The 144,179-nt window shown below is 39.2% G+C and overlaps 3 protein-coding genes and 1 long non-coding RNA gene across 5 annotated transcripts in view; 1 reads left to right on the top strand and 3 right to left on the bottom strand.

The window, feature by feature from the left end:
- The window catches only part of mfsd6l (major facilitator superfamily domain containing 6-like), a 6,865-nt gene extending 5,323 nt beyond the window's left edge, over positions 1-1,542 (bottom strand). The window contains exon 1 of one of the 2 annotated variants that reach the window (XM_057861552.1): positions 1,403-1,542. The gene's annotated coding sequence lies outside the window, so the exon portion shown is untranslated. Of the gene's footprint in view, positions 1-1,163; positions 1,305-1,402 lie in introns of those variants that run through there. The other variant, XM_057861553.1, reaches the window with a different exon arrangement.
- A 3,218-nt stretch (positions 1,543-4,760) lies between these two features.
- On the bottom strand, positions 4,761-23,548 carry LOC130904524 (phosphoinositide 3-kinase regulatory subunit 5-like). The gene is made up of 17 exons (XM_057817339.1): positions 23,449-23,548; positions 23,027-23,127; positions 22,884-22,952; positions 22,665-22,803; positions 19,570-19,639; positions 17,653-17,830; positions 15,944-16,112; positions 15,795-15,863; positions 12,775-13,484; positions 12,520-12,642; positions 9,422-9,553; positions 9,157-9,250; positions 9,011-9,087; positions 7,831-7,924; positions 5,837-5,910; positions 5,645-5,763; positions 4,761-5,576 (listed from the first exon to the last, which is right to left on the bottom strand). The coding sequence occupies exons 1-17, from the start codon at positions 23,546-23,548 to the stop codon at positions 5,429-5,431; spliced, it is 2,466 nt and encodes an 821-aa protein (XP_057673322.1). The 3' UTR covers positions 4,761-5,428.
- A 6,162-nt stretch (positions 23,549-29,710) lies between these two features.
- Positions 29,711-143,949, top strand: ntn1b (netrin 1b). Its single transcript, XM_057817222.1, has 7 exons — positions 29,711-29,903; positions 29,984-31,030; positions 81,265-81,453; positions 92,698-92,847; positions 96,350-96,403; positions 119,530-119,604; positions 142,293-143,949. Exons 2-7 carry the CDS (start codon positions 30,016-30,018, stop codon positions 142,613-142,615), a joined length of 1,806 nt encoding a protein of 601 aa, XP_057673205.1. The 5' UTR covers positions 29,711-29,903; positions 29,984-30,015; the 3' UTR covers positions 142,616-143,949.
- LOC130904464 (uncharacterized) lies at positions 51,329-52,808 on the bottom strand. Its single transcript, XR_009060851.1, has 3 exons — positions 52,745-52,808; positions 52,595-52,652; positions 51,329-51,431 (listed from the first exon to the last, which is right to left on the bottom strand). It is a non-coding gene; the product is annotated as an uncharacterized LOC130904464 (long non-coding RNA).
- Positions 143,950-144,179: the final 230 nt, after the last annotated feature.

Genomic DNA, 144,179 nt, shown 5'->3' with positions numbered 1-144,179 from the left:
TCGGGATGAATAAAGTTGCTCTTCAGGAAAAATAATCTAGGAATATACTATAATTGACTTAAAATTTGTTTTAAGATTAAATGTATGATGTGTGAATGAATTAATACTTAACCAAATAGAGTTTTAAAATTTTATTAAACAACTCAGCACGTATAAAATAAAATAAATTGTCTGTATTATACAGCAAAGAGCTTTAACAGATTGAAATGCCCTTCATTATATGACATAATTCACCCACGGAACTTGTGTGTATAGTTGGCCGAGCGTGTTACCGGCTACATCACAGTCACATGACAGACACTTAAGAGCCGTGCATGTTACGGCTGAATTCAGAGTTCACAGAGAGTCTCAAGCGGCCAACAGGTGTTGTGCCGAAAAATAGCCGCCCGCGTGAAATGTCCCCCCTGACGGGAACGCTTATTTATAACGCTTTATTGAGGTGAAAACATCAAATGTTTTCATGGACGCATTACAGTAATGGATCTACGACTGTAAAATCAGTTTTAAATAAATAAATTACACAAAATACCAATGACCCAATGACGATCACACAGGTATGACATTTATTAGTTCAAGCAGAGTAAAATAATACATATTCATGGTACAAGAGAATCGTTTCCATTTCCATCGATTGGTAAGAAAAAGCTGTTTGTACGAGTGACGTGTGGGTGCTCAATAATTAAAAAAATAAACAAATAAATAAAAATAAATAAATAAAATAAACGCTCAATAAAGCGTTATAAATAAGCGTTCCCGTCAGGGGGGACATTTCACGCGGGGCGGCTATTTTTCGGCACAACACCGGACACAGCAACTCGGCTGCTCAACGGGCCAACAAGACTCAAGCATCGCATCCGCCACAGTAGCTCAATTACCTTTTGGCATATTACCCAAAACGAACTGCCAACTTAAAGAGCAGACAAGCACAATACAGTAACAATAGCTAGTGTTTGTTTGAAATGTTTCATGATTTGTATAATCAAACTTGACAAGTATTTCTAAAAATGTAGGTACAAAAATTGTTTAAAGAGTGATGTAGCGCATTCTTAAACGTACAATTAAAATATCGATAAGGAATAACTGTCAGTTGGTCTCAATAAAAAACATGACTATTAGTATTATTATCAAAATCTGTGTTTAAAATAGTTCTTGTACAAGTGTACCTGAAGAAGTGTCCGACGAGCGCGTGCATAAATACACAACACACAAATGTTTACGGGAAAAACATTGAAGCGAAATGGTTAATTTTGTGCTATTAAAAAGCAACGAGGAACTTGCCAGTCAGTAACACCTGTCAAGCTGGATGCACCAGTTCGCTTTATGAAGACGTGGAAGCCTACGCGTCCACGTCACATTACACCAGCTGACTCCATATTAAAAAAACAAAACAATAAATATTTACCTTTTTATCTCTTCCCAGATGCACTCCTTAAATAGTTGCACTTTATATGTTCCCCTCAGCAAGAGCAAGTGCAGCATTTTTACCAGCGTTTAATAACTCCACCTGTTTCAAACTTGTTCGGCAAAGTTTACAGTAAACCTGGCCGCTAGTTCGCAGGACTTTAGCGACCCCTTTAGACGTGGATGCTGAAGTAAAAATGTTTACTTCATTTCAGTAACGTGAAAATGAATGAATGAATGAATTAGCACTTTTTATTTATTTATTTATTTATTTTTATTAACATGATTAACAGACAGATGAACAATCAACTATACAAACCAAAAACAAAACAAAACAAAATAAATACAAATATGCCAGGTGGCATAAACATTCCAAACATTGCACATCAGGAAAAAAATAACAATTAATAATGTTGAAATCAATTATTCACAAAAAAAGTTTTAGTTTTTCACAAATATTGATTGTTTTTTCCACTTTCAGATTCTTTGATTTTTGATGTAGCGCACAGTCTCCTTATGAAAGTGTGAAAAAGATGGTAACGGCTTGCTAAATTTACATTTGTGGAGGTAGAACTTCGATAACAAAATGAGTAGATTAATAATAATAAACACACAAACAAAAAATGACATTTTCACAAATGAGTTTGAAGTTCACATGTAGATTGCCTATGGATTAGTACTAATTTTTTAGACTAAGAGGGGCGAATAATTGCTCATTCATTGACATGAGCATTCATTAATTTAATTTAAATTAACATTGAACTCATTTATAAGTATATTGTATTATAATTATAAAAAATAATATAAAAATAACAATCATTAATAAATCAAAAAACAAATATAATAATAATTTGTAATATTTATGTATATTTTTTTAAAATGACCAAAAATAGTCACTTGCCTTATTAAAGGGAACCTCAAACTTAAAGACTTGTAGGCTCTAATAAGCCACAATTGTACTCTTTTACTAAAATATGTTATTGGAAACACATAAAATATTCCCTTTGATTTAAAACTCTATAGTATTTATACATGTTATACATGTTTTGACCTACAGAGGGCGCCATGTTTTATGCGTGCAATGGACGTTCGGGCTGATGACGTAGTTTGTCATTGTCACTCGACGAATACTACCGGGGCACTGCAATTCCTTCTAAGCGGCGAGATGTCCAACACATGCGCACATCATTTAAAAGCGGCAAGTACTAGCTATTTGTGGTTTTATTGAGTCTTTTCTTACCTTTTAATTGACTCAAAATACTTTTTGCATGTGTTTCCCTTTCATCCTTTTAGGCATTGTGTTTACCTGTGGTAGCTTTAAAGCAAATTGTTGATCTGTTGACCATATAAGTCACGTAGCGTATTTAAACCACCCTTATTTGATATTCCTACATTTAAGTATTTTCCTAAGGCATCTTTAGTTTGTTCTGTCTGTATGCATCTAAACAAAACAAGCTGAAAGCACACGGTAGTACTTTGGGTGTCAAATTTGCCTCTTGTAGGATGTTTCACATAACACATAGCACATTTTGGCAGAACACCGGTTTTGTCATACTCTCGTCTGATCTCATCCCATCTTTCCTGTTCATTTTGCATTTGCTGCTCGTTTTCTGAAATATCGACAGTGTTGTCATGCTCATTAATGTTCCTCTCGGGTTCAAATTGAAAGGGTTGAACAGATGACATGTTTATGTTGCTTGAGTCATACTCTGGAAGCCCAGCAGCGTAACCATGTGACGTCACCGCCCAGCGACGTCAACAACAATGGTGATTTACCAGCTAAACTAATTTTACAAATTGTATAAAACCAAAAACATCAACAGGGGTTTTCATATCAAATTATTTGAACTCATAATAACGTTGATCTTTTAAGAACTAAAAGTCTTTCTATCCATGGATCCCTTTAAAGTGCCTGTGACACGAAAAAGCATTTTTATTTCATAATACATGTGGTATTTTATGCTCCTAAATGAAATGGACCGACCGCTTGGATGTGTGTGGAAGCGATCGCTATATTTATTTAGTTTTTTTAATCCCGCGCCATGAAAATGAGCGACTTCCGACAACAGTCTCGAGTTGGGAAAGAGGGCGATGTGACATGTACGGAGGAAGGAGTCCTCTTCACTATACAGCCGTACTGTTGTATGAGAAGGACTAAGGATTTTAGCTGATTTTGCGGATTAATACATTTTTTTTCGCATCATGCCAGCCAAACGGCTGCAGAAAAATCTTGCTGTACGAGGGAGAGGCGTGTGCGCCTTTTGGGGGTTTCAAAAGGTTCCCATTCGCCAGTGGATATTGGCCAAAACAAGCCCTACTACTGTGGGACCATGGGACTTACGAGGAAGTGAGTAAACATCGTGTTTTGTATTATGTCAAATAATGGGATCATTTTAATATGTAGGTGGCTTGCATTTTGTGGCCAACATGCATGCAGGGCGGCTCTTTTTCGGCACAACACCGGCGGCTTGTCCCACATCCCCCCGCCGGGAGAGCACTATACTCGGTTTATTGTGCTCATGTGCCTAGTGTTCTGTCAAATTTTCCGACCGATCAGAAATTGCAACTTTGTGTTAAAAATAGCCGCTAATACAGTGATTCCAAAGTAAACACTACAAACTTTCTTTAAATAAAGGACTACTTACGTTTGATCATGGATGGGCAAGTAAAAAGCTCTCCTCATACACATTTGCTGCACATGTTAGCTGCGCAACAACTGCAGCCGCCCTCCTCCACTGAGTGTTTCGCTGTTTACGACCGTGTAGTAAAGCATTATTTTGCCATAGTCGTGTTGACCAGTTGGCAGCAACATGCTCCTCCGACGTCGGCCGGTTTGTTCAGTGGTCATTGTCCAGCTGCTTCTCCTGTCCATAGTAGCAGGGGAACGAGCTGTAAATTGCTCTCCGCCTGGCAGTTTGCCGATCGGCGAAGACAATCGACAACCCAGTCGTCATGTGAAATGATCCGGGCTAGTTATGTGTGATTTTGAAACTTTGAAACATCACTCGGTTCGGGTTAGCATGTCGACTAGCTGTCACGCCTCTTGGTTTGTTTACATTCTCCGAAGCCGGGGAAGGAAAATGACATAAGCCCGATTTAGATGGCATAAAATATTGTTCGGGAGGTGAGACAGTAAAGGTGAAGTCGACTGTTTCGACCATTATGGAGTAATTTTGCCATGTCGTTCGAATAAATGCATTTTTATTGTTTCATATTCCATTTAGCACAAGACTGTTATCATGACCATGCCATTTATTTAGCTATTGGGGAAAAAATACTTAAATAAAAAGAATATCCTGTAAAAATATTGGAGTAGAGAGACGGAAACAATGACATTTTGCGGCTCTCTTCGTCGCGTTTTCCTCGTTCTGAATAATTCCACCTCAACAGGTTGACTGGTTCTTCTCAAGCCATTTATTTAGCTATTGGGGAAAAATACTTGGATAAAAAGAATATCCTATGAAAATATAGGCGTAGACAGACTAAAACAATGACATTTTGCGGCTCTCTTCGTCGCGTTTTCCTCGTTGTGAATAATTCCCCCTCAATGGGCTGCATACTAATTCAGATGAAATCGTGACTCCGCTGACGTCATCCACCTGTTGGGGACGCTAGAGCCCTATAATGGTAGGCGTGGCTAACCGGCAGATTAAAAGACTAATTTCTCGTCATCTGCACTTTGCAAAATTGTTGTATATAGTCGAATCGTCTCAAAATATGATTCTAAATTCACATAATAATCGCTTAAAGGTCTTAAGTGTCAGCTTTTGAATAGCTGTCCACTGTATATTTTTTAAAAAACATTACAATCATAATAAGCTTGAGAGCATTTAAATCCAGCACTTATAAAAATCCTTTCTGCTAAATCTTGAGTGAATATTGAGGTTTGCTGAAAATTAAAAATTGTTGACGATACTTGATGAAAATCATGAAACTCAGAATGACAAATCAGAATTTTCAATAAACCTCAACCATATCAGCCTTATTTTCTTTGTTAACTAATCAGTATCTTTTAGTGGTCTTTCCTTCAGGCGTGTGAGGTAGAAAAAGAGATGAAGGGAAGGCACAGCATGGAGCAGTAAGATGCGTGCAGAGGCTGGACTTGGCCAGGTGAAGGCTTGTACGACTTCCAGTCCGAACTGCCTCCTGGCTTAGAGCACAAAGACACTTCAACTCTACGGAAACAGAAAGTCATTTACTTGCATGTTACGAGCGTTAAAGTGTGCGAATGGCTTTGTTGTACCTCGTGACACCTTGCAGGAACTTTCTCTCATCTTGATCCAGACACACAGCAAAGGTCGTCCCGGCTTTGCTGCTGCTTACCTCAACTCTGTTGACATTCACCTCTGATATTGGGAAATTCTACCAAAAGGATGTTAAAGGTAAACCATAAAATGAGATGTGTTATTTTCATTGCTAAAGGTAAAGCATTCACCTGGGTGTTGCTCCTTTTAGAGCTTTTCCTTGTGATTTCAGTCACGGACAGCCACAGGTTTTCAGGTCTGGACTCTTGAAAAGAGGATTTAAAACTTGAATACTTTTAGATGGAATTAACCCCGTCATTTAAGAATTATATATATAGTTTAAACACTTGCAGGGCACTCAATTATCTCATTGAGAACAGTTGATAGCACTAGACATCTATTCCATGTTAACTAGATTAATGTCGAAAGGATGTTAATTCGCCCCTTTTAGTCAAAATGGCTTGAATGTCTAGCTCTGCCAATGGCAGTGAGATATGAGCATTCACCGCCAGTCTTTCCCGGTCTAAATGAATTGGATGTCTATAGCTGTCAAGGGTATGCAATGAGTTAAATACTATTTAAAAAAACAGCAAAAAAACAGCAACTTTAGCGTGTTAATGTATTACTTGGGGCCGTAACCAGTGTGTATTTCTCTATTCATTCATATGCATTTATAAATTTATTTATAGATATAAACCTAAAATATGAAAAATACAGTAATGATTAGGGATGGGAATCGAGAACCGGTTCCTAAAGAGAACAGTTTCCGTGAGTTTCAATTCCATGGAATCGTTTGGCAGTTTATCTAACGATTCTCTTATAGATTCCAACCAGCACGATTTACGTCACGTAACTCACGCATGTTACACACATTCGATTCAGCAAGTAAGACTACACGATTATACAAAGAGGGACTACTCACCAAGAATAATCTGAAGAGTCGTCGCCGAGTGAGTTTGCATTGATTTTCACAGGCCAGGTCATTATTTATGAGACTACATAAAGAAATGGAGATTTTTCCCAAAAAGTCTATTAATGGGTCTATCGTATTCCTCGTCAATTAATCTATAAGAAAAAATATAACCTATATGCATCTGAAATAATCCTAAATAATTTTATTAGCAATTTTAATACTCCTGTTAGAAAGGTTCCATTGGTATGCGTTCGTTCCCATAGCAACCAGTCAGTTACTTCCTGTTATTGTCCTACGTCATATGCTCTGCGTATTCTGGGACCGAGAAAAGGCATAAGGTGCGCATTTCGAGCAGGGGACGGCCACCTGATAAGATGTGTGCGAGGAAGTGTTAATCTGTGTGCGTCCGTGAACGAATGTAAGTATTTCCCCTTCATGTCATAAAGTTCTTATGATAAGTTAGAGCCGTTATCAGCGCAACCGTTTCGGGTTTTTACTGTTACGTCGGCTGGTTGCTCCAGCTCGTCCTCGCTGCGTCGAGGAGAGCACTGTGTACATTATATTCATGTTGCACATTTGTGTTAAGAGGGAATGTGTTAGTTTAGCATCTTAAGATGATGTTGTACATCCAGATGAGTGTAAAGTGCTTAGTTTTTACCACTTTTATGGTGTGTTATTGACTGCTTTACAGTCAATTTGCCTTGTTAATTGCGTCTGCACTAATATGATGTAGTTTTCTTTCCTTTCAGAACCACCCATATACACACACATTCCAGTCTTCTTCCACACACATACAAATACATCAACATCTTACCACGCATGCTCTCATCTGCGCATTGAGTGATTCTCATATCAAGTGCCATTGCCTGTATATAGTTGTGCTTGTTGCCAAGCTGGATTAAAAGTGCCAAAGACAAACTCCATTCTCTGCTCTTGTTCTAACCGACATCCTGAGGCGAATGAACCATAAAACATATTGAACCCAGAACATCATACAGTCCATTAGTCCAAATTAGAATCGATAAAGAATTTAATCGGTGAGCAATATCGATAATGGAATCAGAATAGTAAAAATCGTATCAATTCCCATCCCTAGTAATGATTACAAAAAAAAAAAACAATTGCTAAAATTTAATTTTTTTTTAAAGACCAAAAATAGCCATTTTCTCAATAAAGGGTTAAAGATTGTAAGTGTAAACTTTTGTCTAGCTGTGAGGACCACGGTCCCTGAAAGGGTTAAATATGTTACAAAATTAATAATAAATCACACACCTAAATGTCCAGCTTTTGTGCAAGCTTTGTGAATATTTATGGATGTGCAAAGCATTTCTGCTTGGGTCCACTGACTCCTTCCACTGCAGGCCACCTGTAACCACCAAAGAATTGAAATAGCAGCTCAATATTTAAATCCCTGCTTTTCTCAAACAAAACCAATGTACAATGATATTTTGCCCATTTTTCATGCTAAACTAGTTGTCAGGTGCTTTAAAAACATATTTTCTCACCCTTACGTCCCTCAAGCATTTTGCGTACAGATGTGTAATTTCATATTTAGTAACTTGGTAATTAAACTTTTTCCTGCTGTATATACTCTCGCGTGTAGGTCGCTCCGGCAAATAGTTTGCACCTCTAGTTTGTGGTTCAAAAAGTAGGTATTTTAGGTTGCCACTCGTATATATTGCATCACAATATGGGAGATTTAGGTCAATTTTTTTTTTTTTTTTTACAAACTTATGATGTCAATATGACTGAAACAAATAAAACTTGGTACATTTTATCATTTATTGACTGAATTTTTATTTAGCAACAACTTACTACTAAGTAACAACTAAGTACACGACACAAACAATGCCAATGTGGTAAATATATTTAGTTGCAGTACCTAGTTATATAGTTTCTAGTTTTTGTTTCTTAACTGTCTTAACTTTCTTAACTGTCTTACGGTAACTCTACCTCATCATCATGGATGGAAGCCCTCAAATTCCGCCTCCTCATCACTATCACTTTCAAACATTGTTCTCATCTCCTTTTTGCACTCTCCTTTAGCACCTACTTGAAGTCACTTGATGACATTGCTTGCTGTGAAAGCCAAGATGGCTGCAAGACATACACAGCTGCAGCTTTGGCCGTGATGTTGGCTTTTATTTCTTCCTTGGGCATGTTTTGTTCCTATATTTGTTAACTGTTTGTTTGTCTAAAGTACATTGCATATTTTTGTTTTACCAGATGTTTTTTTTTTTTTATTAGACATATGTAGATTATTTTGAGCGTAACTTGTCTATATAGTTAGCGTACATAACTAATGCCAAGTTGTATGCTTTTGCAGTTTCACGACGGTCTAAATTAGGCAATGGTCTGAGCGAAGACAGCTTATGGTTTTTGCGGGAACATTTCGGTAAAAAAATTGCAACCCATATGCGAGTATATACGGTAATTCATTCTTTTTGAGCACCTTATTATAGGCAACACTTAGTGTTAAGGGGGCGGCCGTGCTCTCTTCATCGATTCCGAACCTCTTGCTTGCAGCGCCTGTGAGAATAATGTGTTGCACATTAGACAAAGTGGATGCCTGTTTCTGGTTGTCATAGTGTGACTAACCCATGGCCTTGACTGCTCTGGTTGCAGCCTTATGTCCGAGCTCCACGGAATGAATGAACACTTCACTTCTCTTCCCGCCCCCAGCCAGGCTCAGCTATGCAGACGAATTGAAAATAGATCATCACTTACACAAAAAAAAACAAAACATGGAGGCAGCAAGTGGGTTTGTGCATAAAAGGACTATTGGTATGCACTAAATAAGACATGAAGTGGAAGAGAGAAGAGTGAAGAGGAAGTAGCATAATTTGATAAAGTTACCACTAACCTCAGCCCGGTAAAGCTGCACTAGGACAGGTTGAGCGGCATGTCTGCAGTAGTAGAGAACCAAGTCAGCCATCAATGGAAGATGCTCCACCAGTCTGTTGTTCTCTGAAATACTATCTTCGTTACATGCAGGCTGCACCACAGGAAACATATTAGTGAAAATACAATACCGTTATGGTATTTCTAGTTTACTTGAATGTTTTTTTCCCCCAAAATTCTGATGTTAGTAAGTCGCTCTTCTGACCTTAATGACCAGCACTAGAAGTATTTTAAAACCTTGCAGTACCAGAGATTGTCAGTGGAGGCTGGCTTCAAACAGAGCACTCCTCTTCATTAGAATATCGATTGTCATCAACCAATAAAAGCATTTTAAAATGATATGGGATAATATCGACATTGGTTTTCATGATTGGTTTTGGGCCAATATGAATATAGCAGTGCTGTCATGTCCACTTATTCCCTGCCTGTGTTTCTGGTGTTTTTTTCGCCCTCTTCTGGCGTTTTGGTGTCATAAATTGTAGCACTTTCTGCTGATGTAATCATATGTTCACGCAAGCTCATTGCGAATAGAGAGAGCTAAATGGACGAGCTAGCGTACAGTGGGGCAAATAAGTATTTAGTCAACCACTAATTGTGCAAGTTTTCCCATTTGAAAATATTAGAGAGGCCTGCAATTGTCAACATGGTTAAACACCAACCATGAGAGACAGAATGTGGAAAAAAACAGAAAATCACATTGTTTGATTTCTAAATAATTTATTTGCAAATCATGGTGGAAAATAAGTATTTGGTCAATACCAAAAGTTCATCTCAATACTTTGTTATCTACCCTTCGTTGGCAATAATGGAGGGCAAACGTTTACTGTAACTCTTCACAAGCTTTTCACACATTGTTGCTGGTATTTTGGCCCATTCCTGCATTCAGATCTCCTCTAGAGCAGTGATGTTTTGGGGCTGTCATTGGGCAACACGGACTTTCAACTCCCTCCGCAGATTTTCTATGGGGTTGAGACCTGGAGACTGACTAGGTCACTCCAGGACCTTGAAATGCTTCTTACGAAGCCACTCCTTTGTTGCCCTGGCTGTGTGTTTGGGATCATTGTCATGCTGAAAGACCCAGCCATGTCTCATCTTCAATGCCCTTGCTGATGGAAGGAGATTTTCACTCAAAATCTCTCGATACATGGCCCCATTCATTCTTTCCTTTACACAGATCAGTCGTCCTGGTTCCTTTGCGGAAAAACAGCCCTAAAGCATGATGTTTCCATCCCCATGTTTCACAGTGGGTATGGTGCAATTCAGTATTCTTTTTCCTCCAAACTAGAGAACCTGTGTTTCTACCAAAAAGTTCTATTTTGGTTTCATCTGACCATAACACATTCTCCCAGTCCTCTTCTGGACCATCCAAATGCTCTCTAGCGAAACGCAGACGGGCCTGGACGTGTACTTTCTTCAGCAGGGGGACACGCCTGGCAGTGTAGGATTTGAGTCCCTGGCGGCGCATTGTGTTACTGATAGTAGCCTTTGTTACTGTGGTCCTAGCTCTCTGTAGGTAATTCACTAGGTACCCCCGTGTGGTTCTGGGATTTTTGCTCACCGTTCTTGTTATCATTTTGACGCCACGGGTGAGGAGGGAATTGAAAGTCTGTGTTGCCCAAGGACAGCCCCAAAACATCACTGCTCTAGAGGAGATCTGTATGGAGGAATGGGCCAAAATACCAGCAACATTGTCTGAAAAGCTTGTGAAGAGTTACATAAAAACGTTTGGCCTCCGTTATTACCAACAAAGGGTACATAACAAGTATTGAGATGAACTTTTGCTATAGACCAAATACGTATTTTCCTCCATGATTTGCAAATAAATTCTTTAAAAATCAAACAATGTGATTTTCTGTTTTTTTTCCTCTACATTTGTCTCTCATGGTTGAGGTTTACCCATGTTGACAATTACAGGCCTCTCTAATATTTTCAAGTGGGAGAACTTGCACAATTAGCGGGTGACTAAATACTTATTTGCCCCACTGTACCATTGCAGTTCTTACCATCTCGCCACGTTGTTTGTGCCTTATACAAGAATCACTTGTTAGATGTATTCTTCCTTTGTTTTATAATCATTGTGTAGTATATTGGAGATATTGAATTTTTATTATTATTTTTTTTTTGCATTCGTGATAAAATGTGGTTACATTACTTCATTGCTTGCAAACTGTACAACCAGTTGCTAATCAAATTGACACATAGTGTATTCTTGGCTTCATTTTGTGACTTTATTTATTTTCATTGTCACAATGTTTTGTTGCTTTCAGTTTTACAAAAAAGTATCAGTGCTCTTGTCAAGAGAAAGATGACCACAGTAAAGCCAGTTTAACTTTACTCCAGTGTCTGACTTCTCTTTAGAGCCTGATTTGTTCGTTATCTGTTGATTAGTGTACCCACACACAAATTGAGGACAGAATAAGTGCCTTATTGGCACTTTTGCACTGTCACTTGGTCCATAAAACCGATGTTTGCACTATTTTGATTTCAACAATAAATATAGTGGTGCAATATAGGCACTTTTTCCATAACTTCAGTTGAAGTTGTTTTCTTAATTTTCACAGAATGTTTATTTAAAAACATCGAAGGTGTTACATTTATCATTAGTAAAGCATCCAGTGGCGCATTACAATACAATGTTATGTTAACTCCACGACCACATATATCAGTATCGGATTTTTGGAGTTGGACAATATAGGTTATTGGTTAAAAGTCATTATCGGACAACTCTAATTTTCACCATAAAATGCCCATTTTCACAATCAAAACATATGACTGTAAGACCACACCATTGCACCATGACGGTTGTACAGGGATTGACATTTTTTGTTGTTATAATCTCTCTTTAAAAAAGTGTTAAAATTTATGACTTTTTGGTTCATGCCCACCCTGCCGCAGAAAAAAAGTTGTTGAGATGTTGGACAGAAAGTTTTATTATTTGCCATAGTATATCGAAGTTAAATATTTTGTTAGCTTGTCTATAAAGGTAAAGTGCCATGTTAGTTCTTGTGTAAATGAATGGAGCTCAGTGCAGTTATGTGTGCGTGTGGTCAGTGTGTTTACCTGACAAAGCACATCTGAAGAAAGACTGAGCAGACTGTGGACACTTCGATCATACCAGGGGTCCATCACTCCCAACATCTGTGCTAAATCTGTAGAGCTGTCCTCTTGGGAAAGACTATAAGGCTGCCAAAAAGATGCAAGGGTGACAATCATAAAAGGCAACGTTCCAAAGGGTTGTTTATGGCATGTTATCTGATTTAAAAAAAAAAAAAAAAAACACCACATGAGTAAGAAGTTGTTAAAAGGTGATCTCACCACAGATGCAGCTTTAGTTGAATATCCCGTGTCTGTTGATGAGTGTCTTTCACTTGGCTTTCCCGTAAATGTTCTTTTTGTGGGAACAAAATAAAACTGCAGCTTGCACATCTTGGTGAGCCGGGGACATTTGGCCTCTTTCTGTTGCAGGTCACTGTAAGCCCTCGCCAGTCGCCCGGCCTCTCTATCACGCCCAAACACTAGTACTCGCACCAAAGTTTCTTCCAGTGCAGCGTCTGATTCGTTGATGCTCAGAATGGGCCGTCTGCGGATGCAAAGATGCTTCTGGGGAGAAGGAGGATCTTTGTTGGTGAGAGGGCTGGGCACAGTACGAATTTGATCTTGGCTGGAATGAGATTTTTTAAACTCAGTCCCGAGACTGCGCGGGCTTTTGAAAAACAGGGAGAGGTTCTCCAAGCCTAAAAGGCTTTTGGATTTCTTTTTGGGTTTCTTTCTAGACTTCGACTGACCCTTTTCTCCCTTGGCTGCGTCATCACAGAATTCACTGAAATCTCTTTCCACACCTGATGAGCTGTATGTTGCAGATGTAGGGAAGTTGAAGGAGGAAGAGAGGCAAGACGACATGGATAGAGAATGGTTCTCCATGACTTCTTCCACATTAATGTCATTGCTATCATCCTCATCTCGTGTCAGACAAGCCGGTGGCAAATCCAAGTAGCAGTCGCTCATGACAATATTTGTAAGAAAATCTGGAAAATGAAGAAAGATGCCAACTAGGATTTTTGACATGGAATTAATGTGTAAAGTGGTGTGAATTAGTTTTGGGCAATGAATATATTTTACTAATTAAATTGGGCCTTTTTTTAAAACCAGATAGCTAAAAAAAAAAGTAATTTTGATGATTTTTTTTTTTTTTTTTTTTTTTTGAAAATAGGAAATCTAGCAACCAATTATTCAATAGATTATTCCATGAGATAGAGCTTGTTTCTTTGTGAATTTATTATTTTGTATTTGGGGGCAGACATCAAAACTAGGAGGGGGAGAATATATGGATGCTAGTTTCAATTATGATATTTAAAAAAATACTAATCATTGTTTTTATTATTTAATGAATAAATGAAATCATACAGTGGTATGATAAAGTATCTGAACCTTTTAGAATTTCTCAAATTTCTCCATAAAATAACCATCAAATGTGATCCGATCTTTGTCAAGTCACACAGATGAAAAAACAGTGTCTGCTTAAACTAAAACCACCCAAACATTTATAGGTTTTCGTATTTTAATGAGGACAGTATGCAAACAATGACAGAAGGGGGAAAAATTAAGTAAGTGAACCATCACATTTAATGTTCTGTCCCCCCCCCCTTTTGGCAGCAATAACTTCAACCAGACGCTTCCGGTAGCTGCAGATCAGTCTGGCACATCGATCAGGACTAATCTTGACCCATTCTTCTCTACATAACTGCTGTAGTTCAGTCAGATTCCTGGGATGTCTGACATGACTCGCTGTCTTTAGGTCATGCCACAGCATCTCAATAGGGTTCAAGTCTGGACTTTGACTTGGCCACTCCAGAACGTGTATTTTGTTCTTCTGAAATCATTCTGAAGTTAATTTACTTCTGTGTTTTGGATCATCGTCTTGTTGCAGCATCCATCCTCTTTTTAGCTTCAACTGTCTGACAGACGGCTTAAGGTTTTCTTGCAAAACATCCTGATAAACTTTTAAATTCATTCCTCCATTAATGATTGCAAGTTAGCCAGGCCCTAAAGCAGCAAAACAGCCCCAAATCATGATGCTCCCTCCACCATGCTTCACGGCGGGGATGAGGTGTTGATGTTGGTGAGCTGCTCCATATTCCCTCCACACATGCCGTTGTGTTTTACTCCCAAACAATTGGTTTCATCAGTCCACAAAATATTTTGCCAAAACTTCCGTGGAGTGTCCAAGTGCCTTTTTGCGAACATTAAACAAGCAACAAAGTTTTTTTAAGACAGCAGTGGCTTGCTCTGTGGAGTCCTCCCATGAACACCATTCTTGGCCATAGTTTTACAAATAGTTGATGTGTGCACAAAGATATTGGACTGTGCCAGTGATTTCTGTAAGTCTTTAGCAGACACTCAAGGGTTCTTTTTTACCTTTCTGAGTACTCTGCCCTGAACTCTTGGCATCATCTTTGGTGGATGGCCACTCCTTGGGAGAGAAGCAACAGTGCCAAACTCTCTCCACTTTTCTGACTGTCGATTGATGAACATTCAGACTTTTAGAGATGGTTTTGTATCCATCCCCAGCTTTCTTGACAACAATCCTTGATCACAGGTCTTCAGACAGCTCTTTTGACCGAGCCATGATGCACATCAGAAAATGCTTCTCATCAAGACATTTCTTACCAGGTGTGTGTTTTATAGTGGACAGTGCAGCTTTAAACCACTCATCAATGTTTGGACACACACCTGACTTAAATTGTTTGGTAAAAATTGGTTTCAGTTGCTCTTTAATACTCCCTAGGCAGATGGGTCACTTACTTATTTTCCCCCTTCTGTCATTGTTTGCATGCTATCCTCATCAAAATATGAAAACCTATAAATGTTTGGGTTGTTTTAGTTAAGCAGACACTGTTTTTACATCTGTGTGATTTTGACAAAGATCAGATTACATTTGATGGTGATTTTATGGAGAAATGTGAGCAATTTCAAAAGGTTCAGATACTTTTTTATACCACTGTAAATGAAAAAATGTTAATAAAAATAACAAAATTAAAATGAATAAAAGCAGAAATGTAATCTAGTTCTCAAAAAATTATTGACTCGATTGATTTATTTACATTTAAAAGTATTTAACTAATTGACAACTATATGGTTAAAATGGATTGGACGTCAATGACAACCAATGAGTTCAATGAATGAACTTTCTTTTTTGCTTTTTTTAGTCTTTAAAAGGTAGGTGGAAGGAATCAAATCATAAAACTATGTTATCAATTTTTGGGTGAATAAAATATGACATTTGATTTTTAGGCCATATTGCCCAGCCCTTAAGTGAATGAAACTGTATCACTCACCAAAGTTGTCATTTTCCCAATAGCTTGTGTGACATTTGGGGAAGGGTAGCGCAAAAGTTTCAGCAAGCCCTATTGAGACAGAAAAAATGCTGAGTTTGAGAATTAGTCAACCGCCATGCTTTCTTTCTATAGAAGCTTGACTGAAGTACCTGTATCTGAGTAGTTTTCTCCAGTAATGGGAATAAGGTTGAGAGTGAGACGCTCCATAGTCTGTTGAAGACTTTGTCTGGCGCTTTTGAGATCTGCTGTGGAGGCTGCTGTCTCCATGCAGCAAGTTACTCTCTCCAGCAGCTGCTCCAGCTCAAAAGGCTGTTTTGTCTATAGCAGATCGGAATTAATATGACAACAAAATCACAATTCTTTTCATTTTTCCCCATGAACAATTCATTAAACCCCCCACAAAATCATATATGGACATGTTACTAGATATCCCAACAATACAATGGTATACATTGTAATGTATTTTATTGTGTAGTTACCATGTTGACCAGATGCATACAGGTTATTAGTTACCATAAAAATGCTTACTCTCTCTGTAAACTATGGTATTTTTTTTCATATTTGATAGGTAGATACAACTCAGAAAAAAAAAAAAAAAAAGATTATTTATTTATTTTTTTAGTTTTAATTCCTGTTGCCATCATGTGAATCATAATTTAGCTGTCAATAACCAGTGCTGTCAATCCTACTTTTAAAAAAGTAATTAGTTTCAGTTATAAACTACTTTTCCCAAAAATTAATTGAGTTAGTAACTCAGTTACCTCATTGTAAGAGTAATTAGTTACTCAGCATATTCTACGTTATTACATTTTATATTCTATAACATCTTTCACATCAAAGGTGTTAACTAACTGAAGAATAAAAAAACTATACACAGTATTTTAGAACATTTGGTATTTATTTGGATCAAACAAATTACTATTACTTATGAAAACATGTAAAAAATGTAAACTCTCCTTTAACAAGTGCAAATATCTGAAACGGTATGTTAGGCCTTACTGCACAATAAGCAGAACACTATCCTTAAATAATCCGTAAAGTAACAATATCAAATTACAATTCAAGTTTGAGAACACTACCTTTGAAATTCTGTCCTCTGCCCACTTAGCCAATAATCATCACGTTTGCAACGGCTTTACCACCCCCTTCCCCTCTCCCCCTCCTGCGCTGCTCTCTCCCAGCTGATGTGTGACAAAATCAGACAACTCGCGCTTCATTCAACCAAATTGTAGTAACGCGCCCCTTCACATCCTAAGTAACGGTAACGGCGTTGCAAAAAAAGAAAAATAATTAATTAGATTACTCACTACTGAAAAAAATAACGCAGTAGAAGTGCTGTTATACTCTGACGCCGTTATTAACAACACTGTCAATAACTGAATAAAACTAAAGCCCATAATTTCAAAGTACTAAATTAGTTTAATAAGAATGTCATTCTTCATAAGTGTTCCAAATTTGAGAATAAAATATTAAAGCATTTTCAAGTCATAACATTTATTTAAACAAAGACTGATAAAAACATTTTGTGGAAACGACCTTTAACATGGAAGATTTAATTTTTTTGAACAATAAAATACATGGTTGAAAACATTGTTGAATTTGTCTTCCAACACAGATCTGGAAATGGAGATCTATAACACCTTTTTATTTATTTGCTATTTTTGGCCTCCTTTCCTTTTGTGTTCTTTCCAGTATAACTTCTTCTTCAAATTCCCCTTTTCCACAGATTTTGAAGAGCATGAACTTTGAAGTGAAATAAGAAAACTGGAAAGAAAACGATCTGCTTTTGGTGTAGTGCCCCTTAAAATAAATTCCCTGATACATAGAATCGAAAGACGAATAGAAGTGTATTTTCCACCTGCAAGGCATCACGGAGTCTTTGCAGGTGGATTTTGGTGCCCAGAGCAGCCTGGAAGCTGTGCAGGATGAGGGTAATAATGATGTCTCGCCTGGACTGATGACTTGTACTCAGTTGCTTGGTCACTGATTGGATCTCAGGGGGAATATCTTCATCTGGACTCACTAAAAGCACCATCCTGATTGAGACAAACAGTGGGGCAAATAAGTATTTAGTCAACCACTAATTGTGCAAGTTCTCCCACTTGAAAATATTAGAGAGGCCTGTAATTGTCAACATGGGTTAACTTTAACCATGAGAGACAGAATGTGGAAAAAAAATCAAAACAGAAAATCACATTGTTTGATTTTTAAAGAATTTATTTGCAAATCATGGTGGAAAATAAGTATTTGGTCAATAACGGAGGCCAAACGTTTTTCTGTAACTCTTCACAAGCTTTTCACACACTGTTGCTGGTATTTTGGCCCATTCCTCCATGCAGATCTCCTCTAGAGCAGTGATGTTATGGGGCTGTCCTTGGGCAACACGGACTTTCAACTCCCTCCACAGATTTTCTATGGGGTTGAGATCTGGAGACTGGCTAGGCCACTCCAGGATCTTAAAATGCTTCTTACGAAGCCACTCCTTTGTTGCCCTGGCTGTGTGTTTGGGAACATTATTATGCTGAAAGACCCAGCCACGTGCTGATGGAAGGATATTTTCACTCAAAATCTCTTGATACATGGCCCCATTCGTTCTTTCCTTTACACAGATCAGTCGTCCTGGTCTCTTTGCAGAAAAACAGCCCCAGCGCATGACGTTTCCACTCCCATGCTTCACAGTGGGTATGGTGTCAGTGGGTATGGTGTTCTTCGGATGCAATTCAGTATTGTTTCTCCTCCAAACACGAAAACTTGTGTTTCTACCAAAAAGTTCTATTTTGGTTTCATCTGACCATAACACATTCTCCCAGTCCTTTTCTGGATCATCCAAATGCTCTCTAGCGCAGGGGTCCCCAACCTATTCCACTAAGGCACACTGTGGGTGCAGGATTTCATTCTTACCAAACAAGATGACAACACTTTTTCCCCAATCTGGTGTTTTACAAGTGCAATCACTTGATTGCAGTCAGGTGTGGCTTGTTTTAGCAGAAGCCTCATTGGTTCAACTGTCTCTGCTGGATCGGCTGGAACAAAAACCAGGACCCACAGTGTGCCTTGAGGACTGGGTTGAAAACCCCTGCTCTAGCGAACCGCAGACGGGCCTGGACGTGTACTTTATTCAGCAGGGGGACATGTCTGGCAGTGCAGGATTTGAGTCCCTGGTGGCACATTGTGTTAATGATAATAGCCTTTGTTACTGTGGTCCCAGCTCTCTGTAGGTCATTCACTAGGTCCCCCGTGTGTGGTTCTGGGATTTTTGCTCACCGTTCTTGTTATCATTTTGATGCCACGGGGTGAGGGGGGAGGCGAAAGTCCGTGTTGCTCAATGACAGCCCCAAAACTTCACTGCTCTAAAGGAGATCTGCATGGAGGAATGGGCCAAAATACCAGCAACAGTGTGGGAAAAGATGGTGAAGAGTTACAGAAAACGTTTGGCCTCCGTCATTGCTAACAAGGGGTACATAACAAAGTATTGAGATGAACTTTTGGTATTGACCAAATACTTATTTTCCACCATGATTTGCAAATAAATTCTTTAAAAATCAAACAATGTGATTTTCAGTTTTTTTTTCTTTCCCACATTCTGTCTCTCATGGTTGAGGTTTACCCATGTTGACGATTACAGGCCTCTCTAATATTTTCAAGTGGGAGAACTTTCACAATTAGTGGTTGACTAAATACTTATTTGCCCCACTGTACTGTATTTATGAAAAGAATAGCAATTTTTTCATTCGAAAGACGCACATGTAATATTCAGGTGTCAGGTTGCGCTTACATAGTTTTAGATTGTTGGTTCGCAGCAGAAATGCCATGCTCTGACTTTACCAGTCGCTGGAATGATATGCCTAAAACATAAGTAGGTTATTTTCCATACATTGTCATCATTTCCCCTGTGCTGAGCATTTCCTACTGGAAAATTCTGTTGTTGAACCTGTGCTTCACCTGTAGTACTAATGCACACTTTTCTCGGTTTTAGACATCCATTCTACAATTCATCAATTCTAATTCTAATCAGGTCATTTTTGTACCAAGACACACAACTAGTTTGTGGTAGGATTAGACATGTGCCGGTATGATATTCTGAAGGTATGATAACCTTAAGCCAAAATATCACAGTTTCACGGTATCATGGTATTGTTATTACAGCTCTAAAATGTGTTACTTTGAGATATTTGGGTTTACAAAAAAATACTTTTTTTCAATTGAACAGGATTTTTTCCCCAAAAAATATTAGCAAATTGGAACATAAGTATAGTGTTTTATTTTAAAATAAATAAATAAATAAATACAAATAAAAATAAAAAATAAAAATAAGATAAATGCTGTCCATTAGGTGAGCCTAAACCAGGGGTGTCCAAACTTTTTGCAAAGGGGGCCACATTTGGTGTGGTAAAAATGTGGGGGGCCGACCTTGGCTGACGTCTTTTACGTAGAACAATATATTTAAGCAAATTTTAGCAAGCCATTCTGTGTGTCACATTTGCGTTATTATTATTACTTTTATTAATAATTTAAACAACCTTGCAACTAGCCTTTGTGGCATTCTCTTTCGACTCTCGGGCTCTTGTGAAATACTGCTGCTGTAAAATTAAACTAGCTTCAAGTTGCTTCAATTTCTTGCTACGTATCTTCCTTGTAATCTTGTTGTACATGTCAGCGTGTCTTGTTTGGTAATATCGTCTCACATTGAACTCTTTAAAAACAGCAACTGTCTCTTTGCAAATAAGGCAGACACAGTTGTTGCGTATTTTAGTGAAAAAATAGAACCAAGTCCACCTTTCCTTGAAGCGTCGGCCGTCACAGTCAACTTTCTTTTTGTTGTTGTTGATCGTCGCCATTTTAGAAAATATGGAGTAAAGGGTCACACGAGGTAATGTTGCTTAGAGTGCTGCTGCCTTTTAGTGGGTCATTGAGGAGCAGCATTTAGTGTGTAAGCTACTTCATGTGCTGGTAGCAGTACTGCTGACCAATTTATTAAGTCTGTGTGCGGGCCAGACGTTATTGATTTTATGACAGAGGCTGGGGGCCGGATGAAATTTGACCACGGGCCGCATTCGGCCTAAACCCACACCCGCAGCTCAACATTATTACCATCAGAACAAAAATAATAGAATTATTTTCCATAAAAAGCACATGTGTATGACTCATATCATGTCTACATTATACACAAACTCTCTTTATCAACACAGACAGCTGCCAGAGAGAAAAAAAAACACATTTTACCACTAATAGACACACTAAACACGCTGGAGTTAACTCTCGTTGCCAGTGGGAAACATTCATTACAGTGTTTGCTAACCTTTAATTTTGTATAAATGCGAAATCATATTAGATGTATTGCCTCCTCGGCGTGTTTTACATTTCTGTCTGTCTGTTATGAATAAAGATGTCCCGATCGATCGGGTCCGATCACGTCATTTTCAAAGTATCGGAATCGGCAAAAAAATATCGGACATGCCTTTTTTTAAATATATATATATTTTTTAATTAAATTGTTTTCTAATTGTATTTAACGTTACAGACAAAATGTCTTAAACTCATCCAGAATCTTTAGTTTTGGCTTAAAGTAGGGCTATCAAATTTATCGCGTTAATGACAGTATTTTTTTTTTTTTTTTTAATTAATCACGTTAAAATATTTGACGCAATTAACGCACTGCACGACCCACTCACACATTGTCGCGTTCAATCTATAATGGTGCCGTTTTACCTATATATAGAGCTAAAAGGCAGCGTAAAATGAGTAAAATGGATTTTGGCAGTCTTTGGAGCCTTTTTTTAATTGGCTAAAGCCTTACAATCCTTCTCCCTACGATTAGAAATATCATGGGAAGCAATGTGGGGAAGCAAGGTAGCAATTGATCTGTTTCTTAACACCTTATGTTATTTCCCAACGCAGAGAAGATATATCAATAGGTAGCACTACGCACAGTCATGGTTCCACTTCCCATCATGCATTTGGGCATGGCTACAGTATCATTTACTGAAAGCTCAACAAATACACTAGATGGCAATATTTAGTCACAATATACAAAGTCACAAGTCTTTCTATCCGTGGATCCCTCTCACAGAAAGAATGTTAATAATGTAAATGCCATCTTGAGGATTTATTGTCATAATAAACAAATACAGTACTTATGTACTGTATGTTGAATGTATATATTCGTCCGAGTTTTATTCATTTTTTTCTTAATGCATTGCCAAAATGTATATGATCGGGAAAAATTATTGGGAATGATTGGAATTGAATGGGGAGCAAAAAAAAAAAAGCAATCGGATGGGGAAATATCGGGATCGGCAGATACTCAAACTAAAACGATCGGGATCTGATCGGGAGCAAAAAAACGTGATGGGAACAACCCTAGTTATGAAATAATGAACTAAATACTCTATTATATACTCCTCTTTCAGTGCCATTGATAATGATAGACGTCCAATCATGCAGCTCTTTTCATCCTTCTGATGTAAAATAAAATTAGTTTGTCACTAATAGGCATCCAGTCCAACTGAACTGGGAGGGCTGTCAGCAAATGAATGAATTTTCGTTGGCTGCTAACCCTCCTAGTTCCAATGGATTAGACGTCTATTGCCATCAATGGCAGCAGTGAGTCTGATCCAAAATTGTATTGCAAATAATAATAATAATTATACATTTTATTTATAACGCACTTTAAAATTGAATTTGAAAATAAACAATATTAAATGACTAATCTCAAATTTTTTATTCTTAAAATTAAAGATAAATACACCTGAACTGTACCTTAAAAATGTACTTTACTCATTTTATAGAAAAGGTTTTAGCTAATTAAACTTTAGCTCAGTTTGTAGATTTGATTCAGTAATTCACGTACCACACTTTCTTCGACTTTACCTGGAGCTCTGAGTTCATTATAAATGACATTTAGCAGATGTTGACAGGCAGTGCAGTAAGGATCTGGCCAGGACAGGAAACGGTGAAAGAGTAGGTAAGCTTCCAACAGCACATCACAATTTGGCTGGAGGTAAGGAGTCTGCAAAGTGAGAAAATACTACTCTTAATTATATTGGCCTGTCTGATTACACATAACTACTTTGAATGGCGGCCACGCACTTTTAAAAGTGTTGAAGAAAACAGAAGAGTCAGAGGCACCACTAGTTGGTAATGACACTGAACAAGTGCCTGCAAATGACAAAAAGTTATCCGATTAAAACGCTGAGCAATTTGGAAAACTTTGACGCTACTTGAGTTTTCACCTCTTTTGTTTTCTTAAGTATTGTCTGCAAGAGGAAGGGGAAGTTGTTGGGATCTCTCATCACCAGTTCCTCCAAACACCAGCGGTTCATGCACAGCCCGGCTGAGCAGACAGACGAAAGCACGCGAGCAAGTTATTTCTCGTTTTCGGTTGAACGCTAATGACAAGTGGCGAAACATCTGTTTTTATCTTCTATCCTTGTTTTTATTTGCTTTGTATTTTAGATTTAGACAAAAAAACTATGTGTTTAATACTAAAACTCCAGCCAGGTTCAGATATAGTTTGCTCAACATTCAAGAATTAGTTGTTCAATTTCCATGTCTTTTTTTTATTGTTCTATCCACCATTCCCCCAAAACATAGAAAAAAGTTGATAATGATGTACAATCGATTCCCGCCACCTAGAAATATCTACTGTACATACCGTTCCAAAGTTGCTTGTCAGGAGTGTTGAATTCAAGGTCACAGAGGCAGCGTTCAAGGACATGCTGTATACGATCTTCTGTGCATGAGTTTTGCTCCATTGTCTGCAGCCGCAAGAACAATAACCAGAGATTTTTCTTTTAAAGGAACCCAAACAGAAGCAGTTGGAACAAAATTCTCAACAAGATGATGTTAGCAAATTCATAGTTTTCGTCTTAGATAACAGGTAATAAAAGACTTACTTGAAATAAACAGATGAAGAAGAAATGTGCAGTGTACACTATGCAGCCTGCTACTTCTTTTTCACACCATTGACTAACAGCCTGCACCAGTAAGCTGGCTGAGACCGCTAGCAAGCCACAACTTCTCGTTTTTCATTCAGAAATATAGACGCTGGTGAGTGACTTTATCTCTCAAAAACTAAGACGGAAATGACTCTACAAGTGCAACTTCCATGTCCAATATCAACTCATTGGCTACCATTGACGGCAATAGACATCTAATTCATTTGAACTGGGAGTGCTAGAAGTGAAAGAACCAAGGGCGTAGGTTTGCATAGGGACGGTAGAGAAATAACACTAGCAACTTTTCAGGATGCTCAAATTGTCCCCGCCAACTTTCAAGCAACCTTATAAGAATTGTATAAACAGTTTAGTTATATATGTAATTTAGATTGTCTTCCCATATGTTGTAAGGATAGAACTGACCCTACCATTAATAAGTGAATTATTTTCATTATGTTCAAACTTACATTTCCCCCATTTCACTTGCTGAATGTGCTGGTCCATTTTTTCCCCTTTCGCCCCTTTCGAAGAAAGGGATGTTAGAAGTTTTTTTTGGCCAGCAGCAACCACTGTAAGTAATTTAAAAATACGCCAATGTTGTGGAGGTGAGAAAAACACCACTTATTTTGCTGGTGAAAGGTCGACCTGCATTTGTTAGCATAACTGAGTTAAACTGTGTGAAGTTACTAACCTGCAAAACCCGAGTAGGAAGCTGCTTAGAGAGAAGTGTCCTTCTGTTTGTGTTTTCAACTGTTAATGTGAATTAAACTGTGAGAAATGTAGTGAACTCTGCTGGAAACTATAGAACTAGAATAGCGTAAGCAAGAAGCTGTTTGGAGAGAGAGGGATGCTGCATAACCAGATATGTTGCTCACACAACACAACAATCATAATTAACTGTTCATTAAAAAAAAAAAAAAAGTTATTTGGAGGAGATGCCGCGAGTTACACACACTAGCGTTGTTATTGACTGGTCGATCGTGATCGATGTAATGAGCACCTCTGATTCATCGTATCAATTAATTAGGTTCATATTTGAGAGAAATGTAGCCCTGACCCTCGTTCACCCAATCTGTTGGGTCTTATTAATGTCTTATCCCCAGCATAAATTGTACATGCAAGTTATGTTGTTATATTGTCCCTACCAATGTTGAGGCCAAACCTACGCCCTTGGAAACAACGAATGTGTGAATTAATGAACAAATACTTTTCTTGTTTTTATGCATTAACAATTTCACAAGAATTTTTAAGGAATCTGGAAAGGATTTGAAAACTCATTTGGTGCAAATAGAATTTCGCATGTAACTAGAGAATGCAATTTCTGGGGAAATTGTGCTTCTAGCTTTGCTGTGATTGTTTTTCCTGTTTATTTTGGGGCATTTTGGCATCACTTCAAGTTGATTTCGGGATATTTCAGGGTCACTTCCTGTTCGTATCAGGCAGAGGTAAGTAGTGAAGTGTTAAATTTACTCCGGTACATTTACTGAAGTAACTTTTTGAGAAAATATACTTCTAAGAGTAGTTTTACTAAGCCAGACTTTACATTTTCTTACTTGAGTAGATTTGTGAAGAAGAAACGCGACCCTTACTCCGCTACTTTGGGCATACTCTAGTCGTTGCTTTTTTCCTCTTTATTCTACATTTTAGATTTTACCTTTTTTTGCCAGCGATGCCAACAGCAGCTCTACCAGCCGCAACATTAATCACATTATATTATTATACCATACCATTATACCCATCAGACTCAAGCTTGCTGTTCTTTGATCACACCGGCCTGTTCAATCACGTGGCGTATTTGAAGCACCGTAAAAAATTAAGTATTTGACATACAGCGCTGCCCCCAACATGACTCGAAAGCGCAGTTTTTATTTGGCACCGATTGACCACGGAAAACCGCAGATAAGATCCTTTTAGTTTCATGACAGGAAATATGTTTCTCCACTTGAGGGCACTCATGCTCTTTGGACACATGGTGCTTGATTGATTTTCTTTTTTTTGGTCACAGACAAACGTTTTAGGTTATTATATTTACCTGACATTTTTCGGGGAGTACATCAGGTACATAAACACAGACAAACGTTTTAGGTTGTTATATATACCTGACATTTTTCGGCGAGTACTTCAGGCAAACGTTTTAGGTTGTTTTATTTCCCTGAAAATTTTAGGCGAGTACTTCGGGTAAATAAAACAACCTAAAACGTTTGTCTGTGATAAAAGAAAAAATAAACTAATCTTTAAGTGTAGACAAAATGAACTCAATACAATGAATGATGCTTAATTTCTGTTTTTTTTTTTTTCTGTCACTGGAATTCAATGATCCCCCCCTTTGGCTTAATGTGTTTATGTGGTAGATTGTAGTCTTCTTTTTCAACGTATAATAACAACAGTTCATATAGATAACAGAAAAACACATACCATTGTTTAAAGAAAAAAAATCATACACCGTAAGCAGTTGCGAACAATGTTACTCATTATTTGAGTACTCTTTTCACCAAACACATTTTTACTTGATTTTCAGTTTTTACTTAAGTATATTTTTGGATGACTACTTTTACTTTAGTACTATTATTTTGACGTAACCCAACTCTTACTTGAGTAAAATGTTTGGCTACTCTACCCACCTCTGACATAAGGTCACTTGATCTTGGGGCATTTAAGGTAAACTTGTATCCACATTTTTAGATTAGTTAGATTAGTTTAAAAAAGTATTTAAGAGGATTTTAGTGTATTTGTGTACAGCAATATATAATGTGTATCTGTGTACAATTAGGAATGTGTTCCTAATTTTAGGACTTGATACTTGATGTACACCAAGGGCGTAGGTTTGGTCTCAATATTGGTAAGGACGATATAAAAGCATAACGTGCATGTACACTTTTTGCTGAGGGCGGGACATTAATAAAACCAAACAGATTGAACGTGGGTCAGGGTTACATTTCTCACGAATATGAACTTAATTAATGGATAGGCTAAATGATTAATGCAAATTATATCGGCACTGACTTATACTAACTTTCACACTGCAGAGTTATAATGTCTTGATCTGATCATTTATATCTTAAATCTAGTCAAATAATTTTCTCCCTCTTGTTTTGAGTTTTAAAGACTAGTTAAGAGATTAATGGGTCAGTTTTTTCCATTTACTTTAAGTAAATATTATCATTTGTTCTTATTAAGCCATACCATAGACTACATAGACTAACAATAATAATAATAATATATTGACAGGACATGGGCCACGGGGCCGATTCATAGAGGGCCTATTTAAAAAAACAACAACAACCTTAAAATTCAAATATTTTCAAAACCAAAACAGGCACTTCCTCTAAGCATATATGAGTTTTTCCCTAATAAAATTTCGATTAATTATTTTTATATATAAGTTTAACAAAACTTCAAATGGCTATAAAATTCTCAGATTTTACACTGGATGCACAAAAATCATCAAATGCAGAGATAATCACCTATATTTTACGGACCAATAGCCATATTCAACATATCATATAAGTTTTTGCCCAATATAGCAGCTTTTTTTTTGTTTTGTCTTAATTTTGTGCAAATTTGACATAATATTCTGAGGTCTATGGCCCATACATCTAAAATTTGGTCATTTTTCACCTAAATCAAGAAAAAAATGCTTTCAAATAATGTTCTGAACAATATCTATTCTTGAATTAAGAACATTTCAGGTTTTGTTTAGATTAAATATACTAACTTTTTGCTTAAAATAAGTGTGTTAAGATTATTTTCAGATAAGCATTTTTCTAATTTTAAGAAATCTAAGTGAGTAAAATTTACTTGAAGCACTGGCAGATAATTTGACTTATTTCTTGTAGATTTACACTGAAAACAAGGGAAGGAGGTGGGTTTTTGAAGTGCAGATGTATTGGTTTAGGTGATACACCATTCAATTCAAACTTTTGTTTCAAAAACTACTAAAGAAACATTTTTGGAAACTACCAGAAGGAAAAGCTCCATTTTTATTTCCTTATTCCCTAAGAAGGTTTTTGTTATATTTAATTTATTTAGACAAACAATTTTGAGTGGTGTTAAGACAAATGTTAATTTTTTGCATTCCTGGATAGTTTAGAGATGATTAACATAGTTTATATTTCTTGTGTATGTTGAAATAATTTATGTTCAAACATTGCAATTTAAATTTGCTAATAAAATCCAGACATTTATTCTGGAAGTTTTCAATTTGTTTCTGTAGTAGTTTTTTTTTTTTAAAAACAAAGATTTGAATCAAACGGTGTATCACTTGAACCAGTACACATGAAAGTTAGTAAAAGTCAGTCCAGATTTATTTTGCTTTGAATCATTTAGCCTATCATTTAATTAGGTTTATATTCGTTCCCCCCGTTCACCCAATCTGTTTGGTCTTATTAATGTCCCGTCCCCAGCAAAAGTGTACGTGTGGGTTATGTTATTATATCGTCCCTATCAATGTTGAGACCAAACTTACGCCTTTGCCTTCAGGTAAAAACTAGGGCTGTCAAAATTAACGCGTTGACGGGTGGTAATTAATTTTTTTAATTAATCAAGTTAAAATATTTAACGCAATTAACGCATGCGCAGAACGACCCACTCAAGCATTGCCGCGAACAGACTACAGTGGCGCCGTTTGAAGTATATTGAGAGCTAAGGGCAGAGACAAGCAAGTGGAGTGGATGCAGGTGTTACCGGCACCCGCCAAGGGGGCCGCTGTTATTTCAATGTGACCGGCATTGTCAGAATGGGCAGTGAGGAAGAAAGTGGTCGAGCGAGAGAGGGAGCGAGAGAGTAGAGAAAGTGCGCAGTTAGCGCAGGCCCGAGTGCTGCGTTCCCCACATGCTTTTGTTTTGTTAATAAAAGTATTCACAAAAAGCCACCTAACGCCTCTCGGTGTTTATATGTTCGCCGCCATCTTCCTCAGGAGGTAATCGGACGAACCGAGCCATCTGATGACAATGAGCCAACATGATTCACCGGTCGAATGGGATCCATAGCATTATCAATTCCCTAGCAGGATGAATTGGTAACGCAGACATTTATTGGAGCCGCACTTTTTAATGGGTTATGCTGTAGCATCTCTTCCACAATTGTTTAGCTATTATGGCAAGCAACATGGGGAAGTTTAAGTAGAGATGATCTTTTACTTAACACCATATATTGTACTCAACGCAGAGAAGGTATATCCTTTGCAGCAACCACTGTGACTCATGGTTGCTCAAATTCCCATCATGCATTTGGGCAGTTAAGAACATTTAAATTGCTACAATATCATTTAGTGAAAGCATAACAAAAATAATATTCCTATCTCTCAAAAATAAAATAATGTTCACAAAAAGAAAAGCGCTCAATGCAAAGAGATCTGGCATTCCCAATCAAAATAGCTATGCAAAATAATACACTATTCAAACATTTTAGCTAAAAAAATACACTAGATGGCAATATTTAGTTACAATATACAAACTATCAAAATTACTATAACTTGTACTCACATTTATCTTTTATGAATTAAAAGTCTTTCTATCCGTGGATCCCTTTCACAGAAAGAATGTTAATGTTAATGCCGTCTTGTGGATTTATTGTTATAATAAACAAACACAGTATTTATGTACAGTATGTTGAATGTATATATCTGTCTTATCTTTCCATTCCAACAATAATTTACAGAAAAATATGGCATATTTTAGAGATGGTTTGAATTGCGATTAATTGCGATTTTTTACGATTAATAAATTTTTAAGCAGTAATTAACTCGATTAAAATTTTTAATCGTTTGACAGCCCCAGTAAAAACAACCGCTTTTGTACACAAACGTTGGAGAATCCATTTTAAATTGAGCATGTAGTACATAAGCTACACCACAAGATGACACTGTCTCCCATCAGTGACATGCCGAGGTCGAACCCTTTCTCATTTCGAGTAGTGAGAGGACCCCCTTTTCTGTAGCCCATCACAGATGGAATGGGGCAGACAGAGCCGAGGGTGGGCAGAGGTGTGACTGAGTGTGGAAACACACAGGCAGAGAGACTCGCAGCCAGTCGGCCTTCAATGTCATTTTATCTTTATTAGAAGAACGAAATTCAACTTGTTTAGTGCACTCATAGGGAAGGTTATGAATCATATATGTGTGTTTTTTGCAGCATTTTGACTGACTGAGTAGATTTTATTGCTTCTTTTTCTGGTAAGATCTCACACGCAAATCTAATGGAAAGTTGTCAAATATTCGTTTTCACTGATGATAATTTGCTTTATTGTCTCAAGACAGGAGAAGTCATCGCAGCGCACGGACTACAATGCAAAGCAATTGGGAGGTTTGCCTCACCTTAATGACACTCTGCGCCCTGACCGAGAAGGTCTTTGGGGGCTACGGTCTGAGCATGTTTGCCGCCCAGTCCTCCCCTCCGGACCCGTGCTACGACGAGAACGGCAACCCTCGAAGGTGCATCCCCGACTTTGTCAACTCAGCCTTCGGTAAGGACGTGCGCGTGTCCAGCACGTGCGGCACCCCCGCGGCCAGGTACTGCGTGGTGACCGAGAAGGGAGACGACAGGACGCGGGACTGTCACACCTGCGACTCGGGGGATCCCAAGAAGTGTCACCCGTCCGCTTATTTGACTGACCTGAACAACCCGCACAACCTCACCTGCTGGCAATCGGAGAACTACGCGCAATATCCGCAAAACGTCACGCTCACTTTGTCTCTGGGCAAGAAGTTCGAAGTCACCTACGTGAGCCTGCAGTTTTGCTCACCTCGCCCAGAATCCATGGCCATATACAAGTCCATGGACTACGGCAAGTCTTGGGTGCCCTTCCAGTACTACTCGACCCAGTGCAAGAAGATGTACAACCGGCAGAACAAGGCTGTGATCACCAAGCAGAACGAGCAGGAGGCCATCTGCACGGACTCCCACACGGACATGCACCCGCTGACCGGGGGTCTCATCGCCTTCAGCACTCTGGACGGGAGACCCTCGGCGCACGATTTTGACAACTCGCCGGTCCTCCAGGACTGGGTGACGGCCACCGATATTAAGGTGATCTTCAGCCGGCTGCACACCTTCGGGGACGAGAACGAGGACGACTCGGAGTTGGCACGAGACTCGTACTACTACGCCGTGTCGGACCTGCAGGTGGGCGGACGGTGCAAGTGTAACGGTCACGCGTCCAAGTGCGTCAAGGACAGAGAGGGTCATCTCGTGTGCGAGTGTAAGCACAACACGGCGGGACCCGAGTGCGACAGGTGCAAACCATTCCACTATGACCGACCGTGGCAGCGCGCCACCGCGAGGGAAGCCAACGAATGTGTCGGTAAGCCAAAACTCCGTATTTGCTAGATTTTCATCATTATTGTCACATAGTGGTATCAATATAATTGAGCAATTAGGGCCAAATGAAGCTCTTACCATTAATTAATCCCGTATTGAATGAAAACCTCTGACGCAAAAAAACAAAACAAAAAACAAAACAAAAACCACATACAAAATAAATAATAATCATAAATAAATAAATTAATAATAGGAAAAAAATACAAATTACATATAACAATTATACTAGTAAATACAAAATCTTATAAACGATGCAAATTGGTGACAACAGACAATAAAAAAAACCATTGAGGCTTGATCTGGAATGTGGCTATATAATAATAAGTTAACTATAGGGCAACTGAATTTTTTTGAGAAAAAAACAAACAAACAAAAAAACACACATAACCTCAGATAAAGACCTGTTGTCCAAAGTTGTGGACATCACATTTGGGTCATGTTGGCCATATATATTAGGCCTACATATGGCCTAAATGACCAAAAAAGTGATGCTCCCATATCTGAACACCAGGTTTATATATATATATATATATATATATATATATATATATATATATATATATATGTATATATATATATATATATATATATATATATATATATATATATATATATATATATATATATATATATATATATATATATATATATATATATATATATGTATATATATGTATATATATATTTTTTAAATTATCTTACATATGTTTGAAATGAATGAATACATGAATGAATTACTAAAATATTGAGAAAAACTAATTTAATACAATTAGAATACATGAAAAACAGAAATGCACTGATTAAGCCCCCCCCCCCCCAATGATATACATTCAATTAATTTAAACTGGGAAGACTGGCTGTGAAAGCTTATGTTTCAGTGCCAATGACGGCCCTTGACGTCCAATGCATTTTGTCTGGGAAGGGCAAATGAACACTCCCCCCCAGTCTAAATGGATTGGACATCTAGCGCCGCCAATGGCAGCCAATAAGTTGATAACGTGTTCTGTTTTCACTGGCGTTAGGCAGGGCTGGCAATGATCATTCGCTGCAAGCCCTCCCTGTCAAAATGCAATAGACGTCGAGTGCTGTAAATGGCAGCCAATGAGATACATTTGTGCAGCCAATGAGATAAATTTGTGCCCAACGTAGAAATTCACAAAAGAAAATGATTAACTTTTTGCCTTTTGCAATTTATAATGTAAAGCTAAAAGATGAAAAATACTGTCCACCTTGTAAGAATTATTTTACATTTGGAAAAGTTTGAGCAATTATTAGGAATTATAAAACAAAGTTTGTTCAATTCAATTCTACATCTCATGACAGTAATACATTGAGGAACACAGTTTTTGTTGAGTTAGGTAGGTCTGACAGCTGTTTTTAAATTTTTTGAGGTGTGCAATTCAAACTTTATCACAGTGTTTTAACTATTTTAATTTTCTCAAAAATAGGACAGATACTTTTTTATACAATACTGGTTTTACTTTAAAAAAATCTGATATACAATGAAATGTGAAAGAATGACTGCAATGCCTATTTGAAACTTATGTTTTACCAAGGATATGGCTACTGTAATTAAATTTATGTGCAAGTCGTAATAACATAAGCAAGCTGTGTAGAAAACACTAAACATGCTTTATAATAAATATATTTAAAAAGGTGACAACAAATTTGGACTCAGCATGCCAGTTTTAGTTTTCAATCAGCATAACACATCAGAATTATTCTTTTCAAATTGCTCATCATCATCATAAATGCAACAGCGATAATGCACACTCCCCTTTGGCACATCAACCTCACAGATTCAGGTTGGAACGCATGTGTTTCTCCTTTGTCCTCAAATATGCATGTTTATTCAATTGAAGATTTGTCCATTTGTGCACGGTAAACCCTTAATAAACTCACGGAACTAAAAAATGATCATATAAGAGATTACACAACAGTATTTTAGTGATGTACTGTTTGGTTCCTGAATTGAGCGTATCACACAAATTAGCTATAAAATGATAAACCCTATTCAAATTCAAGTGGCATGAATCTTAACAGACCTCGAAACTTTATAGCTCAGTCAACTACATAATGACATTTGGCTGTTACGACTTTAATAGTTTTGAGCTAGTTCTGTTTAACTTTTTGAGGTTATAGTGTGTGAATGTTAGTGGAAGTGATTTTTATTTATTTTTTATGGTGACCAATTTAGAGTTTGCCTGCCCTTTCCGCAGAGTTGGGAAAGACTCCAGCTGAACAGTAATGGTGGATAATCAGAATCTAGAAAGGGAATGGATGGACATTGCCATTTAAAAATCACACACACGCACACACAAAAAAAAAGCATACTTTTTCTAGAATACTTAGAGCTAGTTAAGTAACGCTATTGTTAACAGAGGTGTAATTTTGCAAAACATCTAGCTAAATTCATTGACGAGGATGCACTCAGGAGATTTTCAGGAGTGTGTTGTTGTGTTTCCCCAAGAAGGTGCCATTTCAGATTGGTCAAGCGAAAAGGCCTGTTTCAGTGATACTTTATGGCACCTCCAAAGCTGCCTGACAAACCAGTGTGCGATTCAAAATGGGAACGCCGTTGGAAGCCATTTGAATCCTGATTTAAGACTTCAGTGCCAGTGAAAGTACAGCTGTAATGTTTATTTTTTCAAGCAGAGCAAGAGGGCGACTTTGGGGGGGGGACAGTATCAACAAGTCAGTGTGAAGCAAAGCTGGAAAAGTAACAAGTTGTGACAATGCGGTGGTTTGCTCAAACAAACAGAACAAGTGAACAAGTTGTTCCCTTTGGCCTCTTGCAAAGTCAGCAAGTGAGCGCATTTTACTAAAACAAAAAGCTTGTCACTTGTGGCGTATATCTCTTTGCGTGTGGGAAGACCTCTTTCACCATCTCCTCTTGTTTGCATGCAGTGCATTGTGTTATATGTTAAAAAACAAAACACACACACACAGACAGAGCATGTCTTCCGAAAAGGAGTAATGGAGGACAAACAGGGGGGTGGAACTGCCTCAATCAGGTGGGATGAAAAGTGGTAACTGGAACTTCCTTATTGGTGCATTAGTAACTGAAGTACTGCACAGAAGTACATTGATATACCACAATGAGGTTGAGAGAAAACCCATATGATGACCCGTGTTGTGTCCTAGGCAGCTGTTTCATATTCTCTCCATGTGCAGAGTAGAAGTGACCCCGTACCACCCAGCCACCCCCTCACACACTGTCTGGCCTGACTGATGGGCTGTAAAGGCAACTGTGTGGGAAACTATTGCTTGCCAAGTGGATGCTGAGTGTTGAAAAAGTAGCTTTTATCACTCACGTGTAATTCGGCACTTTTACCACCCTATTATAATGCTTTTTAATTGTGTCTGTACCTTAAGTCAATGAACAGGTGGAATGTTTTAGGTGGGTGTTTACTTCATTTACATCTTAGATATACAGTGTATGCAAATGAACACAATACCACTTCCAAGATAACACAATGACTGAAAGTTTGAAATGAACGTTTCGAAAATGAGAGTTATTTCAATATACTACTAAAAGTTGAAATATGACTTTATCCTGACACCCACAACCAAACACGGTAAATTGGTGGGTATGTCCAAAAGGTGTCAAGTGAACTAGTTTCTAATGGTTTGTTTGGATTTGATTGTACTGATTGCTGTCACACTGCAAATTTATGACATCTTAATCAGATTATTTTTCTTAAATCTAGTCACATACCTCTCTCCATCTTGTTTTGAACATTAAAGACTAGTTAACAGATTAATGTGTTAGATAATTGCATAACTTGAACTTCGGCTGGCGGCATCACGCAAGCCGAACAGTCGGACCCACGCTAGCGTAGCTGCAACTACACCGGCCGGCGGAACCTGACAACCCGGCCGAAAGGCCGAACTCCTTGTACTGACAGGCCAGGCCCATTTTGAAAGCTGGAAAAAGGCTAAAAAGGAAAAAGGCGATCAAACTGCAAGGCAAAACAGCAACAAACCCAGGCGAGGAGGCAGACTGGTTCCAGGGTCGCCATATCACAAGTCAACAAAAGATTCCCGAGACAATGACAACAATTAGTTAAACATTCAGTCTTTTTGAAGGCTCTCATGATGCAGGCTGTGGGAAAGAAGAAGGGTGTGTTTGGGCGTTGTTTAGGATTATTGTCTGTTTGTGGATTGGAAAGGAGGAGTTACTGTTGTCAGGGCAACGAGGGTTGTGGATTTTGCCACCTCAGCGCCACGTGAGTGCTGAGTGTTCACTTCTTGGTCGCGGGTTCGTCCTTATCAGATGTTCCTTGTCAAGACAAGGTGTCCTGCCATTTGTTCTGGAATGTTCGGAAGAACTGATTGGGAGAGTTGGTGGTGCAGACGTGGGCTTGTAGATGTCTTACCTTGTCAGCGTCAGTCTTGCTCAGTCAGCTGCATGATGCCTGCGTTGGGCTTCCGTGATCAAAAGGCGTCATGTATCTCTTATGCCCTATGTCAAAAATATTCTGCTTGTTTTCCTTAACCTATGATATAAATGCTATTCATTTCATACCAGGTGTGTTAGAGTAATACAAACAGTCAAACAGTAAATAGGAGAAAAGTTACTATTTCTTCAAAGAACATTTTACTATTTGTTCTTATTAAGCCTATACACCTGAGTTGGCAATTTTTCTACTAAATCAAGAAAAAATTGCTTTCAAATAATGCTTTGAACAGTATATATTCTTGAATTAAGAATATTTCTATTTCAAAACTTCTTTTAAGATATAATCTTAAGAGAAGCTTTGAAATAGAAATAGAAATAGAAAAAAGATCAAATCTACAAATTTATTGCTTAAAGTCTGTTAAGCTTATTTTCAGCTAGCTATTTTTCATATTTCATGAAATCTAAATGAGTAAAATTTACTTGAAGCACTGGCTGATAATTTCACTTATTTCTAGTAGATTTATACCGAAAACAAGGGAATTTAACTAGTTTTAAGGAGGTTTTTGCAGTGCATAATACTGAATTTCAGACATTCTGCGTGATCGTTCACAATGAGTTTGTCAAGTACATTTCTTAATGAAAAACATGCTTTTAGTTTTTGTGGCAAGAAATGCATAAATCAGCACTTCCCTATGGATTTGCTGTCAGAGACAATCAACCTTGAGAGTTTGTTATTATCTGAAAGGCTTTACCTCTTTATTGTTGGTTTTAGTAGAGACACATTAATTGGATTCTGGAGACTTCTTGTGCAAACTGGTTGGGTGTCAATGACTGAGGGTGTTACAGGTGGGTGTCAACTCCCCCGCGACTGTGGTCTCTTTTTAGACAGCCAAGCACGATTTGTCCTTAACATTTCATTTCAAGTGAGACGTTCAAAGACACATTGCAATTTTTTGTTTTATTACTAGCAGGCCATTTGAGTTTTATTCTGCTCTTTTTTGTTTGTGTCTTGAATGTGCATCTTCCTTTTACTGGTAACGTGAACTGTGCAAGTGATGCAGGTGAATCTTTCAGAGCTTACTTTCATATCTTCATTGGAGGGCTGCTGGAGCAAAAAATGTTGGCAAGACATGTTTCAAAATCTACATATTGTATGAATTCAATAAAGTTAGAATACTGTACAGTAGTTATAATGTGAAACCTAGATAACCCTCCTGCTCCCAACAGTTCTCCTACCACACCAGATCTGATTATTTTCCTCAATGTAGTTTTTTGGTCACATTGATAAACCTGTAGTATTTCTCTGATTGTAGTTTCAGCATGAACAAGTGGGCAGCACTGCCATCTCGCATTTCTTGGATTTTGCACCTTCCTGTGTGTAGTTTTTGTGATCTTTGGGGGTGTATGTTAACTTTTAAAAAACACAACTCTTCATTTTTTCCTATTACAATAGGCAATTGCTGTTTGAAAGGACAGATATCTACATGTAATGAACGTTTGATTCATTTTGTGTTTTAATGGGAGTTGGATTTTTATGAGTGCAACATTGTATTTTGATCACAGCCTTCAATATGTCAGTTGTATTACGATATGGTATACACATGCTTTGATCATTAAACAATAAGCAAAAATAATTGTTTAATGTACACAAACTGTACTATTTTGTATTTCTTGGAACAACTTCGGGAAGACTTTTCTGTTTCCAGGACACAAAATAAGCTGAACTGTGGGAAACTTGCATGATGTTAAGGTGAAAGATTTTGCGATCCCAGACCTAAAGCCTATCAAACACCTTTGTGATGAATTAGAACTGATGTTATTCGCACCTGAATATTATTCTCCATAAATGGAGAAAAATCCAAGCAGACACATTAAAAAACGTGTTTTTGTCCTTGTAAGAGTTAAAAAGTTGCAAACAGGATCGTGTCAATTACAGGTTTGTTTCAGTTACTCCAATAGTTCTAAAAAAGGCGAGCTAAAATGTAGACTGCGAGATGCGTAAACAAAGTGGATCATTTTGAAGATGGATGTAAAACACATTTTGCTCATAAACCAAAAGAAGAGTTTTCAAAATCAACAGCATTGCTGCTTGCAAGTCATGCCGTGCGTCTTGAAAGTCAAAACAATAAGAGCGCCCTTTAAAAACAGTGCATTCTTTCTCCGCTCAACAAGCTTGTTGCATGACAGCAGCTTACAGAAAGAAGAAACACCAGTTCGGACATGAAGTAAGCAACCTTTTGTGGCCCCATGATGCTGTACTACACATTTCATTCTCCATTTGAAAGATAATTTATTAAAGTCCAAAGTGTTAAAAAAAAAAAAAAAATCACTCTATGATAAATTGTATTTTTATTTTTAGAAGCCGAAAACTTTACTTTTCCCCCCAATTCTGTTTTCACGCAAAAAAAGGCCCAATCATTGTCATTGTTACATTCAATTTAAGACGCTGACATTGTTGACCAATTCTCATTGCAACTGATGAACACCCACAAGAAATTCTCCATTCGATCCTATTGACTTTGAACTTGGACCCACAAAAAATATCCATTGGTGACCCCCCCACCACACCAAAAAAATAATGGCAATTATTATAAATAAAAATGGAGCCTTCCTTCAGGTAAAACACAACTGCTTTTGACCACAAGCACAGCTAAACGCAACAAAAAATGAAAACTTTTTACCACGACTATGATTAATTTATGATTATCTGAAATAAAAATGTCTTTATAAGCTAGAAATAAAAATATTTTGAGATAAATATTGTAGAAAATAAATCAATACATTTTAAATAAATGCAAGTCATCAGCCAATCAAATGTGCGTTTGAGCAGAAAAAAATGGACTGGCACATTCAACAAGTGAAAGGGTAAATGTAAGGTCTGAACATCATAAAGATAATTCACTTAATAATGGTAGTGTCAATCTATCCTTGCAACATATGTCAAGACAAACTAAATGACCTAACTGAACTCATTATATAATGCAAACAAAATTGCATAAAAGTTGGTGGGGACAATTTAAGCATCCTGAAAAGTTGGTAGAGTTATGTCTCTACCAGCCCTATGCAAACCCTTGCCTAAAATAGCCACACAATCAATAGGCCGCAGTGTTGTTTTTGGCAGCCATTTTAATTTCAGTCTTAGGCCATGTCCACACGTAGCAGGGTATTTGGCAAAAAGAAGATATTTTTCTACGGTTGGACCTATCATCCACACGTGCACGCAGAATTAAACCAGGGTTCTTAAAATTGACGGGGAAGGTGAAAATTTGCGAATTCTGCGTTTGTGGCTCAATCATGTGGACACTGATAACCGAAGATTTACGTCACTGGCTGCGACAAATTTTGTCCTCACGTCACACATGAGACCAATTTTTACATTTGGAGTATATTAAATAGGCGCTTTTTTTGCTTCCATTTTTTTTTTTTTTTTTTTTACAAACGCTTGCTGTGCTTCTTATTGAATATTGGGTATTTTGGACAATTATTTTATTGTTTTGAATGTACTTAAAAATGAATGAAAGCGCTTGGCTGTGGGAGGTTTTTTTTTTTTTTTCTACACAAACGTGCAGGTGTGGACGCAATTATTTTTCCCCGACGTATTAGGGTAGAATCCTCGTTTTTTAAAAAAAACCTGCTACGTGTGGACATGGCCTTAGTCTTTTGGATGAAAATACTTATTAGTCTTAGTCATATTTTAGTCATTTCAAATGTTTTCGTCTTTGTCCAGTTTAAGTCAACGAAAACTTAGACAAATTTCATCTGATTTTAGTCGACAATTCTCAAAATGTTTTCGTCTATCAACGTAAAAATCGAATGAACATGACAGACAAGCACATAACTGTTGGGTCTACAAGGACATCAACATTTTCATGATAATACACACTCGGCAGGAAAACAACAAATTATTTGTAATTAATTAAACTCACCTGGACGCCATTAAGTGTATGTAAAATGTTTTCCAAGAGTTTAAGAAGACACAGAGTCACCGCGCTAATAGTTCCGCGAACGCTATGCTAACGTTACAAGTTAGTTTAATGTGTGATGATCACTCAGCACAGACCTTTCAAGGCTAAAGCAACATGGCATATCTGTCCAAGATAAGGAAGCAAAACTTACCAAGCAGCAACAGACACATATGTTTCACAAAAGGAGCCTCGAATGGGCACAGTCTTACTAAGCATGTGTGCCCATGTCACACGAGTGACACGACCAAACACTTCTAAATGCATGCTGACAACACATACAGTGGGGCAAATAAGTATTTAGTCAACCACTAACTGTGCAAGTTCTCCCACTTGAAAATGTTAGAGAGGCCTGTAATTGTCAACATGGGTAAACCCCAACCATGAGACAGAATGTGGTGAAAAAACCCCAGAAAATCCCATTGTTTTGTTTTTAAACAATTTATTTGCAAATCATGGTGGAAAATAAGTATTTGGTCAATACCAAAAGTTCATCTCAATACTTTGTTATGTACCCTTTGTTGCCAATAACGGAGGCCAAAAGTTTTCTGTAACTCTTCACAAGCTTTTCACACACTGTTGCTGGTATTTTGGCCCATTCCTCCATGCAGATCTCCTCTAGAGCAGTGATGTTTTGGGGCTGTCGTTGGGCAACACGGACTTTCAACTCCCTCCCGCAGATTTTCTATGGGGTTGAGATCTGGAGACTGGCTAGGCCACTCCAGGACCTAGAAATGGTTCTTACAAAGCTACTCCTTTGTTGCCCTGGCTGTGTGTTTGGGATCATTGTCATGCTGAAAGACCCAGCCACGTCTCATCTTCAATGCCCGTGCTGATGGAAGGAGATTTTCACTCAAAATCTCTCGATACATGGCCACATTCATTCTTTCCTTTACACAGATCAGTCGTCCTGGTTCCTTTGCAGAAAAATAGCCCCAAAGCATGATGTTTCCACCCTCATGCTTCACAGTGGTTCGTCAGTATTCCTTCTCCTCCAAACACGAGAAACTGTGTTTCTACCAAAAAGTTCTATTTTGGTTTCATCTGACCATAACACATTCTCCCAGTCCTCTTCTAGATCATCCAAATGCCCTCAACCGCAGACGAGCCTGGACGTGTACTTTCTTCAGCAGGGGGACACGTCTGGCAGTGCAGGATTTGAGTCCCTGGCGGCGCATTGCGTTACTGATAGTAGCCTTTGTTACTGTGGTCCCAGCGCTCTGTAGGTCATTCACTAGGTCCCCCCGTGTGGTTCTGGGAGTTTTACTCACCATTGTCGTTATCATTTTGACGCCACGGTGTGAGATCTTGCATGGAGCCTCAGATCGAGGGAGATTATCAGCGGTCTTGTATGTCCTCCATTTTCTAATTATTGCTCCCACAGTTGATTTCTTTACACTAAGCGTTTTACCTATTGCAGATTCAGTCTTCCCAGCCTGGTGCAGGTCTACAATTTTGTCTCTGCTGTCCTTCGACAGCTCTTTGGTCTTGGCCGTAGTAGATTTTGGAGTGTGACTGACTGAGATTGAGGACAGGTGTCTTTTATACCGATAATGAGTTCAAACAGGTGCTATTAATACAGGTAACAAGTGGAGCCACGTTAGACCTCATTAGAAGAAGTTAGACCTCTTTGACAGCCAGAAATCTTGCTTGTTTGTAGGTGACCAAATACTCGTTTTCCACTCTAACTTGGAAATAAATTCTTTAGAAATCAAACAATGTGATTTTCTGTTTTTTTTTCCACATTCTGTCTCTCATGGTTGAGGTTTACCCATGTTGACAATTACAGGCTTCTCTAATCTTTTCAAGTAGGAGAACTTACAATTGGTGGTTGACTAAATACTTATTTGCCCCACTGTATAATCAGAAAATATCACGGAATATATGGCAAATTTTCATCCCGTTCTCGTGTCGTCAGATAACAACTGGCATCAATCTCGTTATGATTTAGATTCCCGAGGCACGTTTTCAGCGCATCATCGTGAAATCATCGTCATGAAAAAAATTGTTCGTTGATGAAATATTTTCGTTATTGTCATCGTTGACGAAAACAACACTCATAGGAAGGGACCCCAAATCCACACAAAGAGACAAAGAATTGTCCCAAAATTTATGATCAAAGTGATAAAAATCAACAGAAACTGACACAGAAATGTCTCAAAACAAACAGGAAGTGACTGGGAATTTCCCCTTAAACAATAGGAAACGACCTGAAACTGCCCTGTAATCAATAGGAAGTTACCCCAAAAACAACAGAGAGTGACTTTAAATTGCCATAAAATAAGCAGTAAATGATCCAAACTCAACTGGAAGTGACTAGAGATCCATGGGAGTTTATTGATCACCTTAAAAAGCATTCACACATCATTTCTCAGGAAATTGCAATCCTTAATTTTGTTTACAATCAAAACACCGGGATTTGTCCTATCTTTTCTATATGAGTGACCAGTGGATCCGCTGATTGTACGGCCCACCTCCTTTTTTGGGTCAACAGGTTTTGCCCCACCAGGCCTGCTCACATCTGTCTCTCATTTGAAGTCCTTAGCATTGGCTTATGTGATGATTGGAGTAAAGCATGATGTCATCGATCTTTAAGGATGATTCTTCATGTTATTCTCCCTGGCCCATCACTATGTGCCAGTATAATGGCTTGGGCAACCAGAACCATTAAATTTAATGTAAGAACATAACATTTAATCCAAGTCTGAAGACAAGAACGCCATAAAAAAACAACAACTGCTTGTGTTGTTATTGTGTTTGGTTGTTTGTTTGGATTTATGACTACATTAGTTGTTTTGACTTTGTTTGAACATTACAGCATTCAGATGTGCTGAAGAAATAATCCCACCCAAAACAGCAAATTGGATTTGATAATAAAGATTACATGAGAATAGGAGGAAAAAATGAGAATAAGTATGTGGGAAAAATTGATTCCAGGTGAAAGCAAACATAAAACCTGCACTAGTTGATGGAAAACAGGTGTGAGGCAGGTTGGGGGAACGTTTCTTGGCCTCCCAAAAGGCTTGAAAGTCACACACCCTTGAAAATCCCATCAGCAGCAGAGTGCCAGTTAGATGGACTGACGAGTCTCAGTCATCTAGAACACACCGAAGCTTGACTGCAGCTCAGGGGTCCTGCAATGGAAAAGCCAAACAATGTGGCTGGCAGCAGTATAGTGAGTGGAAATACAGCCAACAATGACCTTCGCATCACTGGAAGAACAGTCAATGTCAAGCATTTTCTTTATTTTGCCGTTATATGCATGCTTATTTATTATTTATATATGTTCCATGTCATCACAATATGAGCTACCATTATACAGAACATAGTTGTGTATCATCTGTGAAAGCCGAACAAATCTTACTAACTCTTTGGCTGCTAGTGATGTCTAATCCATTTGCACTGGGAGGGTTCATTCGCCCCTCCCTGTCAAAATGGATTGGACATCTAGCGCCGTCAATGGCACTAGAACATGAGGATTCATAGCCATTCCTACCAGTTTAAATGAATTGGACGTCCACCCATGTCAATCACAACAGTTAGTTAATTTGTAAGTCACTTTCATCAACCGTTTCATAACTTTCGCCATTAAAATTATAATTATTAGTCTCAGAATCCAAGTTATTCATCAAATCAGGAAAATAGCTGAAAATAAATGCTGAAATGTTAATCTTTTGGCTTATATTCATTTTCTTAAATGTAAATTAGAAATGTTTTCAATTACAGCAATAAAGACAAAACACTTCAATGAAAAGACAAGAAATTTAAGGAAGGAGGAAAACCTCTTTGATAAACTTCCATCCTTGATAAATGTTTTAAACAGAAGCGATTTTACCACTTGAATTTTAATAACAATCTAAAATGCGAAAAAATATGGAGTGAAAAACATAGTTTCAATTATTTAATTGAGCTATATTGTATGGTTTTATATTTTAGCAAAGATAAAAAAAAAAAAAATTCTATAAATAGAAGAATAGCAGAAAACCAACTGTAATATAGAGTACACGTATTCATTAAAGTGCTATAAGTATGTATCAAACATGAACAATGGTAGATGCAGAGGTGGGTAGTAAAGCGTTACATGTACTCCGTTACATGTACTCCATTACATTTACTTGGTAACTTTTTCAGAAAAATGTACTTCTAACAGTATCACGTGGCGTCTTTAAAGTAAAAATTTATGAACAAAAATGAGCAAAAATGAAGTATTTGACATAGAGGGCAGCCCTTAAAATGACTCAAAAGCGCAAATTTAAACCTCTCTCCCAGTTTTTATTCGGCACCGATTGACCACGGAAAAGCGGAATTTTGATCCTTTGAATTTGATATTAGTAACTATGAAGGAAATATTCACTATTCAAACTATTTTCTCAACGAGAGGGCACTCATGCTCTTTTGACGAATAATGCTTCATTTCTGTCTTATATTTTTTATTTTCTCTCGCCGGAATTCAATGATTATATATACATATACTAGTATATATAAATTGTATTTGTTTGGCTTAATGTGGGGATGTAATGGGTCATTGTACAGTATCATTATAACAACAGTACATATAGAGAAGTTTGCGCAAAGAGAAAAAAAATTCCATTGTTTAAAAAAAAAAAGAAAGAAAGAAAAAATAAGCAGTTACAATGTTACTCATTACTTGAGTATTCTTTTCACTGGATACTATTTACTTGTACTTGAGTACAATTTTTGGATGAGTACTTTTACTTTTACTTGAGTAATATATTTTGAAGTAACGCTCCTCTTACTTAAGTAAAATTTTTGGCTACTCTACCCACCTCTGGGTAGATGATGGCTGGAAGTGTGCAGCCAACCAATTTGCAGTACATTATGAAAACCATCTCTTAAATCAACAGAACAACCAACAAGAATGCTTCCAAAAGCTGGCGTTCACTCTGTTGCCTCCAGTCGTCCTTGAAACATAAGCCAGTATGACTTGGGAAAAAAAATAATTCTGTATACAAAAGACTATTAAACAAAAGAAAAAGAAAAAAAAAAACATGTTGTGTTACAGCCCAGTGTCCTCTGGGTAAGGGCTGCATGCCTTCTAGATTTGGTTTTTCTCATAATAGCACATAATTCAAGACAGAAAGGAGCTACTCAATACCAGAAAGTGTTTTGATACCATACTTAAAAGCGAAGTGTACGTCTTCATAGCGTCGATTTGCAAATTTGACTACCTCATTTATAGTTTTGGATGCATACAAATGAGCAGTGTATTCATTAAGCTGCCAAATGTAAGATTGGTGACCAAAAAATGATACTGCTACCAGGATCAATACATTGAAGAGCACAACCTTTGGGCAGCCTTTTTTTAAAAAAAAATCATTTATTTATTTATTTTTACCATTGTTACATTACAATCAGACAGACAAAGGCTAACAAACTATACACTAACGTTTGCAATATTTATTACCTCAGAATATTCAGCAGTTGTTTACAAACTACGAAACAAGTTACAATTTACGGGGATCTAGGGACTTCAAAGAACCCAGATTTCAGACGACAAGGAAAAGTTTTTGCATATCAGTATGTGGGGTGAGACTACTGAAGAAATTTCATGTGGATTTAAAACAATGTATAAATATTGGACAATTTAAGAAACTGTATAAAGATATGATTTTCAAGAAATATAAGGATGATGGAAATATGGATAATAACTAGGGTGTTGTGGTTATTGGGATATGGGACATTGCTGTCATTTATTCATGTTTTCTGGGCTTTTGCAACATTTGTGTATAGGTCATATGCAGGGTTATATGGTGAGATTGTATATGTGTTAAACAAGAATGTATATATTTAAATGTAAGGAATGGAACTGATATGTCAGGACTTAAGGACAAGGGGTGAGAGTAAATAAGTTTTTACTTCTTCTCACTCCTTTTCCAATACTCATATTTTGTTTTTTCTTTTTTTTCCATTATTGTCACCGATTATCGGTACCTATGTATTAAGTACTCGAAATAAACGTGTTCAACAATATTCATATGAGCATACAGCATGTGTATTGTGTAGTCTCCAACCTATGTCTATCAAATACCAAAAATTAAATGAGTGCCCGCAACAGTCTACAAATGTAGACACAAATAACGATTTTTAGCGAGGTAGGTTAACACAAAGATTAAAAAAAAGCCGAGTTATGAGCTGCAGGTTAGTATCTATTGTCATGACGGGAGGGGAGCTACAGTACCATACTTTTCTCAATATATATATATGCACTGGCACAGAAGTATCAACTTTTAAATATCATACATTTTCAATGAAAAACAAAACATGCTAATCTTCTCAATTTTTTATGTCCTCGATCTTCCGTTGAAGACTACAGAAATTTGATTTTAAATTGCATTTTTCTGAACATGCAGTGGTATGAAAAAGTATCTGAACCTTTTGGAATTTCTCACATTTCTGCATAGAATCCCCATCAAATGTGATCTGATCTTTGTTAAAATCACAAAGATGAAAAACCAGTCTCTGCTTTAACTAAAACCACCCAAACATTTATAGGTTTTCATGTTTTAATGAGGATAGTATGCAAACAATGACAGAAGGGGAAAAATAAGTAAGTCAACTATCACATTTAATATTTGGTGCCCCCCCCCCTCCCTTTGGCAGCAATAACTTCAACCAGACGGCTCCTGTACCTGCAGATCAGTCTGGCACATCGATCAGGACTAATCTTGGCCCATTCTTCTCTACAAAACTGCTATAGCTCAGTCAGATACCTCGGATGTCTGGCATGAATCGCTGTCTTTAGGTCGTTCCACAGCATCTCAATGGGGTTCAAGTCTGGACTTTGATGCTTCACGGTGGGAATGAGGTGTTGATGTTGGTGAGCTGTTCCATTTTTCTTCCACTCATGCATGACGTTGTGTCTTACTCACAAACAATTTAACTTTGGTTTCATCAGACCACAAAATATCTTGCCAAAACGTCAATGGAGTGTCGAAGTGCCTTTTTGCAAACAATAAACAAGCAACAACTTTTTTTAGACAGCAGTTTCTTCTTCTGTGGAGTCCTCCCATGAACAGCATTCTTGGCCATAATTTTACAAGTAGTTGATGTGTGCAGAGAGACTGTGCCAGTGATTTCTGTAAGTCTTTAGCAGACACTGTAGGGCTCTTTTTTTATCTCTCTGAGTATTCTGCGCTGAACTTTTGGCGTCATCTTTGGTGAACGGCCATTCCTTGGGAGCGAAGCAAAAGCGCCAAACTCTCTCCATTTGTAGAAAACTTCTCTGACTGTCGATTGATGAACATCCAGACTTTTAGAAAAGGTTTTGTATCCTTTCCTAGCTTTATACAAATCAACAATCCTTGATCGTGGGTCTTCAGATAGCTTTTTTGACCAAACCATGACGCACATCAGACAATGCTTCTCATTAAGACAACTCTTACCAGGTGTGTGTTTTATAGTGGGCAAGGCAACTTTAAACCACTCATCAGTGGTTGGGCACACACCTGACTTAAATTGTTTGGTAAAAATTGGTTTCAATTGCTCTTTAAGTCTCCTTAGGCAGAGGGTTCACTTACTTATTTTTCCCATTTCTGTCATTGTTTGCATGCTATCCTCATTAAAATATGAAAACCTATAAATGTTTGGGTGGCTTTAGTTTAAGCAGACACTGTTTTTACATCTGTGTGATTTTGACAAAGATCAGATCACATTTGATGGTAATTTTATGCAGAAATTTGAAAAAGGTTCAGATACTTTTTCATACCACTGTATTTCCTTTCAGGGGGCCAGCTAAAATGATCCAGCAGGCCAGATATGGCCCCGGAGCCATGAGTTTGTTACCAGTGGTTTAAGTGAACAACTTTTTTGTCTTATCCTTTTTACAGTCTTTGCCAGTGGCTATTCAAACTGTTTGCCTGGCTGTTTATTTTCATTTCTACCATGTACACTTTACAGCTGAAATAGACACATGAGTCTGTATGCACGTGTAGATGCTCAAGCCTTTGTCCTAAGACTGTCTGCATGGGGTTGACTGGGAAAATTCAGCACGGCATTAGGACCACCTACAGTGTGCACAGTGAGCCCCTTTAAGAAAAGTGTGAAGAAGGGCAAGCTCTGAATGATTAATTGGCCGGCGTAGGGACACGCTTCGTAGCTCTGCTTCAGACTCTGACCCGACTCTCCTGCTGCACTCCCACCTGACACAGACCGCACAGTGTCCGTGCTGTTTGCACACATACAGTATGTGCTCAATGCCACTTTGAATATTATTTAATCATTGTATTAAAATTGAAAGCGTATTTTTGATATTCTACTCGGAAAGTCATGAAGAAAGTGACTTACTGGAGAAAGTTGTATTGATTTTTACTCGAGTTCTGTATTTAATTTTATACATTGAAAATCATGCTCTTGTCTAAGACAACTGACAAAAAAAAAACGTAGCCTTGGGCTCAGTTTTAAATAGTGTTTGTATGCCTCCTGATACCAATTCCGACACCCGGCTATGATGTATATGACGACAGTGTACTGATACCACGTTTTTATAAAAAAAAAAAAAAAAACAATCCTTTTTTTCCCTTTTAACACTAAATTACTGGACACTCACTTAACTTAACCCTCCCTCTTCATATGGATTGGTCATCTAGAACTGATAAACCCATTGATATTCAGAGCAGAATGATTGGACGCCACACGATTAGCTGTATTTCATTATCTTGTGAAGGGCGATAAATGTTCCTTTTTTGGAGGTGTTGTGCATAACTGGCGGGCCATCGTTTGAAAACAGAACATGTTGATGACCCCGAAACGCAGTGTGAGCAAAAAAGTTAACTTACAAGTATATTTGTGCTGCAACAATTAATCGATTAACTCAAGTATTAGATTAGAAAAAAAGTATTCAAATTAAATTTGATTGCTTCGAGTAATCGTTTAATCAAAGTGGCGTTGTAATGGTTTATTTTGAAAGAGCATTTAGTTTTATTGCTTAGGGTGGATACACTGCCTCATTTCAAATGGCTGAATCCAACTGCCCCCTGTTAAGACCAACATAAGCTAAGTTTTTGTTTGAGCTAATGTTTTTTTTAATGCATTCATAATTTAGTTTATAGATATATTTAGCCGTTTTTTGTAGGAATATATGTCTGAACCATTTGTTAAGAGCACTGTAAAAAAAAAAAAAAAAAGTTAGCATTTAATAGCATTTAAGCTAGTGGACTTTTCTTATGTAAGTTAGCCAATTCTTCTTTTGTTGTACATAGATCCTTTTTTTTTTTTTTTTTTTTTTTTAAAATACCGTTTGAGGCTCAGCTCAGGTATTTTAATTTTTCATGTTCCTCATCCGATTACTCGATTATTTGAACTAACTGGTTCATCGATTAATCGACTACTAAGACAATCGATAGCTGCAGCTCTAAAGTATATTTATAATAAGTTGAAAATGAGCGTTTTTTTTTTGTTTTTTTTTTTTTGTTCCCCAATATTTTTTAGGGGAATTCTAAAATCACGCTGCATAGGACAGCTATACTTTTCGCCAAGATTGTCATCCATTGAATATGGTACGCCCGCTGGGGTGTTCATTCAAATTTTGCTTTGTGTTAAAAATTGCCTTGAATACAGCGGTTACAAAGTAAACACTACAAACTTTGTTTAAATAAGGGAATATTCACTCAGGTTTGATCATGGATGGACATGTTGAAAAGCTCTCCTCAGACACATCCTGCCATGTTAGCTGCACACAACAACTGCACGCCGCTCTCTCACTGTTTACGTCTTCGCCGTGTCGTTAAGCATTATTTTACGCCATATTCGTGTTGAACATCTATGTTTACGATCTTACTTGTTTATTTAGCACCTGTGGATAACATTTAGAGTCCAACTGAATGTAAAAGAGAGCTTATTCAGTGCCACAACAGCTTTGGGAGAAAAATATTATAAGGGTGCAAAATTTGGCAGAACACTGGTGGTGGCTCAGTCGTACAATTAGCATCTTTAGTGGGGCAAATTGAAACTCCGCTCGCCATTTTGGCAATGCTCTCTGGCATTTCATGGTCCACATATACAATCCTTGGTTCTTGCTCAGTAGTTGTTGTTGATTTTGAAAGCTTAGATTTGAAAAAAATACGAAATTCCATCTTGCGTCTTCGGTCCTCAAGTGGTTTTGGCCAAGCAAAGCAAATGACCGTCTAAGGTGCTAGTCACATGATCTACTCAAAAAATAATTTTGACCCAGTATGATTTTTTTTTCATTTCATTCATTTTTGTTGTTTGTATTATTGCTTTACAACTTTTATAAATTTTAAAATCATATATAGCAAAGCCAATTACATACAATTACACTTTCCGGCCACCGGGGGGGCATGCCAAGTGAGATTATACACCAAGGCGACATTCAGACTGCAGGTTAAATCAGATTTCTTCGCCTTTTCCTTCAGTCGCATTCTGTGGTGAAAAAAAACTGATTGAAGTAATTGCTAGCGTCATCAGGGATAGCATCAGGAGTGTTTGTCCTGCTCACCAATTGCAAGCAGTGTTGTTTTTGGCAGCCCTTTTAATTTTCACCTTAGTCCTGTCGACGATAATAGTAGATTAGATGAGACTCTTAGGCTAGGTACATACTGCAGGTCTTTATGCACAATTCCGATTTTTTTGTCATATCTGTTTCTTTGGCGTGCCTGTTTAGACTGCCTTTGTCCATTGAGCCCGTTCAAGTATTACGCATGCGCACTAATTCGCAGTCTGACACCTGTTGAGCAAACTGACCCGCATGCACAGAAGCATCTTAAGAAATAACTACGGACCATGCGTGCATGACACATGTGAGCGCGTCAGTTTGGCCCGACTCAGCCATGTAAGCATTACTCAAATATTGCTCATTTGGCGCACAATAAGAAAGCCTTATCCTTTTCTTTATTGTATTTTTCTATGACTGTGGTCAAGCCCGGCTCCTGCGTAGTAAAAGCCAAGTTTAAGCTAGGCGGTAACGCTAATGAACAGGTACATCGCTGCCATCTTGCCTGCTGGTCTCGCTCTTTGCTGAAGGAATTGCTGCGTGAATTCCGATTTGGGAGACTTGACAGTTCAGACCACTGCAACATTCTGGAAAAATGTAGCAAAAATCAAATTTAAACCACATACGAAAGTGACCCAGATCGGATTTGAAATGGTCCACTTCTATGCGACTTGTCCCGTTCAGACCGTCAAGTTAATGCCTGACTCGAGTCGGAAAACACGAAAAATCGGATTTATGCATAAACACGTGTGATATGAACCTAGTATTAGTCATATTTTAGTCACCAAAAATCTGTCTAGTTTTTGTTGACGAAAACTAAACAATAATTTCGTCTAGTTTTAGTTGACGTTAACAAAAAATGTTTTCGTCTGTTAAATAAAAATAAATAAATAAATAAATAAATAAAAGTTTCCAACTATTTTGAATGAACTTTGACGGACGAGCACATATTGTAGCGTCTAGAACAGGGGTAGCCAACGTGAGTCCTCGAAGGCCCATATCCAGCTTGTTTTCCATGTCTCCTTCATCCAACACACCTGACTCAAATAATTAGGATCATTATCAGGCTCCTCCAGGCCTTATTGATGAGCTGATCATTTGATTCAGGTTTTTCAAAGGAGGGAGACATGGAAAATAAGCATGACAGGGGCCCTCGAGGACCGGAGTTGGCTACCCCTGGTCTAGAAGGACAACGCCAATTTGGTGATAATACACAATCAACAGGAAAACAGTACATTATTTTCAATTAATTATACCCACCTGGACGCCATGAACTATATATAAAAAAAGTTGTCCAAGAGTTTAAGAGAACACTCACCAGTAGCATTAGCCTAGCAAATGCTAGGCTAACGCTACATTTAGTGTGCGATGATCACTCAGCACAGACCTTTAAAAGCTAAAGCAACATTGCATATTCTCTCTGGCCAAGATAAGAAAGCAAATATTACCGTGTGTGCAAGTCTTGATAGTGGAGAGGACATTGCACTGGTGAGTGGGGGGCGCAGCATGTCACACGAGTGACACAACCAGCCACTGCTACGATCCAGGCTAACTACACATAAAATGTCACATGTTAGGCCTGTTATGTTTTAGTCTACCAAAACACGTTTTTAGCTCAATATCGTCTCATCATGGTGATGAAAAAAGTTTTCGTTGACAAAAACAACACTAATTGCAAGGAGCAGATGGCTACCTATGGAACAACACCCAAGCTACATTCTCACAGCAGCAGACAGCTGAAAGTGTTACTATCTGAGATAGTTTCCTCTTTCAGGAAAACCTCAACTGCTGTCTAAACCCCAGTGAGAAGCTCAGAGAGCATTTGATTGTGTTTGTGCTTATTTACACAGACATCGAGGCCCAAATTGTAATGATACAGAGGTGGAGATAACGCAGAGTGTCTGGTTCCCGATTCAGCACACTACTGGGAAAAATAATGACCTCAGACATCGTGCAGGGATGAAAAAAGGAGAGTCTGGCCTTTGTTTTGTAAGGTTTTTATGTTGTGGAGTGTCAGGATTACAAAAATAAACACGATATTCACTACCGTGGATGAAGAACTGGCTGTGATGTCGGCGGAACATTTAAAACTTCACTCAAGACAGGAAAGACTACCGTATGACAGGGCAGGGTGAGTGTGACATTTTAATGCATTGGCCGATATTAATAGACATCAATCAATCACTAGACAATCACTAGAGGCCAGATGTTAGACATTTTACCAAGGCAAATAATCACGTGAGCACCAGTGTTGTTTTTGGCAGCACGTTTGATTTTCATGTAAGTCTTTTGGATGAAAATACTAATTAGTCGTAGTCATATTTTAGTGATTTCGAAATGTGTTTGCCTTCGTCTAGTTTTAGTCAACGAAAACTCAAATTTCGTCTAGTTTTAGTCGACAATTACTCAAAATGTTTTCGTCTGTAAACTTCAAAAGTTTTACACTATGAATAAATAAATGCATAAAAATAAGGTTTCTAACAATTTCGAATGAACTTTGACAGACGAGCACATGATTGTAGAGTCTACAAGTGTGACTGGTGAGTTTTGACTCTGCGTCGTATGTGGAGTTTGAAATGACCACGGGAGTCAAGAGTGCAGTGTGACTTGCTTTTAATCTGATAACAGTCAGAAAAAGCCAATCCTCCTGTTAAACATGGCTTTAACAATGTGCCCCTCCCCATCGACATCCATAGAGAAAAGGGCGTGACATACCTGATAACAGTCAGAAAAAGCCAATCCTCCCGTTAAACATGGCTTTAACAATGTGCCCCTATTCAAAATAAACGTGAGAGATGCAATGCGATTTTTATACATAAATGCGTGCCATGCAAACAAAACTCTCCATAGCCAAATGGCACCTACCTCCCCATCGACATCCACACAGAAAAGGGGAGAACTAATAAAGTGCACAAAACTTAAAGGAGAAGGTGTCACATTAATATCTGACATAGGGGAAACAAACAACATACAAACAAAAGGTTCCATTTTGAAGGAGGATTGACAGAAATAAAATCGAAAATATGAAAACAACCAAATTTTGTGTAGTTATAAAATAGAAACATACAATATATGCAAGTTTGATGTACCCCTGTGTAACGGGTGCACGCAGGTCCATGTGGAGCGTGGAAACCTCCCTGCCGATTCCTTCATGTAAGATCGCTAGCGGCTGTGCCGTTGGCTCGAGCTTATTGGTGTAGTGGTTACCGATCTTGCCTGCCGAGTGGAAGCGTCGTTGGCGCGCGGGTTCGCGTCCCGGCCTAGTCAGAGGTGGGAGCGGAACGCGGGGCGGCGCTGACACAGGGGTTACACCTGTTACACAAGGACATCACCATCTTCATGATGATTATACACACTTTGCAGGAAAACACTACATTTTCAATCTTCAATTTCTTTCAATTAATTAAACCCACCTGGACGCCACGAACTGTATGTAAAAATAGTTTAAGATGACACTCACCATGCTCAATGCTAATGCTAACGCAAACGCTATGCTAATGCTACAATTTAGTGTGTGATGATCACTCAGCACAGACCTTTAAAGGCTAAAGCAACATGGCATATCTAGCCAAGATAAAAAAACAAAACTTACCAAGCAGCACCGGACGTGTTTCACAAATGGCAAGTCTTGAGCCTGGAGACGACACCGTGATTAAGTGGGGGGTGGGGGGGGGCATCACGTCACATGAGTGATACGACCAAACACTGCTATGATGCATGCTAACTACACATACTGTACGACAAGAAAATATCACAGTTATGACTGTAACTATGGTGAATTATCAGCTCGTTTGTCATATAAAAACTGCATTCGGATTGTCATGTTTTAGTCACCCAAGACACATTTTTAGCTTGTCATTGTTACGACGTCGTTAGAGCTGGGAATCTTTGGGCACCTAACGATTCGATTACGATTACGATTCAGAGGCTCCGATTCGATTATAAAACGATTATTGATGCACCCCACTCCTTTTTTTTTTTTTTTTTTTTTAATTTGTTTTGTACATTAGTTCCAAAATTGTTCAAAAATCCTCTCAGGCTAAACCAAACTACTATTTCAGTATCAAGTTAACATATAGCAGTAAACAAATATACAAAAATAACAGTAAATAAAAAACTCCAGTCCCCGTTCGATATCAGCAGCTTTAAACTACTTTCAATTAATTTTATGTTGTGAATCAACTGTTAAAGTTGTTAAAATTGCTCCTGTTCTTCCATAATTTCTCTTTTGTCTACTTTCAACATGTGAAAGTTTTAAAACTATTTCTAAAGATAGATTCAAGTCAATATTTTACCGATTTAGGAGTATTTCAGATAAAAAGTTAATTAGGTTCGCTTGGAAGGTTCGCAACAACAGCCTTGCAGGGAAGTGTACTGCTTTAAGATAGCGGCCGTTACTAACGCCCGCATCTAGTTTTTTGTAGATGTGCTGGTAACGATACCGAAGCTATAATGCATCTAGTCCTATATAAATGATATCTACCGTAACATAATGTGGCTTGTAGCAGCTTTTCGGCAGCAGTCAGTTATGTTGTTTTTTTTTTTTTATCTCGTGGCATGAGTTGAGCTAGAGCCGTGAGTTGAGCATTGGCGTTACCCGAGGGGCCGGGTAATGAGAAGCATGATGTTTAGCTACTCTCGCTCCGTCCCTAATTGCGTACTGAAGACCGTGCGGCGCGCTGAGTGTGTCGTACTTCTGCTTTACTTGGCATATTTCAATAATCGGAATTTGGATGTTTGTGAATCGTTCTCGAATCTTCCACGGCCGAATCGCGAATAATCTAAGAATCGGAAATTTTGCACACCTCTAGTCGTCGTCATAAAAACAAATGTTCGTCGACGAAATATTTTCGTTATCGTCATCGTTGACGAAAACAACACCGGTGAGCACTTCCTGATTCACACTAGATCACAGGCAGTGTTGTTAATAACGGCGTTAGAATATAACGGCGTTACTAACGAGGTTATTTTCTTCAGTAGTGAGTAATCTAATGAATTAGTTTTCTCATCTTGGCAACGGCGTTACCGTTACTGAGGCGGGAAAGCCGTGCGTTACGATGTTGCTTGACTGACGCAAGAAAAGTCTAGAAAAAGACGGACTTGCGGAGACGAGAGAGCAGAGCATGAGTGGGAAGGGGGCAAGGGAGTGTGACGCCGTTGCAAACGTGATGCTACTATGCTAGGTGGCTCCAATAATACCTGACCCTAGCCGATAGCCTACAAACTACGCCCACATGATGCTTCGGTAGATATCACATATATACTGAATTAGATGCAAATGACAGACACGGCGGCATTAGCAACATATATAATAAAGAACTAGATGCGTTGTAAACAGTCACCATCTTAAAGGAGTAGACTTCTCATGAAGGCTCTGTTGTAGAGAACCTTCCTAGCGAACCTAAGTTACTTTTTATCTAAAATGCTCCTAAATCGGCAAAATTTAACTTAAATCTATCTTTAAATGATGAGACAGTTTTCAAACCTACACATGTCGAAAATCGACGGAAGGGAACTAATGCAATCACGGGAGCAATTTTAACAAGTGTAACGGTTGATTCACAACATTAAATGACTTCCACACATAGCTAAGGTTATTATCTAGTTATCGCAATATTCGCAATACCCCTCTGTTTCGTTAAGTTTAGGGTAAAGAATTGGGCTAGGGCCAATAGTCCCAAAAACCCTTTAAACTTCAGATTGTGTGACCTCTTTTTTTTTTTTCTTTTTTTTTTTTTAGAAAAAAAAACAACAACAAAAACATGAAAATTATCACCAGTTACTTTGTCAAGTAACTAATTACTCTTAGGGTTAGGGTTACTAACTGAGTTACTAACGCAATTACTTTTTGGGAGAAGTATTTGTAACTGTAATTAATTACTTTTTTAAAAGTAAGATTAACAACACTCATCACAGGTATCAAAACTGCCGTTGTCTTATCTGGCCCTTCACATTATACTGTAGGAACCGCAGAATCAGAAATCATGTTCGCCGTCTCAATATTCAGAGACTGCATACGTTTTTTTTTCTTCATGTTTTTATTTTCTTTTTTTTTTTTAATTGAAAAGTAATAAAATTGAGAGAATATTTCCAGCCCCCCTATTTTTAATGTAAAAGAATACAAAAATATAAATCTACAAGAAATAAAAATGTTGAATAAATAATAAATGAATATTTACTTATATTTTTGTCTTTTTTTTTTAATGAAATGACTACATTTGTAAAGCACCAGATTGGTGAAAATCTGCCCACTTGATCAGTTGTACTGAAAATGTGCACCAACTTTGGCCCTTTCTGTAATAGTTTGGACACCCCTGCTCTAATCGAGTCATCGACAATCCAAATCGATGTCAATTTATTAGTCGATGAATTGAGGTTTTCTTGATCAAAAGATCGAAAGTAAAAGAAAATTCATGGGGGGAACCAAGATATCATTCTTTGATGAATAGAGAGGGACAGTTTGTATCCCACCACTTCAAAGCAGCAAATTCAAAATATTTTAAAGGGGCCCTTATTTAGAATCCTTATAAAATTAAAATGAAAGGCCCAAAAAGAAACGCTCACATGGATGTTCCAGGAAAATTTTAGTCATCCTTAAGGAAACTTCTATAGCACACTTACTAAAGGACTAACCTGCTCATTGAATTTCCGCAATGAAAATTGGTCTTCATTGTTAAAATACATCTGTTTCTCTTAGCTAGGTGGCATCATCTGAGGATATTTACTTAATGTTACAACTTTGGAATGCTCCCCTAACAAACACTGCGTGGAAAATTTGTGTTGTGATGGGCAATGGTTTCATTAACAGCAGAGAGTCCTCTGCTCTTGACTACCGCAATGGGCTTGCCCTTTATTTTCTCTTCTGTGATGTTGACGGTTCACTGCAAAGGTTGCCAGAAGCTAGTGTGATTCAGGAAGAACCAAGCCTTTTCCTCTTCAGCATGTACCAACGTCCTGGAGGCCACCTAGCAACCAGCACAAACTTTGAGACAAAATTGAATGGAGTACCTCAGTGTTTCCATAAAAACAATTGCTGACCATTAATTCCCGGGCATTTTCCTTCCTATCTGGAGAAAATGTGGCCGTCGTGTTCAGTCTGTCATCCTCTTTTAAGTCGCATTTCAAGTCGGCTTTGTTTTTTTGTTCTTTTTTTTTTTTTTACCGTGAGTGCACAAAAATTGTGTGAGCTCACAGACAGTCCCAACTCACATCATTGTATGCATCTAATCTTATCCACAATTAATCTTTCTGTCCTTGGTGCACCTTCTCGAGCGCAAAATGGAAAATAAGTGTTAAAACTCGAGTTGTAGGGTTAACACACACATAGGAGACATTTTTGACATAGTGATCTGGCTTGTTTGAAATGGATCCATGGAGCAAAGAGCAGAAAAGCATAATAAACATGCCACCACAATGTGGATTTTCATCTCAGCGTTATGATTTACAGCCCAGTGGCTTCCTACCTCCTTCTCCCCCTTTCTGTCTACACAGGGGAGCGCAGCGCGTGCCGGAGTGTTATAATAACCTCCCAGCTTAGTGGGGAACATTTGGACCTGAGCCGAACATTGACCAGAAAAGTGCTTGTTGTAGGTTCAGTCCTCAGAGAATATCACTCTAGACCATGAGAACCTTAACCCTTTATAGGTTTTAACTTTTTTATTTTTAACTGACTGGCTGCTAGCGTTGCACCGATACTGATACTAGTATCAGTAGGGGGCTCAATATGGCGTTAAAATAGGGGCATCGGTATCGGATAGTACTCAGAAATAACAAGCCGATGCTGCGCAAGATATACTCTACGACAGGGGTGTGCAAACTTTTTGCAAAGGGGGCCAGATTTGGTGTGGTAAAAATGTGGGGGGCCGACCTTGGCTGACGTCTTTTATGTAGAACAAAATATATAAAAGCAAAGTTTAGCAAGCCATTCTGTGTGTCACATTTATTTTTATTTCTTTATTAAGAATTTCAACAATCTCGCAACTAGCCTTTGTGGCGTTCTCTTTTGACTCTCGGGCTCTTGCGAAATACTGCTGCTGTGAAATTAAACTAGCTTCAAGTTGCTTCAATTTCTCGCTACGAATCGTCCCTGTAATCTTGTCGTACATGTCAGCGTGTCTTGTTTGGTAATATCGCCTCACATTGAACTCTTTAAAAACAGCGACTGTCTCTTTGCAAATGAGGCAGACAGTTGTTGCGTATTATAGTGAAGAAATAGTCCAATTTCCACCTATCCTTGAAGTGCCAGCCGTCGCAGTCAACTTTCTTTTTTTGTTGTTTTTGTTGTCGCCATTTTAGAAAATTGGGAGTAAAGGGTCACACGGGGTAATGTTGCTTAGAGTGCTACTGCCTTTTCGTGGGTAAATGAGGAGCAGCATTTACTGTGTAAGATACCTCATATGCTGGTAGCAGTGCTAGTGACCAATTTATTAAGTCTGTGTGGGCCAGAAGTTAATGATTTTGTGACAGAGGCTGGGGGCCGGATGAAATTTGACCACGGGCCTCATTTGGCCCCCAGGCCGGACTTTGGACTTGTCTCTACGAGATTTAGTTTCCAACAGCTGGTCACCCGTCCCAAGATGGCCAAAAATTACAAAAACGAATAAGAAGACGGAGAAGAGGAAAAATAATGATAAGTGTTTTTTGAGCCTTAGATCATATTTTCGATGAAAGAGCCACTATTTTAAATGGTGGATAAATTATCTGCCATGTGCATTTATCATTCATTTTACGTAAATATCAGTTATCATTTCGGGCAATTAGCATTCATTTTACGTAAATATTTCAAACTAAAGTTGCACAATTTTTTTCCATTGATTTAATTTTTTTCACTATGTTTCAAAGTGCATGCATTGGGATATTTTGTATAATAATAATTACCTTGAATCCTCAACCAAATCACTCTTGAGACATTCCTGCATGCTTGTATGCAGTAAAACTTTTGTTATTTTTCCACCTAAATCCGGCGTTTGAACGCAGCGTGTGTTTGAGTTTATCACAGAGAAAGCCAACGGGAAGGCGTGGCACAATGTTTGTGGGAGGTGTCTTGTTAACTGATGGTGAAGTCTGTGTATGAACACTGACATTGACATGATCATCTATTAAGATGTTAGCTCTGTTAGTAGGGAATAATGGAAGAAGTAGTGAAACAAACCTGTGTCCTCTGTTAGCATTATTTTTTAGCACATGAGCTAAGCTCTTATGTAGTGTAATAGCACTGACAGAAAAATAAACATTTTTAATAAGTTGGACTTTGGAGAGTATTTTAAATCTCAAGTTTTAGAAGAGTTCACCCATACCGGGTAGGCAAAAAGGAAGTAGAGGCTTACAAAGCCATGATAGCAATAATTTTACATTCAAATGAATATGCAGTAATTTAGAACTAAAAGGAAAAAAATGTTCTGTATACAGACATCTGGGTAGCGGAATCTGTATCAGGTGCCAAAAAATGGTATCGGTGCAACACTATTGCCTGCCATTGACAATACTAGATGTCCAATCCGTTTTGTCATAACAGATTGGACGTCTAGCGCTGTCAGTGGCACTGAATGATGAGCATTCACACTCAGTCCTCCCAGTTTTGCCTCCTGGCCACGAGCAGGTCGTTACCAAGCCTCACAAACGTGATCACCACCCCGCCAGCTAAGCTTAAACGGCCTTGCCTAATGGAGCTTTGTGTGCACTCATGTCACTTTATGTCACCCAATGACTGTTTATGTCGAGGCAGTGAATTCCGCGTTTGCCCGGCAACAAGGCCGTTTACAAGCGCACAAAAGCACGGGGATGCTTGATTGCTCCGCTAATTGATCTCCACCAGAGATCACACGGCTTTTCCTGTAAAGACAGGGAACGCCTCCCGTGACATCGCCAGTCAATGGAAAGCTTTCTGTTTGCTTGCATTCAGCTGCAAGGGTTGTGCTGGTGGCCTCAAGATGACCATCTCAAAGTGGGTTTTAAAGGACTATTTGGTACCACCACAGGGGAATTCCACTGGAAGGTGAAAAGTCAGGCAAAGTTACAGAAGAAGACTTGGATTTGGGTTAATATTTTGTCTCGCTAAGTCACTGGTGTCAAACTCAAGGCAAGGGGCCAAATCTGGCCAGTCACATAATTTTGTGAGGCCCGTGAAACTAGATTATGTGCATTACTCTGAACTAAAGTTGAAGTAATATTTCTGTATCTCTCAATAAAAGACAGAGGACAACAGGAATCTGAGAATATTTACCGTTATTTTGTTCTCTTTTAAAAAATGTTTTTTTTTGTTTGTTTTTAATTTGAAAAAGAACATTAGAATACTTGTGTTCATAGTTTTTGTCTGTAATAATTGCTGTTATTTTGTTTGAATTTAAAACAGAATAGTTTATTTTTCTTTTTTTTTTTTTTTTTTTAAATTAGCAAATACAACAGATTTTTTTTACTGCTCCTCCCCGTTATGCCATTAATAATAATAATAAAACAATTTATTTGTATACCAATTTTAATCTGATCATCATCATTATCATCATCATCATCATCATCTGAAAGATGCTTTTAATGAAAAAAAAAAAAAAAATCTCCCCCTCTCCCCCAAATAAATACTGTACATTTAAAAAATATAGGAGAATATTTGGCATTAGGTGGCTAAAAAAAGGATTTGGACAATCTCAAGGTCAACGAAACCTTTATTGGTCGACCACCAAAATACCTGTCAATTAATGTAATTTTGAGCCAACAAGAAGTCGCAATTCATTTGATAATCAGTTATTTGTGGTTTAGTCGAGTGCTAGTTGGCAAAACAGAACAGTTGACGGAACAACGTGAAGTGCATTTGAAGTAAGCAGTGTGTTGACAAAGTTAAAGTGCCAAAATCAAACCAGAGGAACCCACGACATCTCCAAAAATGGATTCAGCACGACCTAGATGAGACACCGAGACTGTCTGTGCTGTGCGTGAACTCCTGGAAGCGCCTATATACATATGTTGGAAGTGGAATGTTTTGATCAGCGACGAGCTAGTAGCTGCAATGTGCCAGTGTGGATCAGTGTGAAATAGGTTAAGGATGCGCTTTAAAGCTAAAGATCCACCCAAAAGATTGTACGTTTGTTCTTATTACTTCATTGATCATTCTTGGACAAAATTATAACAACCTGTGTTAACGTGAGATGTACATTGATACGGCGGCCACTTGATTTACCAAAATGAGATGAAATTACAAATAATATTACAGCTGCCGAATGCAGAAGGGCTGACACAGATTTTGTTGTTACAGGGAAAAACTACAAGGTATGTACATACAGTGGGGCAAAAAGTATATAGTCAACCACTAATTGTGCAAGTTCTCCCACTTGAAAACATTAGAGAGGCCTGTAAATGTCAACATAGGTAAACATCAACCATGAGAGACAGAATGTGGAAAAAAAAAAAACAGAAAATCACATTGTTTGATTTTTTTAAAGAATTTATTTGCAAATCATGGTGGAAAATAAATATTTGGTCAATACCAAAAGTTCATCTCAATATTTTCTTATGTACCCTTTTTTGGCAATAACGGAGGCCAAACGTTTTCTGTAACTCTTCACAAGCTTTTCACACACTGTTGCTGGTATTTTGGCCCATTCCTCCTTGCAGATCTCCTCTAGAGCAGTGATGTTCTGGGGCTCTCGTTGGGCAACACGGACTTTGAACTCCCTCCACAGATTTTCTATGGGGTTGAGATCTGGAGACTGGCTAGGCCACTCCAGGACCTTGAAATGCTTCTCACGAAGCCACTCCTTTGTTGCCCTGGCTGTGTGTTTAGGCATCATTGTCATGCTGAAAGACCCAGCCACGTCTCATCTTCAATGCCCTTGCTGATGGAAGGAGATTTTCACTTAAAATCTCTCAATACATGGCCCCATTCATTCTTTCCTTTACACAGATCAGACGTCCTGGTCCCTTTGCAGAAAAACAGCCCCAAAGCATGATGTTTCCACCCCCTTGCTTCACAGTGGGTATGGTGTTCTTCGGATGCAATTCAGTATTCTTTCTCCCCCAAACACGAGAACCTGTGTTTCTACCAAAAAGTTGTATTTCGGTTTCATCTGACCATAACACATTCCCCCAGTCCTCTTCTGGATCATCCAAATGCTCTCTAGCGAACCGCAGACGGGCCAGGACGTGTACTTTCTTCAGCAAGGGGAAACGTCTGGCAGTGCAGGATTTGAGTCCCTGGCGGCGCATTGTGTTACTGATAGTAGCCTTTGTTACTGTGGTCCCAGCTCTCTGTAGGTCATTCACTAGGTCCCCCCGTGTGGTTGTGGGATTTTTGCTCACTGTTCTTGTTTTCATTTTGACGCCACGGGGTGAGATCTTGCATTGAGCCCCAGATCGAGGGAGATTCGAGATTCCATTTTCTAATAACTGCTCCCACAGTTGATTTCTTTACACCAAGTGTTTTACCTGTCTCGTCTTCCCAGCCTGGACAATTTTGTCTCTGGTGTCCTTTGAGAGCTCTTTGGTCTTGGCCTTAGTGGAGTTTGGGCTATGACTGACTGAGATTTTGGAGAGGTGTCTTTTATAGCTATATTGAGTTAAAACAGGTGCCATTAATACAGGTAACGAGTGGAGTCTCGTTAGACCTCGTTAGAAGAAGTTAGACCTCTTTGACAGCCAGAAATCTTGCTTGTTTGTTGGTGACCAAACACTTATTTTCCACTCCTAATTTGGAAATAAATTCTTTAAAAATCAAACAATGTGATTTTCTGTTTTTTTTTCCTTCCACATTCCGTCTCTTCATGGTTGAGGTTTACCCATGTTGACAATTACAGGCCTCACTAATCTTTTCAAGCAGGAGAACTTGCACAATTGGTGGTTGATTAATTACTTATTTGCACCACTGTATCAACAAAAGTAGTGTGTTAGAATTTTTTATTGTAGATATGGATCGCAATAAAACATCTGGACAACATGATTCCATTTCTTGTTTGATTTTGTTATGATCCGCGGATGCGGAGAACAAGATTGAACCCAAAAAACAGACAACAGAGGGGAAGCGTTCGGGGATTTATAAATCACAAATAAAAAAACACGCGAACGCGGTAAAAAGGGGATACAAAAGGGGTCCGTGACAAATAGGTCGACGGGGATCAAAAACGCGAAAACCGAGCGGAGGGCAGAGAGCCAAAAAGACAAACAAAAATACACTCAATACCTGCACAAGGTAGAGGATCACAAAACTAAGACGTCCGACGAACTAGAAGGCAAATACGAAGCGACTCGAAAGCAGTACGTGATAATGGCGACCAGCAAGGGAAATATCTCGGCGTTCTTCTCCCGGATAGCCTGCGTTTATATGCTATAGCTGACGAGCAGGGATTAGCTGCAGGTGCGACGTCGGCACGCCCCCACAGCCGGCTCTGCAACAAAAACAAATTCTGACAAGCAGCAGAACGCGACAGTACCCCCCCTCAAAGGGCGCCCCCTGGCGACCCACCTGGCTTCCCGGGACAGCACGCATGAAAGTCGCGGATGACTGAGGGATCCAGGATCCAGGAGCGGGGGACCCATTGACGTTCCTCAGGGCCGTAGCCCTCCCAGTCGACCAGATACTGAACCCCCCTGCCCCTCCTCCTGGAGTCTAAAATGGACCTCACGGTGTAGACCGGGTCACCGTCGATCAGGCGTGGAGGTGGAGGAGGTGATTCCGGGGGACATAGAGGGCTGAGGGAGACAGGCTTCAGCAGGGAGACGTGGAAGACCGGATGAATCTTGATGGACGGAGGGAGCGTTAACTTCACGGCCACCGGGTTGACAACCTTTTCCACCTCAAACGGTCCAATGAAACGGGGACCCAGCTTCTTGGTGACCCCAGCGATGTTCAAGTCCTTAGTCGAGAGCCACACCTTTTGCCCCGGCTGGTACTGAGGGGCCGGTCTCCGGAAACGATCAGCCAACTGCTGGTTGCGCACTGCTGTTCTCGAAAGTGCTGCACGAGCGTCCCGCCAGACTCTATGGGCTCGTCTCAGGTGTTGTTGCACCGACGGAATGGAGACGTTCGACTCCTGAGTAGGGAACACAGGAGGCTGGTAGCCATATGCGGTCTTAAAAGGCGACATACCTGTGGCCGTGCTGACGAGCGTGTTGTGTGCGTATTCCACCCAGGGGATGTGGGAGGACCAGGAACACGGGTGCTGGTGGCACACGCACCGAAGAGCAGCTGAAAGATCTTGGTTTGCCCGCTCAGTCTGGCCGTTCGTCTGAGGGTGGTACCCAGATGACAAGCTTGCTGTGGCCCCCATGGCTTTGCAGAAGGCCTTCCATACTTGCGACACGAACTGCGGGCCCCTGTCAGACACCAAGTCCGTAGGAATGCCATGGATGCGGAAGACATGCCTTACGAGTAATTTTGCAGTCTCTAGAGCGGTAGGCAGCTTAGGCAGAGGTATGAAGTGTGCCATCTTTGAGAATCTGTCGACGACAGTCAGCACCACGGTTTTTCCTTGGGAGACAGGAAGACCCGAGACGAAATCCAACGCAATGTGAGACCATGGACGGGACGGTATCGGTAGTGGGCGCAGGAGACCAGAGGGGGCACAATGGGATGCCTTGTTGCGGGCACACACTGAGCAAGCAACAACAAATGCCCGGATATCGTCTTTCATCCCAGGCCACCAGAACTTCTGGGAGATCAGGAATTGGGTCCGTGAGACCCCTGGGTGGCAGGCTACCTTCGAGGCATGTCCCCATTGTAGGACCTCTGATTTGTGTTCCTGAGACACGAACAGTCTGTCCTTGGGGCACCCGACTGGTACAGCCCCGTCTTGCAACGACCTGGCGACCTTCCTCTCCACCTCCCACTGTAGTGCTCCCACCACCTGGACTGCAGGCACAATAGGCTCCGGAACGGACTCGTGGTGAACAGGGCTGAAGATCCTTGACAGGGCATCCGGCTTTGTGTTGCGAGACCCCGGGCGGTACGTAATGGTAAAGTTGAAGCGGGTGAGGAAGAGGGCCCAGCGCGCTTGACGGGAGTTCAGCCGTTGGGCTGCCCTGATGTATGCCAGGTTCTTGTGGTCTGTAAAGATTTGGAATGGCTCTGACGTTCCCTCCAACCAGTGCCTCCATACCTGTAGCGCCAGGACGATGGCCAGCAGCTCCCGGTTACCAACGTCGTAGTTTTGTTCGGCGGGACTGAGACGACGTGAGAAGAAGGCGCAAGGGTGAACCCTCTGGTCGACTGGGGAACGTTGTGACAGGACCGCCCCCACTCCTGAATCTGAGGCATCCACCTCAACAACAAACGGCAAATCAGTATTCGGGTGCGTGAGAACAGGGGCACGCGTAAAGGCCTGTTTTAGTGCCATAAAAGCAGTCTCAGTTTCTGGGGTCCATTCAAACGGAACTTTGATGGATGTAAGCCTTGTCAAAGGTTCGGCCTTCTGACTGTAGTTACGAATGAAGCGCCGATAGAAGTTGGCAAACCCGAGGAACCTTTGCAAGGGCTTCCTTGCTGTCGGAGAAGGCCACTCGACCACAGCCTGGATCTTGGCTGGATCTGCTCTCAACTGGCCCTTCTCCACAATGAACCCCAGAAACTGGACCGACTGAGCATGAAACTTGCACTTCTCAGCTTTAACATACAAGCGGTTCTCGAGCAGCCTCTGTAGGACCAGCCGAACGTGCTGTCTGTGCTCATCGAGGTCTCTGGAGAAAACAAGGATGTCATCAAGGTATACAAAACAAAACCGGCCGATCATATCTCTGAGCACGTCGTTAACCAGGTTTTGGAACACCGCCGGCGCATTCGTTAGTCCGAACGGCATAACCAAATACTCGAAATGGCCCATAGTGGTGTTAAACGCAGTTTTCCACTCATCCCCTTCCCTTATCCTCACCAAATGGTAAGCGTTGCGCAAGTCTAGAGTCGTGAAAAACGTTGCGGACTGCAAAGGTGCGAATGCCGCGTCCAGGAGAGGTAGGGGGTACTTGTTCTTAACAGTTATTTCATTAAGGCCCCTATAATCAACGCATGGGCGGAGCGATTTATCTTTCTTATCAATGAAAAAGAAACCAGCCCCCACAGGGGATTTGGATGGTCTGATTAGCCCGGCCGCAAGAGACGATGTTATATACTCGTTCAGGGCTGCCTGCTCCGGTTTGGACACCTGATACAGTCTAGAGGAGGGCATCTTAGAATTGGGAATCAGATCAATAGAACAATCATAGGGGCGATGTGGTGGAAGCGACTGTGCTAGGTCCTTGCTAAAAACCAACTTGAGGTCATGGTATTCAGTGGGCACTAAAGACAAGTCAATCGAATGTGGTTTACGAGTCACAGACGCTCCCGAGGAAGATGAGGCTGCACGCAAGCAATGCGAGTGACAATGGACACTCCAATTATTTATCCTGGGGACCTCCCAGTCAATGTCTGGATTATGCTGCTTTAGCCAGGTTAAACCAAGAACAACCGGAGCCAGTTTGGTGGGCATGACAAAAAATGGCCGACGCTCACTATGATTACCAGATACCACCAAGGTGAGAATGTCGGTCTCATGTGTTATGGTGGAAATCAAGTCCCCGTTAAGGTCCCGTACCTCCCGAGGCTCCTTCAATTTAATCAGGGAACCACCAAGTGTATCTATAACAGAATAATCCACGAAACAGTCGTCAGCCCCCGAGTCTACCAAAACAGTTACCTTACAACTGCGTTTCCCTCCCGTAATAATCCCGGGCAATTGTAGTCTTGTGTTCTTGAGCGGTTTGGCAGTCTTAGTAGCCATGTGTGAGTACTCACATTGAGGCGGTGGTGTACCACTGGAGGGGAAGTGCCTCGCTGCGTGGCCACTATCTGACGTCGGTACCTGGGCAAGATGGCCGCCGGGGGCTGCACGGGGATTCGTGGGACAGGAAGCGACGTGATGGCCGGGTTCACCGCAGTACAAGCAGAGCCGCGATGCCATGCGTCGGTGACGCTCCCTTGTGGTGAGACTCTTCCCGCCGAGCTGCATAGGCTCCTCCTCAGTCGGTGGCTGCCACTCAGGGTCCGACGAAGAAAGGGAAGCCGGATGGGAGACCGCAATGCGCGCCGCTGGGGCAGCCCTCCTGATGACTGCGCCTGTTGACCGGCCGTGCCACTCCACGCCTCTTTCGCGCTCCCGCTCCCGAAGTCGATTGTCCAAACGTACCGAAAGTCCAATCAAATCCTCCAAATCCACCGCTTCATCGCGGGAGGCTAGTTCGTCCTTCACCTGCGGATTTAGCCCCCTCCGGAATATACAGCGTAAAGCCGCGTCATCAAAGCCGCTCTCAGCTGCGAGAATGCGGAAGGACACCGAATAGTCTGCGACGGAAAGTTTGCCCTGATTTAAGTCTAGCAGGCGACTCCCAGCCTCTTTACCCCGAATGGGGTGATCGAAAACCCTCCTCATTTCCTCGACGAAATCAGGAAAGCAGTTACGAACTTCGGGGGACTGGTTGCTGGTCGCCATGGACCACGCTGCCGCTTTTCCGGTAAGAAGGCTCATGACGAAAGCGACTCTGGATCTATCGGAGGAGTATGTGTGGGGTTGTTGATCAAAAACTAGTGAACACTGATGCAGAAAAAGCCCGCACGAGCCGGGTTCCCCATCGTAGCGTGGCGGGTGCGGAATGTTTGGCTCACGTAAAGGAGTGGAAGTCGGGGCGGACGGCGCCACGGGGGGAAAGTGCACTGACGCCGCGGTAGCGGGTGAAGCGGGACGGTCACGGTAAGCACAAACTCTGTCGACCCGTGCCTCGAGAGAGCACATGTTAGCTGTTAATGCGTTCAACGCCGACATGATCTCATGGAGAACACGATCGTGTGGGATAGCGTGCTGCCTCGGGTCCGAAGACGCCTGGGCAATGCGCTTGCTGTCTGCGGGGTCCATTTTATGGCCGAGATATTCTGTTATGATCCGCGGATGCGGAGAACAAGATTGAACCCAAAAAACAGACAACAGAGGGGAAGCGTTCGGGGATTTATAAATCACAAATAAAAAAACACGCGAACGCGGTAAAAAGGGGATACAAAAGGGGTCCGTGACAAATAGGTCGACGGGGATCAAAAACGCGAAAACCGAGCGGAGGGCAGAGAGCCAAAAAGACAAACAAAAATACACTCAATACCTGCACAAGGTAGAGGATCACAAAACTAAGACGTCCGACGAACTAGAAGGCAAATACGAAGCGACTCGAAAGCAGTACGTGATAATGGCGACCAGCAAGGGAAATATCTCGGCGTTCTTCTCCCGGATAGCCTGCGTTTATATGCTATAGCTGACGAGCAGGGATTAGCTGCAGGTGCGACGTCGGCACGCCCCCACAGCCGGCTCTGCAACAAAAACAAATTCTGACAAGCAGCAGAACGCGACAGATTTAAAACGATTGATGCATATGCAAAACAGGTCAATAAATCACAGTTTACAAAATTATTAGATAAATATTAACGAAGGTGGCGCATAAGTCGAGCCTTCCATCATCAAAGTAGAACGCACGTAGTCCATATATGTCCATCGACGTACAGTAAGTGTTGTGAGATACATTGAGTTGTCCTCCCTTGCCTAACAGTGTTTTCCACCTGTAAACAAACGAACAAAAAACTTGTAACACTTGCATTTATGCGTTTACATAATTATGCCATCCTACATGTACTGATTCGCAACAGCCTAGCAGCAGATAGCATGTGTTGCAGCCACAGCAGTACAGTAGTTGTAGTAAATAATATTAGATATAATCATAATTACAATCATCATCGTTTGGAATAGGAATCGAGAACCAGTTCCTAAAGAGAACCCGTTCCGCGTGTTTCAATTCCATGGAATCGTTTGGCAGTCTATCTACAATTCTCTTATCAATTCCAACCAGCACAAATTACATCACGTAACTTACGCATGTTACGCACGCTCGATGGTTTACCATGTGCATTGCAGCCGTAAACATAACAATGACACCACGTAGGTTCAAACGCTCGAAAGTGGCTTCACTTCACGAGGAAACATGACAACAAAGCGACGTGCAGTCATTGGAAGGTGGAATAACTGCGTTGGGAGGGAATACGACCAATATGCCAATATAAACCAATATTTTTAATTTCAATTAGAAAAAATTTTCAGTAAAATGTTACACATTCTTGTGTATTTACCACATATAGCCATAGTTAACATTGAGGCTTTGGGCCTCTTTTGACCTCGTTGTGAGTTTGTAAGGTTGTGACTTCGGATTAAACAAACTTGATGCCAATCAAAACGTTTGTTCTTCTTTTTCCCCAAATTAGAATCGATAAGAGAATCGATTATGAATCGAATCGTTAAGCAATATCGATAATGGAATCGGAATCGTAAAAATTGTATAAATTCCCATCCCTAATTATTGTAATAACAATATCAAAGACAACAAGTCGTTTCATGCGCAAGAGTTTAGCTTTAGTATTTTTGGAGCACCGGACACATGAAAATGCAGGGATAGGAAGAACATACCTTCCATAACACGAGTGGCAACATGGCTACATAAACACCAGTTTTTTGTGTTGGCACGGGCGTAGTTTCACATCTGCCTTCATGAAAATGTTGTCCTCCCATGTCGTGATGATGGCAGATGGATGCAGTTTTTACAAATTGGCTTTTTTGAGGGATTTGATGAGTGATGCCACTCCGCTCCACTGTTGTTTTGGATAAAGAAAGTGTAAAACGGATGTCACGAGCAGAAATCCAGAAGTAAGGTGGAAGTACCTCGGAAACCTATCTATACATGGTACAAGCAAACATTGGGTTGCTCTGTATATCTTCTAGATTAAGCTTTCTTAGCCATTATAAACACATAGCATCAACCAATATTAAAGCTAGCGGTCAGCAGATTTCTCCAAACAAGCACACCGGGGCATCCTCTTGCTAAAATTTAAATGGCTTTTTAGAGAGAGGGAGAAACTCAATTTATTATCTCACTTTATAGCTTTTAATCTCTCATCTGGTCCTAGGGCAAAAACAACAATCTTGGCAGCCCTTCAGAGGTGAAAGGTAAACTGAGACGACTATTCGCTACAGGGAAGAAGGGTGTTACTGTGTGATTGGCAAAGGTGACACCTTTAGACTGATAATATCAGTTTTTAAAAAGACAAACGGATGGACTAAATCTCTTGGTTATCCTCTGCCATTTCTACCAGTTGTGAGGTGGACAATCAGTTGACATAAATGGGCTTTGCTTTTGTGCTAAAATCAGATTTCTTTATACGTACTGTGTATCGTTTCAAGGCTTGAATTATAAATTCAATTAAAGAGCATACGACAGGAGAAAAAAAGTCTTAAATGGCATTATTATGTGAATTAGAATCATATTTTGAGACGATTCGACTATATACAACAATTTAGCAAAGCGCAGATGACGAGAAATTAGTCTTTTAATCTGCCGGTTAGCCACGCCTACCATTATAGGGCTTTAGCGTCCCCAACAGGTGGATGACGTCAGCGGGAGACTGGGCTCATCGGTTTTACTATTCAGCCCATTGAGGGGGAATTATTCAGAACGAGTAAAACGTGATGAAGAGAGCCGCAAAATGTCATTGTTTCAGGTTCTCTACTCCAATATTGTTACAGGATATTCTTTTTATCCAAGTATTTTTCCCCAATAGCTATATACTGGACTGTCTCAGAAAATCAGAATACACAATATTCTAATTTCCTGAGACAGTCCTGTATATATACACAGGACTGTCTCAAAAAATTAGAATATTGTGTATTCTAATTTCCTGAGACAGTCCAGTAAATGGCTTGAGAAGGACCAGTCAGCCCGTCAAGGGGGAACTATTCACAACGAGGAAAACGCCACGAAGAGAGCTGCAAAATGTCATTATTTCTGTCTCTTTACTTCAATATTTTTACAGGATATTCTTTTTATCCAAGTATTTTCCCCAATTGCTAAATAAAGGGCATGGTCATGACAAATAACAGTCTTGTGCTAAATGGAATATGAAATAATAAAAATGCATTTATTCAGGACGACATGGCAAAATTACTCCATAATGATCAAAACTGTCGTCTTCACCTTTACTGTCGCACCTCCCGAACGATATTTTATGACACCTAAATCGGACATATGTCATTTCCCTTCCCCGGCTTCGGAGAATGTAAACAAACCAAGAGGCGTGACAGCAAGCCGACATGCTAACCCGAACCGAGTGATGTTTCAAAGTCTTCGAAGCGGAAAATCACACATAACTAGCCTGGATTATTTGACATGACGACTGGGTTGTCGATTGTCTTCGCGGATCGTCAAACCGCCCGGCGGAGAGCAATTTTCAGTTCGTTCCCCGGAGGAGGGTGGCTGCAGTTGTTGTGCAGCTAACGTGCTGCTAATGTGCATGAGGAGAGCTTTTTACATGCCTATCAATGATCAAACGTAAGTAGTCCTTTATTTAAAGAAAGTTTGTCGTGTTTACTTTGTAATCCCTGTATTCGTATTTGACATAATACTAAACAAGATGTTTACTCACTTCCTCGTAAGTACAATGGTCCCACAGTAGTCGGGCTTGTTTTGGCCAATATCTACGGTGAATGGGAACCTTTTGAAACTCCAAAAAGGCGCATACACCTCTCCCTCATACAGAATGATTTTTCTGCAGTCGTTTGGCTGGCGTGATGCGAAAAATAAACGTATTAATCCGCAAAATCAGCTGAATCCTTTGTCCTCATACACAACAGTACGCTGTATAGTGAAGAGGACGCCTTCTCCCGTACACGTCACAGCGCCCTCCTCCTCAATGCAAGACCGAAGCCATGGGGCGCGATTAAAAAAACTAAATAAATATAGCGATCGCTTCCACACACATCCAAGTGGTCCATATCATTCAGGAGCATAAAATACCGCGTGTATTATGAAATAAACATGCTTTTTCGTGTCACATGCACTTTAAAGCTTCATTTACACAGCTGGCCGTCGTACAAAGTGACTCTAAATGAAAAAACATTTTGATTTAGGTAAAAGATGTATTTGTGGCAATTAAGTCTTCTGGATTACCATGTTTTTTTTCATGCTCTATTTGTTTCCGTGATACCAAGGTGACCGTTCCTGATGAAACAGTCCTCCGAGGTCATTACGTAAACCTTCAACATTTCTGTCTGAGATTAAAATCTTTGTGTTACAGCCTTGACATTTTTTCTTTTCCTACATTGTTTACATTTTTGCCTGTAGTGAAATCACCGAAATCGGTCCAATCTCGTGTAAAAGGATTCGTCATCTGGAAAGTTTGCTGCTCCTTTGTTGTTGTCCTCACGCTCACCTGCATCACAATATCCCACCAGCTGCAGTCTTGCGTGATTGAAATTTTTATTTGGGGAAACAAATGTGCCGTCTGGTGAAAGCAAAAGAAGAATGTCATGTCCATTACTGATTCATACAACCATGCGTGATGATGATTATTAATAGTAGTTAGATGAATCAAATGATTGACTCTTTGGCTGCCATTGGCGGCAATAGACATCTAATTAATTTGACTGGGAGGGATGGCAGCCATCATCCCCAAATGAGTTAAAGATTCAAATAATTTCAACACATTCAAAGCAAGACTTCAGTTTGTTATTACATTGCACTCCATAAACAAGGCAGTAGCATTTGTCTAATTACGTATTATTATAAAGGTTAAATTAATAAAAACTGTATTGTACATTGGTCTGTCAATTTTAGATTAGATTTTCTTATAATTCATTTAAACACTGTTTTATACTGTAATTTATATGTACCCAGTCTTGATGGTGGTGACCTCACATCGCTCCTTTTATCATTGTTTTTTTTTTTTTATAATTCACTGGATTTGACAGTCAAACGTGCTACCTACTGAGCTACTGCAGACCAGCATATGTATATACTGTATATATATAAATATACTGTATATCACATTTTTCTATGGGTGAAAATACTTTTTGCTTGTGAAATACATTTTTTTGCAAGTACTTTAGTACTTTTACTAAGTTATTTTATGCCCCTGTATCTGTACTTTTAGTTAAAAAAAAAAAAAAAAGTGAGTACTTCATCCAACACTGCAGTCCAGCTGTGTGCGTGTAGAAGATTATGAAACATGACTCCGTGATGGCTTAAAAGAGTTTACACTCAGGTAAGGGCAGATTGTGCTGTTGGCTCAGTAGTTAGCACCTGACTGACACAATGACAACTTGGGTTGGAGATGGGGGGAGAACAGGAAAGGGAGCAGCGTGACATCACCACCATTAGACTGGTTATAATAAAATATACCAATTTTACAGTAATTTGACAATGGTTGTGTTACGGTTTCTCAGTATGTTTAATGGAATAATTATGTCAACCACAGCTGCCAGTATATTACTGTAAATTCAAGATTTTCATGCTGTACATTAGAATAAAATCCTGAAATCTCTAAAAAAGCCCAGTCACACAGTAAACAGATTTTACATAAGTATTGTATAATCTCTGTGTTTGTAGCTGAAATCCCTGCCATTGACGGCGCTAGGCGTCCAGTCCATTTGAACAGAGAGGATTGGCAGCGTTCATTCGCTGCCACCCTCCCAATTAAAATGGATTGGACGTGACAAACTCATTTCACAATCGAAGGATGAGAAGGGAACGGACGTCGTTCATTGTCAATGGCCCTGTAAGAGTTCATGCAAATGTTCATGTATTTCTATGTCATGTGTTTCTCACAATTCTGGATAAACGCCTCCACCAAAACGTGGGATTTGTAATTTCCATCCAATATGCATACCCACCATGAGTGGGTCCTTTACTAAGCCCGATAGATGACCCTTGAACATAAATAGAATAGCATGACTCCAAGTGGGCCTTTTCCACCAAATGAAAGCAGGAACAAGACATTCATTCTGAAGTATGTATGAATCATCATCACAGCCAGAACCTAAAAGCAGCACCTTTAGACTACAATATAAATGAAACCCCTATTTGTTAAAATACTTCAATTTTGAATATTTAAATGTATACTGTGATTCTATGAAGCCCTCTGGAACATTTTTGTGATTATGGCTACAATAAATTTAAATATGAGTTGTTCACATATCTGCAGTTTTGGTATTGTCGCAAACATAAAGTCAGTCCACATACACATGCTTTTGAGGACCACACAAAATAATCGGTTGAGCCAGATCTGGCCCTTGTACCTTAAGTTTGAAACACTGTGGCACCATTATTTTTTTGTGGTATCTATATTTAGATGACACGTGTTCCAAGGTGGCTTCGGGCTTATCGGCGTTCACGTTATTGTCGCTGCTGGACAAGTATTGTGATGATTGTGTGAGTGAAATAGTACAGTGCTCCCTCTAAGAGCCTGGGGACAGCTGTGGAGATAGTGTTTATTAGTCCCCTGACACTCTCACATGTTTATAATGAGGACCTGATAGAGATTTTTTGACTTCCAATATTTTTTTCATGTTTTGCCAATATCGATCCAATACCTACAGAATACTTTTAGATACTTAAACATCATGCATCGAATATTTATATATTTATATCCTCTTTATTTTGGGAACCAAAAAGAAGTGTATTGCAACAAACTTGTTCTACCAACAAGGCTATTAAAAATGAATTACGTAAATAAAAACTAGAGGGGCACAGAGTGAACAGACTGCCGCCTAAGCAACCAAATTCAAAGCATCACCAAATAGAATAAAAACATGGCCGCCAATAACACTCTAAAACTTATTTATTTTAATTAATTATATAGTATTGCCGGCCATTGAAAAGAATAGATGTCCAATTTAAACTGCAGGTACTGGCTTTTAATACTGTAGCTACATTTTTCAGTGGCAATATATGTATTTATTTATTTATTTAGATTATTTCAGGCCATGACTGTCCTTGTCAAGACAACATATATACAGCTAAGACAACAAAAAGAGCAGTAAAACAAGTTAAGCAACATTGCAACATCAATTACACGACTGAAAAGGAGCAGGAAGAAGAAATTTTATTTAATCCCGCCCTTATTCTCATCTAATTAAGGACAAACAATTATAAATGACAACAATAACTATACCAAAAACGGTAACAGACAATTTACCAGCAATGGTAATAAACAACCAGCACGCATTACAAGACAAAGACTACAGTGCTGGCCAAAAGTATTGGCACCACTGCAATTCTGTCAGATAATGCTCAATTTCTCCCAGAAAATGATTGCAATTACAAATGCTTTGGTAGTAATATCTTCATTGATTTTGCTTGCAATGAAAAAACACAAAAGAGAATGGGGGGAAAAAAATTAAATCATTATTATTTTACACAAAACTCCGAAAATGGGCCGGACAAAAGTATTGGCACCCTTTGAAAGATCATGTTATGCATCTCTAATTTGTGTAATTAACAGAACCTGTTTTTTTACCTGGTGCACATAACAGGTGGTGGTAATAACTAAATCACACTTGCAGCCAGTTAAAATGGATTAAAGTTGACTCAACCTATGTCCTGTATCCTTATATGTACAACATTGAGCATGGAGGAAAGAAAGAAGACCAATGATCTATCTTAAGACTTAAGAAGAAAAATTGTAGGGAAGCATGGGCAATCTCAAGGCTACAAGTCCATCTCCAAAGACCTGAATGTTCCTGTGTCTACCGTGCACAGTGTCATCAATAAGAGTAAAGCCTATGGCACTGTGGCTAACCTACCTAGATGTGGACAGAAAAGAAAAATTGTCGAGAGATTTCAATGAAAGATTGTGCGGATGGTGGATAAAGAACCTCGACTAACATCCAAACAAGTTCAAGCTGTCCTGCAGTCTGAGGATACAACAGTGTCAACCCTTACTTTCCGTCGGCGTCTGATTGAAAAGGGACCCTATGGTAGGTTCCCCAGGAAGACCCCACATCTGACCCAGAGACATACAAAAGCCAGGCTGGAGTTTGCCAAAAACGTTTTGGAAGAATGTTCTCTGGTCAGATGAGACAAAAGTAGAGCTTTTTGGGAAAAAGGCATCAACATTGAGTTTACAGGGAAAAAAACGAGGCCTTCAAAGAAAAAAACACCGTTCCCACAATCAAACATGCCGGAAGTTCCCTGATGTTTTGGGATTGCTTTGCTGCCTCTGGCACTGGACTGCTTGACCGTGTGCATAGCATTATGAAGTCTGAAGACTACCAACAAATTATGCAGCATAATATAGGGCCCAGTGTGAGAAAGCTGGGTCTTCCACAGAGGTTATGGGTCTTCCAACAGGACAATGACCCAAAACACACTTTAAAAAGCACTAGAAAATGGTTTGAGAGGAAGCACTGGAGACTACAGTGGCCAGCAATGAGTCCAGACCTGAATCCCATAGAACACCTGTGGACAGATCTAAAAATGGCAGTTTGGAGAAGGCATCTCAGAGACCTGAAGCAGTTGGCCAAAGAAGAATGGTCAAAAATTCCAGCAGAGCATTTCAAGAATCTCATTGATGGGTACCGGAAGCAGTTGTTCGCAGTTATTTTGTCTAAAAGTTGTGCTACCCAGTATTAGGCTGAGGGTGCCAATACTTTTGTCCGGCCCATTTTTGGAGTTTTGTGTAAAATGATAATGAGTTAATTAAAAAATATATTTCTTTTTTTTTTTTTACATTCTTTTGTGTTTTTTCATTGCATTTGCTTGCATTTCATTGCAAGCAAAATCAATGAAGATATTACTACCAAAGCATTTGTAATTGCAATTATTTTCTGGGAGAAATTGAGCATTATCTGACAGAATTGCAGGGGTGCCAATACTTTTGGCCAGCACTGTATTATTGTAATTGAGAATTTATGTCAGTATACTGTGACCAGACCATAAATTTGTATAACCTTTTAAATCCGTGGATAGCTTGGCATTGCTTGTGTTGCATTTCCAGATTATTCCAAAATTTCACTCCACACTCAAAGACACAAAAACCTTTACGAGTTGTTCGAATTTTTGGTATTGTAAAGACTCCATATGCTCTTAAACTGTGAATTCTCTCTTAAATTTTGAAAAAGTTTCACAAATTAATTGGTAATAATTTGTTGAATGCTTTATTGAGAATTACTGATTTATTATACTTCACAAGATTGTTAAGTTTTAGCAGCTTTGAGTGAATAAACAAATTGTGCGTGTGCTCCAGAAACCCGACCTTATGGATGATACGCACGATGCATTTCTGGAAGGTGACTAAAGGATTTATCGTACTCTGATAGGTGTTTCCCCATACTTAAACACAATATGAGAAGTATGGGAAAACCAAAGAGCAGTATAAAGTGCGGCATGCGTTCTCGTCAAGATATTGTTTAACTTTATTTATAATTCAGAGACTCTTGGAAAGTTTTGTTTTTATATGGCTGATGTGGGGTTTTCATGTCAGTTTACTGTCAATTGTAACACTTGAAAATGTATTCACATCTACGTTTTCAATTTGGATACCATTAATAATTACATGCAAATAAAGATTAGTTTTAAAGCTACCAAACATCATTGCTTTGGCTTTAATTAAATTTAATGAGAATTTTATTCATATCCATCCATTTTTCAATTGTAATTAGCTCCTTGTTCATGGTCTTTAACAATTCATGAAATTATTACTACTATAAAATACATTGGTGTCATCTGTAAAAAGAATATGTTTTAGAGATTGAAATACATTAAATATATCATTTATATATAGCTTGAATAGTTTTGGCCCCAACACAGACCCCTGAGAAACACCACAAGCAATACTAAGTTGTTTTGATGTATGCTGTCCCATTTTGACATACTGAACCCTTCCGCTTAAATAACCATTTAACCAAGTGTGTGTATTTAAAAAAAATACAAAGAATATTTATTGTTTTAGAAATATTTCTGATACTAATATATGATAATATTTTTGACGGGGGCTGGGGGCGGGCATGGGGTTGGTTGTGCGTCCCCTTTTCCCATCCCTGAGGGCTGGTTGATGGTAGTGCAGGTGGCCCGGGGGACCACTCTGGATCCCGGGGGGGTGACGATGGCTCCTTTGCTGGGCTGCGGAAGGAGGGATGCGCTGCCCCCCCCCCCACTCCCTGGGCTGGCTGGGTGGGGGTAATGGCTCTGGGTTGGCGCCTGTGCGGTGTCTCCGCTCGTCTGCGTGGCTGTCGCGTGTTTGGCGGGGCTCGCATGCGGCTGGATGTGATTGGGCCGCCCAGGTGGGGGGTCCCGGGACTGGCGGTAGGGCGGGCGTAGGGTCGGTTGCCAACGGGCTTACACTCACAAGGGATTCACACGATTACTGGGTTCTAGCTCACAGAGCTGATTTGTGTACACCCTACCCCTCACAATCACTTAGCTTATAGACTTCCCCACCCCCTCCCCTTCTCTCCCGGGTGAACAGGCCATGGTGTCAACCGGAAATACATCTAGCTGACGATAGCACCAACATATTAATATATTAATAGTTAGTGTAGGCGTTGAATGTACTTCTTGTTGTTGTTTGTGTTTCTTTTCTTTCTTTTCTTGTGTTTATTTTCTTCTGTCCCCACACAACCCCTTCTGTTCGCTGTTCTGTCATAATAAACCAGACATGTTGAATGATCACAATGGGAGTAAGTCATATTCTCAATGTGAAACATTAAAACTGTTCAGACCAACCGGATACTTAGACTTCCATTCTCTGTGTCAAACAGCTGAACAGGACAGGTTAAAAAAAAAAAAAAAGATTTTTGATGAATAATATTTCTTTTTAAATAGAAAGTTTCCTCCCAATTTTTATCTGAAAAACAAACTACACAATGTTCTTTCAATTAAAAAAAAAAGACAATTTTCATTGACAAAGGTTCAAAAAGCAGATTTGGACAATTTTTAGTTCAACAATGTTTCTAAACGATTGCTTATTTTAATATTTGGACTATAAGACGCACCTACACAATTTGACGAGAAACTGTAATTGTTCATATATAAGTCACACTGGACTATAAACTGGGAAAAAAGTAACGGTTTATAGTCTGAAAATTTACGCTAATTTGATACTAAATTAGTTGATTAAATCTTTGGATTCACCCCTTCCACTCAAAATTGATTGGATGACTATAGTATTGAAAGATGAATATTCCCAGCCCTATAAATGCTTAAATACTTATCATCTCCTTTGACTTGATTTTTGTTTCATTATTGAGTTATGTTTACTAAAACAGTATTCTTCAGTGGTGAACCAGACACATTCTGATTGTTCTTTATAAAATTTTTTTTTAAAAATAGCCCCCTTCCATTTCCCCTCTCACTTTTCCCTTAAGTGGAGATAACATCTGGGATAAGAAAGCGGGAAAGAGCAAAGAGGGAATGGGAGGAGGGAGCATGTGTGTGTGAATTCTTCAAAATGTTGTGTGTTCGATCAGCCTGAGGAAGGGAACCATGGGAGATAAGCTTGTGACAGCTGCCAAACACCTCTGTGTGAGTGGAAGTGTGTGCGTGTATTTGTAATGGGCCCCCCATTCAAGGAGGGGTGAATCCCCACCACCTGCCGACTTGAGTCCCTTCTGGCAGGTGTGAGTCCGTTTGTATGTGATTCAGAGCCCTGATGATTGAGAAGCATATGTGTCAGTGTTATCAGCGGCCAGCATCTCAGTGCAATAACATTAAAACATGAGGTGCGCTGATGGTGGAGATTAGAGAAACGTGAGGAAACGTGAGCTCTGCGCATTTGGAACACATTCGATACTGGGCAAAGTGAAAATCATGGTGAAATTTAGCTCGCTAATGAAGGATGCAATGAGGAACATCTAAGGATAAAATCATATGCGGAGTTTGACTTTTGGGACAGGGGGGCACAACATGTTGAGGACCCTGAAATGCAGTCTCAGCAATAACATTTCCTTACGAGAATATTCATAATGATAAGTTGAAAATGAGCGTTTTTTGTTTCCAATCATTCTTGAGGGGACTTCTAAATCAGGCTGCTTAGGCTATACTTTTCGCCAAGATCGTCATTCATTAAATATGGTACGCCCGTCCGTGACGTGCCAATGTAGTTACCCCAGTCAAAAATGGTATCCCCTGGAGGGAGCTACTGCGCTGCACTGATTTGCTTAATTTCCTTGTTTTGGTGATGTAGTTATCTACAAGGTTTTAAAACATGGCCCATCCATCAAAAAACCCTTTTTTTTCCAGTTGTATAATGTAACATACGCACTGAACATAAAAAAGTCAATGTCCAAATACAGTATATAACTTTGGTTCTTTTCTGGATTAAATTAATTGCTATCTCATTCATTAAAAGTCGACATAACTCATAACAAATGTGTGTGTGCGCGCTCCCGCGGCCAGGGGACGCAATTTTTGACGGGGGTAACAACATCGGCAAGACACCGGTGGTGGCTCTGTTGTAAAATTAGCGTTTTTAGTGAGGCAAATTGAAACTCCACTTACCATATTGATGGTGGTCTCTGGCGTTTCATGGTCCACATTTTTCAATCACTGGTTCTTGCTCAGTAGTTGTTGTCGGTTTTGACAGCGTAGGTTTGAAAAAACTTACGTATCTCCATCTTGTCTCTTTGGTCACATGATCTGTTCGGAAAATAATTTTGACCCATCATAAAAATATTTTTTTTGTTCATTTAATTCATTTTGTTGTTTGTTCTAATGCTTTACAACTTTTTAAAGACAAAATTTTACCGGAAAATTCATGATTTTAAAATCATATATAGGAAAGTCAATGACATGCAATGACACTTATCGGCCACCAGGTGGGGCCTGCCCCAACCCCTTAAACTCAGTTTATGGATGTAATATTAAAGAAGCTAATAGAATTAAAAGATGATACTGTCGTGTTTAAAATTCCAGAAAAATACGGTTGTACCTTTACTTACAAAATTAATTGCTTCTGGAAGTAGTTTCGTAACTTAAAAATTGTGTAAGTAGAGACGTGTTTTCCATGTAAATGCTCTAATCCGTTCCAAGCCCCCAAAAATTCAGACATAAATCTTTTATAATGCATAAAAATGCATCAAAACATGTAACAAATACATGTTGCAATTAGATTATGGCATAATAAACAGTTGTGCATAATGTCAAAAACCAAGAATATAGAATAAACGTTAATACACTCATGTAAAGCTGTCGGAACACCAGAGGCAAATGAAGGAATACACACATACACATACAGTAGAGGTCCCTCTTAGCCAATTGGATGCCAGGAATGCTCAGCAATAGCCAATGACGGAGCAGCTATATGTAAGTACACTCAGTAAACTCTGTGAGCTGTGAGTACCAGCCATACTGTATGTTTACCTTTCTTATCCTGAAATTTCTTCTGTAACAAGAGGCAATATTTTCCCATTGAGGCGTGTCCTAACCTTCTGTATGTAGAGACATTCTTAAGTAGAGGTACCACTGTAGTGTTGCAAAAAAAAGGTGTTTTATCAAGCTAATCTGTGAATTGCCACTATAAAACGTCTTGTCAGACTGTTGAGCATTTATTCCTTGTCACCCTGTCTCCCACCGAGCAGCCTGCCACTGCAATCTTCACGCTCGTCGCTGCCGCTTCAACATGGAGTTGTACAAGCTGTCGGGCCGCAGGAGCGGCGGAGTGTGCCTCAACTGTCGTCACAACACGGCGGGACGTCATTGCCACTACTGCAAGGAAGGTTTCTACAGGGACATGACCAAATCCATTTCACATCGGAGAGCTTGCAAAGGTAAAAATACAAAGTGACCTAAGTTTAATATTATTAATTTCTTATGATTTTATTTACTGGGCGTTTAATTGAAATTTGTACTGTTCTGTCTGAGCTCCTTAACTGTCTCAATGCCACTGACAATGATAGACGTCCAATCATGTTTTGTTGTACTCCTGCCGTCTCCCTCAGTTCAAAATAGACAGTAGAAAATACAACAGTGTGGTCTATGGGAAACATTGCATTTACATTAGGAAGTGTTAACTCGACATAAAAGCGCTGATGGGAAAAATACGCTACAATAACGCTTAAAGTAGAAATGGACGTCTCCACGGCTTCTTGTTCTTCATCAACTATTTCCGGCATACAGTGGTACCTAGACATACGATCGCTTCGACACACGATCTTTTCGACATCCGACGTAAAATTTGACCCGCCATTTGTTTCTACATCCGATGACATGCTCGCAATACGACGACATGACACCACCGCAGACGAACGCACGGCGGATTTTCTTGTGTGAGAAATCAACACAGGTTTCAAAAAGGTTGGTACGGGTGGTGAAACAAAGAAAAAGGTGACGCTTGGCTTCGAAATGACGATGCAAATTATAGAGGAATATGAGCGTGGGGTGCGCATCCGTGAAGTGGCTCAACAATACATCTCTACGGTCCTCCTCCGGCACTGTTCGCCAGTCTTTATAAATTAAGGTGACAATTATTATTGTGGTAATATCGCCAAAGAAATCGCCATCTTCGTCACATTTTTATCATTTATTTCACAACTTATCAAACACAAAATGCCTACCGCAGTTGACAGTGTTCTCAAGAAAGCATTGAAAACAAAAGTAAACTCAAGCTCACCACTCCCTTTCTCTGACACGTCAGCAATGTGGTGCGTTCAGGTACAGCAAAAAATGTCCGCCACATTAGAACCCTATTCTTTACATTATTACAAGAATTATTATTATTATTATTATTATATTATTCCGATTTTTATTTCTAATTTATTTGTTTTGCTATGTGTAATTGCCATTTGTAATAGTACCAGCAGTATTTATTAAGGATTTAGTGTAGGTTTTTGGGCTGTGGAACGAATTAATGGAATTATAATGTATTCCAATGGGAAAATCCTGCTCGACATACGACCATTTCAATTTACAAACGAACAAATTAACTTCAAATGTAGAGGTACCACTGTATTTCATAATTTTAATCCCAATCCCAATTGGGATTTCATTTTCAATTTACATTTCAATTTACAAACGAACAAATTAACTTCAAATGTAGAGGTACCACTGTATTTCATAATTTTAATCCCATTCCCAATCGGATGAAAGTAATTTTGTTCACATAGTCAAGGCCTGCTTCATTTTTTACACCGTGTAAAATAATGTTACTTGGACTCTTTAAGTGACCAATTTAAATCATCTTCCCCCCCCCTTTTTTTTTTTAAACAAACCCTTATCTCAAACTTAATCACAGCCCTTTAAGAGCAACTGCACCTGCAAAAAAAAAAAAAAAAAAACGAAAAAAAAACATTCAAACACAGCTCTATAGAGAATAGACGTTAAGTACTTTTAATGGAATGAGAACTTGCAAAATAGTAGGTAAATTTATTTTTTAAATATATGAGGTGGCCAATTCCCATTTTAGGTCAATGCTGAATGATGCAGAAAATTCAATGCAGAAATCTAATGTTATAGGACAAACGTGGTAACGAATGCAGGCCAAGGCTGTACAAAACAACATATTTTTACTGCCAGTTCATTGAACAGAATATACGGAACACCTTTAATCCGTTGTTAAAAAGTCAACACTGTCAAAAATGGGGGCTTCTATGGTTGTCATCGGACATTAGCCAGTCATAAATTCCTGTAAAATTCCAGTAAAATAATCCCTTTATTCACAAACAGTAACCAGTCAATTCTCCTACTGTCATGCTTGAGGTATTAAAGGAATTCTTTGGAAAGTTCAAAATAAAGGAGCCACCTGTCTCGGTGCTGGTGAACTGACCCGTAAAACCACAAAGCTGTTTGGGGTCCCCTGTGAATGACTGACAAGACATAACATAACAAACATAGTTGAGGTGTTAGCTGATCCTGGAACTAGCTCACAAATCTATTCATACTCGCTTTGAGACACACAAACACATACACGTACACATGAAGAGATACAACACGCTGATGCAGGTGTGTGCACATACCAGAGGATTATTGACCAGGGAGACAAAAGGAGAATATATTGTGCTGACCAAACCGTTTTAGACATTATTCATTGCAAGGATGCTTCGCAATTTTTTTTTCGTCCACTGTATCAGCGCACCAAAGAATTAACACATTTTGACCGATTGACACCATTGAAACGTTCCAAAAATTCACGCAACGCAGGCTTTCTTTCAGTTATGCTTATTATTGCTCCAAAAACACTTTTTTTTTGGGGGGGGGGGGTATTTATTTTACAACTGCAAAAGTTTAGTTTTCGTCCAGTTCACATAATTTGCACATCACAATTCACTAAAGGTGCACAAATTTGCCAGTTAGTTTTGGGCAAAAAACATATGGTTGTGCCCATATTTGAAGAAAAAAAACGGTCCCATACATTTCTAATGCGTCCATTCATTTAAAATGGCACATACAAGATCCACAAAACTGTCATTATTTTTGAGAAAAAAATCAATGCCCCAAAATGAACAGGAAGTGACCCAAGAAAGATCCAAAATCAACAGGAAGTACCGTAATTTTCAGATTATAAAACGCTACATTTTCCCTCATTTTGAATCCTGTGATTTATAGTCCAGTACGGCTTATTTGTTGATTTGACAGCGGCGTCATAACACTGCCATAAGACAGTCATAATTATGACATGACACTATTATGACATAAATGAATGCTTATAATAGATGTCATTAAGTGTCATCCGGCAAATTATGTCACTAACTCAATTTATGTCCATCTGGGATCTTTTACATCCATTTAAAAAGTGAGATAATTTGCCAGATGACACAAAATGACATCTGTCAAATGCATTCATTAATGCTCATGGCAGGTTCCTGTCATAGTTACGGTGGTCGAATGGCACCACTGTCAAATAAAGTGTTACCAAATACCGTAACTAGCAATTAATGAAACAACTAGAACAGTAATTGAAGAAATAATTAGCTCAGAACATGAATTTTGATTGTTATTTGAATCTGTAGTGCTGCAATGCACGCTAGGAGGCATGTTGGATGACAACAGTGTTGACAGCAGGTGGCTGGAGAGGTTGACTTTCCCCCTAAGGGAGCAGTGATGGACAAATGTAGCTTCCTGAAGCAATTAAGTTTTGCAGCCAATTGGTTCAAAGCTTCATGGTGGTTCATTTCGTCTTTTGACAGTCTTATGATGCCCCTGTCAAATAAAGTCTTAACGCTTAATATCTTTTGGTGTAAATACCCCATAATACAGTGAGGACAGCTGTGGCTTATAGTCCGGTGAGGATAATCTATGAACAAATGCCGTTTTCGTGTCAAATTTGGTGGGTGGCGGCTTATAGACAGGTGCGCCTTACAGTCCGAAAATTGCGGTTACCAGTAAATGCACCTGAAATGGCAGTGGATGGGTTCATCCACTGCCATTAATGGCGATAGACGTCCAATCGGGTTTGGACGTCTATCACCATCAATAACAATGAATTAAACAGGAAGTGCCCCAAAATCAGCAGGAAATGACCCATAAAATCCCCCAAATTAACAGAAGGTGCCCCCGTATCAACAGGAGATGACCTGTAAAGACCCTAAAATCAACAGAGAGCGAGCCACAATACTGTAGTTCCCGACGTAATTTCTCTAGAAATGCGTTTTCTTGTTCTTTCATATCATACAGTATCTATCAGTGTTCTATAGTCGCTATTCTTCCTTTTACAAAACAACATTTGGTCACAAGGTCTAAGGAAAATATAATGAAAACCAAAGCTTTTATGACCCATACAAAGAAAAAAAAGGCAAGTCAAAAACTGCCTGATAAACACAGCATTGGGATCGATTTACTGCTTGTGGTAAGGCTATGTTGAACAAACGCTTGATAGATCACCCACACTTCCAGCATTGTTTAACTCTGCCAGTCTAAACATTTTCACACATTAGAAGAGGAGTTACATTCAGAGTTTGGATCCGCCGTCAGGTTAATGGAAGAGATTTTCTCAGATGGATATTTCTAAAGTCTTTCTAAACAGTTGGATCAGTACCGGACCAGCTCAAAACCTCGCCTCCTTTTTTCCGGGTGCTTGGTGATCAAAACTAGGGGTCTGATAGCAGGTCACCAAAACTGGCCAACCTAATACATCTTGAACAGCTTATATTTACAGTATTGTTTAAATCAGCCAACCATCCCACTCTGTGTTTTCATGGACATGATGATATTGATCATGTTTTGGATTTTTTTAAATTTAATTATGCTTAGCTAATTAATATATCAATCCAGATTGGGTAATTGTTACACTCCTGTTTGCAGGGTACTGCAGCCTATTCCAGCTGAGTGACAAGAAAAATTAGACAACACTCTCGACTGCTCGGTGATCTTATCAACATACACAATAAAAATATATAGCACAAACAGAATATAATCAATAGATGAGCATGTAACCTGAGGTCAATCCCAGTTGCCTTTAGGCAACAGGTGGTGTACATCCTTAGGCCTTGTTCTGACTGGCAGCCAAAATCAGATTTTTAGCCCATTCAGATTGAAACTGGATGGCTTTTTTGTAGTCTAAACTGTCACAAAGCACAGAAATAATATTTTTGAAAGACAGATTGAAACTGGATGGCTTTTTTTCTAGTCTGAACTGTCACAAAGCACAGAAATTAGATTTTTTGCCTGACAGATTGAAACTCGATGGCTTTTTTGTAGTCTGAATTGTCACAAAGCACAGAAATCAGATTTTTGAAAACACATACAGGAGGTGGTTTCTTATCAGATATGGACAACATGCCTCTTCAGTGAAGTGCATACCGTAGGTCTTAATGCACAAATGCGATTTTTTCATGTTTTTCCAACTTAAGTGAGGCATTCATTTGACGATCTGAACGGGACAAGTAGCATTGAAGTGGACCATTTTAAAGCCAATCTGGGTCACTTTCGTATGTGGTTTAAATCCGATCTGGGCCACATTTTTCCAGAATGTGGCGGCGATCTGAACGGTCAAGTCTACCAAATCGGAATTCATGCAGCAATTACGTGATTACGTGATCAAAATATGATCACCCTTGAATGACGTACAGCCAGCATGTGCAGCCATTTGTTTTGATACTTCTGCGCATGCGGGTCAGTTTGCTCAGTGTGTGTCGGACTGCGAAGTAGTGCGCATACGTAATACTTGAACGGGCTCAATGGACAAAGGCAGTCTGAACAGGCACGCCAAAAAAACAGATGACAAAAAATTGGAATTGTGCATTAAGACCTGCAGTATGAACCTAGCCTTAGTCTGAACACCCCAGATGGGTTTTGACTATCCGTGACGTCACGCTCTCCTAGCTGACGCCTTTGTTCGCACAGCAATCTGTCAGGTTTGTCAATAATGTGGCCTAGTCTGAACAGACGCAGATCTGATTTGGACAGTTGTTAAAAATAGTTCGAACAGTCAGCCCTGAAAATCAGATTTGAGAAGAGATCCAATTGGAATCAGATATGCCTGCAGTCTGAATGCAGCCTTACTGCTCACAGACCACATAAAGCCGAACAACCATTCACACTCACACCAGAGTCTTCAGTCACCCTACCATGAATGTTTTGGTAATAAAATACTTTCAGCGCTAATAAGATGACTGGGCCTGAACTTCAAACACCACCTCATGTAATTGTTTGGCACAAAGTTGTGCACACTCACGGCACAAATTTCTCACATTCAACGAGCAGTCTTCACAGCTAACTGCTTAAGCAGACTTTGAAGTGTTTTCCACTCAAGCATTAACGGGAAACGTTATTCAGCCAGTATTTGCGAGGATGTCATTGCCAAAAAAACTACGCATCGGAAAGTCAATCTGAAGAGCACACAAGCGTGTCTGATCACAAATGTCTGTGTCCATGCTGCATACCTGCATGCATTTCGAAATTAAAATACAAGCATACTGTATGTAGAAGGAAATGGTGTATTAAATGTTAATTGTGCGAATGTTTTTTTTTTTTTTTTGTCTCGCCGTTTTCAGCGCTCCACACAGTCAACACGCGTTGATTGAATAACACTGTTCCAATGCACGATGTTCCAAAAATTGACGTGACAAAAAAATGCCCCGTTCATTGTCGACAACATAATTAACTCAATAACTGCCATTGACTGTGCTAAACATCCAATCTGTTTCGACTAGAAGGCCAGTAAAAATGAATTGGACATCTATCCTTGTCAATAGCAGTCAAAGAATTGAATTCCCACTGTCCCACTGATTTCCAATGGAACATTCACTCCTATTCACTCTTACTTTCACCCACACAAAAAATAGTATCTATTGGTGGTCATTTCACATTTACATTTAACATTTCACACACACACACACACACACAAAAAAAGACATTTACATGCACCCTTTCACTCTATTATCAAACTACGTGGACCCACAAAAAACTCCTCATTGACTCCCATTCATATTGAATTCCAACACACCAATAAAACCCCATTCTCTGCCACTGACATTAAATGACACTTTTTTTTTTTTTAATCACCATTGCTAGACATTGTTTTTAGCATAAACTTTCTGGAAATGGCCCAAAATCAACAGGAAGTGAACCAGAATTTCCCCAAAATAAACAGGAAGTGACTTGCAAATGCCCCAAATTCAACAAATTTCTCCGGAAATGGAACTTTCTTGTTGAAACAAACAAGTTTTTTTTTTCCCTTCTCCTCATTAAGGGTCAGGGAATCTACTTAATATGTGGTTACATGTTACATTAATGCAGTACTTCTCAAATAGTGGGGCACGCCGCCTCCCCCAGGTGGGCGCAGAGGGATGCTAGGAGTGGTGCATGTGACCTCGAGCATCGAACATACTTTTTTTTGCCGTACTAGAATAAAGTATACTTCCACATCCACTTAGCGGGTGGCAGTGGCGCTCTTATTTTCAGAGTGTGTACAGTATTTTTGAACTAAACAAGAGCACACAGCAAAGAGCTGTGCGCTGTTTTCGGGCCGGGCTCACGCAGCGACCCACTGTCTTATTCGGTTCTCATGTGTCCGCCCAAGGAGCGCCATGTTCGGCTTATGAGCGTCACAACAAACGCCCTCACCGCCGGCTCTCCCTCAACCGCCGAAAATGCACTGTTTTTGGGCCATTTGGCTTTGGCTTTTAATACAGAGGGAGATGAGGAAATATCACTCTGTTTACTGTGTCAAAAAGTTTTTGTAGCGGACAGTGGGAAGCCAAATCAATTAAGAAGTCACTTAAAGAGATTAGACCCCAATCTCATTGATAAGCCACTTGTTTTTCAGCGAAAACGTGCCGAATATTGCCAACAGTCGTCCCAATTTGTCAGTGTTATATCAGTAAACATGCGAGCACTGTATAGCATGCTCAGTGCTAAGTAACCCCACACCATTGCAAAGGAGCTGATACTGCGAGCAGCAAAAATAAAAACTGTCCCTCTGTCCAATGACACTGTTGTTTTTGTCCTATTTATTTTTGTTTTTTCGGTCAAATTGTTTGGCGTATTGTCTTTAGTTAATGTTGCTAATCAATTTGAATTCATAATTATTTATTGATTTTATTAAATTGTATTTTTCAGAATCAAATTTTTACAGATTGGATGCGAGGTTTTTTTAATTCAGGCAAATTGATGCGCTTTAAGTCTTTTCTGTTACAGACAAAACAATGTTAATAAAGTTATACTTACCTATACTTATACTATACAAGTTTTTTCTTTAATAGAAAAAAAGGACACAATGTTGGCAGAGGTGTAATTATAAAAATAATTTTATAGACAAATTGTCATGTACGAGACGGAGGACCCAGTTGCGTATCGCAGACACAGGATTTTATTGATGTTGACAGGTAAGGAAAAACTATCAGATCAAGCGATAATGGCAAGTTGACATGCAGATCTATGTTTGTTCGCTAACGATCTGACACTGGATGTTGTCTGCTCGAGGCTTTTATAGTTTTCTCAGTTATTCTTTATGACATAATAAAGGCCTTTGTGATGCATGAGTATGAAGCGACATAATAAAGGGTCTTGTGATGTAAGAGTGTGAAACAATATGATGAAACATTACTAGCTGAAATATTACACATGCAAGAAGATGAGACATTAATGGCAGAAACATTATTACATTAATGGCTGAAACATTAATACGTGACAGAAAGCTGGGAAGGGAATTGTGAGCGTATTCCACCCACAGCAGATGTTGCGTCCAGGAATGGGGGTTTCGTGAAGCCATGCAGCGGAGGGATGTCTCAAGTTCTTGGTTGAGCCTTTCCGACTGGCCGTTTGACTGGGGGTGATAGCCTGACGTGAGGCTCGCTGTGGCTCCCAGGAGGCAGCAGAACTCCTTCCAGAAAGAGGATGAAAACTGCGGACCCCGGTCAGATACCACATCCCTCGGTAGTCCGTGAATTCGGAACACCTGCTCCATAACCACCTGTGCCATCTTCTTAGCAGTGGGTAATCTTGGCAGCGGAATGAAGTGGGCCATCTTGCTGAACCTGTCCACGACCGTGAGAATGACAGTGTTTCCTTCAGAAGGAGGGAGTCCAGTTACAAAGTCCATTGATATATGGGACCAACGGTGTTTGGGGACTGGCAGGGGTTGGAGCAAGCCGGCTGGGGGACGGCTGATGGTCTTGTTCTGGCTACAGGTGGGGCAGGCCTTCACGAAGTCTTGGACATGTGTTCTCAACGATGGCCACCAGAATCGCTGGGAGAGCAGGTGGATGGTGCGTGTGACCCCAGGGTGGCAAGCCAGGTGGGAGTTGTGGCCCCACTGGATCACCTGGGACCTCAGATTATCAGGAACAAAGAGGCGATCAGTGGGGCAGGCGCTGGGACCAGGCTGATCCCGGATGGCTTCTTTAACCTGCTCCTCAATGTCCCAGGCAAGCGTGGAAACTAGGCAGGATTCCGGGTTAACAGGACTGACAGGTTCAGGGTTTTCCTCGTTAACAGGACTGACAGATTCAGGTTCAGGGTTTTCCACGTTAACAGGACTGACAGATTCAGGGTTGGTGGGTATGATCGCCTCCCTCTGGTAGGTCTGATGGCATCTACAGCCCCATTCTCGTACCACTCCAGTCTCCCAATCAATGTTAGGGTTGTGCTGGCGCAGCCACGGATACCCAAGGATGAGAGGCTGACCTGGTGAGGGGAGCAGATGGAACTGAATGGACTCGTGGTGGTTTCCGGACAGAAGCATGGTCACCGGGACTGAGATGTGGGTCACTGTGCCGAGTAGATGTCCATCCAGAGCTCGTGCAGGAACGGATGGGTAAAGTTGGTGACGCCGAATGCCGAGCTGCTGGGCTAGATCCACATCCATGATGTTGGCCTCCGTTCCTGAGTCGATGAGAGCGGTCAAGTGACGGGTGGTGTCAGACAGCAGGAGGCGAATTTGGAGAAGGGGTTTACGAATGGGGAGAGACAGAAGACACGTTGAGCTCACCCGAATCTCCCCTACGTCTGGTGAGCTCTGGCTTTTGCTGGGCAGGTTGCGATTTGATGACCCTCACCTCCGCAGTACAGACACAGATTAAAGGTGAAACGTCGCTGGCGCTCTTCAGGGGTTAGGGCAGCACGGCCGATCTCCATGGGCACAGGCTGGTTTAACTGAGTGGGAGTAGCAACTGGAACAGGCTGAGAGGCAGCGGGTGCGTTCCGACCTCCCCTCTCTCGCCGTCGGGTCTGAATCCGACGGTCAATGCGGTTTACAAGGGCAATGGCTTCATCAAGGGTCCTGGGTAAATCATAGGAGACGAGCTCATCTTTGATGTAGTCCGCCAGGCTGTGATAGAATGCGTCGATCACAGCTTCCATGTTCCAATCGCTTTGCCTCACCAGAGTTCGGAATTCAATCGAATACTCCGACAATGACCGCCTACCTTGACGGATGGTCATAAGGGCGCGGGATGTCTCAGCGTTAGCAAAGCCCGGGTCGAACACTTTGATCATTTCATCGGCAAAGGCATTGAAGTTGTTACAAGCTGGTGTTTGTCTCTCAAATTCCGCTGTTCCCCAAGGCCGAGCCCGACCAGTCAAGTGGGTGATGACGTATCCAACCTTAGCCCCTTCGGTTGAAAAGGTCCGGGGTTGCAGGGAAAATTGTACTTTGCAGCTTGTCAGAAACGCTCGTACCTGAGTTGGGTCGCCGTTAAAACGTTCGGGGTATCCAATCTTGGGCTCAGGAGCGTCAATAGCCAAGGCTGGGTTCACCGGAGCCGAGGTTTCTGGAACCAGATCATGGGATTGTGATGGCGATGGAGTTGCCAGTTTGGTGAGAGTTTGGATCACCTGAGTCATTTGTTCTTGCTATTGCTGGAGTTGCTGCTGGTGTTCTTGGCCGATCTGGATTAACGATACGAGGTCACCAGACATCAGGGAGAGGTCACCAGACATCAGGGAGACCTTCTTTCCCGTTTGGTGAAGACGGTCCAGAACAGAGGGTTGATACGCTGGTTCCATTCTGGTCAGATCGTACTGTCATGTACGAGACGGAGGACCCAGTTGCGTATCGCAGACACAGGATTTTATTGATGTTGACAGATAAGGAAAAACTATCAGATCAAGCGATAATGGCAAGTTGACATGCAGATCTATGTTTGTTCGCTAATGATCTGACACTGGATGTTGTCTGCTCGAGGCTTTTATAGTTTTCTCAGTTATTCTTTATGACATAATAAAGGCCTTTGTGATGCATGAGTATGAAGCGACATAATAAAGGGTCTTGTGATGTAAGAGTGTGAAACAATATGATGAAACATTACTAGCTGAAATATTACACATGCAAGAAGATGAGACATTAATGGCAGAAACATTAATACATTAATGGCTGAAACATTAATACGTGACACAAATGACACTATTTTAAATGTTGACAGAGAGTTGGGGGTGGGGCGTAACAGAAAATGCATTAATGAATGGTTTGAATGTTAAAATTAATAATCCGCAGAGTTGTAGAAAAACCACAAGGTGTATTTAAGCAATTTGAAAGGTTACAGTATATTATCGCTCTTCTGTGTACACATCTCACATCTTTAAGTTCACTTGTGATTACCATTTCTCAAATTTTCTGTCGTGTCATTTGTTCTCTCCAGCGTGCGACTGCCATCCAGTCGGAGCAGCAGGGAAGACGTGTAACCAAACGACAGGCCAATGCCCTTGCAAGGACGGAGTTGCTGGGATCACCTGTAACCGCTGTGCAAAGGGCTACCAGCAGAGTCGCTCTCCTATCGCCCCCTGCATCAGTAAGCATTTCTGCCAGTTGTCAGAAGTTGAAAAATCATAAATAATCTCGGAATATTAAATTACAAATGGTAATCAGATTGCTTTACAGATGTCTCGTGGTCAAGCTACCATTCCCAATCCCATTATTTTAGACATTGTGACCGATCAGTGGAGATCTCTTTAAATGATTCACATGTCAAACTACTATAAGAAATATTAGAAAGAAAGAAAGAAAAAAAAAAGAGTGGGGGAAGACTGCTAGTGAAATAGACGTAATTCAAGTACAGTACAAAAGAAAGACAAATGTACAATTTGAAATGTACCCAGGTACAAAAGTACACAACTTTTTCATACCTAATATTGTTATATAGATTACCCATCGGAATAACCTATTTTAAAAAATCATGCATGACTGAATAGTTTGATTTACGTTCACTGTTGCCTTGCCGTTCAAAGTTAGAAACAAAACAAAACAACAACAAAAAGAATTTAAAAAAGGAGCAAGTCTATTTGACAAAGTACTTGCAATACAAGCAATCAATGAATAAGGTATTGATCGGCGTGGGCAATAATCAATTCAGGTTTTTTGTTTTAGGCTGTTAAAAAAAAAAGAATAATAATCAGTGTTTTTGTTGTTGTCGTTTTGCTAAAAATGATATCTAGCATCCATGAGTCTCAAGTTATTATTTTGTATTTGGAGGCTGACAGCACAAACAGAAAGAGGAGACAAAAAGATCATTTTGGTCAACATATTTTCTAACCCTTTATAGGGCAAGTGACTGTATTTGTTAATTAAAAAAAAAATCTCCATGTTGACCGCGCTGGTATACCAGTGAATGCTCATATTTCAGTGCCGTTGACGGTGCTGGACATTCATTCACTCGCCACTCCGCATCAAAACTTATTGGATGTCTAGCGCCGTCAGTGGCAGCCAATGAGTTCATTAAACGCCCCTTTTGACGTGTTATTTTGTGAGCTCACTGATGCATTAAACATGGAAGACTGTATTAAGTTCTCATTTTACAAAATGAAAATAGTCTGCAGATTTATATACCGGTATATGAAAAAAACTTTTTGTGTGGTCTTTTACTGGTACATGGGCCTGTGGTTGGGGATCCCTGTCTTAAATAACTTGATTTATAACTGCATTACCCAATTTTGGAATAAAAAATTCCAGCGCCAGGTAGGACCAAACCAATAATTTGCTCTTGTCAAACGCAGAGTCTTTATTATTTTTGACAGAATCCTTAATCGTGTTGAGTTTGATAGATTGGTGGTTTAAAATTATCTTTAATGATTGATAATAAAAAGCAGCATGGTGACCTAGTGGTTAGCATATTTGGGTTTGAACCTCCTGTGTGGAGTTTGCAACAGTGAAGAATCTTAAATTGCTCATAAGTGTGAGTCAAGGATTGAGAGTTTTGAGATATATTTACAGTGAAGAGCAGACGTATTTGCACCCCTTGTGATTTTGCAAGTTCACCCACTTAGAAAATAGGTAGAGGTATGAAATTTCAGTCATAGATGCATTTCCACTCATATATACATACTTACATACATAACCTACAAAAAAATCCAGAAATCATATTGTATATATATATATATATATATATATATATATATATATATATATATATATATATATATTTTTTTTTTTTTTTTTTTTAATTATTTGTAATTTACTGGGGTTCATAAGTATTTGTACCCCTGAGAATCAGCAATAATTATGACACTCAAAGAGTTATCAGTCTAACTTAAAAAATGTCCACCTTTACCCCATGAGTAACCACCCACCCACCACCCGTTTGAGCTCATTACTGTCACCTGTGCACCCCTCAGTCAGTCATAATCCAACTGCTACCATGGGCAAGACCAGAAAGCTTTCTAAAGACACCAGGGAAAAAAATGTTGACCTCCACAAAGCTGGAAAAGGCTGTGGGACAATTTGAAAGCAGCTTGTTGAAAATAAATAAACAGTTGCAGAAATTGTTAGGAAATGGAAAAGGCAACCATGACTGATAATCTACCTCGGACTGGGGTTCCATGTAAAATCATCCCTAGTGGGGCATCACTCATGATAAGAAAAGAGAGGGCTCAGCCTTGAACTACACAGCAGGAGCTGGTCAATGGCCCGAAGGAGAGCTGAATGCACAGTTTCAAAGGTACTGTCAGTAGAACACTTCGGTGCAATGGTTTAAAATCGTGCATTGCTCAGAAGGTTCCCCAACCACTCGACCACTGTGCTGCACATGGTTATCTTTTACTAAACAAAATCTCAGGACAATTTTTTCTAGTTTTGTCGACGATTGCTCGTGTTTTCGTCGCCACATTTCTGAAGTATTAGTCCAAAAATAAATAAATGAACAAAGCTTTCCAACACTTTTGAATAATCATTGACAGAGGACCACATATTGTAGCTTCTACAAGGACAATGACAAATTCATGATGATAATAAACACTTAACAGGAAAACAATAATAATAAAAAATTAATTATACCCTCTTGGATGACACAAACTGTATGTAAAACAGGTTGACAGAGAGTTTTAGAGGACGCTCAACACGATAATGTTGATGCTAATGCGAACACGAATGCTGTACTTAGATTAAAAAAAAAAAAAAAAAAATTATGTCATATCGCCTAGCTTTAAATCACTATAAGGATTTAAAACCTACATGAAGACATCTGGTCTACAGAAGTAAATGTTCTATAGTAAAGAAACAGCTGTGACTTCGTACACTAGTAAATATTTTTTAATCTTAATAAAAGCGTGGCCACATGTTGGCACTATTCATTCCTCCAACTGTTTTACATTTTTCCTGAATTTGAAACCTCTGTATGCACCATCTATCACAGATAACAACTTCAAATGTTTATGTGTGTGCCGGATTGCTAGCCCTATATTCATATCTTGTTGTATTTATATCCTGTTCCATTATCCTTGGTGGATATTAAACCACAGCCTGGATAAACACAGTACTACCACACACCTAACAAGACCTTGTATGCCTTTTGCATCATTAACTGCCCGTCTCGCAGTAAATCCCCAGAATGACTCCAAAATAAAATGGCTGATACTGTATATTCATTGGCTGTATCTGCTGGCTGCCAGACACACGCTGAGGTAGAAATCTCAGTTTTTATCAAAAAGCATCAAGTATCTGACTGGTATTAATAGATAAGACATGTTTGTAGCCACGGAAAATGGTCCCCAATATGGTTTCCATTCTTATCATGAAGTGGAAAAGCAGAATATATTTGGTTCTCTCATCACACTGTCAGCTCCAGTTTGGCTCTCTGCAGTTAAAGCATACCACAATCAGGCGAGAGCACAACACTCAGTTTACCACAGGGGCATATGTTGAATCAGCTGTCCTTAATAAGAGATTACTTTGGCGCATTTCATGTATGATTTGAGATATATTACACGCGGTCCGAGGATGGAGAAAGTGCATACTAGTGGACAAATACGTGGATGATTGTTTTTAAATTGCAATTAATGTGTTCCTTTTCTGCACTCCAGAGATTCCAGTTGCATCCCCTACAGCGACATACAGCAGCTACGATGAGACTTCAGGTCAGTGACAATAAATCACACATTTACTTTAAATGTACATATTAAAAAAATCTCCACAATTATTTTTGAACTAACAAAAAAAAAAGCATTACATTGCTCACAAGCATAGCCATAATGAACTGGAGTAGCCAAAAATTTTACTCAAGTAAGAGCAGGTGTGAAAGTGGGCCAGAACGGTCAGGAACACAGTTCCGATATAAGATTTAGGGCCAGAACGCAGTTCTCGTATAAGATTCAGGGCCGGAATGCTGTTCCGGTACACGGTGCTTTAATTCCAAAAATATGACGGCAACTGTCAAAACGCTATGTAAAAAAAAAAAAAAAAAAAAAAAAATGCTAAGCTGCCACACATGCAGTTCATCTCCAAGAAGAAAACAATCTACCAACATCAGATTTACATACACAAGTGTTAACAACAAGCATAATAAAGTGCTTGTGAAGCGTCATCCGTTTCCACCAATATTTATTATTCATTTTATTCCACGGACGGCATGGAGGTTTCCCCAGCTGCTGCAGTTAACTGAGTGTGACGATGATGCGTCCCGTCAATGTGCGAATGAACACAGCAAAGCAAAAAGGCTGGACTCATTTATCTGTTCAATTGGCTGACATACTGACATGTGATCAGCAGAGATGGTTAGCTCTGATTGGTTCAAATGTGCATGTTTTCTGGTACAGCAAAAAACAACAACAACAACAACAAAAAAAGCTTGTTGAATTGATGCGACAAAAAAAAAGGCAATGCAGCATAAAATGGATCAAATCTTTAAGAGCAAGATAAGAGCTGAGGAAGCTTATTTATCATATTTAGTTTTATTTGCTCTGATAGGGAGGTTCAGAACAGCTTAGCTATCAATGTGCATTTGGACTTATATTTGTTCATTTATGTTAGGCTATTTATTCGTTTCCTTATGATTTAAAAAAGTCAATATTTGCGCAATCATCAAAATATATTCCATTTCACTCTGCATAATATAAGTCATTTGTACTTATTTTTCTAAACTTATGTTACTTATATATTTGTTATTAAAAAAAAAAAAAAAAGAAAAAGTAAAAATTTACATTAACTTCCATTTTAATATACATCCTATGTTTTTAAATAGTTAAAATTAAGATATGGCATTTAATATGTGAGGAAATGAGGGAAAATACAAATTAGGAGATGGAGGTTTGGGGTTATTGCTGTTTTTATTAACTTTTATTTTGCAAATCATTGAAAAACCTACAATTTTGAATGAAAATCAGTTTTTGTATGTGTTTTGTTATAGAAATAACTGTGCTAAAATAGTTTTCTTTGCATTTTAGTAGTTTAAGAGGTTTGACCCCCCCCCCCCCCCCCCAAAAAAAAAAAAAAAAAAATTAAAGAAAAAAATTAATGAATAAATAAAATTTCTGGCTCCGTGTTGACCTTCACGTCGGGGAGTTCCAGCAAGAAATTCTAGCCACTTTCACCCCTGAGTAAGAGTAAAAGTAGTCATCCAAAAAATGTACTCAATTACAAGTAAAAATGCATCCAGTGGAAAGAATACTCAAGTAATGAGTAACATTGTGAGTAACTGCTTATCTTTGTTTTTTAAACAATGGTATATTTTGTTCCCCTCACAAACTTATCCACTGTAATTTTCAGACTATAGGGTGCACCTGTCTATAGACCCTACCCACCGACGTCACAAAACCACGTGCTCGCTGTATGGTTCCGCCCACTTGTCCGTCATTTTGTCTCTGTATTAGCATTGGTTTCAATTGATCGAGGAATTTAAAATGCATTTCATGGAAGACCCGGTGCTTTCTGATGCCGTAAACTCACTGGATGTGGTGCATAAAAGGCGTTATGTGGAAAAGCTTCGTTCTATACAGTCGCCAGATCCATATTTGATGCCCAAATCGATGTTTTTCGACCCACTGTCTTCGCCCTGTCTGCCTGACATCTGCTACGCTGATATTTACAATTATCTTGTCCACACAAAATCAGCCTATTCTCACGAAAATTTGAAAAACACTTTAAGAGCTTGGAGGCTTATAAATACTTCGTTGCTGGTTGGGTGAAACATGTCCTCGTCCACGAAAATTCGGCAGGAATCTATCTTGTGCTTGGAAAGGTGAGTTACGAAATTTTCAATTCAAAATCTTTTGTTATTGCTAACATCCACTGTCAAGTCTAATGTATTTCATGTCGTTTGTCAATGGAGTTAAGGCTTTTAATGTTTATATGGTTTAGCGATAGCACTCTCACGACATACATACGTGTATGTTGTCGGCGATTAGCCTAGCAATGATCTTAATTGTGGTTATTTGTCAGCCCCGTAGACGAGGCCAGTTTCTTTCACTTGGTACCAGCTAAATATTATTCAAAAAATAACGATGGTGGAAGAAAGGGAAGTCACAAACATCTTGAATTTGAAACTATGTCGTACTACGTCGTATGTTGTCGGCGATTAGCCTCGCAATGATCTTAATTGTGGTTATTTGTCAGCCCAAAACCCTCTAAGTATATCTTAAATGCATCTTACCGGATATAAAATGACTACTACATAGTCTGTGGTGATTTTTTGGTGCCCAGTTTTCACGTCGAATTGCAGCCGTCCATTTTGCTCTCCTCTTTGGATCCCTCGGAATACGGTAAAACTTCAAGTCTCTCCTTCCATCTTCTCTGTTAGTGCAACCAACAGCCACACACGCCTTCACCATTTTGATTATTAATGTTAAGGAGCAGAAAAACACGCCGTAAAAAGGAGAAATGTACGTAGCCGTAACAGGTTAACACTATGTTTTGACGGACAAGTGGGCGGTACCATTCAGGAGAGTGGAGTTGTGACGTCACGTGGGTAGGGTCTATAAGCCGCCACCCACCAAATTTCACATGAAAACGGCATTTTTTTCATAGATAAGCCGCACTGGACTATATGCCGTAGCTGTCCTCACTGTATTGTGGAATAGTTAAACCAAAGATATAACACTTTATTTGACAGCGGCATCATAAAACTGTCATGAGACCAAATGAACCACCATGAATTGCTTCAAAAAGATTCATTTGGCCATCACTGCTCCTTTGGGGGTGACAGTCAACCTCTGCTGCCACCTGCTGTCAACACTGTTGTTGTCCAGCCTGCCTCATAACATGCATTGCAGGGCTACAGATAAATAAACAGTCAAAATTCGTGTTCTGTGCTAATTATTTCTTCAGTTACTATTCCAGTTGTTTCATGAATTGCCAGTTATGGTATTTAGTAACACTTTACTTGACTAAGGAGCCATAAGACTGTCATAAGGCTTATGACAGAAGTCATTTTGTGTCACCCAGCAAATTATCTCACTTTTTAATGGATGTAAAAGATCCGAGCTGGACATAAGTGGAGTTAGTGACATAATTTGCCGTACGACACTAAATGACATCCGTTATAAGCATTCGTTTATGCTTATAATAGTGTCATTTAAAAATAATGACAGTTTTACGCCGCCGCTGTCAAATAAAGTGTTGCCTATTAACCCAAATAAATCAACAAATAAGCTGCACTGGACTAAAAGCTGTAGGATTAAGTAATGTCTTATAGTCCAAAAATAACATATGAACCGTTGTTATGATGATACTGTACAATAACCCATTACATAACCAGATTAAGCCAAAGGGGGAAAAAAACATTGAATTCCGGCAAGAGAGATATAAAAAACACAGGAATGAAGCATTATTCGTCCAATAAGCATGAGTGCCCTCTAGTGGAGAAAATAGTTCCTATTTTGAATAATGAATTCTGTTGTTCCATAGTTATTATTATGAAATTAAAAGGATCATATGTCCGGTTTTCCGTGATCAATCGGTGCCAAATAAAGACTGGGATAGAGGTATAAATCTGCGCTTTCGGGTCATGTTGAGGGCAGCGCTCTATGTCAGATACTTCATATTTTACTTTAAAGACGCCATGTGATTAAACAGGCTGGTGTGATCATGGAAGCTTGCGTCTGATTGGTGTAATGGAGTCATGTGATTCTTGTTGTGACGTCTCATTGGTGAAATTGGTAGCACTACTCTTGGCAATGGCATCTCTGGCAAAATAAAGTAATAAATCTAATATGTGCAGTAGAATAAAGATGTAAAGATAAAAATGTAACAACCTTTGTGCAGCCCAAAGTAGTAGAGTAACTTACGTTTTTTTTTATTCACAAATCTACTCAAGTAAACGTAAAAAGTATGGCTTACTAAAACTACTCTTAGTACATTTTTCTCAAAAAGTTACTCAAGTAAATGTAACAGAGTAAATGTAACGTGTTGCTACCCACCTCTGCATACAGGTAGTCCCCAGGTTACGAACAAGGTTTGTTGCTACGCTGGCGACGTAACCCAAATTTCCGTGTAAATCTGAATTAACACTTTAAGTACTCCTAAATACCACCTAATTCACAAAATAAGTATCCAAAAACATTATTATATTGTTATTATACGTCTAGTATTATATGTCTTCATAATAAAATAAAGTTTAAAAAAAAAAAAAAAGATACGGGTACATCGTATTCCAGGGACTACCTGTTATGATATCACAGGTAAGGAATTGTAATCTGTGATACTCACATTTGATTGGGTACAATAGTAAAGCCATTGATAAAATGCCTACCTCATGGCAGGCTGGCGGCCGATTACTGGAAATACTGACTTTCAATGTTTTTGTTTTTTAAATAATTGCAATATTAATATTGTTGTAAATGACTGTAACATTAATCTCATGAAAGTTAAAAATTGTTACTTTATACAGGGCAGGTTCTAAGCAAATCTGGGCCCTGGAGCAAAACCAGCGCATAGCCCTGCCATTCGCACCTCAATGTGCCAAAATATATTTTTTGGCAGTTATATATATATTTTTAGTGGGTGTCATTTTGAAAGAGTTAGCTATTGACTTCACTATCAAATTACGGTAATGTGTAATCCAACACGGCGGCCATCACTAAACAAAGAGTTTTTTAAAATGAAAATTCTTGTAAATAAATGCGTAAATCGCAAAATTTCTATAGGTATGAACGTAAAACAGTCTAGATTCTTGGTTAAAAGTAAAAAACAGGCAGTTATCATTCATTTTACATTCATTAATTTTATCCACTGATTTTTTTTTCACATTTCAAAGTGCAAGCATGGTGCTATTTAATATAATACTTACCTTGAATCCTCGACCAAATCACTCTCGAGACACTCCTGCCTGCTTGTATGCTATAAAACCTTCGTCCTATTTCCATCTAAATTCGGCGTTAGAATGCAGCGTGTGTTTGAGTTTATCACAATGAAAGCCAACTCAACGTTCTGCCGGGGTCGGCACCCTATGGGAAGGTGTGGCACACTGTGGGATGTCTCATGTCTGTGGGAGCCGTCTTGTCTATGAGTTAGCATAAGAAATTAAGTCAGGCACGCAACACCATTTTTGTGCCCAGAAATTTTGAACACTTTGAAGCCAAAGTGTTAATTTTTTGCCAATCAGATTTTTAAAAATAATTTATAAAAATTATCTAAATATATTTGTAGAATGAATGTGATTTGAGAGCATAGTCTGACACAACTTAAATAAGACACCACCAAAAAAAATCCTAAATTAAAGTACCTCATGATTGAAAAGTGAAAAAAGTGAAAGAACATAAGTATTCTCTTGTACTATGTGACTTCAAACTTTATTTTGGTGGGCTGGTGGAGGGTCCCTTAACCAGGATTTTGCCCGGTACAATTTCACCTGCACCATAAAACTTAAAAACAATTAAAAAAAAAAAAAAAACCTTTTAAAAGATGAACATGCAATGCATTGTACCAAAAAGTTAAATACAACTGAACTGTAATTAGGAAAAGTACAGAATTTAAAAAAAGGTTTTAAGACCCGTAACCTTGCAGACAGTTTACCTAACCTAAAGCCATTCATACTTTGACAAACACTAAATAAAATTGTATTCATGTTTCTACATTTCATTCTGCATCCACAACATGGTTTCAGTCCTCAGCATTACAGCCACAACTAATCTCATCCCTAAATCTGTATTATTATTATTATTATTTTTTTTTTTACTGGTTCCCCTTGGTGTCATTGCCCATATTCCCAGCGTGCCTGGCAGCCTCCCTAGGGTTTTGACCTTAATCTGATTACATGCTTCATTTGCACCAGTTTGTATTTCAATCAAGGCTGGCTGCGCTGGCAGCGAAGGCTCAACTCAAGCTATTGTTCATTTACTCTGCAAAGAGTCACCATGTTGGAGTACGGACATAAGACGATGTGTCACACCAGTATTTACCCATCGCTTCAGTTTTTTTTTTTTTTTTGTCCTTTCAGAGCTCATTAGCACTATTTAATTGGACTGTGAAATTTAATCATGTGTATTGATGACTTTTTTTGTTTTTTTTTTGTTGCTAAAATAAGATTATGGAAAAATGCATGAAGTCCAAAAACTGGATAATATTTGTTATTTTTCCTTTCATTAAATATTTATAATAATAATTTTTAAATAAAAAAAAAATCAAGAGAATATATTCTGTTGCTTTTTTGTATGTATATTTAATTTAAAAAAAAAAAAAAAAAAAAAAAAAGAATATTTCCTATTTTCCTTTTTTAAAAAATAAAATCCATAAATGGGGAAAAAGAGAATGTTTTCTGATTTCCCTTCTTGTATTGTAAATCGAAAATTGTAGATAAATAAAAGATAAAAGGAAAAATAAATGAAGAAAGAAATTTATAAAGTGACTGTTTTCCCTTTTTTTAAGTAATAAAAAAACAACAGAAAACTATATTATATAAAAGAATATTTAATGTTTCCCATAATTTTTTCAAAGAGAAATAAACGAAGAAAGAATAAAAATGTTACTTAGAAGCTCAACATAACTGGACAATTTTGAGGTCAACAATGTCTCTAAATGGTGTATTGATGATTAGCATACAGCAGGTGACAGCTCATTTACCAGTACATTGGAATTAATCATGGCAACCCTAGTTTACCTACCATTGATGGTGTGATATGTCCAACTCGTTTTGACAGGGAATTGCTCCTCCCGGTCAAAATTGGACATTTCACGCCGTCAATGGCAGCCAAGTGAGTTAAATATTTATACAGGTTGGCCAACATAATGGCTATGACAGGGTAAAGCTTGGATTCTGTTTTGACACCTCCTTCCAAATTAAAAGCCGTGTGGTCCCCTTGCGACCCCTTGGAATGAGCGTGGCGCTGCCGCCGAGCCGCACAATAGGGGCGTTTGTCTTCCCAGCAGGAGATTGGACCTTAATGAGTGCTGCGGGTGTAATGGCTCTGAGTGTGCGGCGATTGCTCAGAGGGGGCGCAATGTCAGTGTCGCCTATCAAAGAGGGTTTGCGATAAAGGGCCCCCGAGGGCCAGCGGCAGATAGAGGCCCTATCCACTCTCTTTACCACATTCACATGGAAATGAAGCATGCTTGATATGAACTAGTCAAATTCATTTACTTTGGGATTTCCGTTTTTTTTTTTAATGATCCCCCCACCTGAGAACGCGTCAAGGCACCCACCTCCTCTCCAAAAATACTTCCTCTACATACACGAATTCAATCCTCATCCCACAAACCAAATGACTTTTTCTTTTTTAAGAGGGAGGAGAGGGGCGTTTTTTCTTCCTCCATCATTACCCAGGCAACCTCATTCACACGGAGCATAATGGAGAAGAAAGGGTACGACTGGACGGAGAGCTGGAAGAAATAATGAAGTTTGTCCATATTCAGGCAAGCTGAAAGGTTCCCCCTCTCTCAACTGCCCCCTCCTTCCTCTTTACACTACCCAGCCCAGCTTTCCCACCCCCCAGAAAAGGGAGCACAAGGCCTACTGCTCAGAAAGTGCAAGAGCTGGCGACGATCTGCTTCCAATTTGTGTCAGTCAGTGGAAAGTGGAAAGAACAAATGATTTCAATTTGAAGTTTTTGCCCTCATAATGAACATAACCAGGCACGATGACAAAAGTAGGAGTCGTCTTTAAAGTGTGGCACTCAATGCCAAGTGCACATTAAACGGTAACTCTTATGACATGACTTATCGTTTGAGTAGCATCTCTTAAGATACTGTAGAACATTTAGACTCAGCTGATGCCATATTGTTGTCTTTCTATGATGATGTAAAGGTTGACTTTGCTCCCATATGTGGCCATCCAAGTTGACACAATGCTAGAAAGTCAAGCCCTACCAAGAATAGTAAACTGGCACTCCTATGAGTGATCATAATTGCCTATAGACAAGTTTCAAGAGCATTGGCAGCGCCATCTTTGACATTTTCTGCTACGGACTTCCAGTTTAGACACAACAACATGAAGTGCGGATGAAGTAAGCAGTCTGTAGACAAAGTTAAAACAGCAAAATCAACCAGAGGAACCCACGGAATCTTCAAAAATGGATTCAGCACGACGTAGATGAAGCTCCAGGACTTTCTGTGTTGTGCGATTGTTTTTATTATTTCATTGATTGAAATATCAATCGTTCATGGACAAAATTCTGACAGTCCGTGCAAAACAGACTAAGCAAAATTACAAATAATATTACAGTCCCTGACAAAAGTCTTGTCGCTTATCCATTTTGTAGAAACAATTGCTAATAACCTGACTTTTAATTATTCAATTGGTTTCAGAAATGGCTCATATGTAAGCTAAGACCCTTCCAAATGATGTTGAATGTACAAAAATATATTTGTTTGGCTGAAAAAAGATTTATTATTTAATAAAGACAAAGGCAAATCAACAAATCTTAGCTGCCTTTTACATTCCTAAGCATAAAAAGGGACAAATTCTGCTGCAGTATGGTGCTCCATCGCATACTTCAATCTCTACCTCAAAGTTCCTCAAGGCAAAGAAGATCAAGATCTTCCAGCACTGGCCAGCTGAGTCACCAGACATGAACATCATTGAGCATGTCCGGGGTAGAATGAAAGAGGAAGCATGGAAGACGAAACCCAAGAATGTTGATGAACTCTGGGAGGCATGCAAGACTGCTTTCTTTGATGTTCCTGATGACTTAATCAATAAATTGTATGAATCCTTTCCGAACCGCATGGATGCAGTCCTTCAAGCCCATGGAAGTCATACAAAATATTAAATTTGGATCTCACAGCACCACTACTTAATTCTGTTCTGTTATGTAACATATTTTTGTATTTGAAGTACATTTTTTGTTCAATTATCGCACTACTTTCTGTGGGCGACAAAACTTTTGTCTTCCCAAAATTTGACCTTTATGTCTTCATTAAATGATAAATCTTTTTTCAGTGAAACAAATATATTTTTGTACATTCAACATCATTTGGGAGGAGAGGTTGCGCTAGACTTTTTCGTTGTCTGTCATTTTGACTGACAGGGTCATAAAAATCCGGTCATAATCTATTTTTACCAGTCACTTAATTTTTTAAAATGATAATAATGACATTGTGGTGACCCTTTGTTTAGCATAGTTCACTTTCCGTACTTGTGTGTCCATTTGGCCAAGCGCGTTACCGGCTACGACACAGTCATGTGACAGAGACACTTAGGAGCCGCGCGCGTTCCGGCTTGAATAGACAGTTCACAGAGAGCAGCAGAGCTACAGTGGCTGGACACAGCAATTCCAGCTAACAAGACTCTTAACATTGCATACCGCTTCAACATATTCAATAGTATTTAGTTTTCATTCATTTTCAATTAATATTCTGTCCGAACAAGCTTAACAGAGAATCCACACCGTGCCATCACACTTCAAGCAGATGAATCAGTAACTTTTTCTCTGCAGTGACAAAAACAGCTGACTGTGGCCCCAGTAGGTAGCCACCGTTTGTCCCTAATAGGAAATGAATGGAAATCGTGTACGAAGGAGATGTTTACAGAGCTAAACCTACCAATTCTCTCCGAAAATGATGTGCCTGGTGCCAAATTCACTGGCAAAGATGTGGAAGAACATAAAAATGTTCAGTTAAAGAGATGACTTTAGTGTCGAAGGCTGAAAAAGACGAAAAAAACGAGCCGACCTAAGCATAGCTTTAGCTTTTTTATCGACGCGACTGACAATGACATTCTCCTGTTTCAACAAGCTATCCTTTACCATCAGCCCTGTCTTTCTTATATATCCTCTGGTTGTCCTACGTCTCTTACCGTTCTTGGGGGTAATTTAGTTAGCTTTGTGTAGCGATCGCAAATGCTACTCAGTGACAGCCAACGAACACTTTTAATTTTTTCATTGATAACACATCTTAATTCTATAATTTATTTACACTTCCCCCTTACTAAAGTAGTTTTTTTTTTTATATGTATATAACAGAAACGGTAACAGTGGCAGTCAGATACCATTGGTAATACTTTTCAGGTCATTCATTGTCAGACAGAAGCAGTACAGCACAACGTTATGCTAAAATAATGTTAAAAATATAAAAATGGCTTACCTCTTTGTCCTCTGAAAGACCATGCCAACCCAACATAATCTTTACTGCATATGAAACGTGAATGGATTCGCCGAGCTGGTGTTAAAGTCCGCGCAAGTTGATTCGGTCTTCACATTTTTTCCTCTCGACTTTTTGGTTTCCGGAAACGTATGAAGAAAACATCCTTCATGTGTCGTAATGTCTAGAGTCGTTTCTACAAGTTCCAAAAAAGCAATGCGTGATCGGCATGTTCATGACCGGAGAAAAGTAGCACTTTTTACGTTGGGTCTATGCGAGGGCGGGTCTATAATGTCCCACTTCGGCTTTACTTCCGCTTTACGATGCAACGTCACGGTCTAAAAATAGCCTGCGTGCGGTACGCCATTGCGTGCCCGCTTGTGCAGTCCCTCTTTTATCAACACCATCGTCGTTTTGGGGCTTTTTGAAGAAACTTCGGACACTCAGTTGCCTTGACATTTTTCCGAGTAAGGCCAACGACGTCATGCATCAAGAGAGACAATAGCTAATTAATATGCCCACTCGCCACCCTGTGGTCTGGGGTGTGAATTGCAACCTGTCAAAATGATGGATGGACTTCAGTTTTTTCCGTCACCGTTTTAAAAAATCGGTCAACGACGGAAAATATTCGGTTAACGCGACCCCTGTTTGGGAGGGTCTTAGCTTTCATATGAGCCATTTCTGAAACCAATTGAATAATTAAAAGTCAGGTTATTAGCAATTGTTTCTACAAAATGAATAAGCGACAAGACTTTTGTCAGGGACTGTACAATTGCCGAATGCAGAAGGGCTGACGCAGATTTTGTTGTTACAAAGAAATGCTACAAAGTATTGTTCATCTGTTTAGATTATAGTTATGGTATTATGAGCTCATCACACATGTACATACAGTATAAACACAAATAGTATGTCATGTTTTTTTATTGCAGGTATTGATCACAATATAACTTCTGGACAACATGATTCCATTTCGTGTTTTATTTAAAACGACTGGTGCATGTGCAAAACAGGTTAATAAATCACAATTTATAAAATTATTAGAAAAATATTAACAAAGGTGGAGCATAAGTCGAGCCTTCCATCATCAAAGTAGAATGCACGTAGTCTCGATATATGTCCATCAACGTACAGTAAGTGTTGTGAGGCACATCAAATTGTCTTTCCTTGCCTAACAGCGTTTTCCACCCGTAAAAAACAAACAAAAACTTGTATTTAATAAATATGTATTTATGACACTTGCATTTATACCTTTAGGGTAAGAACTTGTAGTAGATGAGTGTTTGTTTTCCATTTCTTTATCGTTGTATAACTTGATTTAGCAAAGCTAATGATGTCTCAGCTGTGACGCAAAACACAGAATTGCAGTCAAATTGAACATAATATTGCCATCTTACACGTACAGATTAGGAACAGGCTAGCAGCAGATAGCATGTGTTGCAGCCCCAGCAGTACAGTAGTTGTAGTAAATAATATTAAACATCATAATTACAATCATCATCGTAATAGCAATCTCAAAGACAACAAGTCGTTTCATGCGCCAGATTTTAGCTCTAGTATTTTTGAAGCACTGGACACGTGAAAATGCAAAGATAGGAAAAACATACCTTCCCAGTCTTTGTGGTGGCACTGGCTTGGTTCAACATTTGCCTTCATGAACATGTTTTCCTGCCGTGTCGTAATGATGGCAGATGGATGCGTCATATCCAAATTGTCTTTTTTGAGGGATTTTGATGAGTGATGCCACTCCAGCTCCACTGTTGTTTTGGTTAGAGAAAGTGTAAAACGGAAGTCGCGGGCAGAAATGTTGAGCTAAAGTGGAAATATCTTGGAAACTTATCTATACTAATAAATTTAAATTATATGTTTACCTTAACAGGGTCTTGTTAGCATTTCAAAGATGAAAGTAATCAAATAAAAAATTGATGTTTGCACTATAGTGGTGCCTCTACTTACGACATTAATTGGTGCTGGATGTAGTTTCGTAACCCGAAAATTCAGTAAATACAGACGCGTTTTACATGTAAGTGCCCTTAATCTGTTCTAAGCACTACTGACACGCTACATTAAATTTTATAATTTGGGTAAAACTGGAACAAAACAACTGCCAAACACATTTGAATCATTCCATATACCTAACCCTGTCTATGCCTGATCTAACCATTAATACCTGTGATGAAGTATATAATACAACAAAATGCAAATAGAAAAATCAAAAAATATATCTTACCTTTCCAGTGAGGCATTGTCCTTTTCACGAGATCGATGTTGCCTATCACCTATCTCACGCTTCGTACAAAAAAACGCGAGGAGACCTATGCTCTAATGTGCTACTAATGTAATAAACCATCTGTGGGCTTAAAAAACTCTTCTTGAGACAAAAACACAAGGAGCCTTGTGCTCATTTGGCTCAGACGTCGACCCGCTAAAGCAACAATAACACCAACGTACCTGTGCACGTCATCATACTGCAACACCCAAATTGAAACGTCATCAACAATAGGCCAATAGGAGAGCAGAATCCCATTACGGAGGCATGTTGGGAAATATTATGACCAATAGGGCAGCCGGACGGCGTGACATTTAAAAGCAGAAAGAATGAAGTACATACGCATCTTTTACAGTATTGTAAGTATTTTTGCCTCTCATACCCTGAAAAATCTTTCTTAACAAGAGGCAATATTTTCCCATTTAAGTGTGTCGTAACCTGAAAATAATTGTAGAGATGTTCATATTAGAGGTACCACTGTATTTTCATTTCAACAATACATATAGTGGTGCAATATAGGCATTTTTTCTATAACTTCTGTTGATGTTGTTCTCTTATCTTTTAGGGAATGTTTATTTGTCAACCTTGAAGTTGTTACATTTATCATTAATAAATCATCCGGTGGGACATCACAACACAATTAGTCATAATACTTTTAAGTCCACGACCGCGTATGTTGGTATCGGTTTGATATCGGTATTGGATTTTTGGAGTTGGACAACATTAGGATATTGGTTATCGGTTAAAAAGTCATTATCTGACAACTCTAGTGTGTACACTTAACCATTTTTAGGGTATTTTTGGGTTATTTAAAAAAACGTAAGAAAAAAAAAGTACAAAATACATTTTGGGTCATGGAACAAGCCTGACCTCCTTGACCCAAATGTGATGTCCATATGTGAGGACTATAAGTCTTAATTATAATATTTGTTTTCATTACTAATCAATAATATAATGTTTTAGATGAATAAAGTTATAAGTTATTAAATAATATAAAAACTAAATTAAAATTAATAATAATAAATAAAATGAGTAATAAAAAAATACACTCCGGTTATGGCCCCCAATAGCTTGTTAAACTTAATTTGAGAAAAGCATAAATACCATTTTTTAATTGCTTTTTTTGTTTTGAATTTAAAAATGAAAAAAGAATAAACATTTTGAGTAAATAAAGCAAATAAATGCAGTTTTATCTATTTTATTTGAGCTTTTTAATCAAATAAATCAAATCGGTAATTACTGTTTTTCCCTTTTTTAATTAATAAAAGAAAAGAAAGAAGACATTTTAAAAATAAATGAATAAGCAAATCTTTACTATTAACTCGTTGCCTGCAATTGACGTCCATTTCATTTAAACTGGGAGTAGTGGATTTGAATGCTCATCCTTCTGTGCCATTTACAGCACTAGACTGGGAGTGTCAGCAGTGATTATTCGCTGCCAGACCCTCCCAGTCAAAAAGGATCGGACGTCTAGTGCCGTCAATGGCAGCCATTGAGTTCAATGAATGCCCTATCAAGTGTTAAAATACAGTAAACTACAATGATTACTGTGAAGAACAGATCTAAAATGTAGAGTCTACATTTCTTTGTACCGTATTTTTCGGACTACAAGTCGCACCTGAGTATAAGTCGCACCAGCCATAAAATGCCCAACGAAGAGAAAAAAACCATATAAGTCGCACCGGAGGATAAGTCGCATTTTTGGGGGAAATTTACTTGATAAAATCCAACACATAGAACAGATATGTCATCTTGAAAGGAAATTTAATATAAAAATACAATAGAGAACAACATGCTGAATAAATGTACAGTGTACAGTGCATGAACAACGAAATGCGAATATACTGTCCTCACCAGGACGCTACGGCTCGGTCCTGGCTATACAGCGAACTCCCAAATGACGATGCTGGTGGTCCGTATAATTTGCTGAATCAATCTGGTCCTCGATACCAAACAGGTTAGCATCAACGTAAATAAATGATAATTAGGTGGTTTTACAGCAATGAAATAAACGGTTACCATGCGTTCGCTATTATTAGCACATCGTTCAAAGAACCACACAACTGGCTCTAAGTGTTCGATCGCGGGTGGAAAATACACAACAACAACAGAAAAGATAATACACACAGGCGTAGCCTCTGTAGAGATATTTTAAAAGCATAAACAATGAATGTAGGTTTGCATCCGTGTTTCTCTCTCGCTAACTCGCCCACTCACTCAGAGTTACGTAGCTGTCTGTCTTCTTCTGGCATGTGAGCGCTCTTCTTCACGTAAACAAGTGTGAGTGCGCCCCCACGTGGGCTTGAAACCGCCACAAACTAAAAGCATGCATTTCAATATAAAAAAGTCAATAATACAATTGACCACACATTGCCAAAGGCAGAACGCGAACGTGGCGATAGCTATTAAGAGTTATTCAGATAACTATAGCATAAAGAACATGCTAACAAGTTTACCAAACCATCAGTGTCACTCCAAAACACCAAAATAACATGTGAAATGATATCATAATGTGTTAATAATTTCACACATAAGTCGCTCCTGAGTATAAGTCGCACCCCCAGCCAAAATATGAAAAAAACGCGACTTATAGTCAGAAAAATATGGTAATTTATTATTCATAGATTTTCAATTTAAAGTATTTTGAGGATGATGAACAATAATTATTGCATTTAAGAACAACAACATAATAGTCTTGGATTTTTCACTATAGTTGAGTTTCATTTAGTTCATTTTTTTTCTGTAATGGATTTCCTAGTTTAATTATGAGCTAGTTTTTCAACTGGGAAAGCACTATAAGTCCATAAATATCACTCAAATGCCATTTAATGTATGTGTAATAATATTTTATCAGAAAAGAAAAATCTGATTTTTTTGAGTCATGTTAAAGAAACAACAACAAAAAAAACAAATATGATTTCTGGAATAACAGAGGTTCAGTTCCAAAGAAAAATCTGCAAATGCCAAACCACAAATATGTGGGGCTTTACAATAACGGGAACAGGGAGCATGTGAGAAAAGTTTTAACGACAAGCAGAGGACGATTTCTTAATGTTTTACAGTGGGACCTTATGGAGGTAAACACTACTAGACAACCCTAGGAAAGCTTATTCACAATAATAAACATACAGCAAAGTTGTGAAATAACGACACTTTTAAATGGGAGCTCTCAATTGAACCCACATTTTTCCATGGTAATTACTTTGTGGCCCAATTTTATTGAAGACAAGTCCATTTATTTATATATTTTTCTAAAATAGCCTTTGAGCACACACATCATCATTTTTTTTTTTTTTTTTTTTAACAATAACGCAAAGTTACATGTGCAACACTCACTTGAATCTGGCTGGAACATTATACAGTAATCGCATGTATGAAAATGTAATTTAAAAACATTTGTCGTCATTTTTTCCCAAATTATATATAAGTGTTCAATGACCCAACGGTTGCGAATCACTACTGTAAAATATCAGATTTAATATACTAGAATATTTGGTTACCCGTCTCTTACGGTTACAGTACATTTTACATCCCACCCAAATTTTAAATAAACCCCCATTTATTATGCCTAAATGTACTTGTCCATAGACCGAATTTTCAGAACCAATATAAGGTATTATAAGAGAAGGCTTGAAAATATGTGAAAATATCAAATCACCTCCTAAGATGAAAAATAATTCATTGTGCCCTGTGCCTCAAGTACTTTTTACTGATTCAAAATCCTCAAATATATTTTAACCGCTTTTGAGACCATTTGTTGACCAATCGCTTAAAAAATTAATAACTAGATTTGTCTCGATATATAGAGATAAAGCATTTTAAAATGATATCGGATAATTTTGACATAGGTTTTGGGCCAATATGCATGTTACCTTCAAAGTGACAGAAGAGGCCTTCTGCCTTTGTACAATTGCTGGTCACAGTTTAGCACAGCAGTTATGCTTTTTGACCATTAGATGTCTCGAAACATAGACTTAACTATCAGGTGACGGGACACAGGGCTCAGGGCCGACCCGTAGGGGGCCTATTTTTAAATAGTTAAAAATTAAAATATTTTCAAAACCAAAGCCGTTAGCCACCTAAAACCAAAACAGGCACCTCCCTTAGGCATATATGAAAAAAATTAGGGCTTTCAAACGATTAAAATTTTTAATCGAGTTAATTACAGCTTAAAATTTAATTAATCGTAATTAATCGCAATTAATCGCAATTCAAACCATCTATAAAATATGCCATATTTTTCTGTAAATTATATATATATTCTGTAAAATAATTTGTTGGAATGGAAAGATAAGACAGAAGATGGATATATACATTTAACATACGGTACATAAGGACTGTAGTGGGCATTTCACTCTACTGTCATTTAAATCTGTCTATGCTGTCCTCACTCCGAAGCGTATACTTTTTCCAAAGCTAGACAGCTTGTGAACGACGCCTTAATAATCAGACTTCTTCCTTTTTCATCTGATTTATTAATAAAATGGCCTCAAACCATTGTGCTCTTTAGACCGTAGTGAAACTACAAAAAAAAAGTACACAAGCATTGCATTAGCAACAACGTTAGCTTAGCACGCTATACAGGTTCACTAAACATAAACAAAAAGCGTCTCATACAAAAAATATAACATTTCGCTTACTAACATAATATGTACATTCTTTACAACAACCATACTTATGGACAAATCTTGTCCAAGGATCATATAAGCACAACATTACAACGTAGGCGTCAGTCCGAGACGTCGTGCAGCCATATTGAACTGGCAAGAAAGCAATAAACCATGTCGCAAAGCGACCACAAGAGTTCGCTGTTAGATAGCACAAAAAACCTTGCTGTAAAACTTACCAAAAGGCAGAATACTGTCTGAGCGGGACATGTGCGTTAATTGCGTCAAATATTTTAATGTGATTAATCTAAAAAAATTAATTACCGCGCGTTAACGTGATAATTTTGACAGCCCTAAAAACAATATAAAAAATATATTGAAAAAATTCAAAGTCGTTCCTTAATAAAATCGCTAATGATTATTTTTTGTGCAAGCATGACAAAACTTAAAATGGCTATAAAATTTTCAGATTTCACGCTAGACGCACATAAATCACCAAATGCAGAGATAATCACCTATATTTTTAGGATCAATAGCAATGTTTAACATATCATATAAATCTTTACCCAAAATACCAACTTAATTTTTTCAAAATGTTGTTTTCAACAGCTAATAAATCACTCAGAAACTAGATACATTTTGAAACTTTTTTTTTTTCCCGGAAAATTGCCGTTTACGGGCGAACGGAAAATTTTTCTGGGCTGTTTGAAAAATTCCCATCGTCGCGCGAAAATTCCGGTTGTGTTACGGTTCGGGCTGTGTGGCGCGCCGAAAAAAACATCGACAATTATTGAATAATAATAATAATAATAATAATAAAAAGTACAATAAAGTTGCACAACAACATAACCTGTGCTTTCCCTTTGGGAAAGACCCAGGTAACTAAATACTTGAGGAAAGCATGCAGAATCATCTTGATTTTACAAACAAAAGCAAACTTAGCATTTTTCTTTATACAATCACAACTTATTTACGTTGCATTCCGCTAATGTGTAGAGATACAAAATCCAACTTTGCGGCCATCACAAAACGTATAGCTTTTTAAGTTGAAAATTCTTGTAAATAAATGCTTAAATCGCGGAATTTCTATAGACATGAACGTTAAACAGTCTAGATTCATGGTTAGAAGCAAAAAATGAGCAGTTATTATCAGGGGTGAAAGTGGGCCGGAACGCACCGGACCGGCGTTCCGCCAAGAAATACGATGGCGGAACGCCGTTCTGGCATACAGTGCTTTGATCCCGAAAATATAAGGGCAACTGTCAAAACCCAATGTTTAAAAAAAAACAAAAAAAAAACTGCCACGCTGCCACACACGCATCTCCAATAAGAACAATTTCCTAATGTCAGATTTACATACACAAGTGTTAACAATACAAGCCTAATAAAGAGCTTGCTTAGCGTCATCCGTTTTCACTGATTTTTATTATTCATTTATTCTACGTAGTTCTCCCCAGCGTCTCTCTCTCTATCTGACAAGTCGCATTGCCTGTAGCCCTTTTCACACATATTACCAGGGAATTTCCCGTATAAGGTAACGCAGGATTCGTCATTGCTTTCGTGCATGAAAAGATTCCGAGAATGAAGCCTGTTGGACGCTTTCACAGACTTGACCTGTGTTGCCCACTGGCACTCTCTGTGCGTGGAAGGCTGCTGGGCGATTTTATAACCTGGACATTATGTCATTTTTGGTCAGCATTGTCACAATGTTGGTCAAATCCTGTCGTGTTTTGTTCCGGAGGGAGCGTTCCCCGACGTGTAACTGCAACCAATTTAAGGTCATCAAGAGGTAAGATCGGGCCTAAAAAAATCCAGCCCGACCCGACCCGGGTCCGCTCGTATTAATGCCCGACCCGCCCGAGCCCGATCAATTAACTTGATTTGCAGGCCCGAAAAAAAACCCAAAATGTTATGTTTTATTTGTAGGCCCGAGCCCCGAAAAAAAAACGAAATTTTAATTTTATTTGTAGGCCCAAGCCCAAGAAAAAAACCCTCAAAATTCTATGTATTATTTGTGAGGAGGAGAGGGAAGGGATGCTCCAGTCAGACCTGGACAGATCACTGCTTGCTGCTTGGAAAAACGGACTGGTTGCGTTTTGCGTGATCACATTTGGTCTTTTGTAACGAATTCTCAGTTGGCAGAAAAAAAACGCAACTTTTCTTAATGTTTAAATAGTCTACATATTTTTATGATAATTTTAAATGCATTTGCACAACGAAATAACGCTGGAAAAGTTTGTAAGATGTAAATAAACAGATGCGGTTTTGCATCGCAGAGGAGAAAGAGTAAAAAGAGGGCGCATGGCACGCTCTGGCTCTGCAATGACCTTACAGCGCCTTGTCTTTTTTATCCAAATTATTTATTTGATAAGTATTACTTTGTTTAACATCCATACATCGTTTTGGTATACGTATATAAATATATATTTATTTTAAAAATTTAGCGAGAACCCCAACCCGAACATAATGATTGACATTTTAATTTCGTTATGTTTTCAGTTTAATTTAGCCATTTCCAGCTTGCCATGTTTATAGCCCTGCTTTCACACACACCAGGAGAAAACCAACGCAGGCATGGTGAGAACATGCAAACTCCACACTGTAAGGCCGGAGCCCGGGATTGAACCCTTGGTATCAGAACTGTGAGGGGAACGTGCTAACCACTGTGAAACCTGTTGTGTTTTATTGTGTGTTATATTTATAACTGTGCCAAAAGTTCTTACATTTTGGTGGTTTTAGGAAGTTTAAGCCCCCCCCCCCCCCCCCCCCTCCCCACACACACACACACACACAAAAAAGGGCTCTGTGCCGAACTTTATGTTAGGGAGTTCCGGCAAGAAATTTTAGCCATTTTCACCCTTGGTTATTATTTATTTTACGTAAATATTTCAAGTCAAAGTTACACAAATTTTATCAATTGTTTTTTTTTTTTTTTTTCTCGTTTCAAAGTTTGAAGTTATATTTGATATAATAATGATTTGAATCCTCGACCAAAATCACTCTTGAGACACTGCTGCCTGCTTGTATGCAGTAAAAGCTTTGTCCTATTTCCACCTAAATCTGGCGTTAGAACGCAGCGTGTGTTTGAGCTTATCAGAGTGAAAGCCAACTCAACGTTCTGCCTGGGTCGGCCCCCTACGAGAAGACGCGGCGCAATGTCTTTGGGTGCTGTCTTGTCAACAGATGGTGGCGTCTACGCTCCAAACTTAGACGCTTAGGAATTGTTATGTGACAAGAGTGATTGCAACAACAAATGTAATGGTGCAATATTGGCACTTTTTCCATAACCTCAGTTGAAGTTGTTCTCTTATTTTTTTACAGAATGTTTATATGGAAAACCTTGAAGTTGTTACATTTATCATTAGTGGAACGTCTAATGTGGCAGCTCAATACAATTAGCCATCGTATGTTAAGCAGGGGTGAAGGTGGCCGGAACGGTCTGGAACACCGTTCTGGTATAAAATTCGGGGCCATAACGCCGTTCCGGTATACGGTGCTTTGATTCCGAAAATATAACAGCAACAGTCAAAATGCTATGTAAAGGCTGCCACACATGCATTTCATCTCCAAGAAGAAAAAGATTTACCAACATCAGATTTACATACACAAGTGTAAACAACAAGCATAATAAAGTGCTTGTGTAGCGTAATCCTTTCCCGCCGATATGTATTATTTATTTATTCCACGGATGACATGGAGGTTTCCCTAGCTGCTGCAGTTATCCGAGTCTGACAATGATGAGTCACGTCAATGTGCGCATGCATGCACTAGCAAAGCAAGTTGCCCTGGACTCAGTTGTCCGTTCAATTGGCTGACATACTGACATGTGATCAGCAGAGATGGTTAGCTGTGATTGGTTCAAATGCACATGTTTTCTGGAACAGCAAAGAAACAAAAAAAGAAGAAAAAAAATGAACAAGCTTGTTGAATTGATACGATAAAAAAGGGCAATGCAATAGAAAATTGATCAAATCTTTAAGAGCAAGAAAAGAGTTGAGGAGGCCATATTTTATTGTATTTGCTCTGATGAAGAGGTTTAGAACATCTTACCTGTCAATGTGCACTTTAGACTTATTTGTTTTCATTAATGGTCGGCTACTTATTCGTTTCATTATAATTAAAAAAGTCAATGTTTGCGTGATCTTCAAAATATATTCCCATTTCACTATGCACCATATAAGTCATTTGAACTTATTTTTGCGAATGTATGTTTCTTATATCTTTATTAATTAAAAAACAAAAAATAAATATTTACATTAACTTCAATTTTAATGTATATCCTATGTGCTTAAGTAGTTACAATTGAATTTTGCAATGTTATTTTGCAGGGGAAAATAAAAATTACGAGATGGAGGTTGTGGTTATTACTGTTTTTCCTAACTTTTGCCATTGGCAAAATGGATTTTGGCTTGTGGCATTTTTTTTGCCATATAGCATTTTTTTTTTTGGTAAGTGGCAAAATAGATTTTGGCATGTGTCATTTTTTTTTGCCATGTGTCATTTTTTGGGGATAAGGTGTATAATGGATTTTGGTATGTGGCCAGGGCCGGCCCAGGCCATTTGGGGGCCCTAAGCAAAAAAATGCAAAGAGCCCATATTTTTGTCCACCATTTCGTCACAGTGTACTGTGAAACCCATACATGCAATCCAACCCATACGTCCATATTTTGTATATTAATCAGATTTTGTTGCACTGCATACTTCAAACTTCTCACCCCAAATGATTGTAAGTGATTACAGTAGATAGCGCCAAACCTTTTTCTAAAAGAGGAAAGAAAGAAGTTAAGGAAGAACTTTTATTTTTTTAAGCTTGTAATCAAGTCTCAAAACTCACAAAAGTCAAATAAAGCAAACTGTCGTAAACAAAATAGAATACAAATTAAACAATTGCCAGATTGGGGGGCCCCTAGTGGTCAGGGGCCCTAAGCAGCTGCATAGTCTGCGTATAGGCTGGGTAATGCCCTGTATGTGGCTTATTTTATTTTTTTTTTTTGTATGTGGCATTTTATTTGAGGGGGGGGGGGGGTGTATGGCATTTTTGCAGGTCATGCACAACCATGCCATTGACGGCTATGCATATGCACGTCAAAAATTTCCATTCATATTAAATGGCAGAAAAACATGTGTGCCTCTGATTTTTGACCAATCACTTACCATTACAGCGCATTGACATTCAATTGGCACCCAAGTCAGGCTATGCCATTGACGGCTATGCACCGCCACATTTTCCATTCATTTTCAATGGCATAAAAAACATCTGGTTGTGATTTATAACCATAAACTTAAAATTTTAAATGAATGGTAAGTGTATGGTCGGCCTTATTTGGGTGCCAGTTGAATGTCAATGCGCTGAAATGTAAAGTGTAGGGTAAAAAATCACAGCCACATGTTTTTCTGCAATTTAATATGAATGGAACATTTTGACGTGCATAGCCTACTTGGGTGCCAGTTTAATGTCAATGCGCTTTAATGGCCATATGCCCAAAAAAATGCCAAATGCCAAAAAACATTTTGCCACATGGCAAAAAAATGCCACATGGCAAAATTTATTTTGCCACATTCCAAATATCACTTTTCGTTCTCGCTGTCTCAAATTCGAGCAACTTTTTCCCTTGATGTTAAGTCCACGACTGCATATATCGGTATCAGTTTGCTATCGGTATCAGATTTGTGTACTCATTGTTGGACAATTTGTAAGCATCGTTATCGTTTAAAAAGTCATTATAAGACAACTCTAATAAAGACTTGTTCTTCCTTCAGCCACCTTACCACCATGACCATCCGAGTCAGTCTCCGAATAAAGGAGGACACCGAGACAGATTCTTGTGTTTATAGAGTGATTGTATTAATCCCAAACTAAAATGTGTATTTCTGTTGTTCCCAGATTGTGAATCCCACTGTAAAACTTCCAAAGGGAAGATGAAAATCACCATGAAGAAGTACTGTAAAAAAGACTATGGTAAGTGAGTCCGCTAGGGAAGAATGTACTACCGCAGACGTTAAATGTCTCAATTAATCAGCATCCCAACTGTTGCTGCTCTGCGGCTGATGACTTAAACAGTCGTAACCAGTGATGCGGGCTCATCTGTACTTACATCTTCTCTCTCTGTGATGGAATAATTAGGTGTGTTCTGGTATTCCTCACTTCATGAGGACAAACGTGTGTTTAAACAGTGACATCATGAGGGCTCAATGTAGTGTAGCGACATAAATCAACGCATTTAACTCAATGGCTGTCACTTGCGGCGATGACCAATAGTTACAAACTGCTTAAAAGAGTTTTAGTTTAGTTTTTAAGAGCCACATGATTGGACCTTGATCATCGTCAATAGCACTGAAAGAGTTAAGAGAGAAAATGAGGCTTAGAAAGATGAATGGATGAGTTATTTAAATTCAATAATGTATTTTCTAGTCTTTGTGAGTACAGTGAACCCTCAATTATCGCGGTTAATGGGGACCAGAACTGATCGCGTAAAGTGAAAAACCGCAAAGTAGTGTCAACTACACTCCCTCCTCATTTTGAACATACAATTTATTAGAGGCGTGCGAAATTTCCGATTCTTAGATTATTCGCGATTCGGCCGTGGAAGATTCGAGAACGATTTACAAACATCCAAATTCCGATTATTGAATTATACCAGGTAAAGCAGAACTAAAACACAGCCAGCACAGTCTTCGGGATGCAATGAGGAACGGACCGAGAGTAAATATCATGTTCAACTCATGGCGCTAGATAAATAAAACAATTATATCTGACTGCGGCCGACAGCTGCTACAAACAACACCCAGATGCTGGTTGCTACAAACATATGGCCACATATGGCTACGGTAGATATCACATATATGTAGAACTAGATGCAAAATGACAGACTTGCCGTTTAGTAGTTGCCGCGTTAGTGAACGGCCGCCATCTTAAAGCAGTAGACTTCTCTAGAAGGCTCTGTAGTAGTGAACCTAATTAACTTTTTGTCTAAAATGCACCTAAATCGGCAAAATCTTGACAACTGTAACGGTTGATTCACATCATTAAATTAATTAGTTAATTTATAAATTGATTGATTAGTTTAAAGTTGCTGACACAGAATGGGGACTTGAGTATTTTACTGTTTTTAACTGTTAACTTGATACTGAAATATTAGTTTGGTTTAGCCCGAGAGGATTTTTGTACAATTTTAGAACCAATATACAACCCATTACAAGCGGGGGTGGGGGTTACATAAATAATCGATTTATAATCGAATCGGAGCCTCTGAAACGTAATCGAATCGTTATGTGCCCAAAGATTCCCACCTCTACAATTTGATGGTGTATATTAATGCTGCAACAATTAATCAATTAACTCAAGTAATTCGATTATTAAAAAAAAGTTTGAATTCAATTTTGCTGCTTCGAGTATTCGTTTAATTAAAGTGGTGTTGTAATGGTTTGTTTTGAAAGTTTTTGCATTTAGTTTTATTGATTTGGGTGGATACACTGCCTTCTAGTGGCAATAGTGAATATAACATGACATATTTCACATGGCTCAATCCAGCTGCTCCCTGTTAAGACCAACATAAGCTAAGTTTCTGTTTGAGCTAATGTTTTTTAAATGCATTTGTAATTTAGTTTATAGGTATATTTAGCCGTTTTTTGTGGGAATATGTGTTTGAACCATTGGTTAAGAGCATTGTTAAAAAAAAAAAAGTTAGCATTTTATAACATTTAAGCTAGCGGACCTTTGCTATGTAAGTTAGCCAATTGTTCCTTTGTTGTACTTTGATGCTCATTTAGTTTTTTTTTATACCGTTTGAGGCTCAGCTCAGGTAGTTCAATTATTTTATGTTCCTTATCCGATTGCTCGATTATTCGAACTAACTAGTTTATAGATTAATCGACTACTAAAATAATTGATAGTTGCAGCCCTAGTGTATATACAGTTTAAAATTAATAAGTGTATATAAAACCCCTATTAATGCATATTTGCATAGTTTCAAACATGCAAATAAAACCTAATATAAATAACAAACTTAGCATAATGTATAAATAATATAAATAATACATACTGTACATTCATTCTTGTACCAAAGGGGAAAAAAATAAATTGCTATTTTGGGCAAAAACTTGTATGATATGTTAAATATTGCTATTGATCCTGAAAGTATAGGTGATTATCTCTGCATTTGGTGATTTTTGTGCATCTAGCGTAACATTTGAGAATTTTATAGCCATTTTAAGTTTTGTTATACAGTACTTGTATAAAAAAAAAAAAAATTTAATAATTATTCGGGATTTTATTTGGGAACGACTTTGAATTTTTTTATGTCGCTGCTCAAGGAGACTCATATACAGTTGTGGTCAAAAGTTTACATACACATGTGAAGAACATAATGTCATGGCTCTCTTGAGTTTCCAGTTATTTCTACAACTCTGATTTTTCTCTGATAGAGTGATTGGAACAGATACGTCTTTGTCACAAAAAACATTCATGAAGTTTGGTTCTTTTATGACTTTATTATGGGTGAACAGAAAAAAGTTATCAAATCTGCTGGGTCAAAAATATACATACAGCAGCACTAATATTTGGTAACATGTCCCTTGGCCATTTTCACTTCAATTGGGCACTTTTGGTAGCCATCCACAAGCTTCTGGCAAGCTTCTGGTTGAATCTTTGACCACTCCTCTTGACAGAATTGGTGCAGTTCAGTTAAATTTGATGGCTTTCTGACATGGACTTGTTTCTTCAGCATTGTCCACAAGTTCTCAATGGGGTTTAAGTCAGGAATTTGGGAAGGCCATTCAAAAACCTTAATTCTAGTCTGATTTAGCCATTCCATTACCACTTTTGATGTGTATTTGGGATCATTGTCCTGTTGGAACACCCAACTGCGCCCAAGACCCAATCTTCGGGCTGATGACGTTCGGTTATCTTGAAGAATTTGAAGGTAATCCTCCTTCTTCATTATCCCATTTACTCTCTGTAAAGCACCAGTTCCATTGGCAGCAAAACAGCCCCACAGCATAATACTGCCACCACCGTGCTTGACGGTAAGCATGGTGTACTTGGGGTTAAAGGCCTCACCTTTTCTCCTCCAAACATATTGCTGGGCATTGTGGCCAAACAGCTCGATTTTTGTTTCGTCTGACCACAGAACTTTCCTCCAGAAGGTCTTATCTTTGTCCATGTGATCAGCAGCAAACTTCAGTCGAACCTTAAGGTGCCGCTTTTGGAGCAAGGGCTTCCTTCTTGCACGGCAGCCTCTCAGTCCATGGAGATGCAAAACACGCTTGACTGTGGACACTGACACCCGTGTTCCAGCAGCTTCTAATTCTTGGCAGATCTGCTTTTTGGTGATTCTCGGTTGAATCTTCACCCTCCTGACCAATTTTCTCTCAGCAGCAGGTGATAGCTTGCATTTTCTTCCTGATCGTGGCAGTGACAAAACAGTGCCATGCACTTTATACTTACAAACAATTGTTTGCACTGTTGCTCTTGGGACCTGCAGCTGCTTTGAAATGGCTCCAAGTGACGTTCCTGACTTGTTCAAGTCAATGATTCGCTTTTTCAGATCCATGTATGTATATTTTTGACCCAGCAGATTTGATCACTTTTTCTGTTAACCCATAATAAAGTCATAAAAGAACCAAACTTAATGAATGTTTTTTGTGACAAAGAAGTATCTGTTCCAATCACTCTATCGGAGAAAAATCAGAGTTGTAGAAATAACTGGAAACTCAAGAGAGCCATGACATTATGTTCTTCACAAATGTATGTAAACTTTTGACCACAACTGTATGCCTAAGGGAGGTGCCTGTTTTGGTTTTAGGTCACTAGCGGCTTTGGTTTTGAAAATATTTTAGTTTTAAGTTTTGAAAATAGGCCAACTGATAGTGAAGTCTATGGCAGGAGAATGAAAAGAGCCACATGATTAGACGTCTATCATCGTCAATGGCACTGAAAGAGTAAAAAAATATAGAGGGAAGATTTTAATTTTGACCATATTGCTCAGCCCTAATTTTATTGCAACTTTAATATTAGTTATGCATCACTTCCCACACATGTCAAATATCAAATCACAAATAACAAGATAGCTTTGACGCACAGTTTATCAAAATTTGGATCTTACACAAACAAATGGCGGCAACTGAAATAATCTGGAAGCAAATCAAGAATCCATCCAAAATTATATGTACTTCCCTTCTGATTTTTACCAGATGTTATGTTTCGAGTAAAGCTTTTACAATCAACATCCTTAACCAGAAGTGCTTGGTGGAGAGTGTGGTTGTTTTGCCGCTATTATTAAGTATTTCATTTGATTTGATGACAATCTTCCCTGAAATGAGTTATTGTTTGGAACTTGGGGAGAAGGAAACAATATTTCTTGGTTGTCATCAACTTCAACCAAAACCTCCACAGTCTGGGGTTATAACTGAGGACACGCCTAATCAGAAAGGCTAAAATCAGTTTAAAAAAACCAAACAAACAGATTTGCAGTAAGATTTTGCTATACTCGTCTACATCACAATTCTATCTTTGAATGCTGGCATTCCTGTTTGAAGTTTACATGGATGTATGTCAGATTTATTGAGCACTTTAAATCACAGGTGTCAAACTCAAGGCCAGGGGCCATATCTGACCCACCACATCATTCTGTGTGGCCCATAAACACCAAACACAATCACGTTTCTGGCTAAAATTGCAAGATTGTGATACGTTTTGATAACTTGATACTGTATTATACACATTTTCTTCTCAGCAACCCCCTTTTTTTATTAATCTATTTTCAAATTGCAGCCACCGCTGTCTTCAGATGTCATTAAACTGTTTACGTGTTTGTCAATGGCACTGAAACAAGAACATTCAGAACCAGTCCTCAAAGTTTAAATGCGTTGGGCGTCTATCATTGTCATTGGCACAAATTGTCAAGGGCTCTAGTGGGTCGGAGTCACCAGCAAAGACATTTTAACCAATTAGGTTTCTGCTGAAAAAAGAAGCACCTGACTGCGATTAACTGATAGGTTGGTGAAGAGGTTTCCTCTTGATGGGTTGGAACGGAAACACTACAGCCTTTTGTGGAATATTTTGCCCATTCCCGGGTTTATGCAACATTCCATATTGTCTGTAGCCAATATAAGAAAACAAATCTTACCATGTGTTTTCAAACAAGCAAGATGGAGCGCAGCCTAGCTTGAAACACATCTTAAACTCCATTGAGGCAAGTGAGGGAGTGGCGCAGCACATTTTATATGAGTGACATGACCCAAACACTGCTACAATGCAAGCTGAAGTAACTCCAAGTACAATATGAAAATGTCACGTATTGTAAACATATGACAGAAAATGTCGCATTTACGTCTCATTGTCGTCTTGTCAGACGAAAATTGGCATTCGTCTCATTTATGTTCTCCCAAGCCACGTTTTAGCTGGTCATTGTCATGGAAAGAAAAATGTTCGTGGAAGAAATATTTTCATTACTGTCATTGCTGAAAACAACACTGATCTTAAGTATGTGACGGAAAACACTCAGTTGACTTGAAGTTTTGCTCTGAGACCCATGATTTGGCCATTATGCATGTGTGAAACATACTTGGAAAGCTTAAAATCTCAATTTTCTGGAGGAAGAAATATTTTGAATAGGCAGGCTTTCAAAAAAAAAAAAAAATTGAAACCCCAAACCCTAACTCGGGGTGACAGCATGAGAGAGCATAATTAAAGACACCATGATTTTAACGAGATATTATCATGTACTTACCTTATTTCGATCCAAAAAGTCCATGTAGAATGTCTCATCGAGTGTCAAGACACAGCTGTGAATGGTCACAGCCGGACCTTTAGGGGATTTTATGGGTAAAACACAATAATATAACAAGGGTCGCAATGCAGAAATCACAGACATCAAAAAGTGCTCGAGATTTTCTTTTTCAAATATTTACCCTTTTAATTTTTTTTTTTTTTTCAATTTTTCTGTGTTTGGATCGATTATTTGTCATCTAAAATAGTGGGGGAAATGGTACAGTAACAAAAAAAATACAATTAAGTGATATTTATGAGGTAGATATCCATGACCTATTTACAGACACAATTTTTTTCATTGTGATGTAATTTGTTGAAAGTTTTAAAATATGCAAGTGAATAATTTTATCAAGTCATTTTTTTAAAGCTAAATATGAGACATCAATTATTGATTCTAAGGTAAAATGATAGACATTTCGAATAATGAATATAATTACCTTCTTTTTATGGCTGGGTTGAAACAAAAGCTGTGTCTGTAAACGGGGGTCTTAAGGGTAAAACTAAAAATAGTTTGGGGGCTTAATGCGCCATGAAACTGCTATGGCAGCATATAGACATATTGTTCTATCAAACAAAGCAGTTCTTTTAGCTTAAAAAAGAGCAGTTTATTTTAAAGAGGGGTGCAATGGCAGAAACTGCTTTTTAGCCTTGTCTGTTTTTTCCGCCATATACATTGGTACCTCTACATACAACGTTAATTTGTTCCAGGACCTTGTTTGTAAGTAGAAATGGTTGTATGTCGAGCAGGATTTTCCCATAAGAATACATTATAATTCCATTAATTTGTTCTACAGCCTGAAACCCTACACTAAATCCTTAATAAATGCTGCTGGTACCATTGCAAATGGCAATTACACAGAGCAAAACAAATAAATGATGAATAAAAATAGGAATAACAATATAATAATAGTAATAGTAATAAAATACCTGTAATAATGTAACAAATCGGGTTCCAATGTGGCGGATGTGTTTTGTGTGGTGTACCTGAACGCACCATGTGGCTGACTTGATAGAGTGAGAGAGGACTTTTTACTTTTACTTTTAATGTTTAGCTGTGGCGGACAGTAGACATGTTGTGTTGCACAAGTTCTGAAATAAATGATTAAGAACCTGAATATGCTGGCGATTTTTTGGCGATGTTATCACAATAATAAATGTCACCTTATCTTTTAAAGACTGGAGGTCGGAGGAGGGCCGTTTCAAATTAGTCATTCTGTGTGGCCATATTGTCGAGTCTTTTAACTCATTCACTCCCAGCCATTTTCACCGGTGCAACCCCCTTTGCTCCCGGCCGTTTTACTGGATTCTGACTGATTTTGCAAGGCCCACAGAAAATTTTGCTCTATTTCTATATAAGCATGGAACCCACCAAAAGAAAGATTAGACCCTTCTTTCAGCAGGAAAAAAAAAGTTCATATTTTTTTCCATTCTTTAAAAATCAGCATTAGAAAAGCAATTTTCCAATTTCTGATGGAAAAAAGGGGAAATTGAGCTTTTTGTAAAAGCATACATTTCAAACATAACGTTGACTTTATCACAGCTATTTTTTGCTTTAGTGACATCCCAAACATCTGAATAATGTTTTCCTTCTACAAAATAACAAACAACAAGACAAATAGAGGTTTTGATAGCAAAGTAACAATCTATTTGCACATGGCTGGACTGTTGGGCTGGGAGATGGCGCTGTTGTGGCCGCCGCAGCTGTGTCGGCGGACGGGGTGGGCTTTTCCCTCGTCATTGCCTGTAGTGTCTCATCAATAGGCCTGTCGAGATAACAAATTGTAGTGTGCGATAAATTGCGATATTATTGCGCCCCGCCCCCCATTTTTTTAAACCAATTTACAAATTTACAATAACACAGTAAGAATACTAAATAATATTAAGTACACCCATTCAAACGCAACAAACGTTTACTCTTAAGAAATCACACTAAAAACAATAGAACATGCCACTTTTAAGTAAAAGACAACAATATCAATACCGCACAGTAACACAGAATAAAATAACATGTCTTTTTCAAGGAAAGATAAAATTGCACTTCAATAACTTAAGCATTTAGGCACAGAGGTATAAAGTTGAAGTAACACAAGCAATTGTACGTCAACAACAACAGAGAAAAATACATGAATTAAGTAGCAGTAACAAAAATTTGGCTTCATTAAGGCTCGGTTCATACTGCAGGTCTTAACGCACAAATCCAATTTTTTGTCATATGTGATTTTTTTGGCGTGCCCGTTCAGACTGCCTTTGTCCATGGAGCTCATTCAAGTATCACGCATACGCACTGATTCGCAGTCTGAGATGCGCTCAGCAAAGTGACCGCATGCACAGAAGCATCAAAACAAATTACACGCGCTAGCTGTATGTCATTCCAGGGTGATCATATTTTGATTTCCAAAAAGATGCAACAAATAACAGACATTAATAATCCCCGTTTAGTCCTTTATTCAAAGTTTATATGGACTGATAGAACGCATACACGCACGCACATACGCCTTGACTTGTGTGCGTGCCCCGTCTTTTGCCCCGTCTCGGCCATGTAAGCAATACTGAAATATTCCTCATTCGGCGCATAGAATTAAAATCAAAAACTGTCAAGCTTATCCTTTTCTTCATTTATTTTTTTATGACCGTGTTCAAGCCTGCTTCGTGCATAAAAGCAGAGTTCAAGCTAGAAGCTAATGCACAGCTACATCGCTCCTGTCCTGCCTGCCGCTTTCGCTTTGCTGATGTCATTGCTGCATAAATTCCGATTCGGTAGACTTGAAAGTTCAGACCATCAGCCCCATTCTGGAAAAATGTGGCCCAGATCAGATTTTGACCACATACGAAAGTGACCCAGATCGGATTTGAAATGGTCCAGTTCTATGCGACTTGTCACGTTCAGACTGTCAAGTTAATGCCTTACTCGAGTCGGAAAAACACGAAAAAAACGGATTCATGCATTAAGACCTATAGTATGAATGCAGCCCTAGGCTAGGTTCAAATGTATAAAACGAACATACCCAGAAGTAAAAAAAACAGAGTGAATCCTCATCACACAGCATATTGCGATGTTGGTAACAAGGAAGCCGAAATTTTAACAGCACGTCCACCGCACATCTGCTGCACGCACGCACGTACACACGCATGTGAGGCGATAAATTGCAGCGGGAAAATTACCGCCTTCATTTTCATTTACCGTGCGATAAATGGAATTATTTAATATTGCAACAGGCTTACTCATCAAGATGGATTTGTTTGAGTCTTTCTTTTGTGGCGAGTTCGCCTGGGGAACTTGTGTGGGGTTAGGGTTAGGGTTCCTGGGGGGGAACTGGTTTAGCCGTGCGCGTTTCCGGCTGAGTCGCAGGACTCTGGAGGGTGCGGGGGACACGAGCGGCTGAGCACGGCGGCGCGGGCTCTGCTCGGCGAGCAGCACTGACTCAACGCCATCGTCCGCTGCACTCGTGGTCCCGGTCGTTCTGCTCGGTCGTCCAGCGCCTGGCATCCCGGGCGTCCTCGAGGTTATTCTGCTCGGTTGTTCGTCGCCTGGCGTACCGGACGTCCTCCCTGTCGTCTTGCTTGGACCTCCCGCGGCTGGCGTCCTGGTCGTCCATTCGGTCGTCTTCTGCCGGCACCCCAGCTGTGCGGCCCGGCCGTTCGTTCCGTTGAATCGAGTTGCGGGTCTTATCAAATGCCCTACTGCCCTCCAGTAACCAGTTTTATTGCTTTAAAATGGATTTTCAGCGTTGTGCTTTGGAGCAAAGTTGCATCAGAACCTAGAGATGTCTCTTGTGAAAAAAAAAAAAACAGTAAAAGACGTATAAATACGTTTTTGGGACACTGAAACAATTAAAAATAGAATGTATTTATTTTGCTTTTGGGAGCAAATGAGTTAATGGACGCGAGCACCACGCTCATATTTTTGTATCATTTTCATCTACATTTCAATGGTAAGCCTCACCTTTTTCCTTTTATCACCACCTGCACTAACATTCTTGGAACCCATGTTGATTTTTCTCACAAGAAAATCTGCCGTGCAGCCGTCTTGCGACAAAACAAAGACACTGCGGCGCTGTCATTAATCGTCGTATTTCGAGCATGTTGTCGGATGCAGGAACAAATGGCGAGTCAAATTTTACGTCGTGTGTCGAAAAGATCGTATGTCGAAGCAATCGTATGTCGAGGTACCACTGTATATTCGTTTGAGGAATTTTCTGTTTGTTGGTGTGCAGTGGGAGTTTTGAAATGTTCAATTTTTGCTTTGGCTGAATAAAAGTTGAGCAATACGGGACTAGACCGATAGGGGACTAAACTGCAAAACCTTATGACCTACGCTAATTTTCGGCAAGTAGACAAGCAGGCGAGCTCAAGACAGTCAGGCAATTCCCGCTGGTTTTCTCTCTGAACTTCTTCTGGAAGCAGATGCTTCTGTCCGAAGCGCACTGCGGTTCTGTTGCAGACATCTTTGCTTAGCTTGCATCCCTTTCTTTTCACTTGAATTCATTTCTCAGGCCTGTCGCCTTGCTTTTATTGGTCTCTCCCTGTTCTCTGGGGGGTGCCGCAACCCTTATGTGTGCGTGAGCACACAGGCCCCCCGGGGGTCACGGGAAGGGGCCCTCTGTTTAAACAGAGCTGTGCACTCGGCCTGCGCCGAGCATTCCTCAGGGCGCAAACAGGTGGTAAATTAGGCAGACGGTGACGGATCGCCACCTCGGAGAGAAAGAAATATGTTTTGTTGATTCAATTTTTGTTTTTCATCAACGCCGTCGCTACGGAGACGGTGGTCACAATGGGATTATTTTCTCGCCTGACATCCTTCTCAACACACACGTTCCCTCCCTCCTTGTGCCACCGGGTGGACAATGAATCAAAGCCTCGCGTGTTTACCGACACTCCGCAATGGCGGTCAAAGACGCGGACGCCCCCTCCGCGCTCAACCAAGTCCCCGATCATTCTCTCAGCTGATAACCAGATGAGACAGGGGCCTCCCGCTGTAATTAAGTGAGCCCTAATTTCATTAGCCCTGGCCTGTCGATGGTGAGCAGTGTCAAGCTGCAGCACACTGCCCAAAGCAGTTTAACCCAGTGGGAGGTTTGGCTGCGAGGTCGTCTCATTTGGCAAGCATTGTGTGAGCGCGGCGCTACTTCACACTTATCGCTTCCTCTCACAAAACCTCTGTTTTTCCTGCGTCTCACCACACTGTCACTATTTTGCGACACACTCTTTGACCCGCCGCTGAGTGAGCCTTCTTTCGCCGGCGGCTATTTAGTTTCAAGCGAGTGGCCGGACGTGTGGGGATTTGTGTGTGTTTAAACACAAAGTGAGACTATACTTGAGAGAGGAATAGTGAAAGATACTAAGAGGAAACGAGGCTCGATGCCTGGATGCCGCAGAGAAGAGGGCTCTGCCTCCAGTGGATTCTCACGCTGGGAAGTTGGATGGCGCTCTGGGAGCAGAACCCGGATAGCTCACGAGGTCGGACTATATTCCGATTCTTCTGGAACTTATTCTGTGGCTGGGAAGACAAATAGTGGCCTCTCCTCCCTCCGCCCCGCTCACGCACCCTTTATGTGTCTGGATGAAGGAGAGGGCCGCGATTGAATGGTAGGCCTGTGAGAGCGCACTCGACTCAGCCCAACAAACCGTCTTTCTTTGGATATTGTGCTCATTTTCTGCAGACACGTACATATACACAACAAAATGCCACGCCCCACTAATAAGAGGACTGTCAGTGGATTCCCAAAAAGAACTACAGAGAAAACACCTGCATTTTTTAACGCATTGGCTGCCATTGCTGCCCCTCCTCCAAATGAATTGGATGTCTACCTGTGATCTCACTTAACATAGAACTCTTAAATTCTGGCATGCAGCAAATGAACTTATGTCTGAAACTAACATCTAAACTAATGTTATCCTTTTCTCATTTGTAGAAGCTAGATGTTTAGCTTCCTGTCAATGGATTCCCAATAATTATTTGAACACCTTGCGATTTTGCAAGTTCTCCCACTTAGAAATGATGGACGGGTTTGAAATTTTCATGGTAGGTGTTTGTCCACTGTGAGAGATCCAATGAGGCCTGCCAGATGCTGAATTTCTGCGACATCAGAGGACGATGACTTAGGAGAAATAAATGTAGCAAATTTTGATGACATGAAATCATAAACTAGTCGTATATGCTGTACACATTTTTAAAAGAAAAATCTAGTTACCTTCATATTTTAATAATGATTTATCTTTGTATAGAGAACACTTAATGCTGCAGAAAAGAGTGAATACATATTTCCCACTGCCATTATCATTTTTCATTGTTGCGCTAGTCCGTTGCTATCCTAACTTTGTGTTGCTTACTAAATTTATGTTCTTTGATGTGTGCCATTGTGTGATTGGTATAACTTGGCTTTCTATGTTGTGTTACAATCTGACAGCGAAAGCTGATGCTGATTCAACATAAATCTGGTATCATCTATTATTGTGGCCTATTGAATAGTGTTTCAGAATGTAATATAATTACAATATATTATATACCAATAGAATACATTAAACAGTCAACAAAATATGTCAATGTTGTTTACAATTTATGGTTTTATTTATTTTTAATGTAATTCATGCCCCTGTCAGTGCTTCAGCCTCCTTAAGTTTGGCTCTCACGTCTGGGATCTCCTGACGACACAGGCATACTCTAGGAAAGGTAATTACTTGACGGTTTACAGCAACACCTGGAAAATAAAATCGTTTTGTCATTTATTTTGAAAAATCAGTAACATATTATTCATTTAGCCACATTTGGGCAATTTTACCATATTTAGATCGGTAGGAGCTGTCCCATGACCTAATATCCAGTTTTAGCTATGTGGAGAGCATAGAAAAATATACAACCATGTAATCTCATTCCCTCAAATAAAAAAAATCACGATGCTGGACTTAGGCTTCCCACTCACTCTCCCGTTCATGAAGTGTCGAGCTGTCCGTTGGCGTCATGACGACATCTGCTGTGTCAAGCAAATCGTCGTCATCTGACACCTCAGGTTCAAACATGTAGGGATTAATTGTAGTTCATCTTTCCTGGGAGCCTTTGCCATTGGTAGCGTCACGACAGAACGATCCTGAATGGTTACCTTTGGTGGAAATATCACTGACATCGTTGTTGCTGCTATGCTAGCTGTGGATAGTCTTCTCTGTTGCGTCGGGGAATCTACGTCACACTTCCAGGTTTGCGAAGGGAACATTAACGGAGTGCAAAAAAACTAAAAAAACGCAAATTATCCTTACAATTACGTGTTGATAATGTCATGGTTGTTTTGACGAACTCGTCCAAAGTTTATATTCGTAAAATTACACCAAAATCCGGAAAGGTCTTCAGTTGCCCTTTAAAGGAGAAAACAATCCAGAAATCACACTCTATGATTTTTTTTAACAACTTAGTATTATACTGCTGCAAATAAGTATTTGAACACCTGTCTATTATCTAGAATTGTGAGCCTTAAAGACCTGTAAGTCGCCTTTAAAAAGTCCAACGAATAAGTGGAGTGGTGGTAGACTTTTTGAGTCTGACTTTTGACCTGTTTGAGGCAGTTAGCTGCATATAAACACATGTCCACCCCATACATTCAGGAAGACTCCAATTACTAACATGGTCAAGACCAAACAGCTGTCCAAAGACCCCAGAGACAGAATTGTAGACCTCTACAAGGCTGTAAAGCAGACATGTCCAAAGTCCGGCCCGGGGGCCAAATGCGGCCCGTGGTCAAATTTCATCCGGCCCCCAGCCTCTGTCATAAAATCAATAACGTCTGGCCCGCACACAGACTTAATAAATTGGTCAGCAGTACTGCTACCAGCATATGAAGTAGTTTACACACTAAATGCTGCTCCTCATTTGCCCACTAAAGGGCAGCAGCACTCTAAGCAACATCAACATACACCATGTGACCCTACCCTCCCAATTTTCTAAAATGGCGACAATCAACAAAAAAAAGAAAGTTGACTGCGACGGCCGACGCTTCAAGGATAGGTGGAAATTGGACTATTTCTTCACTAAAATACACAACAACTGTGCCTCATTTGCAAAGAGACCATCGCTGTTTTTAAAGAGTTCAATGTGAGGCGATATTACCAAACAAGACATGCTGACATTTACGACAAGATTATAGGGAAGATACGTAGTGACAAATTGAAGCAACTTGAAGGTAGTTTAATTTTACAGCAGCAGTATTTCATAAGAGCCCGAGAGTCAAAAGAAAACGCCACAAAGGCTAATTGCGAGATTGTTGAAATTATTAATTTTAAAAAATAATTAAGCAAATGTGACACACAGAGTGGCTTGCTAAAACTTGCTTAAATATATTGTTCTACGTAAAGGAAGTCAGCCAAGGTCAGCCCCCCACATTTTTACCTCATCAAATCTGGCTCCCTTTGCAAAAAGTTTGGACACCCCTGCTGTAAAGGGTTATGGGGCAATTGCCGAGCAGCTTGGTGATATAAGATCCACTGTTGGAGCAATTATTAGAAAATGGAAGAAGCAAAACATGACTGTAAATCTCCCTCGGACTGGGGCTCCATGCAAGATCTACCTCGTAGGGTGTCAGTGATCCTAAGAATGGTGAGGAATTAGTCGAGAACTACACAGGAGGAGCTGGTCAATGACCTGAAATGAGCTGGGACCACCATTTACAAGGTTACTGTTGGTAATACACTCAGACGTCATGGTAAATTTCCCCTGCCTAAACCAGCACATGTCAAGGCCCGTCTTAAGTTTTCATATGACCATTTGGATGATGATGAGGAGCCGTGAGAGCAAATTTTGTTGTCAGATGAGACCAAAATAGAACATTTTGTTTATATTTCCACGAACCCAGTTCGGAGAAAAAAGATGATTAGAATTATCCCAAGAACACCATCCCTACTGTGAGTGGGGGTATTAGCATCATGCTTTGGGGGTGTTTTTCTGCACACGGGACAGGACGAGTCCACTGTAGTAAAGAGAGGATGACTGGGGCCCTTTATTGTTAGATTTTGGGAAACAACCATCCCCTGCTTAAAGCAGCACACCATCGAAATGGATTGGACATCTGTGGATTTAAGAATGACTGTCAAGTAATAATAGTGCACACTGGCTTAATTTCACAATAAATGCCAAAGTTCCCCCAATGACTGGATGTGTTCATTAACATTCAATAGCAATTGTAGTATTACATGAATTGTAGATCAAGCGATAAGATAAAATCTATGCACATTCAACTGCTTTGCGTGACAATCTTGAGTGAATGCCTGTCATCTAAAGCAGTGTTTCTTAGAATTTGAATTATTTGCACCATTTTAAATAAATACGAATAACAAAGTTCAAATCAAATCCATATTTTGTAACGCACTTCGAGCCCAGATGAACGCCAGAGATGTGTCCCTCTCGGGGCAATCAAAGTGAAGAAATGTTCTGTTTGGCTCTGCTGGCGAGGGAGCTTTAATTCATCTCTCATGTGAAGTTTGTCTGCTGTAAGATGGCTTTGGCGTGAAAGACTTATTACTTCTATCATTGTAAGATGTGTTCAGTTTAGTGGTCCAAATATCCATTCAGCAATCCTTTCACCATTCATTTTTACATTAATTACAATTTTCCTGAAAACTAACAGCTATAGCTTGTTATGAATGGTTGTTTTTAATTTCTGCTATTTCTTTTTTATGTTTCACCATTAGTATTTTTTACAGTGAATGGACTTGAGTGTGTTGTGTAAGATATTGTTTCAATCGTTTTATGCCTACCATTACTATCATTAAACACATTTAAACACATTCACTTTTTAAAATGAAATGAACATTTGATCACACCCAAAAAACTACCCAAAAAAAGTACGGTAACACTTTACTTGACAGTGTGTGTAAGACTTATAAGACCATAATAATTATGACATGACATTTTCATGAGCATTAATGAATGCTCATTAGTTATGTCACTAACCTCATTTACAGTGAAGAAAATAAGTATTTGAACTTAGAAATCATGGAGGGGTCTGAAATTTTCATTGTAGTGCATGTCCACTGTGAGTGATAGAATCTAAAAAGAAAAATCACAATGCATGATTTTTGAACTATTTATTTGTGTGATATAGCTGCAAATAAGTATTTGAACACCTGAGAAAACAAATGTTACTAGCCCAGCAAGCAGGACTCAACGGGCCCTCGGGGAACGTATCGATTTCTCCAATTTCTTTTCGGTGAATTTTTTTTTTTTTTTTTTTTTTTTTTGGGGATGCTAAATACATTTGGCTTACTCTTTGATGTAATGTCAAAAAAAGCAAGAAAATTATACATTATATGTGTATGCTAAATGTCTGTTAAATATGTTTATTATGCTTTACAAATAAATATTTCCAGTGTATTTCCTGTTACCACGTGTAAACATATCTATTTGGATTTAAGTTTTTTTGAATCCAATTGGATCGTTCAATGCTTCGTTACCGATTCCTCCAATGTCTTTTCGGTGTTTTTTTTAAATATGGTAAGACCTTCAAATTGGCCATTTCATTTGCCATGAAAAAGTAATAACAACCACCTAATGATAATAATAATAATTAAATTGGCCATATTCATTTGCTATGAAGAAGCCCTAACCCTAAGCCCTAACTCTAATCACCAAAAAACGCCCAACTTTGGTACCCCGCACAGGTCAGGCCCGTGAATGAAAACTCACCATTTTGATATGTGCAAATTTTGTTGAGTATTTAAGCATGTTCAGAACTTCAAATTGGCCATTTTCATTTGCCCTGAAGCAGTCCTAACCCTAAACCCTAATCCCCAAATAAGCCCGATTTTGGTAGTCCGCCCATGTCAGGCCCGTGAATGAAAACTCACCATTTTGATAACTTAACATCTCATATGTCTCATGAAGAGTCTCACCAATTTTGAGGAGGATCCAACTAACTGCCTCGGCGCAATGGTCTCAAATGTGCACCCTTGTTTGCGACAAAAATGGCATGTTTTTCAACATTCAATCCAAAATACCCGATTTCCCATTGGGTTTGGAATATGGGTGTAAAATACTTTTTGAAGAATTTTTGCATAAGGTATCGACTCCCTAAATTTCATCGCTCTACGTTGAAAAAAACTAAATGGAGAGGCCTTTTTTAAAAATTTCAGGGTGCGCCACTGAGCCATTTTTTGACATTTTTTCACAACGTTGCCAAATTATCAAAATTTTCGCAAATCCGCATGTTTGTGCAAATTTTGGTGAATTTTTGAGCATGTTAAGACCTCCAAATTGACCATTTTTATTTGCCATGAAAAACGAATAATAATAATCCTTTGCAGAACAATAGGGCCTTCGCACCAGTTGGTGCTCGGGCCCTAAATATTTGGTACAGTAGCCTTTGTTTGCAATTACAGAGGCCAGACAGTTCCTGTATTTTTTCACCAGATGTGCACACACTCCAGGAAGGATCTTGGCCCACCCCACTTCACAGATCTTCTCTAGGTCAGTCAGGTTTCTGGGCTGTCGCTGAGAAACACGGAGTTTGAGCTCCCTCCAAAGGTTTAGTATTGGGTTTAGGTCTGGAGACTGGCTAGGCCATGCTAGAACCTTCTTATGGAGTCACTACTTGGTGTTCCGGGCTGTGTGTTTCGGGTCATTGTCATTGTCAATGCTCTGACAGAGGGAAGGAGGTTCTTCCCCAAAATGTAACAATACAGGGCCCCAGTAATCCTCTCTTTAATACAGTGGACTCGTCCTGTCTCATGTGCAGAAAAACACCCCCAAAGCATGATGCTACGCTTCACAGTAGGGATGGTGTTCTTGGGATAGTACTCATCATTCTTCTTCCTCCAAACACAGTTAGTGAAATTATGACCAAAAAGTTCTATTTTGGTCTCATCTGATAACAAAATTTGCTCTCACGACTCCTCTGCATCAACCAAATGGTCATGGGCAAACTTAAGACGGGCCTTGACATGTGCTGGTTTAAGCAGGGGAATCTTCCGTGCCAGACCCGGCTGCAGAAAGAAATTACAGGGGGAGCATTACATTTTTTGGGGGGGGCACACTTCTTCAATGTAAATTTAGCCGTAACAGTGGCGTTTTTACCCGTTATATTTTCTGATGATAGTGTCAGTCAGTGAAACTGCAGGAGGTGGCAGCGCTATCCCTTCATGTTGACTTTCGGCCGCGTCTTTGTCATGGCTTGAGTTCGTCTTTAGTTTTTTGAAAAAAAAAAACACGGATGACCATTCCAATTTGAATTAGCAACGGAGGAGCCGCTCAATCGCCATTTCTGTAACCGGAGCAATCCCTATCCAATCGCAGTACACAATGGCCGGCTACTCAGCCCGCCCCCCTTATCTGTGATTGGCTAGAAATTGCCTACATTCGCTGCTCTGATTGTGACGACAGATCAAGATAGGATGACTAGAGCAGAGTTTTTCAACCTTTTCTGAGTCACGGGACATTTTTGCGTTGGAAAAAATCTCGCGGCACACCACACCAAAATGTTCCAAAATTACTTTCTGTATAGTATATTTAATTATAAAATAATTTCTCAGTATTTATACTTACTCAGTGTGAAACGTTTAGCAATTAGGCTTGAAAAACTATCAGACAGGGGACTTGAGCAATGCATTTAAGCACATCAGGGCTGGTCGTCTCGCTGACAATGGCTTTGCAGACAGGTAGTATTAACGTCTCTGCCACAGTTTGGGACTCTTGGGATTTAGCAACAAAGTAACTGGCTTTCAGGGCGTTCTTATTTACCTTTGTAGTTTTCCTCAAAAAAAGTTGGCCATTTCTCTGTGTTTTCACGAAGGCGTACAAAATAATCCATTTGGAGATGAGTTTAAGCTTGTATGGCGCCATGGCGCTAGATAGCCGCTCGTGTCGCGTTCAAGAACTGCTCGGATTTCTAGGTATCTCTCACCTAGCTGTCCTCGATAATGTGTTGGAATACAACAAAGAGGGAGGATTAACGGTCGTCACATATGGATAAAATGGAAAGGACACTTTTGTATATATCGACACTTGAGGAGTCAAATAATGAACAGTAGAAGTGCTGGGGTCCACATTGTTACGGAGAGCAAGGTGGCTGACGGCTAGAAATCCAAGTAGTCCTTGAACGCAACACGACTCATCTGCACACAACCGAGAACTTTTTCCACATTCCTTCCTTCCTACTGCAACTTTGCCCGACGATGTTAAAAAAAAGCGACATTGGATAATTTCTCGCTGCGGCGGCACAATCGGTTGAAAAACACTGGAATATAGGGTTCATTCTCCCCGTGTGTGTGTGTTTTTGTGGAAGATTTAAAAAATAAAAATAAAAAAAATTACACAGTACAGTTTAATCGAGCTAGGGCGGGCACAGCCGTCCCTCAGGGCGGGCACGGCCCCCTAATGCCCGCCCATGCCGCCGGGTCTGTTCCGTGCCATGCATGATTTCAAACCATGACATCTTAGTGTATTACCAACAGTAACCTTGTAAACGGTGGTCTCAGCTCCTTTCAGGTCATTGACCAACTTCTGTGTTTAGTTCTGGGCTGATTCTTCACCTTTCTCGGGATCATTGAGACCCCACAAGGTGATACCTTAAATGGGGCTCCACTCTGATTGAGATTGACCGTCATGTTTCTCTTCTTCCATCAATGGACCTTTTTTCACCAAGATGCTTGGTAATTGCTCCGTAGCCCTTTCCAGCCTTGTGGAGGTGTACAATTTTGTCTCTGATGTCTTTGGAAAGCTCTTTGGTCTTTGCCATGTTTGAGTCTTACTGATTGTACGGGGTGGACAAGTGTCTTTATGCAGCTAACGACCTCAGACAGGAACATCTGATTCAGGATAATACATGGAGTGGACGTGGACTTTTAATAGTCAGACTAACAGGTCTTTCAGGGTCAGAATAGACAGGTGTTCAAATACTTATTTGCAGCTGTATCACACAAATAAATTGTGAAAAAATCATGCATTGTGGTTTCTTGATTTTTCTTTTTAGATCATCCCTCCCACAGTGGAGATGCACCTACGATGAAAATGTCAGACCCCTCCATGATTTCTAAGTGGGACAAAATGCAAAATAGCACGGTGTTCAAATACTTATTTTCTTCACTGTATGTCCAGTCCGCATCTTTTACATCCATTCAAAACAGACACAATTTGCCGGATGACACTAAATGACATCTGTCATAAGCAGGGGTGCACATATATTTTTTTGCCCAGGTTCTCAGAGGAGGACCTGGAGATGTGACTTGGTCCTCATTGAGCTTGAGAGCCGACCCGCCTGATGCGATAAAATTATGACAAGCTTTACTTAGAGCCAATTAACTTTAATTAATTATATTAACAATTAATGCTTGATTTACATCAACTGGCACAACAAAATTGCCATTACTTTGAAGTGAAATTTAAAGAAATAAACATAAAAGCTCCAATTCAAAATAAAGGGCATTATGCGGCTCCCACATTAACTCCAAGCCTTTGTAAAAGTGGGATGTCCTCCTCATAAGACCTCATTGAACGTGCATGTTTAGCTTTGTAAAATGCGAGCAAAAACACGTTTGTCAGTGCATGGCGCTGTTCTTCATTACCTTTATTCCGCCACTTGTCCATAGCGCGAGTGGGGTCCTGTCTGACATCGATAGTTTGCTTAAATGCCACATGCTCTCTGTTTTTTTCATGCTTTTCAAAGTTTGGATGGCTGAAATTCTTTGACCCTACATAAAATGCGCTGCTCTTATCAGCGACATTGGGATTCTCACGGCACATTTTGTACCGCATTTCCGTGCGAGCATCATTTGCTTCTAGCCATGGTACCTCCTTCAGCCACTTTTCAGCAAAAGTCCTTTTTCTCGGTAGCTGCGGTGACGTCTCTGTCGTCTGTCTGTCTTTTGACGGGGGTGGGGGAACACGGAAATACAGTGCCTTGCAAAAGTATTCGGCCCCCTTGAATCTTGCAACCTTTCGCCACATTTCAGCCTTCAAACATAAAGATATGAAATTTAATTTTTTTGTCAAGAATCAACAACAAGTGGGACACAGTCGTGAAGTGGAACAACATTTATTGGATAATTTAAACTTTTTTAACAAACAAAAAACTGAAAAGTGAGGCGTGCAATATTATTCGGCCCCTTTACTTTCAGTGCAGCAAACTCACTCCAGAAGTTCAGTGAGGATCTCTGAATGATCCAATGTTGTCCTAAATGACCGATGATGATAAATAGAATCCACGTGTGTGTAATCAAGTCTCCGTATAAATGCACCTGCTCTGTGATAGTCTCAGGGTTCTGTTTAAAGTGCAGAGAGCATTATGAAAACCAAGGAACACACCAGGCAGGTCCGAGATACTGTTGTGGTGAAGTTTAAAGCCGGATTTGGATACAAAAAGATTTCTCAAGCTTTAAACATCTCAAGGAGCACAGTGCAAGCCATCATATTGAAATGGAAGGAGCATCAGACCACTGCAAATCTACCAAGACCCGGCCGTCCTTCCAAACTTTCTTCTCAAACAAGGAGAAAACTGATCAGAGATGCAGCCAAGAGGCCCATGATCACTCTGGATGAACTGCAGAGATCTACAGCTGAGGTGGGAGAGTCTGTCCATAGGACAACAATCAGTCATACACTGCACAAATCTGGCCTTTATGGAAGAGTGGCAAGAAGAAAGCCATTTCTCAAAGATATCCATAAAAAGTCTCGTTTAAAGTTTGCCACAAGCCACCTGGGAGACACACCAAACATGTGGAAGAAGGTGCTCTGGTCAGATGAAACCAAAATTGAACTTTTTGGCCACAATGCAAAACAATATGTTTGGCGTAAAAGCAACACAGCTCATCACCCTGAACACACCATCCCCACTGTCAAACATGGTGGTGGCAGCATCATGGTTTGGGCCTGCTTTTCTTCAGCAGGGACAGGGAAGATGGTTAAAATTGACGGGAAGATGGATGCAGCCAAATACAGGAACATTCTGGAAGAAAACCTGTTGGTATCTGCACAAGACCTGAGGCTGGGACGGAGATTTATCTTCCAACAGGACAATGATCCAAAACATAAAGCCAAATCTACAATGGAATGGTTCAAAAATAAACGTATCCAGGTGTTAGAATGGCCAAGTCAAAGTCCAGACCTGAATCCAATCGAGAATCTGTGGAAAGAGCTGAAGACTGCTGTTCACAAACACTCTCCATCCAACCTCACTGAGCTCGAGCTGTTTTGCAAGGAAGAATGGGCAAGAATGTCAGTCTCTCGATTTGCAAAACTGATAGAAACATACCCCAAGCGACTTGCAGCTGTAATTGGAGCAAAAGGTGGCGCTACAAAGTATTAACGCAAGGGGGCCGAATAATATTGCACGCCCCACTTTTCAGTTTTTTATTTGTTAAAAAAGTTTAAATTATCCAATAAATTTTGTTCCACTTCACGATTGTGTCCCACTTGTTGTTGATTCTTGACAAAAAATTAAAATTTTATATCTTTATGTTTGAAGCCTGAAATGTGGCGAAAGGTTGCAAGGTTCAAGGGGGCCGAATACTTTTGCAAGGCACTGTAATTACTCAGTGGGGCCTGCCTCTTTGACATTTTGAGAAGTTATTTTCTCGTGTCCGCCGCAAATACAGTGGTCAGCCATCGGTACGCAAAAGCAAATGGAAGCCATTGAGGGCCAGCGCGTTTGTCTATGTCCAGTACGCATGCGCGCATGCGGACCACTTATGTGCACCCCTGGTCATAAGGATTCATTAATGCTCATGAAAGTGTCATGTCATAATTATGACAGTCTTATGAACCCACTGTCAAATAAAGTGTTACCAAAACAACATAAAATAATGTTCTTCAAAATCATTACCAAATGCATGAAAGAAATTTTTAAAATCATATTTTCCCAAATCTGGATATTTTAAAGACAAGTTCATGTTCTATCCTCTCCCAGCTGTCCAGGTGCACGTCCTCAAAGGAGACAAGGCAGGCGAGTGGTGGAAATTCACCGTCAACATCATATCTGTCTACAAACAAGGCGAGCAGCGCATCCGCCGCGGGGACCAACTGCTGTGGGTGCGTTCCAAGGACGTAGCCTGCAAATGCCCCAAGATCAAACCCGGCAGGAAGTACCTGCTCATGGGCTCGGACGATGACGACTCCCCCGGGCAGAGCGGTGTGGTGGCGGACAAGGGAAGCCTGCTCATCCCTTGGAAAGACTTGTGGGGACGCCGCCTCCGGAAGTTCCAGCAGCGCGACAAGAGGGGAAAGTGCTAAAGGTTGGAAGAGAGAGCGAGAAAAGGGAGAAAGGGAAATCTCCAATGGAATGCAAGGAAATGGAGATTACAAAAAAACTGGAAGAATCATTCCTAGAAAGATCAAGGTGAAAAGTAAAAGTGATGACTGAGTGCTGCTGCTCTGATTTTGGACAAAAGATTTTTTTTTTTAAATTTAAAAAAACATTTTATTTTTCTTGAAGGAGGTCATTCTGTTTCTGTTTGCAGAGTTTGCACCTAATGCTAGGGATGAGTTACATGTCAAAAAACCCTTTTCATCAGTAACCAACTTTGGGGAAATGTCCTGACTTGAACACGATTTGACCATAAATGTTTAAAAAAAAAAAGCTGCCATATTTTTCTCCGGTGAAATTGTGAAAGTGTTCATGGCTGTGGTCTTATTATGAGCAGCTCCTACAAATACCAGTTCATAATACCAGTATGTTGTCGTGGTGACCTCTGCAATGTAAAGTTACTTTATGTGCATACATAAACACTAGATAGATGATGTCCTAGCATCAACTTGATGTAGAATAGACACACCAAGCCTGCACTTACTTTGACTAGGTGACTATTTTAGAACATATGAGATATGTTCACAACTGTAAAGTGACATTCAAAAGGACAAAAGTATACTCGAGTGCCATTTGATGCAAAAGTATCTGTATAGTTACAACTGACTGATATATGTGATATTAACTATTGAAAAGTGCCACTTGTACAGAAACCATGGTGAATTGTTAACTTTTTCAGGCTCAAACACAAAATAATGGAGAAAAAAATAAAATCCTGTAAACTTGGAGCAGTTAGTGGTCCCTCACAACAAACTAAAAACCATTTAGATGATATATCAGTTTTTTTCAAGGGATAAAAATATCACAGTGCTCCAATATGATACACACGGCCACATAGGGGTATGTTTTGTACACATTTTATTTTTTAGAATGAAGAAGGCAAACATTTACATTTAATATTGTAACTAACTTTGCTTATTTTGTTCTTTTTTAATTGTAAGATTGTGACATTTTTTAATTAATAACCCCCACAATTGCTATAATTGTAAATATTCAAGAAGAATTTGTGGTATTTGTTCTCATTGGTTCTATGATTGCGCACCGCCACACTCTTTACACGGTAAATTTAAGCTGTATCATTTTTCCATGGAAGTCAAAACCACACTGAACTGCTGACAACTGGATGTTTAACAAGAAATCTTGGTTAATGTCCAGCTTTTTTTTTTTTTTTTAAACTCATTGCCTGGATCTGACAACGATAGCCGTACAATTCAGTTAAACTGGGAGGACTTGTCAATTCTCTTCATTCAGTGGCAGTGCTAAACATCCAATCCATTTTGACTGGGAGAGGCAAATGAGTTAAAATACAGTGGTGCCTTCAGATAATCATAACTCAAAAAGACTGTCGCAAGGCACTGTTGTCTTTAATCCTTTGTAGGGCAAGTGAATCTTTTTGGTAATTAAAAATGACTGTTACTGTTAATTATTGTTAGTGAAAATGAACTAAATGACAAAAACTACAATTGAAAAACAAATTTCGTTAACTGAAAT

This window comes from Corythoichthys intestinalis, chromosome 16, assembly GCF_030265065.1.
Source record: "Corythoichthys intestinalis isolate RoL2023-P3 chromosome 16, ASM3026506v1, whole genome shotgun sequence".
Taxonomy (NCBI): Eukaryota; Metazoa; Chordata; class Actinopteri; order Syngnathiformes; family Syngnathidae; genus Corythoichthys; species Corythoichthys intestinalis.
Note: the sequence above shows the minus strand (reverse complement) of the source record. Positions and strands in the feature narration are given on the sequence as shown.

Excerpts from the sequence above, each read along its gene's own strand:
- LOC130904524 (XM_057817339.1), bottom strand. The coding sequence starts at position 23,548 with ATGGAGCAAAACTCATGCACAGAAGATCGTATACAGCATGTCCTTGAA. Across the intron at positions 17,831-19,569 it reads AACCAACAATCTAAAACTAT|GATGGTGCTTTTAGTGAGTC; the intron begins GTAAGCGCAACC and ends TGTCTCAATCAG. Across the intron at positions 16,113-17,652 it reads GACTCCGTGATGCCTTGCAG|ACAAAACAGCCTTTTGAGCT; the intron begins GTGGAAAATACA and ends GATCTGCTATAG.
- ntn1b (XM_057817222.1), top strand. The coding sequence starts at position 30,016 with ATGCAAAGCAATTGGGAGGTTTGCCTCACCTTAATGACACTCTGCGCC. Across the intron at positions 31,031-81,264 it reads GGAAGCCAACGAATGTGTCG|CCTGCCACTGCAATCTTCAC; the intron begins GTAAGCCAAAAC and ends CCCACCGAGCAG. Across the intron at positions 119,605-142,292 it reads GTACTGTAAAAAAGACTATG|CTGTCCAGGTGCACGTCCTC; the intron begins GTAAGTGAGTCC and ends ATCCTCTCCCAG.